Source organism: Salarias fasciatus, chromosome 1 (assembly GCF_902148845.1).
Source record: "Salarias fasciatus chromosome 1, fSalaFa1.1, whole genome shotgun sequence".
NCBI classification, from domain to species: Eukaryota; Metazoa; Chordata; class Actinopteri; order Blenniiformes; family Blenniidae; genus Salarias; species Salarias fasciatus.
Genome location: NC_043745.1, coordinates 27,442,730 through 27,586,908, shown reverse-complemented (window position 1 = coordinate 27,586,908; position 144,179 = coordinate 27,442,730). Strand labels below are relative to the sequence as shown.

General features: G+C 40.8%; 1 protein-coding gene and 1 long non-coding RNA gene across 5 annotated transcripts; one reads left to right on the top strand and one right to left on the bottom strand.

Moving 5' to 3' along the window:
- Positions 1-33,837: 33,837 nt before the first annotated feature.
- pcdh17 (protocadherin 17) lies at positions 33,838-92,083 on the bottom strand. Of its 4 annotated transcripts, none has more exons than XM_030096638.1 (5): positions 91,341-92,083; positions 87,809-90,604; positions 68,973-69,031; positions 68,258-68,430; positions 33,838-38,733 (listed from the first exon to the last, which is right to left on the bottom strand). In XM_030096638.1, exons 2-5 carry the CDS (start codon positions 90,302-90,304, stop codon positions 38,039-38,041), a joined length of 3,423 nt encoding a protein of 1,140 aa, XP_029952498.1. In that variant the 5' UTR covers positions 90,305-90,604; positions 91,341-92,083; the 3' UTR covers positions 33,838-38,038. The 4 variants fall into 4 exon arrangements, with proteins under 4 accessions (XP_029952498.1, XP_029952514.1, XP_029952522.1 ...); XM_030096654.1 differs by having other exon boundaries at positions 68,258-68,427; XM_030096662.1 differs by having other exon boundaries at positions 88,019-90,604.
- On the top strand, positions 80,115-91,547 carry LOC115392135 (uncharacterized). The gene is made up of 2 exons (XR_003931821.1): positions 80,115-80,152; positions 91,499-91,547. It is a non-coding gene; the product is annotated as an uncharacterized LOC115392135 (long non-coding RNA).
- Positions 92,084-144,179: the final 52,096 nt, after the last annotated feature.

The following is a 144,179-nucleotide window of genomic DNA, read 5'->3' as shown; positions in this document are numbered from 1 at the left end:
ATTACAGAAGTGTAGCAGACCGTAAGCGATACAGTCGGGACGTTCAGTATGTTTAAGTAAGTGCCAGTACCTAAATATTGTCTTTGGGTAAAGGTCAGCATATATTCAGTAACTGAACAGTGTCTCTCTTTTCCTCTTCTACACTTAATACCAAAGTGTGAGCATTATATCACTTTCCTCTTGGTCAATTCCAGGCATTGACGGGAGATCAATAAGACACGCTGTTCTCCTCTCGTGGTGTTTGGAGATCATGTCAGGGTGGAGTGATGAATGGCAGAAGAACAGGCTCCGCAGTGGAGAAAAATGAGCTGGACAGGGAACAGGAGGTCAACCAGGTTAATGATGTTGGCCGTGATTATTTGCAGGTGTGAATGATCTGAGATTAATCATTCAGGAACAAAGCTTGAATGGCAGGGCATGAGAAATGGCAGTGATCAAACTGGAAACGTTCATGAGCTCCACAAAACCTTTACTGAGGTGGAACAACACAATGATGCAAGGGCAAATAATGCACCTGCCCCCACTGCAGTCACTGGACTCCAGTGTGTTTCACATAACAAATGGCAAATTTTGGGACTCGTATTCCGGGCTGTCTGTCAGTCTCCTGACATTTGTCAGAAAAATGTCAAATATAAATGATTTGGATGGTAGAAGAGTGGCACTGAGACAGCACTGGGAGAGAAGAAAAAGTAATTAAAATGTCTGTCAGTGTGTGTTTTGTGAGTGAGTTACAAGTCACATTATTGTTTACTTAAGTTTAGGGCTGGGTACCGTTTAACGGTAGCATCTGCAGCGGCTGCGGCGCCCTTCTTCCTCTGTGGTGTCTGTGTAAAATAAGGTTGAACATGCAAACAGCACACCTAGTGGCGTGAAGTGCAAATGCAGTCATGGCGTCGTCGTGTGCTGTGAAGGCAGGTACCGAAAAAAGTACAGTTCAGGAACCGGTACCGTACGTGAGGTATCGAAAAAGTACTTGTACCCGAAAAAAATCTAAGAGTACCCAGCCCTACTTAAGTTCTACAACACATATTCAAATTTTATTGAACTATATTTTCAAAAGGGGTTACATCCTCTGGTCATGGGATCGTTGAAACAATGCCAGGACTTTCGTTGGCACCTGGGAGGTGGAGAAGCTCTCATTTCTGAGGAGAAACAATATGCCTGAAATTTATATAACTTGATGGATTGAAATGTTTTGAAGAGATCAGTGTAACACATTTAATGTCACTTGACACTTGTTTTTGAGTCTCTGGTGAGTCCTAATTGATATTCATCTAGTTGTGATATGCATGTATGTATGTATGTATGTAATATAATTTTGCTATAACTTTTAACTGCAGTCTGTCATGGAAGCTCCTTTATGATAAAAAAAAAATTCCATCATCATCATCATTATACACATCAGCCTTTACATTATGACCTCTGACCAGTGGAGTGAAGACTGCTCTGTATCAAGGTATCTGTTAACGTTGTCTTACTAGCAATGAAAGGTCAATGAAAGGATCAAGTGCATCCCCATATTTTGAGCTGTTGTGGGATGTTGCTGATCTGATTGCAGTGGCCAGTGTGAATCCAAAGTGGTCCAAGAAAGAAAGTTGGCGACAATAGTGATTTGAGGCTGTACAACTGGTGGGCACTTATGGTTGCAACCCTGATGCTTGCCTACAACCGAAATTGTTGCCAATGTGCTCCTGAGGATCAGAATGTAAGAAGGTCACATGATCTGACAAATTGCCATTACTTTTTGCATTACGAGGATTGCTGGTTGCATGTGCCTTGCTCACACCGGAAACACATTTCACCGAGCTGTGATCGGAAGAAGCAGTGTTTGAGGCTTTGAGCAATGTTCTGCTGGGAAGCCTTGGCTCCTGCAGTCCTTGAGGAAATTACCTCGACGCATTTCACCTATTACTCACTGCAGATAGTGTACTCAGTTTCACAGAAAAAGTGACCTCCTCAGCATGCTGCCATAAAGTAAATATTTATTAATAGTTTAAGAAATACAACATCAAGTTTGAGGCGTCGACTTGGCCTTCAAATTCCCCGGATTTCAATTCCATCTGGCATTTGTGTGACGTGTTGAACAAATACGTGAGATCCACGGAGGTCACTCCTGAGACTTCACAGATCTGCTGCTAAAATATTGGATCTGGGTAATCCAGCATTTCTCTGCAGTTTAAACAAGACCAAAGAATTCTTGAAGTGTGAGCTCTTTCGGCAGTAACACGGGAACCTATGCAATATTTATCATGCAGTCATAATGTCATGGTTGATCAGTCCATATATATATGCTTTGTTCTGTTATGGTAAAAATAGCAAGACCTCATTAGCTTAGCCTGTTGACACGCCACTGAAGCTTGTTCACTAGCAAATAAACAACAACAATCACTTTGTGTTGAGACTGTTAGTTGATAATACGAACCTCCAGAACACGTTTTCCATTTTGGCGTAAATGGATCATCACAAGGTCGGTTGTCACTTTTTTCTGCGGAGCATGTGGACACTTTGCCTGTTTGTTGTTGTCATGTGAATGCTTGGACTGTGAACTCTTCCAAATGGGACATCGCCCAGTTTCCAGCATATGTTTCTTCTACATCATTTCAGATCAGCAGATTAATATAAAAAAAACAAAAAACAAAAAAAAAAACAAAGACTATTTTGTATAATACCAAGTGACTTTCGTGGTTTGTCTAGAGAAGAAATAAATCAAATCCCATATATATTAATATATTTTACCTCAACCAGCAAGCACATGCCACACACACACACACACACACACAGTCACAAGTCAGATATGATATGCTGAGTTGACCAGTTGAAGCAAAGCAGATTACCCGAGCTTATGACAAGAAGCGATACATATATGTTTTTAAGACACACTTGAGAGCCCCAGAAAGCAGTTGATATAGATTTATTGGCTTTGCTTAAAATGCATCTGCACGTACATCTACAGCCGGCTGTCTGTGTGGTGAAATCAGCAGCACAGTTCTGGGAATCACGCTGCAGCAAGGAGAATGTGTGTGTACCGTTCCAGAAAGGATCACGATGATATTGCAATCAGTGTCAGAGCATGTGCAACATCAATTCCAAAAAGGTCAGGATGAATAAAAATGGGATGTGGTATTTCCCTATTGATAAATATGTTTTACTCAAACTCAAAATGAATGAATGTTTGTGATGGAATGTTTAAACAATTGAAGTTTACGCATCTGATGTATTGTTCATGTTTTTTTTTGGGGGGTGGTGAATAAAAAGAAATTGTTAAAGGTGCATTAAGGATTCTGCACGTTTTATGCGAAACAGTGCCCCCCTGCAGGCCTTGGGCGTAATGCCGCTTAGTGAAACACGTGCCTGTGGCTTGCGTGCATGGAAGAGGGGAACTCCTTCCTCCCTTTTTTAGTAGCGCCCAAGTAAGATTTAAGTTTCTTTTACCTGGTGGAGTCTGTGCTGGAGTTGTGGCAGTGCGAGAAGCCAGTCTTTTCTTACTTTCTGGAAGATCCTGCTCATTTGTTGTTCACTAAGGGCCAATCCCAATTCTACCCCTTACCCCTACCCCTTACCCCTACCCCTATGATATGCGCGTTCACGAGGCTTAAGGGCTATCCCAATTCTCCTTTTTGAATAGGGGTAGGGGTAAGGGGAAGGGCTATTTCACCCCTTTCAGCGAAGTCTGCATCGATGCTCCCTATTCTCTATAGGGGTAGGCGGAGTTTCACATTGGCCAGAAAAAAACAACATGGCGCCCACCACGGAGTCGCACAAATGTAAGATTGCTTTCTGTATACTATTTAAAAAGCTATAAAAAGTGTATTTGCTTCACTGAATTTATAGATAAACTAGCGTGACAGTGTCCCAGTCATGGATTAACGTTTTAGCGCTGCGCAGCACCGTTTCCAATCGTGAATTTGTAACTTCTTTAGAGCACTAATCACTGAATTAACGTCATCCTTTATCATGTTTTTAACGTAATATGTTAGATACAGGGACCCCCGATGAAACCCGACTGCTGATTCAGTTTAGAGCCGGGTTCCTCAATTAGCGGACCGCGGTCCACGACCGGACCGCGGCACACCTCGCTGCGGCCCCAGGGCAAATGTATGGGGGGAAAAAAAAAGAAAAAAAATCTTTCTTTAAACGCTCCATGTTCCGTGTGAGCACCATTCTGCACCGCGCCGCTCTGCGCGTGGTGTAATCCAGCACGCTCCGTCGCACCGCACTGCTCGGCAGTCCTCGGTATCGCTGCCCCCCCACCCCCTCCTCTCCCACAGGGCGCTGAAGTCCGGACCCATGCTTGTCTATAAAAAGCAAATGTGGACCTTCAAGATTTGTATTTGAGGACCCCGGGTTTAGAGGTTAAAAAGGAAGAAAAGTTTTTGAAATCAAAATACAGCGCCAAAACACATTAGGAGTAAATTATATTATTCGTCTAAGCTATAATATGTCAGTAATAAAACGTGTTTATATAAATATATCTGTATTACTTTAGGAAATTCATAAAAGAAAATGGCTTGGAAGGGGAAGTTACAGGCCAGCAAGCTTCAAAAAAGTGGGAGAACCTCAAAGAGAAATATAAGGTAAATAATAATACCATTATTAAAAAATAAAAGTAATTTCTAATGTAATTTCTATCATTTCTAATATCCATAATTTTTTGTTGTTATAGGAGTGCGGCGGGGCTTAAAGGGCCAAGGGGTATCCCAATTCATAGTGCTGCAAAGATAGCCCTAGCCCTCAGCCCTATTCTAAAAGGGGTAGGAGAGTGATAGGGGTAGGGCTAAGGGGTAGGGGTAAGGGGTAGAATTGGGATTGGCCCTAAGCATCTGGCGGAGTAATGGCGGACAAAACGAAACTTAACTAAATTAGGCCAACGGGAGCGTGCATTACCTCATTCCTTTCAAATTCTCCCCAAAAAAATTCTGGTGCAGGACCAGCACTGCAGCTTTCAAGTGACAATTTAGCACTGTTAGCGGTACTTGCAATGAATATGTCAGGGCACATTGTACACATCCTTAAAAATGTGTAACATATTTATGGTGGAAAATAAGTATTTTCAAAGTTGAAAAACTCCTTAATGCACCTTTAAGAGTAGGAGACAACAACAATGAGACCAAAGACAACTCTGTTATTGGTGATGCTGTCATGAAAGCTAGCCACTTTGCTGCTCTCAAACTAAGCTCAGAGACATGCCGTCAGGGTGAGTTTTTGACAGGATTTCTGGGACTGTTAATTGTATTTCTCACCAGAAGGTATTATTAAAGTTGTTTTTATGATGAGATTGTTGTAATTTCCAGTAGCAATTTGACATTCTCATGATGTATACCATAAAAGCTTATAATTAAAGGTTATTATGGTGCAATTTTACTTGTCCAGACCATTTGAAATGAGATTGAGCTGTATGTAAACCCCCAAACTGAAATATGTTTGACACCCCTGCTGTAGACTCAGATCAGGTGAGAATACATTCTTTTTCAAGTCAAAAATTCATCTTATTTTAAAGTTGAATGTCCTAAATACCATCCCAGAAATGTGTGTATCAAGAGCCTATTGAAGCCTTTAATCACAGTCTTTAACAAATATACTGGAGTAAAATGCACTTTGCTCCTTGCACTATAATAGAGGTTATCATTTAGCATCTCAGTGTAATGTATTGAGATTCTATGTATTAATTTCCTGAATATTTTATCTTCAACTGAGTTCAGGTATTTTGGGTTCATTGTCATGATAAGCTGCTTTATCTTCTCAGACTGGGTAGGATCTTAAATATGTCTTATTAGCAGCACTATTAGCAGGTTCTGTTGGATTTGATGCCCTTGTGCTCTTTATTGTATATAGATGTGCTTAATATAGTTCTGTAGAGTGTTTATATGCCATGTTTCTCCTGGCAGGACCTGCATGCCACTTTTGAACATTCAACAAGCTTGATGTGTTTATTTCAACTTAGTACATTTAGCATTCATGAATTCATGAAGGATTGCATGTTAATAGACAAGATGCAGTGTGATTTCAAACCTCTGCAAACATTAGTTCTTACTGCATTTGAAAGACCTGCAGATCAGATGCGGTCATTACCGTGGTAAGATACGTTTCCGTAGCTGGCTCACCATGGTTTTCATTTGCAAACTTCATTATGAGGTATTTTCTGTGATGTACTTCAAATGTTAGAGATAATCTCCAAGGTTATGTCATTTTCTATGTTTTGTTATATTTCTTTTTCCAAAATTCACATCTATTTACTGTAATGGTCTGACATTGGTGATAACCTCCTGCACAGACATGTTAAACTCTACATGTTCAAACAGGTTGTAATATAAAAACAAAGCCTTCATTTGAATATTCCTGATTGTGCTTGATGTCACTCATAGTGTAATTCTTCACTGATCACCTGACTGAAGCATTGAAATTTGAAAATGCAATCTCCTTGGAGTGTGTAATGCAATGTCTTTTATACAGGGTCTTTATAAACCAGACTCTAACTCGGGTGGCGTTCAACTGTTTAGCTGACGATAGTCACACACATTCAAGAGTTTGAAGAATTAAGGTGGGAGACTGTAAATGGAAGCGTTTAACATAAACACTCAGACACGCCAACAGGGGGGGGACAAACGGGTCTGTTGTCCGAGGCCCAGGGTTTGGGGGGGGGGGGGAACCGGGCCCTCATTAAATTGAGGAATTAAGCGGGGGGCCCATCCAGGTCCGGCTCTAGGCAGGGGGGGGGGGGGGGGGGGGGGGGGGGGCGGTAACCGGGCCCTCATTAAATTGAGGAATTAAGCAGGGGGCCCATCCAGGTCCGGCTCTAGGCATACGCGAGCGACTCGAGGTGTCCCTCCCCTCCGACGCACATAACAACCTTGGACTGGGCACATCGAACATCATCTTGTTCCGGGCCCAGGCAAAGCTGTCTGCTGGCCTGCAAACACTCATGCAGAAACATGCAGCAAGCTGCCAGAATTAAGTGATGCTCCTGTTTGCACTGTCCTGGATGTTTTTTGAGATTTGTACTGTGATATTTCTCAGCAAATATTTATTGCAATGCAGATATTATTCATGACTTCTGGATTGATTTTCTATCAGTGTAGCATGCAGATTGTCTCAGCAGTATATGAATCAGGTTAAACTTATGAGAATATAACATGATTTGTCACAAGTGTCGCAGAAGCTATTTCACTCTGCAGCATTCTAATTCTTGTAATTTAATGATTATGGCAAGGTCCATTTTCATAAAGTGCACAGTTGATCACCAATAGAAAAGCATTTTTCTGCCATTGGCCTGCAACTGAGGTAAAAGCACGCACAGCACGAGTCTTAAGCTAATCAATGAAGTGGCCTCCCACAGAGCTGTTTATGTCTTAAGCCCCTGACACATAATCAATTGATAAAAGTGGAATTATGAAGTTGAACCAATCAGGTGTTGTACTCAGAGTCCCGAGCTATTCATACATGATTTGCATGAGTGAGCAGCAAACTGATGGACAGGAAACGGATTGAGGGAATAACACGAAGGCAACATGAAGTGCATGGCTGTGCAGACAAACAGCAGCACTCAGCGTCCATGAGAAATGTATGAAACATGATATCACAAAGAGATTAGACCTAATGTTTTATTCTCCAACACAATGCTGAGTTTATTGACAGGTTATTCATATTTTTGACTATTCTAACTCAGATGTATACAACTATATTTTAATTGCATGTTTCCCGGTACATTTAAGACAAGTTTCATGAACCTGAACACAACTGGTGATCCGAAATCATTGATTAAAAAGGTTTAAGCTATTGTAATTATACCTGAATATGATCCTATAGTGGTGCAGAAGGACAGTAATCTGTTTCTGCACCGTGTTAGACGAATCACGTCTCGTTGTATCCTGAATGATAGACCATTGGTTACTTTTCTGCTTGGTTCTTTTTGTGTAGTTGACCTTTATAAGGGGTGATGCTATGAAATTGACCAGCACAATTCTTTTTTGAAATCACAGCAAAGTATGCTCACACTAGCCATTTTGTTGCAGTAACACACTGCTCGTGTTTCGGATTACTTTATTTTTTAACCGAAAAATACCTCATCCCAAGGTCACATGATCGATGACTAAAGCTGCATGGGTGAGGTTTTTTTTTTATCCTGATTTTCCTCTTCAGTTTGAGTCATCAAACAGTAATAACAACAATAAATTATGGCATTAAAAACATTACGTTTATATTTTTGAACATTGCATGTCTGTGTTCTGCATTTGTGCAGTGTGTCACTTGTGTGCACAATTTAACACAAATATCACACACTCATAAGTATTTTTTTATCTGAATCATTAGGGTGAAAACGAGTATCTGTATTTTTGAATCACTTTCATTGAATGTTCAGAAAGGTTAAAGCTGATATTTGAGACAACATAGTTACAATCGTTATCATGCAAAGCAAATCTCCACATCACAAGTATATTAAAGTGCCATCATCCTGTTCAGATATTCTGTAAACAGCACCATGTTCAGATAATGATTGACACTGCTCATGATTATAATTGGCCTAAATTCTGAAGGATGATTGGACTGATTTGTGGCAAAATACACACTCCACACACATTACTTCAAAATCTCAAGAGCTGCTGTCGATTAGCGGTGTTTGTTTAATCTCTTTATTCACATAACAACAAAGTCCTTGATGCAAAACAAGCCAAATGATTTCTGAGTTAACTTCTGGGACTTTAGTTGCACTAAAACTGAAATAGAATAAACACTAAAGAGCACAAACTGAAGGCAGGTGCCAAATCAAAACATGCTTATGCTGCTGTGTCAGTAAAAATGGTACACTAGTGTATTTTTGTCACAAATCAAGGGAAAATTAAAGAAACCCAGAAAACAAGAATTCCTTTTCCAGACACCTTTTTGGCTGTGGTTTGCAATCACAGAGCTGTCCCCTTACCTTGATGTCACTTGGGAAAATTACATAGGCGTGCACATTTTAGATCAGACTGTGAGTTAGAAATTGGATGGTTTCATAAGAAACGTAAAAAAACGCCAAAGCTGGGTTGAACCAGTCATGAAAGTTTGAATGGCTTTTAATTTGAAGTTAACTTGTTGCACTGACAAAACCATACAACCTCTTGTACAGTGGCGGCGCCAGGCTGTTATTTTGTTTGCAGGTGCTATGAGGCGCTAACCCAACCGCTGATGGTGCTTTTAAATTCGTGATGAAATGCCATTAAATGCCATATCAACAACCATGACGCACAAAAATGACGCACAACAACCATGACGCACAAAAATGACGCACAACAACCATGACGCACAAAAATGACGCACAACAACCATGACGCACAAAAAAAGTAGCGTTTGCACACGTTTGTATTTAACACCCATTCAGCACGATTTAAAGGTTGTAAATTAAAATGCTAAGTTCATCACAACACTGAAGGAATATGCAACAGCATGCAGCAACGCCACCAAAGCCCTGCATTTTTACGCATGCACACTCCAGCTTTGGTTACAAAATCCACCAAATTCTAAACAACATGCAGCTTAGAAAACAACAGGCCTTCTTATATCACGTCCAGAAAATATAGCCCATATATAAACAAGAACTCAAAATAAATGCAACATTCTCATAATACATTTAATTAACACTGCCACCACAAAAACGCATTCTTACCTGTTGATGTCTTCATAACAAAACAATCCTCCTGTTGTGCTGGTTTAGGTCAAAAGCATCTATAATCTTTTCATGGTCCAAGGCTCGGGTTCTGTCTGAGTTTATTGCCAGCAGTGCCAGGTTGCTGGTTCCAGAAGCTCCGCTGGTGATTCTCAAATACTTCTTTAAACGACGCAGACATGAGAAACTGCAAGGGTTGTCAGCGGAAAGAGCGGGCAGCTGCCCTTCCTCATCTCTTTGGTCCTGTTCTGGTCCTGGCATCTCTAGATTTTCATCAACAGAGCAAGCCTGACTTGTTTCCCGACCGTCAGAAGTGTTTTTGTCCATCCGTGGACGTTTTTGAAAAACAAAGCGATCCATCTCCGCACCGTTCACCTCGCAAGCTACCAAGCTAGCAAAACATGCCTCACTAGCCGAAAACGGAGGAGTTGGGTCAAAGGTTATGTTCTCTCGTGAGTATTTCGGCTTTTTTTTTTTAATGATAGTTTTTATATGTTCTTATTTAAAATTACTTTGAATGTGTATTGCACAGCTGCAAAAAAAATTACAAAAAAAAATTTAAATTATTGAAATTTTTTGGGGGGTGCTTTGAAAATCCCAGAGGTAGCTGCAGCACCCCCCAAGCCCCTCCCTGGCGCACCCATGAGCTTGTAGGGTGCCACTGCAACTCAGGCACGATGAGTTTAAAAACGTGACAGGAAAACGTGTTGAATAACTATGCTCAACATTTATCTTCTATGCCGTTTAATCCCGTGCAGGGATGCAGGGTGCTGAAGTCAATCCCAGCTAACAGGCCTTCAGTCCATCACAGGGCAAACAGAGAGACAGACACCCACACACACTCACAGTGACCCCATTGGGGCAAATTAGGGGAACCAGTTAATCTCACACATATATTTAAAAGAAGAAGAAAGTCTTTCTTGTTCAAGCACCACTTCATTTCCACCTCCATGTCCCTGGTATGCGTACTGTGACAAAATCAGGGTAACAGCAAAGATGTCATCTTTTCCCCCAGAGCTGTCATACCGTCAATCTTTATTTACAGTCTATGGTTCTTCTGTATAATTAAATGTAAAACGGATGGTTGCAAAATCCAATAGCTTGCAAATTTTATTAGGCTTACCAGCCATACATCTCTTTGACAACGAGCTTTTGAGAAAGAGTTTGTAAATCGGAAGCATAACACCATAAAAATGTGTTGCAGCCCAAGTATATTTTAGACTCCTCTTCCACTGAATGGTTATAAATGTTTAAAATCCCAGACTAATGTTTTATTTTTAGCAAAGATCTTTAACAAATCATGACAGACAATATTTGCGATGAGAAATCGCCCTTAAAATGGTGAGTGCTAGATGCTAAAATAGAGATAAACAATTTTCTAAAGTGTTCTTTTAAAGGCCATTAAATGGGGAACAAAAATGGGGAGCAGCAGAGTGGAAGTTCCCCCTGCCCGCAGGCTTTAAAGATGCCGCTTTCAGAAGGGACGAGTCACAAGGACATTTTTCCAAAGGACAAACAATTGAATGTTTCTCAATAATGTTCACCATGAATAACAATGAAGTTGATTGATGGACATTTAAGAAGTCAGTCTGGAAACCTCTCCTTCTGTCCAAGAAATTCTAGAGGTCAAGGAAGCTCTGCAATAAAATATTACCTTAAAACACAACACAATATAAAGCATACTAATTCATTTCAGTGGGAGTGCCGGGGTTACGGGCAGAATCACACTCCTTCCCCTCCTCCTCCCCACTCTAACTAATGAGAAGCTGTAAATGAGGAGGTTTGGATACTGTTTATCTATGTGGCTGCGAGGGGGCCAAGGTGCCCTCATACACAGCAGTGTGGAGAGAGGGCGACTGCTGGGCATAATACTTCACACATCAGCTGCCTCTCACATATGGCTGTCCTCGGCTGGCCCTGGCTCCTGCCCCATCTGCCTTCCTACCTCTGTCCCCAAAGTTTGTTTTTTCCAACCAGCGATTGGCTGCCCGTGAGTCTTTATTGTGTTGCCACACTGCACCCCGAGCCAGACGCACAGTTTCTTTCTAGGCCCTCTTCTTGACTGTCATGTACACAGAACTAATCTGCCCTTCTCCACTCGACACAAACCCGCTTCCCTTCCCCCGCTCCCCCCACGAATCCCTACCCTCATCCTGCCAGGCTCGGTGTAGGGTCACATCTGGAATGGAGAATTATTGCTGCCCCATCCCAGCCCTCCCCTCTATGCATTCACAGATGGCCTGTTGGTTTTAACCTCTCTACTGTACAGTGAATACTGCCTGTTGGCAAAAGCGAGAACAGCTACAGGAGAACGCCTGTTGAGGACTGCTGTGAGTAAATTGTTTCATGAATCTGACTAAACAATTCATGCTTTGAAGGTCCACACCCTTTTCTTGCAAAAAAAAAAAAAAAAAGTTAAACAATCTGCCGTGGCATGGATATCACTGGAGCTATAAAGGCGAGCTCGAATATAAAGAATCAAATGATGGCAAAATATATAAGTTCAAGACGGAGCATCCATGAGATCAAAGGTATCCATGAACATTGATACCTTAAGTCGCTTCTTAATACAAGTCAAGCACAACAATTAGAAATGCTTCGTGCATCACAATATGTACCACTGAGTGCATCTGAGACCACAGGATTTTCTGTGAATGACAGCAATGAAAGGCTTCTGTTACCACTGGGTTTGACTAGTGGAGCAAACAAAATGTTGCCCAAAAGGCCAAAAAAAAAAAGAATTTTAAACTGAAAATTGTAAAATATAAAGCAAGAGACCTATCAGCAAGAGAGTCCACAGTATCTGAGAAACCTGTGTTGGAATGGATAAGCAGCAGATGTCTACTTTTGATATTGCACAGCAGCTTTCATTTATTCCAGCGTTTGCTATGCAATTATACTTGACAACGAAGTGGCACCTACAGAGAAGATGTGAGGAAAAAGAACAAAAAGACATGGTTTTTAGAATTTGCTACTTTAAATTGAATGAAGTGGTAAAGAAGATGGATTTGTTTATTTTTAAATATATGCGTTGTTTAACTATCATATTTCATTCATTAATGTTTAAACAGCTTGATCATTTCCCAGCTCTTTGTATGTAGAGGAATGGTCTCAGGTGAAAGAAGTTTTTTGTTTTCACTAGTGCAGCAACGGTCATATCAACACTGTGGAATGATTCTTTACAGCGCAACTCAAGTCTTTACCTTTAATAGAAATAAGAACGTGGTTGTATTAAATGGTGCTATAGTTTTTTTCAACATTTGTTAAATATTTATAGTAGTTTGTCATTATGTAAAATTCTATGAAGCACATGAAGTCATTTGTCTTTGGGTTATTTTAACTAGTATTTCTCTTTGAATTTTCTGTATGGCAGTATGCCAGGAGAGATGTCAGGCCTGGGAATTCAATATTTTGTATTTGCAATTAATAAAAAACAAAAGGTGGAGGGGAATCCAGCTTGTGTGTGCTGTTACAAGCAACATTGTAATCAATTAATGTTCACAATTATCACAACGGATGGTAATAAACAACAACAGCAGATATAAAAGTGGCAGATTAAGGAGACTGAAGGTAACTGATCAAACTCGCATCAAAGGATGTCTGTATGCTGTGCTGTTGCACCATCAGCACAGGACTGGGGGAAACCAAGGGGAACCCCACAACACACTCACTTTGATAAGTCTGTTTGGAAAAAAACACACACACAAACACACACACACACACACGCACACGCACACACCCTTTTTTAAAGAAATGCAGCCAAAAGACATTCCTCCGAGCACAAGTGACAAGGAGCAGAAAAAAAAGGTAAAAAGTGGTTTGGACTGAAGTTAAAATTTCACATGTTCGGTTTGAAAAAAGGAAAAAAAAAAGGCTGTTTTCACATCAAAGGGCTGGAGAGCAGAAGTACTAGTTTCTGCAGGCAACAGTGAAGCATGGCGGAGGTTCATGGCAGGTTTGGGGTTGAAGTACACACAGATTCCTCACCATCTGGCAATACCATCAGGGAGGAAACTGATTGGTCCCAATTTCATTCTGAAGCTTGACAGTGACCCAAAACGTACAGCCAGAATCATAAAGAACCATCTTCAATAATAAGAAGAACAAGGAGTCCCACAGCAGATGGTAAGGCCTCCACAGAGAACTCAACTCAACATCACTGAGTCAGTCTGGGATTACACGAGGAGTCATGAGCAACTGAGAACATGCTAATTCACACCAAAAACTGTGGCAACTTTTCAAAGTTGCTTTGAAAACTACTCTTAAAACTGGGCCATTTAAAAAGCAGAGGGTCTTCACTGAGATCAACAATGATTTGATTCAGCTTCGACTGATCTTTGCATGTTGGTAATTGATCAATAAAAGCTGCGATGTCTGCTTTTAATGAAATGTACTCAAGAGGCTTAAAGCGGGAAACAAACCCAGTATTACATTTCTTGGTAAGCATGGGTTGGTCGATAACATCAAATCCCAGTATGAAAGGCAGTGAAATTTGCAGTTCCCCGTCTTATTAACCACATTTAATATGACATTCAGAATAAGCCTTTGCATATTTCCATTTGTAAAGGTGGGAGACATTGAATCAGGTCAAACGGACTTGGCTTAAGCCAGCCTCGTCAAGGGAACAGTGTGAATGGATGAAGCAACTTTGACAAGAGACTAAACAACTTCCAAGACAAATGACCAAGTCCAGTTTAACCTGATCCAATTTAAGTTGAGATATTTGACTCCTGTCATTAAGCAGAGTTCACCCAGAAATATGAGAGGAATTTATCTGGCCTCACATATGAGTTTTCTCACATCAATAGTCAAAAACCTATTACTCTGGAAGTGTCACGACTCGGTGGCAAACCCAAAAGTAGACTCATTCAAATGGTCAGAGAGTTCATTGAAAGTTCAGACCAGACGAAGGTATCCTGTGTAGGGTAAGTCCAGAAACTTAAAACACGAGATGTCCACCAACACGAGTGAACACAAGGAACACAAGGGAAGATGTGGGATGAGTTGATGAGACGGTACAATGACGATAGGGCCAAGCACATATGAGGGATAACGGTTTGTATACACTGGGGAAGGGGAAGACGCAGGTGAAACATCATCAGAATCAGACACGCAGGAGGACAGACAGGAAGGACAAGTGTGCCTCGGCGGAGATGAGACAGACAAGTTTAAAAAAACACAACGGAAAAAAAAAAACCTGGGGGGGGGGGCAAACAGGTAAGACACGCAGACTTTACAGAGACACAGAAGGAAACCTGACAGAAATTGCTTATAGCTGTTCTTGCTCAGAAGTTTGGCACACACACACATACACACTGTCAACATCAACATGCCGTCAGATGCCAGAGGGGTGATAGTGAAGCCAGAGAAAGACTTCCCACATTGAGCCAGTCTTTCTATCTGCAGCTTATCTGCTTGGCAAACAGAGCAGGGGAAGAAATTTTTGATCTGAAGCAACTCCAACTTTCACAAGGTGATGGGATATTAGTATGTAAACAACTACCGAGCCCAAATTAGAGCAATTCCGTGATGAAATTAGATCAGCAGTGGTGTATACTGGGTAAATCTTATTTCCTAATATTCAAAAGAAGCTGTCAATCTTAACATTTGACTCATCCAGCTAAGATCCACAGGTTCACACTGATAAAGAATGTTATGACTAAAACCACCCCAGACCTTGAACGCGTGTTTTAAAGCTCACATATTGTCATGTGCAGATTTTATGTGTTTACAGTGTTCCATAACATAATTTTTTGGCAGGTGAAACCTCTTTTTATGCTTCAGCAGCTTGGTCTTACTAACAGAGCTATATCAGTGGCTGTGTTTTCCCACAGAGATGAGAAATGTCCCCTCGCTACTTAAAAAACACACTTTTAGTGCTGTATTGTACTATGACTTTGTGCATTCACACTTAAAATAGACCATGGAAATGCTGGGAATCAGCCTCAAAATGCATTTACCGAGCCGAAAACACATTTATGTCACTATAATAGAGAAAGAAACCATGTTTAATCTGGTTTCTTTATAAATCTGGATTTCTCACCATAATGTAGTCCGTCTAAACTTTTTAAATATATTCTGTGTTCTGTGTTTTCTTCTAACCTCAGATAATTGCAATGTTGTCACATCTAGAATATGCATCCTCCTCAATAATTTCTCTATACAGCTGTACATGGCGAAATGGTGGGTTTGTTTTGCTGTATGCATTTCATGCATGGGGAAGGAGAGACAATCTAATTACTCTGTTCGTTCCCATTCAAACAGAGGCAATGTGGCACACAGGAGATACAGTACATTAATAATGGATTTAAAAACACAAGACGTCAAATGAAGGGAAACATTGCAAAATGGAGAGCCGCTCAGTGCTTCCATTAAGCTGTTGCAACTTGATTCATCCTCTGCAGCCTTTTGTGCACTTTAAATCCAAACAGTTGGCCTGGTGTATTTCCGTCTGAAATCACATTTGGCAAGCTTCCCTTAAACACCTCTTAACCCCCCCCCCCCCCCCACGCCCAGAACCCTGTTGGTAGACACAGACAGCAAATGTCTATATTTAGCATCACTTATTATCTCAGTATTACTGGCAGATGTTGCATGATGCAACATGTGTAATATATTCAAAAGGTGTAAAAATAGAAGGTTATCTTTTAATCTTTTAACACCAACTTGCACCTTCTTTTGAACTTAAAATGCGCTTTGTTAACCGCTGTACAGGATGTAAAAGATGATGCAAATCTTTAACACAGAGGTTGATGAAAAATAACCTCTTACACCAGATATAATGATGAGTAAATATGAAATCAAGGACAACTACGGAGTTTTTCTTTTTTCTTTTTTTTTTTGAGGACACAGGCTAATTAGTCATCTGTCCATCAAGTAACGTACCCCAACATTCCCTGCACGCATGCAAAAACTGTTGCTGTGCTAAAACAATAAAAATGTTACACTGAACACAAGGCAAGATTATAAGGTTCTCGTCTCTGCTTACGTTCAAGTAATTTTGGGCAATTATCCCACAGGCTGGGCTTTCGCGCAAAACCTTGCAACAGATTCAGCCTTGTACACTTTTCAGCTCCAGATGGTGACAAGACAAACCCAGTCGCTTCCCAACATTAAAAATAATGACTCCAATTCTACACCCATCTGACTGTATTTTAATAAATGTCACATTAATGAAATGGAAGACCAGAGATTTATTTTGAGGGCTAAAACACCCAGTGAAGTACTAGATAAATAGAAAAGGGACTTCTGTGTGAGACAGGATGCATGTTCAGAAAGGAACAGCATGAATTTGTTGAATGTTGAGAAGTTCAGAATAATTTCAAAATGGGACAAAAATAATGATCAAGTTAAAACAAATCAGAAAAACAATATCGATGACAGAACTTCAAAATCTCAAAAATCCCCTCTAATGGGGCTCTAAGACGAATGTACTCTGATCTTGGGGACCTGTACTCTGAACATGGGGACACTAACAGTATCGAATAGATCGATAGAAGTGTGACTACTTTGAGGCACTAACAGAGCTTTACGCTATTAGCTATGACCAGTTCACAAAAGAGACAATTTTAATCCTTATCAGAGGACTATTTAATGATAGTTTCTGCCACCCACAGTCACACTTTGCACAGCTGTAGCATCACAACTTAAACTCTTCACAGTGGACCGTGCAGCACCTCATTAACACTCATGAATACAGCAAACCGGAGCACAACGAATAGCAGTTGTTTTTGCTTTGTTCACCCATTTTCTTGCAAGGTTGACAAAACCGTGAGAATTCAACATCTCTGAAGAAAAGTAAATAACAGATAATGTTTATAGCAACAAATACGCACACAGTGCTTGAACCAGGGATCTGTGATTAAAAAAATAAAGTCATGATTTGTTTTAAATCTGAATTTAGTGTTTTATGTATTTTCCTTATAGCTTTTTTCAATGAAAAAAATAAAAATTTCAATTATTATTTATGTCCTTACATTGACATATGTTTAGAGGGAGGTTGTCCAGAGCAGTTATCACAGTTTAAGAATCCATGAATAAACCATTATGGTCAACAGACATAATGGGCACATAAAAGACAAGAGTGCACTGGAAAAAAAAAGACAAGAGTGCACTGGAAAAAAAAAAAAGCACTCAATGCAAATACAAAATGCAAAAAAATAAGAAAACATGAGGAAACATGAGGAAAAAAAAATACATTTGATGCAAATAGTCTCAAGGCATGCAAGTAAGAAACATGGATGAAGATAAACTTTCTGATAGAAAGTTTATATATTGAGACACACAAATGGTGATTCATAGCGTTTTATCTCCTCCTGTTTGATAGTAAAAAAAAATTGAGCTCAGCAGCATACAGGCAACAATACCAGCATATATGTGAAAATACTGCCTATTATCCTTAACCAGAGAAGAACATCTCACATTCATTCATAAAGACATTTGATTTGCTGACTTCAGTGTTGATACGCTGAATTATATAGTTCACTTTGGGTGGGTTTTTTGACACTGGTACCATGTTATGTACATTTTAGAGAGATTTACAAACTCTGAACCAACATTTTGGTTGTTCTTAAAGAGAGAGTATCACTAGAAATACACCTATGGCTTATACAATTTCTATGTATCAAATGAAAACTGAGCAATTGAAAACCTACACTATGTAAATATGGATCACATTCTATATTAATAAAGAGAATGCTCATCCATTTGCCATCAGAGCTCTTTTAAAGCAAGATAATTGAACCCATGGTTGAACATGAGGCCATCATGTACTTTGTCACTGTCCAGAGCTTCTGTTCTTCCCGTTTTTTGCTCTAACAACGCCGGCTTGTAGCTCTCCACAAAGCATGATCCAACCTCTCTGAACTGATTCCCAAAGGGCCATGTGGGAGGAAAATCTGCCAGGCTTTGGATCCGTCAGGGGATCGACTACAACATTTTCCAACACCTTCAGCATCGCTTACAGTCAGGTTGGCATTTTTCACCTTTTCCTTGGTCCTCATGTTTGACTGCTGGTATTACCAAGATACTCCAGTTGGGTTGGTCTCAGCTTCTGGACTTGACTGATGGGTATCAGCTGGTGTACCTGGTGCATGGTTTTGTATAGTTTATGCATTGCTACAGTGCAATAGTGCACTCAGTGTCTTAGAAAATCACCATCACTGCACTGTGACAATCCAATGTTCAGAATGATCAAATAACAGAGCAGAAAAAGAGGAACCGTGAATGTGCAGGTTTGACAATACTAATTAAATAGAGTGTAATTTACATACTTATTGACTGTAGAAAAATATTTTTTTCTTTTTAGACCAAGCTGATTCACATTTTCATCTGTGATGGACTCAAAGGTTGTACTCATATTTTTTTTTGGGAAGAATTTAGTGGTTGAGTTCACGCTAGAATATTATTCACACATTGCTTATTATGTGAGGTACTGCATTTTCAATGTTACTGCAATGGTTGGGATTCAACAAATGTATATTAAAGTTGACAGTTATAGAGTACAGAGGTAAAAAAAATAATGTTGTGCATGCTCTCCATGAATTTTGCTAATTTTTTCTCCAGTTGTCAAGAAGTGGGAGGAATGCCAAAATTTTAGTTTGTCTTCGTGTCAGTATTGTCTAGTATACCAGCAGGGTAAAAATCACTGACACTTAGGCGTACTGGCCTCCCTCGCTGACATTCCCTGCAGTCAAAAGTGTAACTATATTTTCCACAATTTAAAAATTTCAGAGTGAAGTTTTTTTTTTTTTTTTCCTTCAGTTTTTCTATTCCAGTGGTGTCAGCAGAGTCTTGCTGCAGAGCGTCTCTCTTGGAGCTGGCGTGCTCTTTGAGCTTGACACTGTACCAACAAAGACATAACAAGTTGAATTTCTTCGTCTCGTCGTCACAGGGTCCTAAAACTGGGTCCTCCAGTTGAAGGGTGGTGTCCGGGCTAACGCCAGCTTCCTCCCTACATTAATGTGATCTACTGACAGCGATGGCAGCGGCACTCCGAGTTTGTCATGTTTGTGGGCCCATTCCCGACCAGCCGTGGCTTTGTGGTATGTGACATTATCATGCCATAAAAATGAAAGATGGATTCATTATTGCAGTTAAGGAATGCACCAGCATGGCAGTGATTGCCGGAGACCCTGCATACCCGTGCGGTCGCCTTCGTGAGTCGTGTCCATCGTTAGTTGGGAGACAATAGGCTATTTTTAGTAAGCGCCACTCTGCTCCTCCTCTAATGAACAAATGCGCTGATGGAATCTGGATAAAATTACACTCAACCATTTCAAGGTGTTTTCAGGATAAATTAGTGATGGAAAAAAAAAATTGGAACATATTTAGATCAACGACTGTCATCACCTTCTATATTTATTCCAAGGTATACATTCATTGTCTATTACAGGAAGAATGTTCTGAGCCATTTCCCGTGGAGTTTAGGCTGTGGCTATTGTTTTCTTGAAACAGGAAAGACATTCCTTCTATTAATGGAAACATGAAAACAGGTTGAAAAGACAGACCCATAAAGAAAAGGACACGGTTTGCTTTCCCTTTACATTTCAGTATCTAATGGTTGGATTTATTTATGGAATATATTGCTTTTTATATCATTGTGTTCCCGTTAAAAACAACATTGTCTCTTAAGTATGACGACGTTGCAGTAAAGACCAGTATTGCTGAAACATTTGAAACCCCAGCTAGCTTCTTGTGGCATTACTGATAAAATAATCCAATGACAGCCTCTGGGCAGAAGCTGTCTTGCATCCGCTCACAGACTGTTTGTAGAAGATGTTGCTGTGGGGGGGAAAATCAGAAAGGAAAAAAAAAACAAACAAACAAAAGAAAGCCAGAGAGAGAGAAATGTAATTAGATCAAACAAAAATGCGGTGCCAGAAAACTGATATGTATTACAGAGGTACTCTACTCCAGCAGTGGGTGACCTAATCTGGCATTTCTCAGCATCCTGCCTCTGAACAAAGTGAAACATTTTCAAACAGGCTTTGTTGGTTTTCTAGGAGTGTACACACTTGACTCCAGTAGTACCCTGGAGGTTGGAGAAAAACAGCATTCCGACTGAAAGTATGCCAGATCTGGACCGACTACAAAAAGCTTAGTGAATACCACTCTTAGCCCCAACATGTACTATCAAAGTGCAGTTGAGCAAGGCAGTGAACCACCAGTGCTTCCAGAGGTGCTGCAGCACTGCCAACAGGAAAAAAAAAAAAAAAAAAAAAATCATTGTAATGGGCAAGAGTGGGAGGAAAAACCCTGAGTGGGTATCTCAAGCTTTCAGTCGCTGCATCGGCTCGTCTTCTTAAGTCAACATAAGAAAATCAGATGAAAACAGCCAACAGTGAGCTCCCCTTGGATAATATACAGTAATACTGTAACTGCGAAAGGATTTTATTATTCATTACACCACCTCTCTGAATTTTCTCATAGCATTGTGAGACTGGAAAGGGATGTGAACAGAATGCTGATTTGCTGCCATTCTGCATTTGAAAGTCACAGCGATTTGTGTTATTACTGCTCTGTCAAGTTGATGGAGGTGGGATTGATGGGGCCGCTGAGCTGCTGCCGAATGCTCGCATGAGAATAGAGGTTACAGTCTTTTTCTCATCAACGCCCATGACACCGTGATGAGTGGAGGCTCGCGGTTTTTGACTGACAGGGACATGTGTAGGCCCGCCGCGTGCTTAAGAGGCAACATGTGACTGGACATTTCAGGAAAACACACAAACTCATGAGGCGCGAGACCCGAGAGCGGAGATGAAGAGAAGGGGCATAAAGAAAGAGGTGAGTCAACAAGAAGAGTGAAAGATGTAATGAAAAAGGGGTTAGTCCAGGAAGAGGAGAGAGAAAAAAATAAACAGAAAAATAAAATAGGGAGGAGAGGAGCTACAGGACAAGTTCAGAGCAAACAGCACTGTGGTGCATGGCTAGTGAGTGACAGTATTATGCATAAAATCAGGTGGAAAGTGAGACAATGGCTCTCAAAAATGTAAAGGAAAACTGAGCTATACGGTCAAATGAGTCACAACTAAAACCATCAGAACACAATTTGCTCACAAAGCTGGAAGTTTAAAAAAATGTCTTAGTACTCAATATTTGTCTTGAGGAAATATTAAGTTGACTGAATCATTTATTTTCCAGAGATAGCTAATCTTATAACTTAAACAGAAAACAGCATTTTTTTAAAAAAAGCAAAAGCAACATAAGGCAATGAAAGTCACGTTATATTCTTTTCAAAATGATAAAATGGGGTGTGAAATAATAATAGCTCAGTTCACTTGAAATGTTAGAATATGCCATATTCTATAAACTCAGACAGCCCTAACAAGAAAACAAATAGGATGCATTTTTTAATGGTGAAATCTGGGACTAACAATGAGCAGCAGGTTAATATTTCTATATCTTGCACAATTAGAAGGAGCTGCAGAACCGGGTGGTGCTTAGCAATCTCTGTGTCATGGATCAGTGGAAGGAGAACTCAGTTCACCAGACACCGCCACTGATGTGGTTAATCAAACCACAAAACCTCAAAAAGTTCAGAAATATTAACAAAAAAATAATAATCTCAGCAAAACTAAATGCTGAGACAGAGAAAACCCACCAACAGAGTGAACAAACAATCAGAGCAGACCGAAGACGGCCTTTATGTACCACAGCCAGCAGGTGAAGACACTCACACACTCAGGCACAGGTGAAACACATCAAGGCAGGAGCAGCGATCAGATACGAGAAGGGGAGACAAGGAGCCTGGAACAAGAAACGGCGTCCGAATTTCAAGCTCACACACAAGATAAAATGTGCTCCGTGACACTCGCCTCGCAGTGAGAACTGGTCAGTTTCAACCATCTCTGTGTAGAGTTTGCATGTTCTCCCCATATGATGGTGGGTTTCCTCTGTGTACTGTTTGACATACATCCGTGGGTAATTGGCATCTTGACATTGATCGCATACATGCATTCCAGGGAGACAGGGAGAGAAACAGATACGGGTGATTTGTAGTTGTATTCATAAAAAATCAAATTTTAAAGAAAATAATTAGATTATGATGAAATAGCATCATGAGCCTTCAATTTAAAAGGATGAGGGAAATTGAAACCATCTGGCAATATTTTTAGAGCAAGTCAACAAATCCAGATTCAGTCTGATTTCAGTTGTGTCCTAACTTATTGACGCATAAGTTTCCCCACCGATTTACTTGCAATATTTAAAGCTGACTGACCTGCGTTGGATTTTTTTTAAACCCAGATTTACTGTTGAAAAAGAGATTTTGATATTACAGACTTCACATACAGCATTGTAGCTATGGAGTAAACATTCATTCATTGGAGTAAAATCATCAAAAGTCAAAGCTCCAGCTCGCGATACCTCGCATTTCCAACACTGAAAGCTGGACAACGGAACGCTGAAGAAACTCTGGCGCTCTCCCAGCGGAGCTCGGCCATTCAATTGACCCTCATGAAAAGAAGTCGAGAACAAAACCAGGTGGGGGAAATGTTTTTATTAATAAAAACCAAGAAGTGATGACTGGCACAGCGGTGAGAACCACGTTCGGAAAATTGCACTTCGATAGCACAAAGGGGAACCCGATGTGGTCCAGGTACAAATCCAAAGATCCTTTTTTTTCATGTTTTCCCTCTTTCAGGAGCTTAGAAAACAAGTATTAAGGCTACAAATTAGCAAAACTGCTCTACCTTACAATAACAGCATTGGTATTTAGTCATGTAGGTCAGGAGTCATGACCTTTTTTAAGGAGCACACAAAGGTTGATGTTTTCAGTGTCTCCTCGTTCATCTGCTCCAGCATCTGTTCAAGTACAAAAAAGCAAAAGAGGAAAACAAGAACTGGGACTTGTGAGGAAAACATGTTGACTCTCTGCCATCGCTGTCTGTCCGCCTCTATTTTGTTTACATGGTGGGTTTTCTGATGACCTCTATGATTTAGTGCGAGTGAGCCAGTAAGCCAGTTAATCAAACGGAGAGAGGCAAAGGTCACACCGAAAGCCAAGAGAACATGTGGCCAACATCATCCTGCCAACCATCTCTCCCCTTTAATCTTCGTGCCGATCTCTGCCGAGTTCAGTCTTTTTGCATGAGTGGCCGTATCACGGTTCCCAGTACCTTCTAAAGCAGACAGCAGTGGGTAGTTTATCTAACTCCACAGACCTCTTTCATCGCATCAGACTTCCAGCTGTCATTGTAGACATCCTTCCAGCCGCCACACTGAGGGGAGAAGAGGTTCAGTCCAACAGAGCTGCTCAGGTTCCTCTCCAGCATATCAAGCCCTCCTAGGAAGCAGGAAGCTGAAGCAAAGGGAGATTTTCCTCTTTCCTGTGGTTCACAGTGTGCAAAGACGGTTATTATCAGGAGGGGGGGTGGGGGGTGAGGGCGCATCTTATGAGGCGATAAGGTGCCGAGTGAATGGATGTCTTTCTTTTTCGTCTTTCTTTCTTCTTTTTTTCTTTGTACCTGCTCTGTAGTGTGTTTCTCTTTCACCTCTCCTCTCCCCATGCCTCCAATGCCTCTCCGATTCCACACAGCAGCTGACACCAACACAGGTAATTCTGACTAATGTGACAAATAAACTCTTCTAATCTCAACAAAGCGGCTGCCGCTTTCTCCTGTGCATTCATCTGTGTTAAATCAAAGGTTTTATGGAAAAAAAAAAAAAGAGAGAAGTTTTTATGGGGTACTTTTCATCCAAATAAGCAGCTATATCAGGTTGTAAGCTGGACGGCTTTGAATTTACTACGTAAACAAGTGTCAGGCTTCATGCTGAAACGCAAACCTCTCCAACATTCGCCTGTCAAAAGCAGACTTTTCCCAAATCACAGCCTTTCCCATGAGAAACATCTCTCACAGCGAGGTTTAATTTTTTTTAATCAGGTGTGTCTGGTGTGTGATTCACCTTCTATGCTATTTCAAACTGCTGTGACCTTAAAGAGCTTAGCGCAACGTCAACGCTTCCACCACAGAGCCTCACTGCATACGCAAAGCTTTATGCTGTCAGCTGTGCAAACTAGATAAATAATGTCGGTAAATGCTGCTATTCCACAAGTAAAGATGTCAGATTTGTGCAGCCTGATCAGTCATATTCCAAGTTATATCTCCACATGCTGCATGCATCCTGTTTTTTTTTTTTTTGTTTTTTTTCCATTTCTATCTCTCTGGCTAGTGGGAAAGTACATTACTGCTTGTGTGTGTTTGTGTGTGTGTGTGTGTTTCATTGGCATGGCAGTAAAAGCATTTAAACATTAACAACAATACATCAGAATATATGGGAGCTGTCAGGCTGTATGCTGTGAGTATCTGGGAAGCACATTGCCAGAGCACAGCTGTCTTGTAAGCGAGGGTAGGCTCAGTGCAGCAGAAAGACAAAGCGTCACCCTGCAGTATTTATGAAGAGTTTTTAGGGGGAGGTGCTGAGTGCTCTCCTTTGTACTCGCCAGTCTACATATCCTGGCCTACATAACCTACGTGTGACAACAAGCAGCCGTCTGTTGAGTGCCGTCCTCTCTCCGAGGGGAAAGTCTTGTGTTCCTCACACACTGGCAGCATCTTGTCCTCTGTTTAATGTGCCAAACAACGGATTCATTGGAATACAGGTGCACGGCGAAAGCCTCAAGTAATGTCAGTTGGTCCACATCACAAATAAGCAAAATTCCCCCACCTTTTCCAAGTCACATTGAGTGAAGCACATATTTTGGGTTTTGGCTGCCAAACGGTCTCTGCCAGTGCGAATTATGCTGCAAACACAAAACAATGGAGGTCAGTAGAATTCCATTGTGCGATAAACATTAACTATTTACATTTTAAAAATTAAACAACGACAAGCTTTCCAGAGTAGTTTATTCAGGATAGTTTTTTTTTTTTGGCTAAGTAGCAGGGCGCATCTGACTCAGATATTTATGTCGGGGTTTTAGGTTTTACACTTGAAACACACGCACACACACACACACACACACAAACACACACGCTTAATCCCCCTTATCCCCAACTGAACCGTAACACCTCAGAGACAAATCGTAACTAATACATATATATATGTATTAGTTACATATAGTTACTTATATATATATATATATATATATATATATATATATATATATATATATATATATATAAAGTTAAACTTTACACACAGAACATAATGTAGTTAGAACAGCATTTGAGCGTAGTGGTCCTCAAAAGTACAGCAGGCTTTGGTCTGTACAACAGCAGGAAAATAGCAGCCGAGACACATGCAGCTTTATCTTTCTGTGACCTTATTAGTGACAGATTGAACTGCTTATCCAAACGTGTTTCAACTGATGAAGTAACTTTTACCTCAGCTTGAACTCAGGGGTCCTCGGAGTGTCGGGCAGCTCTCATCTGGGAACAGTTTCAGGTGGGGTGGAGGCGTGGTTCAACATAAGGTGCGATCGCAGGGTCAGGAGGGTGTCTTTCCCAGTAGGATTTTTTGTCTTGTCATTGACGAAGGATAAAATAAGCTATTGTGCAGAGCCATGGTGTTTAACAATAGTTGCATACTATATAGAAACCTACTGGATTTTAAATAGAAAACCACTAACTAGCATGATTTATGTTATGCTTTTGTCTGTGGATCCCAACATCGATATATCATAGGTGCTACAATGTAGTTTCTCTTTACTCTTTCTTTTTTAACATCAGTTTGTGAAAACATGAAGATTCATGAGGAGTCACATCCATACATGCACACAAACACACAATTTATGAAAAGTAGTGATATACATTGAAGAAATAATGCTAATTACTGTCTTTATCAGTTCCAAGTTACCCCCTCCCTCATCAGTGGGCCTCAGTCTGTCCCCCTGTGGTTCTACATGATGCCATCAGGAATGGTTGTGGTCTAGATACCACACAGGCCTCTCAGAACCATGCCAGCTGCAGCTTTGCCACCCGTAGCACCCTCCCAACCTTTCGGAATTTAACGGTTCATGTATGTCCGGGCTGAACCATCTGGCTCTCTAAAGAGTTTTTGCACGTCAAAATGACTTTGGAGGTGATGGATGGACAGCCTGATCAGTGAAACCGTCAGTTTGTTTTGTGCGTGCTTGTATTCACAACACTTTTTCTTTTCATTGATAGTGCCTTTTGCTTCCGCCATAAAATGTTTCTTCATGACTAGCTAGTCACATCATTCACTTCAGGATAGTTTTATCACCAATTTCATCATGATAATACATATATCTATATTTCTACATCTTGAAAAAATGGAAGACAATATTTATTTTGACATTCTCATTGCACATTCATCGCTCTAAGTTTATTTTCAATAATTGATTTGATTGTTTAAAAAAAAGATAATTAATCGTTTGATTTGCCAACTCTGTTGTAAACACAAACCACCTGACATATTTAACCTTGCCACAGCTGCTGCAGTCCTCGTTCATCCTTGAAATTAAACAAGAATCTATATACTCCAGGAATATGTGCAAATATTGATATAAAATATTGATTGTTGACTAATATATTTTAGCCGCCATGTTGGCATTAGAAGGTTAAGGTGAACCAACCGTTTCACCAATAACATTCTATTTTGCATCAAGTGAAATGGTACCCCAGTCAACGAGTTAGAAGCCTCCTGCAAAAGACATTCAGGATTAAAATGAAAGAACTTGGCCTGATTAATTTGGCGAGGATCCTCTGATGTGCGATGAGAGCCTTTATTGTAAATTGATGGCAGGCGCATTGTGTCACGCAGCGGATCTGAGCCAGCAATGTCACTGTCCTTCTGTCACTCACCTGACACTTGAAAACAGGCTGTTCAGAGGTGCAGCGGGCTGTGATCTGAGCCGTAACACTATCTCCAATCCACAACACACGCACAGCTACACACTCGCTGTGATAGCCTGGGTGGTCTTGAGGAGGAGGGACACAAAGAGAGGAAGAAAAAGAGCAGTATATCTGAAGGGTGAAACATTAGAAGGGCATCTCTAATGTTTTCCATTAAGGTAACAGAGATGTGATGGCAGGGATATTTGACCAGATAAGGACAGGAGCGGACATGAATGGAAAGGGATCACAGGTTTATTTTCCTGTGTAACCCCTGCTTAGCATGATGAAAACGTAACTCCGAGTCTTGGAGCGGTGTTTGCTTTCAGCATAAAGTTGCATTACTTCCCCCGCTACACTCGCAAAATTTGTGTCGTGCATGATGCATTTTGTTCCACATTATTTAATTTAGCACACGCCGTATGGGTTTGTGCAGTGGCACCCCAAATGGAGGAAGGCAGATGGGAGCGCTTACCAGAGTTGAGCCAAATTGAGAATCTTTAAAGACAATTTCCCTGCAGTTGGTTAAGTAAATGTCAGATAGCATTCAAACAAATCAAACACCCAAACCAGGGAGTCTCTGTGCTATGTGGCACACATCTCTTGGGAGCGTCTGTTATTTACACCCTCTCATCCTGTCTAGGTTGGTGCTGTGTGGATGCATCACATTCTCACTTTGTTGTAGATCAGCTTTAGACTACTTTAACTGTCAGCCGCAGCCCTTTAAATCCCTCAAGGCCCATTCTATTTGCACTAGCCATTAGCCGAGGAAAAGGCCTCTGTCTGTCGCCCCGCTTATTTAGAAAACTCTTTGTTTGTTTTTCCCTTGCTGATTTGTATTTGATGGTTTGGTGTCTTACCCCTCATTGATGCGGACTGCACTTTCATTTTTTTTTTTTTTTTTTTGCTCGTGTTTCCGTCTATAAGTTTCAGAGAATAGATGGGGGTGGGGGTGGGAGTTCAAAGCTCTAAAGGATGGCCTAATCATATGCAGGCACGCTGTCAGAGACTTTAATCGCCTTTGTCAGCCATGTCTCTGAGTTCAGAGAGGGGCCGGCATCCCTCTATGATACCCACTGCTCTGTTCATACTGGAGACACATAAACTTTGAAAACAAAAGAAGTAAGGCAGAGGCACAGGGCTTTGATCCCACTAAAATTTGCCAGTTGCCATTGTAGTACATGCTATACCACAATGAAGCCAGTGCTTTGACCAAAGCAAAGCTTTTGAAAAGGTGCCAGCAGACAAATGTCTCACAGATTTTCACTCGTCAATTGACTCTCTAGGCCCTCAAAGTGAAGGATGAGCATTCATCGTGCAAGTGGTCTCGCACTGAGCTGTCCTGACTTCACTGTTGTCTCAGATTTACACTGGAACAACATCACTGTTGATTTTTTTTAGTGTTTCCCTGTAGATTGCACATGCAAAATCCTTTTTTACATATATAATTATATCCTTTCACAAGTGGAAGTATAATGTTGATAAGAAAATCAAAAGATTTCTGCTGTTGCGATGTGTTTTCCCTCTTCCACAGCAGACGCAAAGTGCTTGAGGATCACAGCGTTGATGAGAAACACCAAACACTAAAAACTCCTGCAATGAATCACATAATTGCTCGGAAATGTCATTTATGTTCGTACTTTAACAAAGAGAGCCAATACGGCAGATAAAGAGCAAAAGCCATTAAGGTAAATTTAATTATCTGCCCCGCTAATTTATTTTCCTATCATGAAATTCGTCATGCAGCAAAAAGTAACTGGCGGTAGTGTGGGTGTACATGTCGTTATATGTGTGTTTGTAATGACTCAAACTCAGTGATAAATTGCACCTTTTTGGATTATTGGGCTGAGTTGACCTCAGATCAAACTGTAACTCAAACCTTTTTAACTCCACCGGTGGACTTATAATTGTCTTGTAAGAATGACACTTCCGTAGGCCGCGGTTTTAAAAGACAAGTTTAAATATAGGCTCAGGATATATCCCAAAGAACATTGTCAAAATGACATTGTGGTAAAGCTCAGTTAATGAAGGCATGGCTAATTGATATTAGAGCAGAGAATCAATGGTGCAGCACTGCCAAAGGAGAGCGGCTTTGGTAGTAAGAACTTTGTCCCCAAGGTCATATTCTGTTACTGTAATATTGACCTTCCCTCTCCCTCCTGACATTCTGTCCAAATCACATCCTGTTGTTATCGTCCAGCCATTTAGGGATCGGTCTTCCCGTTCATCCAATACATCCTCTCTGTAATGGGCTCTGCAGCAACCCAATAATTTGCAAATTGATTAAACAAAAAAAAAAATTTAAACCCTAAGAGTTGCAGCAAATCATGAGTTCTAAGCAACACTCAGACCCTCAGACCATCGCACTCGACAATGAACCTGCCAATACCTGTCTAAACGTAAGAAAAGCCGCAACCAATAACGACTTATCCTTGATCAAGAAAACACAATGGCGAGAAACTCAGACACCCATCTGAAATTTCAATTGAAACACTAAAAAAAAAGAAAAAGAAAAACAAAAAAAACTTACCAATAATAGGAAACAAAATAGGTGAAAAGAATTGCTTTAAAAGTCCAGGTGGCATTTAGTGAAAGGTCCTCTTAGCACTCGAGTGTCTTACACACCAGACATTGGATATTTATGAATTGATTCAGCAGTGTCAGTCAGTCCTGCACTTTGCCAGGGGCGCTAATCCATGTGATGGAATTCATATGTCTACTTCATATTAAGTTTCCCGTGTTGCTTATTGACCTTTTCATCTAGCATTTTCCCTCACTGATGTGAGCTAGCCCCTTCACAGAGGCTGTCGAGAGCCATTATTTTGCTGCTTTCAATTCTGCTCCGGGTAAGAAACACTCGAACACTTACCACAGTGGGAAGGAGGGCTTGACTGTGAAAGAGAACCGGCAATCTGAGGTGCCTGCTGCAGTCACAAGTTTTCTCCAACACCGCAATGTAATAAACATGTGTTAATTGCGGTTTTTGTGGTTTCACTTTGTGTTCCTGCTTGAGCTATTTTTATATACAATAAATTAAAAAGGGAGGACAGACTGTTACTTTCTTAAAGGCTGGATCTTCTCAGACAAAGTGAACCAGGAATAAAATCATCATCTTCAAAGGAAATTTGACCAGATAGAAGAGAATATTTGATAGATGCAAATACACAATATTGAGTAAAATTTGCCTGAAAGTATTTCACCACCAGAACTTCTTTTTCATCATATAACACACTACAGAAGTAGGATTTAATAATGTGTTTACAATACACAAACATTATTCAATTAATCCGGGTTAAAGGGCAAACCGCTGCCTGACAAGGAAGCAATTAATTAGAGTCTGAATGTCCGTTAACAGAGAAACACAAAAACAAAATGCCCATTACGGTGCTGTCACCTTATAAACCTTCACAGCTTTTGCGTTTAGATATAATATTTTGACCCACTGGTGCTTAAAAACTGTAACTCGGAGAGATTGCAGAGTGGAGTTCAAGTCCCATACAACTTAACAGCATCGGCATGTAGATATTTAGAACTAAATGCCACCATGAATGTTGATGTGGATAATGAGCATTAATAGTTTCAGTGTCGCTACGATTTCGTAAATGTATCCAGTTTTGTTTGTGTTTCATAAACACTTGTTTGGACAATAATGCTGATTCACAACAACAATTGAAGGTCAAAGAAAAAGTCTATTATGACTCCACAATATGACATGAAGGTCGACGCAAGGCGCATTTACACCTGTGGGCAGCTTAATGCGTGGAAAAAAAAACCCACACACAGAGGGCGAACATACAAACTGCTCACAAAAACGCTCGAAAGCAGCCTCAACCTGGCGGCATTTTAGATGTGAGGTGAGAGCGCCAACCACTTCACCACCACATGTCTCTTTTATATTACTAATTTCATTCAAGTTCGTACACGTGCGACCACCTCGAGCGCCTCGGTGCAGTTCGCAGACGTGGTCGGGAGAGCCATTTGTTTGCATAAGAAGATCTCGCTGTGGACACGGGGTTGTGTTGTGACATGTACATTAATATCGCTAAAGTCTTTTTACAAGAACCTTTACACTTACACGTGCACACACACACACACACACACACACACACACACACACACACACACACACACACACACACACACACACACGCAAGCATGCATGCACGTGCGCCCACTTTTATGTCACGGTCATTAGATAATGCACATATTTCAATTCCCCTGAACACTGCCACAAATGAAAGAAGCACCCTTGTCCTTTTAACAATAGAATATGATGAATACCTTCTCTTTTTCATGTTGAAAAGATCTTCTCTCCATTTGCCCTTTTAGCCAGCTCAATACAGAACAGCACTTGATTAAATCCCATCAGCATATTTATTTGGATCAAGGACCTTGATTAAAATGCAAAAAGTGTGATTCTCCAATCTTGTGTTAGTCTTAAAGCCTGAACTTAATTTGCACGGAACTAAATAACTTAATGAGTAGCACAAACATTTTGTTGTTCATTCATCAAAACTGAAAGTAAATGTTATTCTTTATCATGAATTAATGTAAAACACAATCCAGTTTAGGATGTTATTCCTGTAATTATTTAATCTGTTGATGTTGTATTTATTGTGACTGATTCTTGCTGTGAAATGTTCTGTAGAAACTTGACTTCTTCATAGATTCAGGTTGTGGTTTGGTTCAGGAATGTAATTATTCTCTGGCCGCTGCTTCTCCATTAATATTTCAATATTTATTTTTCTGTTTTTGCACATTCAACAACAAGCTGTGTGATCTTCAAAGCACTAACAAATCGTGATCGAAGGTGAGTCGGAAGAAGCTTTTTGTACCACATGTACTTCTGCGAAGATAATTGCTTGAAGGTATGATGCAGATTTAAAGAAAAGTCCCAGCACTCGGCTGAATGAGATAGCCTCAGATGTAAGCCACCGCAGTCCTCGAAATGGTGTTTTTAAGTAACTGTGCCTCGTATGTCTTTTTAATTAATATCTGCCTCGAGGCAACTAGTTAGATGCAAACAGGAAAAAAGCCATGGCGCATACCAATGGTCCATAAATTCAGTACGGGGGTAAAACATTCTCTCTGTGGTCAAAATGAGAAGAAATTTGATCGAGTCCCCTTGAAATAATAAATAGTTCCCTGAATAATGTATTCTGAAGTTGAGAAGAATGACTTCTTTTGGCATTCACTTTTTTGCGCACATCAAACATTAGCAGTACTGTCAAAGTTGTTTTAGTGTATTGAGAGGGTTTTTGGGACAACTGCACTCGTTGCCAAGTTGAAGTTGCACAAACATGAGACACCCATCAAAAAGTCAACATCAACACAAGTTGCTCAGCATTCGTTTAACGTCTCCGTCGCACTGCGGGAACATGTACTCGCAGGTTGGTGCTGGAGGTCTTTGTGCTGGCTCAGTCTCAGTGTTTTGAGGGACTGCAGTCTGGAAAATTACCGACGTTAATCCTGAGACAGCAGGATGCGGATTGATGCATGGAGTCGCAAAAGGAAACAGCAATATGTACTTCGGCAATTAAACAGCGATGATGGAATAGTTTCCTTAGATAAATGTAATGGTGTATCATTAGCTTCGATGGTCTGTCATTTTGTATTGGGAAACACTAAGAAACAGACATTAAAAACCCATTCCAAAGCACTAATACTTAAAGGCCCATTCATCGCTACAAAGTTTGTCTGCTATCCTTCTTGACAAACCAAACACATCAAGGAAGGCTGCACCTGCATGCGTTATCCACTCGGAGCGTCTGCCATGTAATTGCCATAAATTGAGGATTAAGCAAACCAGATTTAAAAGCATATAGTATATCTCTGTAAGCACAGGGTAGCGTCGTGGAGACTTTAAATTGTCCTCTGACAGCAAATCTGGCTCAAGGATAGAACGCAAAATCTGAGGAGCATTAGTACTCATAATTTCAAGCAGCAATTTATTCGCTTCTGTGCAATTAAGGGGGGGGAAAAAAAAATAACAGTGTGAGGAGTCTCTTTTGTGTGGCAAAACTGTGAGCTAATGTGATGAATGGAGAATTGCTTGCCTGAAGCCAGAGAGAGTGTGTGTTGTACGTATGCCTTGATGGGAGGCGCTTGCATGTGTGCCCACTGCAAGAGAGCATTTCAAAATATTCTCAACTTCTCCGTTTTGAATGTAGGCTGGGCCTCGGAAAGTAAACAATGCGGTCCTGTTTGACGAGAGAAAATTGGCCGCGTCGATGCTCCAGAGAACAAAACTATCGGGTGCGTGAGGTTATCTCTCGGGAGCGGAGAAATTAAATCAAAGCCATGCCTAACCATTCCTCAACCAACTCATACAAGAAGAAGAGCAAACATTATTAGTAATTGCTTTTTTATTTGATCTTTTCATCTTTTTTTTTTCTTTTTTTTTTTTTTCCAGATAGATCACAATGAACACAGCCTTTAGACAATAGCAGTTGAAATAATCCATACAAATGAATGTCTCTGGTGTTTTTTTTCACCAGCTGCCCGTTGGAGCGTGGAGCCCTATGCTATCAGTGTGGGCCTGGGGGGTGAGGGGACAACACTGACAAACATCGGGTGCTTGCTTTAACTAACCAAAGAGGCATGTTGTCTCTATGCGTGTGTGTGTGTGTGTGTGTGAAGCAGTGGCTGTCTCAGTCTTGTGTGCACCTGCGTCAGTGTGAGTGAGAGACCAGAGGCAGCGAGCCACGTTCAGCAAGGCTCTGTCCTAATCACTTGGTAAAAACCAACAGTCTCGGGCGGGCAGAAATAGCCCACTCGCATGTTTGAGGAATGCACTTCCGACAGTGTATGATGCCAACAGTGACAATGAGAAGCCCCACATTATGCTCCAGTCCAACTAAGCGCTAACCTCAGCAGCAGCAGAGCCTCTGCTCTATAATACAGCAAAAAGCCTGAGAGAGGGGCAATGGCTTTAAAGATACGCTCCGTCCACTAGACCCAGCTCGATTCCTTATGCTCAATATGTGACTGTAGAGAGAGTGGCCAGGTCCAGGGGACACCATTTGAGGGGACAGCACTTTAAACATGCCTCGGCATGGACTACTCACAGCAGCAAGGCAAGTTAGAAAGAAGAAGAAGAAGAAGGAAGAAAAAAAAAAACAAGAAATCCTGGGATAACCTCTGCCCACTGTTTTAATAAATGTCATAATGAAAGAAGTGATCACACACCCGCCGAAGAAGCTCAGTGTAGGTTGGAATTAAATCTGAGGGACGGAGGTACCATAAATTAAAGAGGAAGTTGGAAAAAGGAGTTGTTTCGTCAAACAATGAGAGCATGAAAGTGAGTCAGGCACGTGCGTGCAGATATGCACACGTGCACACAGTGTAGAGAATGCTCATTCCAGCATGAAGTCTGAGCACAAAGAGATAAAAAGAAAATAAACCATGAAGACAAGTGTGGAAGTGTCACAATTGTCTGGACAGTGTTTTGCCTACTCTTTCCGCCTTCACCGTAACTTTAAGGGACTTTGCATTCAAATGAAAGGCAGTGTGTTGCTGAAGTGCCTGGTGTGTGTTTGTGTGTGTGTGTGTGTTTGTAGCGATTTTCTCTGCATCACAGTTCCCGTGCGTACTTGAACAACCCATTTTAACTGTTTGCACTGTTTGTGTAATGTGAATGTTAAGTTTGTCTGATTTATCCAGATACTTGATCGATAAAAAGGGCTCTCATTTTAAAAAACAATAAATATTATTTTGCTCTTCTGCCAAATCTTTCAAGCCCTCTCTATAAACAGCCGCAGCCATCTCCCAGGAAAAGAACAAGGGTAAGCTGAAACCAAATACCAAACAGAGGAGAGAGAGAAAGAGAGACAGAGAGGAGAAAAGGCAACAGTTTGCTCCTCAGAGGAGAAAAGTAAGCAATAGATATATTAGAATTAAAAAATAAAAAATGGGCAAAAAATCCAGAATGTCTGGGTAATGTCCAAATGGAGAAGAATTAAGAATAAAAATAAAAAAAAAAAAAAAGAGGATCAAAAACACTCAAACACATGTGAAATGTGCACAAGACAGGATGTGTTTTATCTGCTGTTGAGAGTCCACTTCAGCTCAGATCGAGCTCCGGAGTCGTCACGCCAGGGGCCGAGCTGGATGCAAGTCACTGTTCCCTCCCATGGCTGCATCATACATACATTTGGTGATTGTGGTCACATTTTCTAAAACACTTCTAGTCTAGTAGCCTACTGCTCTGCGTATTTTACTGTCAGAGGATATTAGAAAAAGCACCTCCCACTAATATTCCAGAGTGGCCGAAATGTGCCAAAATTTTCAAAAATAAATGTCTGTATTCTTTTTATTTTTTTTTCTTTAAGAAAGCCTGAATGTGAAGAAACCTGGTTGTATAAACCACGTACCTAAACAGCTAAAGACATCAAATTCAAAGCAACTTCAGATAGATTTTCAGATGTCAAGTTTCTCTGCAAAGGATGAGAAGTCTAACATGTATTGAAGAAGGAGTACATACATAAAGGACAAAGACTGCTGAAAAAAGAACCTTTCTCGGCCCTTTATAGAAAATGCACATTCTGGTGGACCAGGGCTTTTATAAGCAGTCACAAGCTCCACAGATACAACAAGCTCTCTGCAGAGACAGTAAGGCAGTTTTATGATCACCAAGGAAACCACTCCACTTTCCCATATGGCAGGTCTCTCTTATTATTTTTTTTTTTTTTGGAAAGAAACTTAAAAACATAATGAAGACAAAATACGCATACTAGTTATTGTTAAAGAAAATAGCTGCCCTGTAAAAAACTGCTCAGTAAAAATATCCAAACTGTATTCTGGTTGTTGCTTTTTGTTGTTGGTTTACTTTTGTATTCTCGATCAGCTGGCTCATTAAGCTTTCGACAGTTATTGTATGTGATCCAGCTGGATCTCAGGGTAAAAAGAGGCGACATCTCAAAAGCACTGAAGCCAGCCTGCAAAGATGCAGAATAGAGATGAAAAAAAAGAAGCACCAACAAAAAAACCCAAACTAAAGCAAACTCACAGAGTTCGACAGCTACTAAGGCAACTTTTGCCAAATACAATATAAGCCCATGTATATTGCAACACAACTATATATTAATTTAATAAAATACACAATATAGCTTTTGTACACATAACAATTTGGCTCAAATGCACAGAAATTGCAGTAAAATCAATAAAAAATATGTCAATTTTTTGATGTAAACACATCTAAATTGGATACATTTACACATATAATGATATTATGTATAGTGATAATGTGAAGGGACATTTTCTTGTTTATTCATATTTTTTGGAATTCATATTTGTTGTCTTCCAAACAGTGGCAGTGTCCTTTTGCAGTTCGTCGAGTAAATACCCCGTTCTTGGCCGTAACTCCAGGACACTTTTTGAAGAGATTCCTCATTTCTTTTCTTTTCTTTCTTTTTTTTTTCTTATAAAATGTATAAATATTTTGTTAATATTTGGACACTATACATGGATTCATACATACAGTCATCTATATATTCATATAGATATCTTTTCACAGTTGAGGAAAAAATGTCCCTTTTTATACAACTTGTGATTGCCTTAAGGCAGAGTCACACACATGATAATTCACTGTACACAAGGGACTGAAAGCTGATGATGTAAATGAATAAGACAATTCCACAGATGGAGTTGTGTTTAAGCATTCTTGTTTATATGTGTGTTTATGTGTGTGTCTATGTGTGTGTGTGTGTGTGTGTGTGTGTGTGCGTGTGTGCAATCAGTGCGTGTGAAAGTGTGTCAGCATCATTTGTGGTTACACGTGTGTAAATTTTGGTGCGTGCAACTGCACCGGTCAGCAACATGGACATTTAAATAGAGGTGTGAGACAGACACAGCTTACACATGTAGCTACAAATGACAGGTGAAACATGGTTACACTGTTAATAATTCTCCTTCAGCAGAGCGTTCGGCCCGCTCTCGACCCAAGTCCGTAACACACCTCCGCGAACACGCCCCCTGATTACACAATCTCTTCATTTTCATGTACAGGATCCATCACACGTTGAACACCTATATTAAATTCAAAAAAAGATAAGGTTCTTTTGTGTATTTCGGCCTTTCATTGTCCCGAAAAGAAGTTTCCGCATCGATTGTCATGTCTGACCGTTAATAGTCCTTTTCATTCAGCGTTGATGTCCATCACATGTAACAGAACCACCTACACACACTTAGATATGTAGGATTTCACAAGAGACCATGAACGACACACTTATGAGCTGGTGGGCACTTAGATAATAGCTTGCGAGAAGCCAGAGGCATAAACCTCTGCAATTTGCTTAAGAATCCAAAACAAAACAAAACAAAAAAAAGTTTATAAATTCAGCAGAATTCAGACTTTGAAATCGAGTTCTCTTTTTTTCTTGGTCGGCATCTTGGCACCAAAACTGGTGCCGAAAGACTCACATAGTAAATGTCTGTCTGCCCAGTGTTGATACATTTCTACAACAAATACAGTGAAAAGAGCTCCTATCATAAGAGCCATTTAACCCTTTTCATTGTGTTTTGGTGACTGTTTTGGCATGAGAGTCTGTGGAATAGCATCCTACTCCTCTCTCTTTCTCCATTCCTCTTTTTGTTGCAGTACTTTGTGTCACTTCCTGAGTGTGCCGGTGGCCTCACTTCCTCTGCAGTCCTGCAATAGTTTGTCGATGTCTCTCACCACCTGGTCAGCGTCCATTCCGTCACGGCTTGCGTCTTGCTCCACCTGCTCCAGGACACACTCCATTTCACCCGCCGCCTCCTGGCTGATCCTGGAGCGAGCCTCCGCCAGCACCTTGGCCACTGGATCTGAGGGGGGCAGGGATGGGTAGACGCCCTCTCTGCTTTGTTTGGTTGGTGACAGGTACTGACCGTCGGGCGGCCCGTAGTGGCCGGAGCACGTGGCGGGCGGGGGTTTACCTTCGGCCCCGTCGGCGGGGCTTTTGACGGAGGAGCAGGGGGACATGGTGGAGCAGCCCTTGGTGGGACTGTTAGAGGCTGAAGGTACTTCTTGGAGCAGCGGACTGAGGGCGCGTTTTGCCTTCAAATAGGGTTTAACGTTGGCGACCAGGATGGTGTGATCACGCCTCTCTTTCCCGAAAGTACAGAACGTTTTCTTGCCATTAGGGTTGACAGTCTCATAGGTTTCTGTCTCAGGCACAGCCTCCATCCCCGCCGGCACGAACATATTGTTGCGGTAGTCGACGCCCTCTGCCTGGTTTCCTCCTGCAGGGAACTGGGGCATCCAGCAGCGGTCAGAATGACCCAGTACTCTGCATTCCTCCGTACAATTCACACAGTCCTCATCTGCAGACGGAAAGAGAAAAGAAGAAGATATCTCTGTCAGTAAGTGCGCGTGGAATAGAGGAAAGCCACACGGAGAGAGGATAATACAATCATTGCGCTTTTGTGAAACTGAACCGAACTGCTAGAGGAGCCGGAGCCGTAAGTTTGATGAAGAAGAGTTAATCCATAATGAAATGCTATAAAAAAACAAGATCCTGTAAAGAATGTCACATATACACACATAGACGGAGAAGAAGAAGTAGAAGAAGAAGAAAAAAAAAAACGTACATTGTGCACACATACACATATACATGAGGCTTTCCAAGGGGACTGGGGGACACCTGCTAGCATTTTCCAAAGCTCTGATCAAGGGGATGGCAGAGCATACAGAAAGGATGGGGAGCCAGTGAGAGGAAAAACAACAACAGTTGAGGTTTGGCAAAGGCATACTGCCGTTATCATAAATTCATGTCAGTGGGCTTTGAAGCCCTCCCTAGACAGAGAGGCTCTGCCAAATGGCTTGTGCTTCTTCCCTGTGTGTTTGTGCCTGTTTATTTGTGTGTTCCTTGTTGCTGCCGTGTGTGTTCGCATGTGTGTGTAAGAGCGAGTGTGTGTTCCCTTCTTTCATCTCTATTCAGAAGGATGCACACTCTGGCTGATTATGGGAGTGTTCATGCCTGTGTCAAATGGATCCAAAACTTGGTTAAAAAAAAAATGAATAAAATATTGAAATGATAAAAAAAAAAAAAAAAGTGAAGCATTATTTTGTCTCCTCCTGGGCATGAAGTGAAAAGTTGGAAAATATCTGAGCATCTGTTGTTCCACAAATGGAATTTTTCCATTGGCTGGGTTTGATTAAATCGGGGGAAGACACAGAGAAAGGCTTGGTCCAAACAGTTGTTGGGAAATTAATGCAATTATCACAGCCATTTTTGATTCATATTCACACATGAGATAATAAAAAAGACTGTAAATGGTCAATTGTAACAAACCGACTGAAAATAAATTGTGCTTGTTGTGTTTGCTGTCGCTGCTACCATAGTCACTCATTTAGTTAAAGAAGTGGAAGCTTGATTTCGAACGATTTGGGCAAGAATCACAACTACAGTGTAGAGTAAAAGGCCACTTAGCAATGCCCTACAGTGAAATTCAAAAGTTTCATGCACCCGCCCCTGAATTGTGGCTTGGGCTCATTTGCATGCTGGTTTGAGATATGTGATGCATCTCTGTGTGTTTGTGGAACCAAAATGCTGCAAACACAGTGTTTGTAATTCCATACAACACTATAAACCCTGGCAGCTCGTTTTGTTGAAAGAGATAAGTCAGTTCTACTCAGAGAGTTTCGTTTCCATTTGTGTTGTGTGGTAGAAGTGACAGGCAGTGACATTTGGCTCTAAAACACGGTTGTTTTCATACTTTTTTTTTTTCTCGTTACAGCTTGTTGTCACCTCTGTCACCCCTCCCGCTGAATGTTAATGGTTTAAACTTTAATTACTTGCGATGCATCTTCATGCTTGTATGCTGAGTGTGGGACCAAAGCACACTTTAAATCTGTGTAATTTATCTTCCTGTAACAAGCCGCGTGGTTTGAACTCTGAATCCAATATCTGTAGGTGGAATTTAAAGAAATATGGAAAAACAGATTTGAAAGTATTTTAAAGGTGGGATTTAAAGTGGTGAGAAGCAACTCGGAGACACCTAACTTTTCCACTATTATTCTCAAGTACATGTGAGAAGACATCAGCTATACTGTCCGGAACTGTAAAGCTAATCCATCAGCGTCATTATGCAACGCATGAAGCTATTCAGCCTGGCGAGAGTGCTGCTTTAAAGACCACAAACTTGGGACTAATACAATCTTTGGATGATGCGAACGAGCGGGCAGAGTGGATGTGCTTGAGTGCACTTGGCTAGGTTGTCTTTGCCGTGTTGCGGGTCAGCAGCCCAGATTCCTGAGAGACTGCCCTCCTAAGCTGTAGAGATGAGCTTAACACTTCACAAATGTTTGAAGAAGCCAAACAGTGCTGGCGAAGGCAGCCTGACATTTCCCATGTCGAGGCAGCCATCTGAAGAGGAAATAGGGTGAGGTGGAGAGAAAAAGGCGAGACCACCAGTATAAAGTGGACTACATTTAAATGGTGCAGGCATGAATGAATGCATCTGCTCGTGGTGAGAAGCTCGCGTGTGCGTTTGTGCAAAAAGTGATCTGAGATTTGAATAAGAAAAGAAAAATAAAAGCGTGTCAATGCAAAAAGATCGATGAATTTGTCAAAAGCTTGTGCATACACAACGCAAACTTGAATGCACAACGCGACCAGAGCATACCGTTACTGCAATCCATCACAGAGCGGCAAAATACAGATCGCACATGTAATCATGCTTACCACTTGACAACCACTCCTTTTGACACACCCACCTTGCGTGAATTCCAGACACAAACAATTAACTTGGCTCCTACAATGTCTTCATGCTCTCGCAGAGGTGATTGTCCATTCACCGTGCGCATATCACAGCATAAATAATCCATGCAGACATATTTCCCTCTATTTAGTTGGAGGAAACCTCTGATAGATTATTCATGTCTCAGCTGCACGTTCAACCTTGAGGCGTTCCCCTCATATCTATGGCTAACAATATGACATATGAGAGCAGGGGTGACATTCATCTCTCTCTCTCTCTCTCTCTCTCTCTCTCCCTCTCACAGCTCTCTGGGACGGAGTATTAAATGCCCCCACCAAGGACACATTTGCCTGAGATGATTTGGCAACCGGTGGCATGCTCAGTCCCTCCCTCCACCATTGCTCTCTCAGCCCCGTGTACGGTCCGAGATAAATTACTCTGATAGGTACAGTGCAACATGCAATCATGTGTCACGCTTTGATTTAGATCTTTGCCAATGATCTGATGTCGCACAATGATCAGACAAACTAATGACACACATAAATTACTTTAAAAAGAAGCTTTTTTTTTTTTTATTCATAATCATTGTCATCACTGTTTGACTGTCTAATATTGGTGCAAAAGTAGACGTTTGCAAGCTCCCTCATTCATTTCCGCTCGGACCTACAGCAGATATTTGTTGTAAGCTCAAAACCTCAAGATGGCCTGGATACGAAGATAGAAATCTGTGTTTCCACCACAAACAGAGAGGTTTTATCTTTCAGTGTTCATCCATTTATCAAGTGTGAAATACTTGCCACTGATATTCTGTGGCTCAAACTTTACCTCACACTGAAGCCTTGAAAAGGACACTGGATTTTTAAAGCACAGTGACTGGGAACCAAATGGAAAACAAATAAAAATGACAGGACACACTGCGAGCAGGCGGAAGATATACATAAATATGTATATGCATCAGTATGCAGCATATGAAAAGTTGAATATTACACAGGTGAGGAAAGTTCAAGAAAATTTCAAAGAGAAGTCTGAGTGAATTATCCAATCAGGAGTGAGTCACAATTGATGTTTGTATCTTTGCAGTCCAATTGCAGACACTTGACCTGAATCACTGATTGAAATCAAATATTTATTACAACTCTATTGCCAACAAAAAGGTTTAATTAACTCCACAAAATCCTTTGTACTTGTGGATGATTTCTTACCAGTGATCAGAGTTATCTCCCTACCTCTGGCAGGGTTAATTACCTTGCTTCAGGGCAGAATTTCAAGACGGGGTAACAATGACTTCGATAGCACAGTTCTGTAGTTGCCAGTTATCTTTAGTGCTGAAAGCAAATGAAACAGATATAAAAGTAGCAGGGCTGCTCGAAGAAACCTTTGAGCAAAAAGTAAAAGGACACAGAGTGTCAAAGAAACCTTTGCCAATTGAACCCAAAGACCCTTAATCCTCCAACATTGCGACGAGAAGGAAAGTAAGCCAGTGATCCTCGCTCGCCTTGCTATTTGTAAACATTTGCGATACCGCTATGCCTTCAAACATGCAGCGCCTAGGCCTGCGCGAGTGAAAAGATAAATTAATGAAGGCTTTGTTAATTACTTTCTGCACCAATGAAGTGCAAATGCAAAAATGTAAATGTTGGTCCCTGCATGTATCGCTCCAAACTGACTTTATAGAGGCAGATCGTGCAGAATAAATTACAAATAATTTGAATAATATCAACCACGCATTTCAATTAAAAACAGAGTAGGGTATCTCCATGAGGACCGCTCAGTGTGCAAACAATAGGCGAAAGAGAATTAGTCAAGAATGACATCGACTGTGCAATTAAACTGCACACATACGTTCATAAACACGTGTGCCTTGTCTACTCACCTATCATTAAGGGATTGATATTAGCTTCGAAAAATGACTTCAACTTGGAAATTTGTCATTTTTTATGTGACCACAATCCACGACTGGGGTCTTTATAGCAGCACATATTTCTATCTGAAACATTTCATTTACAATGTTGTTCTCTGCTTTCAGTCAGCTGGATGACTTAAGCTCAAGGATCTGGAGCACTCAGCCTTTGTTATGCAGTTATGGCAGATTTATAAGAAGAAGAAAATACTATTGCTGTTGCTGTTTTTTTTAAACACCGTGTTTTCTGATGCCTGAGGTCAGGGTCAGGGTTAAGGTGTCAAGAGGCATACGAGTGCAGATACAGCAGAAAATGCACAAAGGATTGGGGGTGGAGGTGCTGATGCACACGCCCACACACACTAAATGTACCATCACAACTCTACTTGATGTGTTTCACAATAGGCACTCGATGTAAAATGTCAATACTGAAAATAAAAACCCCTAATGACCTAACTAGGTAATATATAAATGCTGAAGGGACAATAGTCTGAAAAGTTGGAGTGGACGACAAAATCGTGGATCAATTTATGATTAATTCAGAAAGTTATCTAAGGCAACAGCCACACGTTATCACCATCCCACATATTTTTGTTATCAGTGTCACAAAAAACTTAGAGCAGCTTTCTCAGCATAACAGTGACTGTGAAGGTGCTGCTTCTAGTGAGCCGTAAAATCCTCTCAAGTCTGTCCAATGATATAAAAACCCCTTTTTTTTCATCTTGAAAGCGTCTTTGACTAAACTAACAGTTCATTAGCGAGAGCCGGGCCATATGACGACGCGCATTTGTGAACAAGTAGGTGCAAAAACTGACGAACAAAAAAAAAAAAAAATACAACCGGCCACATTTTCTCAAAGCATTTCTGTTACTCGTCCTTCTCTCCCTGTTAGGATTCCTCCAACTTTTCAAGTGAAGGGCTACGGGAGGGTGGGTGAAGAATGTGCACCTGAGCCTGTACGTGTAAAAGTGTGCTTGTATATCAGCATGTGTCATAAAGCATGGCGTGATTTCCCTAAACAGTCTTTTCTCCCTGCAGACGCCTGCCCCCATGGCCCAACATGCCCATCCCTCCTCGCTTTATTACCCAGGCCTGTGATTAATGTCCCTCTGTCACACACTCCGGTTCCCAGAGAGGGACGGATGGACCCAGGGAGGGCTGTACTCACAGGCTGTGGCTCAGCGACAGACAAACTTAGACTGTCATGTTCTCAAAGTTAAAAAAAAAGAAAGAAAAGAAAGTGAAACGCTACAAACAAGCAACAGCAGTTATGAATCATGCACACCTGGATTGTCAGTGGAAAGCTCCATGAACCAGCGATGTGACTTCTGAGACTGGGGAATGATGTGAGATAATGCATGTCTGTGCATTTGTGTGTTGAGGTCGTTCTGCGGCGAATATACCCCCAACCTACCCAAGGTGGACAGGAGGAATGGCAGCTGACGAATTGCACAGAGCATCTGTGACAGACCATGACTGCACCTGTTCACCTGAGGGAGCTCACAGTGTGGGTTTATGCGTGCATGTGTGTGCCATTATGTTTTTAATCTCTTCGCCTACTGCTATCTGGCCCAGCTGATCCATGCACCCCCTACACACACACACACACACACACAAACACACACATACACGCATACACACCCAACCCCACCCTCTCTCTTTCCTGCCCCTGCATTCTCAGCCAATCAGGGTAACTAAATATTTGAACAGCATAGATGAGAGAGTCTCCACTGTGACTGAGCTTAATGTTTGGTAAATACCTCAGGATTTCTCAGGTCTGCCAAACTACATAAGATAAATACTGAATTTCGAACTTGAAACTCACAAGGAGAATTACAGTGAGTTGCAATTCCAACAACTAAAATCAAAATAGAAAGCAAGAGTAAATATTATTGAAACAGCTCAGCTGTGATGGACTGGCGACATGTCCAGGGTTTACCTGTCTCTCGCCTGGATCCAGGGCCCTGCTACCCTGAACAGGGCTGGATGGACAGCCCAACAACTTGCTTGAGTTATATCAAGGTATAGGAAACGGTGTTATGATGCTCCCGTGCTTCATTTCTCGATTTGTTTTTGCCGTGACAGACTCAAAGAAATCGCATCAGTACAGATAAAAAGAGTTGTGCATACTTCTCAGCGCTCGTGCATCAAATGTTGTGGTGAAAATAAGGACGTTACTCAAGTGAATTACTGCGTCTGACACTGTTATGATTCTGAAGCACTTCTCTGCAGTTAGTCAGTCTGTTTTGCCAACATTAGAGGTTGCAGTACAATGGTATTTCTATAAACCTGCTGTTGTGGTATATTCATCACAGTTTGCTGCGGGACTTGCATTTGATGGTGTTTACTGCCCTGCTTGAGGCCTGTAAACAACAATAAATTGTGTTAGTGGCGCAATTTAAATTGATAATTGTTGAGTTGAATAAAATCTTTGACTTTGTTGTTCTGCTGCTTTTATTTATGTTCCTGCATTTTACATATAAAAAAAGCAGACAGTCAATACGATACAATCTACAGTTGATAAATTGCTGGTAATTAACATTAGTAATTCAATTCTCCACTGCGGCGTTCAGCTGTGTGTTGATGGAGAAAGTCCAGGCTGTTTTGAGCAGTGGGTGGCTTAGCACAATGAGAAGGATACTTCTATCCAGTGTAATAGATTTTATCTCGGTGGGAGGCAAGAGAATACCGATGCATAGCAGGAAACGTTGGGCAGAAACGGTGGGGAGTACCAGTGGCTGGCAACGCACGAACTAAAACAAGGACACATATCTTAGGATCAAACACGTCCTCTCTTCAGGCGTTCCCTCATGAACTGTAGACCCCTCCATCAGCTAATGCCTGGCTAAGTTCAAAGAACACGCTGAGGAGAGAGTATTTATGCATGAGAGAGAGAGAGAGAGAGAGAGAGAGAGAGAGAGAGAGAGAGAGAGAGAGAGAGAGGGAGGGAGAGCTACAAATCCATGAGGGGGAGGAAGAGGAGCATAAGCTCATATTCACACTAAAACAAACACACAAAGCCTAATCAATGATGAACAAGCAGAGCTGTGTGCAGTGGGTGGCTGGAAGGAGCCGTGGGTTGTAAAGTTGCGGCACATCTGGAACGCCAGGTTGATGGTCTCAAACACCACTTTCAAGTCGACACAAAGCAGCAGGCAAAAGCTCTAAAATGCAGGACTCGGTCTTCATATACACAGTTTTGTTCGCCAGTGACCTGATATCTCACAACAGATGTCACATTGAGCGCACATCTGGGAGTGTGTGTGACGTGTGTGTTTATGTGAAGGCTTGAACTATTCTAGTGTGTAGCAACTGAAGGCATATTGATTGTTTTTTTTGTTTTTTTAATGAACACTGTTTAAATATGAATAGCGTTTCCTCACTTTCCAAGAGATTCCGCTACATGCTTCAGGCTTGTCTTCCACAAATGACCTGTGACAAACTGCCACAGTCTTTACTCGCTGAAAATAATTGACCATTAAGCCAACTGTGTGAAAAGTGAAGAAAAAAAGTTCTCAAGATTTCTCTACTATCTTTTGACAATCAGACCCCAGACAAGGAAAAAAGAAAAAAACAAAACCTGCATGAACAACCACAATGAACAGGTTCAACAGAAAAGAACGGCCATGGGAATCCATCCGAGGCCAGAAAGTGCTGAGAACAGGAAAACCGATGTTTATCTGCAACCGCATCTGTGACGTGTGACAGCATTTTACTGAGAGTTCCCACTGCTGTGTTTGAGCAACCTATTCAGCCAAGCTTTGAGTGTTCTTCATTGAGGCGTTTTCATTTCTAACGACAGGAGAACAAACGGCGGGGGGACTAACCACAGAGTAAACAAAGACAAAAATAATGTTGTGCATACAGGAGCACTGAATTTTCACTGCTCACAACAGTCAGAAGTACTCAATAAATATTGCAAGGTCAGTCAGCGAAGCGCCTGGCGCCAGCTAATCAAAAAGCGTGAGTCTCTCTTTCAACCTGTGACTGAAGTCCTTGTATAATTCACATTTCCTCTGGCTATACGTTGTCCTTCTTTCTTTCACCCTTTAAGTGTTTTAATGGTGGAGCAATTTCAGGAAGGCAGCTACAGGCAAGCTATTAGACTGAGATGTCTTGGAGGAACAAACCTCATATCACCTTTGTTATTATATATACCTGGCCAAAAAAAAAAAGGAAGTAGTACATTGTACAAAAATAAACATTCAATTTGTGCTCGGGTGAGTTACACACACTATCATTTCCAAATTAGTTGTTGTACTTGTTTCCATTGCTGTGTTTGCCAGAATTCAAAATAATAAAAAACAACTTTCCAGGCTTTGATGAAAAAATCCTATTTTTGAAGAAATGTCCTGGAATATTCTCACTGAGCTATTTCTGGTTAGGAAAGATACTTACATCCAGAAAAAAAAAATCCAATAGTGTAATCCATTTACGGAGTCAAGTGATTTCATGACAGACTGTTTTTTGTGTCTTCGCACAATAAAACACGTGTTTCTGTGATTTAAAACTGTGACGATGTGTCTGACAACACATTCGCACACATTTCTCTTTTAGCAAGCATCCTGTAAAAAGTTGTCATAGTTGTGTAGATTTAGTCTGAATTGCTTCTGTCTTTTTAATCCCAGACTGACGTAATAACGTTGAGATCAAGGCTCTGTGGGGACCGTACCATCTGTTGCGGGACTGTTTCTTCTCGAATTGCTGTGGACAGAACTTTCTGACTCTCACTGAATGTATGGGCTCAGAAATATTTAATCTGGAAATAATCAGATGTCCCTCTGATGGAATCTCACAGTGGAGGAGAATTTAAATATCGCCTATGCACAGCATCTCAAAATTGTGAAACAAACTGATGAGGGGGAAAAAAAAAAGAAGCAATACTTAATTCTGCTCATAGCACGCAAACTGGGACAGTCCTTCCTGCTTTTGATGGAAACGCCATCTTATGTCCAAACGGTGGGCATTAAATGATTAGAAAGCCAAGAAAACAAGTCTGTTGCGCAGCCTACTTTTAAAATTGGATTAGGTGTTGTTGTCTGAGGCAGACATGTCAGCAACAAGGAACAAAGGCCGACAAAAAGTCACAGGTCAATAGTATCTTTCTACCTTTACCTGGTGAGAGACGTGGGGGGGCGGCACAAAGGGTGGCAGGGAGACAAGAAGGGGACTTATTAGAAGATGAGGCGAGAAGCGTGGCGAATCAGTGGCTAATCCTCCGTTTCCTCTAAGCCTGTGTAATTAGGACATGGGGGATTGCACCGTGACAGGGGATGCTTCTGGACCGCCTTGCTTTTTTTCCCCTAGTCTCTTTTGTTTATTTCTCTCCCCTTTAGCCCGGGTTCACGGCAGTTTGTCATCTAAATATAGTGTGCCTGTGTATTCCTCGCCTTTACTGTGTGCACATCGCAGCATGTTCACTCATAAGCAACACAAATAGACACAGCATGCCTGCACCGTGTTTTATTCCTATTCACTACTGCTTACCGTTTGCTATGCGAAGGAAAGTGAACTCGTTTTGTTTGCTGTTTCGGTCGCTGCGTGACTCTCTTAGATTGCATTTGGGCATATTTGTGGGAATCAAATGGGCTTTATGAATCAAACAGCACTTCCTCTACCTCACACGGAACCCAAAAAACACACACCATGTGAGACACCTCAAGCTGAAGAGCCCGAGGAAGAGGAGCTCACAGTATGGACCAGACATTAGAGCAGAGACCAGAAGGGCTGATCAGCATCCTTCTGCCTGTTAATAGCCTTAATCTACTTCTTTCCCTCAGTAGACGGCGAAGAAAGTTGCCTTGGCCCATTTAGAGACACAGTAGAACAAGAAATCAAGTGAGAAAGGGATGGAGAGGAAAATTAACAAAAAAAAAAAAAAAAAAAAAAAGGGGGGGGGGGGGGGGGGTGGGAATTAAAAAAAATTAAGCCAAGAGAATCTATGAGTCACCAGCTCATTACAGAAATCCTGTTTCTATCCAAGGAGAAAACAGGTTTAAAACACCCTATTAAAGAAAGAATGAAGGGGAACCTTTTGTTGCTAATTCACAGAGGGTCGTCTTTTGAAGTGCTCCACTCCACTAAATTTTCACATTGTCGCCCATGCTACATTGATGATGCAGCCCACAATTGAGGCATCTTAAACTGAGTGGATTTACAGCCTGCAAATAAGGCACTCTGGTCCTGTCCTGATAAGTGGCCTAAAACAACAAGGGTAGTGCAATGCAAAACACTGAGAACTGTGGAGGCTGCGCTCAGACAATCCATACAATAACAAGATCCACCAGACACACAATACTGTCACATTTGCTGAATTAAATCACTCTCTTTTATTGTCTCCCTCTCTCTGTCTGCCTCTCTGTTTGTCGCTCTCTTTTGAACAAAGGGATTTGAACAACTCAGGGTGTCATGGCTTTGTGCAAGTAATCATTCCCATGTGTGCTGCTTTAGCAGGATTAGGGAAAGTGCCTCTGATTCTCTGTCTCAACAGAAATGTCACTGTAATAGAGAAGCTCATACACTATACAGTACCCGATCAGTCACTAATGCATAAGGACGCTGTGGTCATTTGACAAAGTTATATACTGTAAGTATATCTGACAACTCGCTCCTTCATCTTTGAGGATGGATCAGGATAATCTCAACAAAGAACAAAGAGTTCGTTAGAGATTCATGAGTAAAGATTGACAACCCTAATATGAATTTAAAAAAAGGCTAAAGAACCAAGAAGAACAAATTGGCACTTCTGTTTGAGCTGATTCAAGATTATGATATGTGCATTTTTTTTTTTTTTATTTAACAGAAAAAAACTCTATAGATGATTAAATCATTTCTTGATTTTTTGCTGCTGTGAATAAAAATTTGAAATTTGGTTGAATCTCGCAGGGTGATAAGAAAGAAAAACTGCTTTATTATTCTTTTTACTTTTGATTTATTTCTCCAGAAAGTAAAAGCACAGCAAGAGCCACTGGCTTCCCAGTGACACGTCTGAACACATTGTGAACTTCTTTTACATAAATTTATCTGCACTAACAGCATCGGCGGGTGTAGAAACATTGCGAATTCAAACATTTCTTCTTGCAGACTACCGTAATCTTACAGAACAGGCCTGTGCATGACATTTAATGTTATTCCATGTGTATATTATCATAGGATTATTAGAGTCAAACTTAGTTATTCTGTAAAGTGTGCATTTGGTTTGTCAAATAAAACTGCATGTCAGCACTCTCAATATATTTTGTATTGCACACGTCAGACGTTACTTTTCTTTCGTGCCAGAAATGACAACGGCCCAGTTTCATGTGTCACTCGGTGGTGACGTCCTGAAACTTGGTGGGGTTTCCCTGAGCCTGAACGCCATGTCACCTCACTGCACACCAAAATCGTCTTTCCGGACATGTCTGTCCTCATGAGACTAATATGTGCGATAAGGAAACTGTACACTTTGGCATGTCGGCATTTGATCGATTGTGCCGATGAACAGCGGGGTAACTCCCCCAAGGATATTGGCGGGTGTCGGACAGAGGCTAAGTGGAAAGGTGGGGAGAGGTAGGTTGAGTCGATGGTGTTGGCTTTCTCAGCCCCGGGGCCTAACACATTTAGAGAGCTAACTGACACACTTTGGATGTATTAGCCACAGTGAGCTCTGCCAACCTCTTCTCTATTTCTGCTGCACCTCCTCCTCCTCCTCCTCCTCCTCCCATCGCCGTCTGTCTGTCACTACGATCTCCTCTCCGTGCAAGACTGGGGAACATGCCTTGTGTTTCAGCAACATTGCTTTAGCATTGATGTTTCTCGATGCCCAAGCCATTTGGGTGTTTGCCGTCTAGACACTGGTTGCTTATGTCTCTGTATGGATACGCACACGCCGACATTCTCTCTCATCTGTTTATAAGTGTGATTAGATTAAAAGAAACTGACGGAAATGCAATAACAGTCTATTAGTATACCCGTCAGGGGGGATAATCATTTCAAATAGAAATGTGTTTTCCATCTCACTATCTAATTTATACTTTCTTTGCCTCTCCATCTGTTTCACTCCTGAGACCGGTGGGTTATGAGTGCGAGTCTTTAAAAAAAAAAAAAAAAAAAGTCTGGGTTCAAGTCAGGGCCACTGCAATAAAACACAAATAAATAGAAATATATGGCAATAAATACCTTTTCAGACTGAGCTCATGAGGGAGAAAATCCAAAGGCTAGAGGACCCCCGCTCCCGCTGACAAATGCATGCATTGAATTTGAAGGTGAGAAAAACAACTCCCCTCAATCTGCACCGCCTCATTCTATGTGGCGGTTTAAGATTAGGGTCAAAGATTAGAAGGCTTACACAAGATAAGAATGGGATTAAAAGAGCTCAGAGATGTAAAATTACAGATCAGAGAACTGGTAAAAAAACACACCTGAATCGTAAATAAACTCATAACACAGCAGCCTCCTTTCCTGCTGGACAATACCGGCATCGTGGGTGGGAGGGAAAACAAAACAATGTATTCCTGACGAGAGGAAGGGAAGTGAATATTATGGAAGCAGCATCCAATATTCCAGAGAGGGATTCAGCACACATCAAAGGCTGCCTCTGCAGTAAGTCTGTTAGATTTGGGATTAATGGACTCCAGAGGGGCCTGGACACACGCACACGCACACACACACACACACACACACACACACACACACACACACACACACACACACACACACACACACAATCCACTACTACAACTCTGGCTGATAAGATTCACAGCCCAGGCTAGCGAAGCACTGCAGTGCAGAGTATCTCTCCCAGTAACTCTCCGTACTTCACTCTCTTCTGCAGCAGAATACAGCATTAAATGTTAGAAGTCAGTCCGAGCACTTAGCACAATTTCTTGACATTCTAGTAAATTTCAGACAGGAACTGTCTCGACGGACCAGGTGGTCCAAGTGCAAGATTTCCATGAATGCCGCGCAGGTTTTTTTTTTTTTTTTTCCCATCCGTGTTTATTAAAATGTTTGGACAGAGTCCTTATTTTGCTTGTCAAATTACAAAGCACATGCCCAGACACACATGCATGCCTTGCATGCGTGCACACACAACCGTAAGTTGCCTCCAAGCTCCGATGACTTCATGCAAATTAGCAAAATGCAAATACAGGTGGTAAGGCTCAGCTGTCCTCCGATTGCATTTTGAAGAAAACACAACAAAATGGGAGGAAATCCACGATGAATAATCTCAACAGACAGAAGGACAACCTAATCCCAACTCTGACTGTCTTTCCGGCCCACTGCTCAGCCTCTCCCCATCCCACCACCCCCCTCCTGCATCCCATGCCCCGAGGGCTAAAACCACAGGTGCAGGCAAATGCAAACCACTGGGTGGAAAATGCTCGTTGACAGCATTCTGGTGTGTTTGTGATTGGTCAGTGAACAATGAGGGAGTTTCCTGAACCACTTGTCGTGCTGATGGAACAGCTGGACACCAACACCAGACACGGATCAGGGTGGGAAGAGACCATGCGGAACAACGGGGAACTTAAGACTAAAATGAGATTCAGCAGAGCTTGAGCTCACTGTCATTTCACAAACTGCGAGTTGGGAAGAAAGGCAGGCGTCACACAAATAAATACAAAGGCAAAGTTGGCTGCGAGAAATTAGTGTTTTGATCACGCTTTGCACGGAAAATGTGTCGTAAGCAAAGTTAATAGAAGGCAGACAAAAAAAAAAAAAACGTGCTGAATTTTTTTTTTTACCTGTATATGTGTAAACACTTGATCCTGTTTGAAACAATGCTCTGATGTAATGGTTTCAAACAAATGACGGACAAAATTGACATTCTTTTAGCCTGATAAGAATAGGGGGAAGAAAAATCAATCACTTCATAAAGTGCAGCCTACCTTCAAATCTATATAATAAAATGAGATGTTCTAAATTAGGTTCCAATGATTAGAGTCTCCACAGGGAGTGAAAGGTGGAATCTGTCTCATTAAAGCTCTGACATCTTGGGCCTGCTTTTCATTTTACAGCTGAAGAGAGTGTCATCAGGAGGCCGTGATATAAAGAGCCTCTCTAAGGCCTTTTGAAAAAGATTGTAGATGACTGTGTGCAGGGATTTACCCAAATCTCCAGATAATTTGAAATAAATCATCCTACCACGAGAAAGATTTACAATTGATGCAGATTTCAAATCCCTGATGAATTCGCTCGGACTTGCCGCAGCAGCAATTTCAGCCAAAGATCAGAGCGTGTGACGCAACAGTTTACTGGAGTGATGAATGATTGAGTAACTGCAGGAATAACAGCTATGCCAATCATCAGTTGGACTTTTCAAGTGGCATTTAGAAAGATTTTTTTTTTTTTCATTTTTTTATTACATTTTTTAAAGGTCTGTCTCCACGACAACTAAAAATCTGTAAATAATTATCATGGAAAGAACAATCTGAAGCACGCATGAACAAACAGGAAGCCAGAAAGTCGGGACGTGCAGAGCTGTCAACAGCGTTTGAAAATCATTCCTGTATTCTGTAAAGGGGATTGTTTGTTAGCGAGTGAGCGTGCGGTCAGGTGGCCGCCTCAAGAAGTCACTATTGTAGGGTGAATGAAAGCCAGGTCATAAGCCAGGTTTTATCTCATATCTCCTTGTTCTTTTAGAAGCTGCTAGCAAAGACATTCCCCATGTGACACCGTCGGCCTCGTTTCAAATAATGCTCAAGAGCTCTTCAGCTTGTCTTCGCAGCTCAATGCCGAGCAGAGATCTCAAGGTCATCTATTTGCATAATCAGAGAAGAGCCGTGTCTGCAGCCTATAGACTGGGGTGCAACGGCATTTGGAGAATTCAACTGTTGGAATTTATCAGTAACCACTTGCAGATGGGCTGCAATGATCACTGAGGGAATGGTAATGTATTATCCATGGCCAGGAGTCAATAACCCTGATATTTTGTCTAAATCTGTTATCGACAGTCAACTATAATGGACAAGGATTGTAAACTTTTTGTTTGGCTACAGTAACTGGAAATCCCCATTGATTATCTATCTATGATTTATTTATTCTATATGGGAAAACCTTAAATGTGCTTAGAGTAATAATCAAGAAAATACTTATCAGCCAGCAGTGATTCATTCTGCAGTGAAATACACATAATAAATTGACCAAATGTCTGGTTCGTAGCACAAAAAGAACATACAAATGAAAACTTTCTGAAAACTATTAAAATGGTACTAAGTAGTGAGGAACAGTTATCCAAAATGCCAAAAAATCTTTTTTTTTCTGTTGCTACACAAGTCAATAAGAAAGCAAGGTTGTTCCTACTTAAGCTCTCCCAGTGACAATATTACATCTTATGATACTTTTGTTTAGTGACTGCTCTAAAAAGTGAAATTTCCATGAACTTTGTTGAATGAATTCATGTACACTGTGAGCTTGAGGATCAGAATGTACAAATAGAAATACCCTGTGTTTTTCGTCTATTCACACTGTATACGGACGAATTTCCTTTTTTTTTCTTTTTTCTTTTGGGGTTTAATTTTTTAATCAAATTAAACCTAGCAAAGGGACGTTGTGGCAAACACCCGTTATTCCTATGTCTTGATTTGTGAGGCAGTTGCTTAAATACAGCAAAAGGCAAAAGCGTGTATTCTTCCCCAGCCTATGTGTGGTAATTCGGTGGCTTACTCTGCTATTGTCTGCCTCCTCTCTTTTGAGCACCAACACACAGACACATAAGTACATGCAAGCCACACAAACCCAGAGCGGCGAGCGCGCCCAAACCCGCTCTCATCCACATGATCATCCCGAGCAGCATTATCACAATCTAGGGAACTAGATTATCCCTAGGCTCAAAACTTCATCCTCTTTGATCCCCACTTGGGAAGGGATGAGAGGCAGCGCAGGGGACCATTACCAAGATTTCCCACTTGTTAATCAAGGCAGATTTTGATCACCTTCAACAACAGATGGACTGCTGTTTTCGAAACACCACCACAGAATGGACATTGCTCTATCAAGGAAACTTCCTCCAACAACAACAACCTCATGACTCTTCCAAGATCCCATACTAATCTCGGGACTGCTTACTTTTGAAAAATAAATGAGATACAGTTTCAGACATGTTAAATGCTATGATGAATTGTGCGTGTTCAGAAAAATGCTGCTTTCTCCTTAAAATGCGATAACATTCAGGTCTATTGGCTGACTCCAGGATACACTGGCTGTTGTTTATTTAAATTTCTACAAAGAACTGGAATGACAAAAAGGTAAAAATAGAGAAAAATGTCCTGCAAACAAGTGACATTTATGGGTGGATCTAACGAAAGGCATTCTCTTTAAACACCCGTCACAGTCTGAGTTTTTATGAAGCGGGTATGTACACCATGAGGGAAGGTGCAAAGAGGAAGTTGTAGGAGGATCCATCACACTTAGTTGTTTACACTGCAAGCCTTCCAAATCTCCATAATAGATCTTTGTTGTGGTTTGAGGTGGGACGGTGAGGTCAGCTGTTAATTGGCTGCTGGTAATTACAGATGCATCTTAAGCTTGCTGACATTGTCCATGGGGCTTTGGAGACCCTCGCAACTAATGCAGCGCAGAGGCAACTGCAATGTACAGAAAATTACACCACTCTCATTCATGCATACTGAAGCAGCAATTAGAATTCCTCATGTTGAGTCTAATCTGCTGTTTACCCTGTCGTGATGCAACCCAGGGCATTTCACATGAGGTATATGACATATTTAATGGGCTAAATAATGTTTAGGTTAGACTTTTTTTTTAGGGCATTTAAGAGAGAATCACCCCATATTTCCCCCGTCCTTCATTTAAACGTTCACGTGCATCATTCTTCAACTCTGCCGGTAACCATAAGGGTGTTTTTTTTTCCCCCCTCAGTGGGGCTGCTTCATGAAGACGAAAGGCAATGTAGGGACAATAGCAACCACCCAATTAAAGCTGTGTTGGCCTCGCAATTCCTCAAGGTATTGCCATGTGACAGTTTAATTAACCAAGCCCCTTATCTTAATTTAGCAGGATCAAAAAGTAACAAACTGAGGTTATCGGAGAAAAACACTCCCAGTCGCCATCCTCACATACTCAAAGGCACACAAACGCATGGTCTCAATCTCTGTCAGTAAAGGAAGCTACGCTACAGATGTTTAAAAGAGAATTTTGGTGGAATTTCTCTCTCTCTCTCTCTCTCTCTCACTCACGCACACGCGCACACGAGATACAAGCACATGCTCATTACATCCGCAAGGGCTGGCCTGATGACAGCCTTTCATACCATGACAATACACACGAGTGTGTGTCACAGCACAGTTACATGTGACTGAGTTCAGTCGTGTCTTTGCGGGGGATGTTTACTTTGACAGGTTTTTTTTTTTTTTTCTTATGCATTTGGTGACTGTGGGGGGGGGGGGGGGGGGGGGGGGGCAGGCACCATGCTATTTAAGCCAATCTCCCATGGAGCCTGCCTGCTGTCACCACCCCCCCCTTCATCCGTCCGTCCATCCATTCATCCTTCCATCCATAAGCTCTCTTTTTGTCATCTGATCACTCACCCATCACATGATATCTCCACTGCCTTGCAGCCCTTTAATGTGGATTTTAAAATGGTAAATACAGCTTTGAGTTCACATGTTTCATAAATTCAAATGCGTCACAGTTTCTTCATCTACTCGTTCAGCGATCATTTTTCTCCCCTTCCTCTGACATGTCTGATCATCCCGGCCCACTGTCATCGCATAAACCACATCCCCTCTCTTTGTTTTAACGTTTCCTCTTCTTCAAATACTCCATTATCTATAGCACTGCAGGCAGTGGATGAAAGGACATTACTAGTTATGGTTGAAAAGAGAAGAAGTCCTGATGCCTTGGACAGGCTGGGCCCATTTATCTCTCTGGTTCTTGATGCAGTGTAACATGGAGAAACAATGCCCCAGGGAACCACAAATATTCATTCACATCAGCCCAGAAAACAGCCAAGACAGAGGGGTTCTCCACTTGTATCTTAGTGATTCAAAGAGAGGCTGTGCTGATTTCACTGTCTATAGACATTTTTACTTTTCAACATTTTATCATGACTAAGAAATGTTCATTTTCTCTATTACTAGCTGGTTAGGAGTACCTAATTGTGCCGCTTGTTTCCTAAGCAGTACGGGGTCAATCACTCCAGTTTGGCATCTCCAATAAGAGCATCTGTTTTGCTCTCAGCTGAAAGAGATTAGAATAATCCTGTATATAAAAGAAAAATAACAGGGATAAAGTAAAATCTATTAGACAGTATAATGTATATATACTATCAAGTTATATGCAAAAGACCCAGAATTATCCAACACTGAACATCATCCATGTTCTGAAATACTGCTGGTTTATTCAGAACCGCAAAGCCTCTACCTTAAATGAGACAAGAAATCATTAACGAGCGGTGGAAAGAAGCAGTCGAGAGTGAAATGCATATGGTGAGTTCAGCCACAAAGAACGGCGAAAAAAAAAAAAAACAGATCCCTGCAACCTCTCACTTCACCTCCTACGAAGTCGTTACCAGCTGATGAGAGAGTGAACTCCTTTACTTGTGTGAAGTGGCTATAGGTGCAAATATGATATGTGCTATAACACTGCTAAAAAGTAAAAGCCTCGTCTCTCCCACCAGCTTTGCTATAATGAAGTCAAATTTTGTAGATGCTTCAGTTTTTACCATATTTTTAGATATGGAGTCACACCGTAGTGCAGCATGAAAACTCTCAGCCCATTAAAACTACAAAATGTACCCAGCCCTGAAGAACTCCTGTTGTGGCAGTTTGTGAACAAAGTTCTCGTTTCAAGTTTCAGTATTTGAGTGCAAACCAGAACACATAATAACACGGTGTATAAGTCACAAACTCCTCATCTTGACTCCAACCCCACAACGCGATCATTTTTTTTTTCCCACCGTTCATTAGTGTTTGTAACATTCAAAATGCTAAACTAACAGCAGAATCTGTATTCCTAACATAGTGTTTGGTATGTGTTCATGTGTGTATGTCCCATCTTAAGTTGTCAGACAAGTGCTTTTATACATATCAAGTGAAATTCATTTGTAATGAGTGAAAGTTACATAAATGTCGGCTGTGTGGATTTTTTTTTATTTTTTTTTTTCAGTTAAACAAGAGCAACTAAAGGAGAGCGGGCAGCAAGTGGGTTTGTTTCACCACAGGATAAAGGTGGGTGGAAAAATGCAGAATGGCACTAAGTAGATTCTGAGGTGATGCTAAGTGATGGTAAGTAGTACATTTGGAAAGGCGCAGTCGCATCGTTGCACTCAGTTTGATCTGCGACAATTCTACATGATGTTGTTGTGTTTCTAAGAGCAGCAGCTCGGTGCTTTGCTCTGCTGACAATGCACAGCACATCTGATGTTAACGGACGGCCTGTCACGATAAGCGGAGAAGATTAAACTAGACAGAAAGTGTCCACACAAAAAGTCCGGTAATTTTCGACCCCAAAAAAATACATGTAATGTCAACGGATCATATCTGACTTCACTGCACACAATGGCACATCTGCTCACAAATCTCCAGTCAAAGTCATACAAGCACAAAAGCATGATTTAAATGTGCAGTTATGGAAATCTGTTCCTGATTGATTGTTTCAGGAATTTTGTTTCATGCTAACTATAGATAACTGTCACACCTAATTCACTCACACCCTATAAAGAGCATCAGTAAATGTTCGCCACTGCCCTGAGTTCACCATCAACTCCTGCAAAGCAGGGATGGAAGCAAACTGCCTGCATGTAGGAAGTGCGACCAGTCAAACGAACTGGATGGTTCAGAGAATGCGCTGCAACACTCGTCCTCAGCAGAGACAGAGAACCTGTCATTCAAAGCATATTTTGTATAACAAGCAAGTGAGGTGTCATTACATTTTTCTTAAAAATGTGGAACCACATCAAATTTGAGTCAATGCTAATTACCATGCTCAAAGAGTTGGTCTTTATAAGACGGATGTCTGCAGAGACAAAGGAGACTATCATAAAAATAAAAGGATGAACAAAAGAGTTGACACAGGCTGCAGATGCAGAGCTCTGAGTGTGTGTGTGTGTGTGTGTTTGTGTGTGTGTACTCCAACTACATAGAACACATCCAAAATGGACTAACTTATCAAAACCCACTCATGCACTGAAAGTACAAAAAAGTACAGATGGCACCACTAACGCGAGGGCACAGAACAACACACGGAACTACAAGGACGCGAAGGCTGCAACTGCTATTTTTTTTTCCTTCCACTAATCAACTAATCTTTTACCTCTAAAACACTGCAAACAGTAAATACTAACAAGCCGCTTCATTTCCTTTCAGTTGAAACAGCTGTATGCAGACGTGAAGGGGCGCAGAAGGAGCAGCGCTTTGCTCACAAGCTGCTTTTTCAGGTAGTTTTGGGCTTAAACATGTAACAAATATGAAACCCGGCATGAAAATGAGAGGCGAATGCGATGAGGGCAATCATGTATCCGACTGAAAAATAATCGGGAGGAAGTAAAGGAGGCTATCAAAGCATATGTAAAAGAGCTCGGTTAATGTCTAGAATTACAGCCGACGCGCGCACACACATATACAAATGCACAAATGCCCAGCTGTCCGTGGACAGAGGACAGATGGCCGCGGCGTGGCTCTGGTCCAGGGAGTGACGATGTTCTGTATCATTATAATCTGCTCCGTAGTATCCTCCCCTACTGCTGTGCCGGACAACATGTTTCACCCACTGAGAGCAGATACTGGAACAATTTTTGCTGCTGCTCTGCAACACGCAGTCTGAAAGAGGTGCGGCAGCAACAATGTAACAGTTATTGTGGCTGCTTCTTCGGTTAACTCCTGAAAACTTTGGGGGGAAAGCAGTCAATTCCCAGCCTACAAGTCAAAATCTCACAACAATCGATGGTTTTCTTATTGAAGCACCGCAGAAGGACAATCCAATGTCTGTTTTAAAGCCCGGCCATTCAGCCTTTTACAAATGAGTCCTGTTCACTGGAGCTATCATTGTCCAAGTTTGTTTATCTAACAGGCTCACAGACACAGGCACACGGCTGCACAGCACTTTTTCTGATTGACTGCTCAGTTTTAAGAAAAAGCTCACTCGGCGTCAGCCACGAGTTGAACGCTGCAGCAACACCTCCGCTCCCTGAATCCACCGGCGGAGCTTCTATCGCCATACATCCCCACATCAAAAGTTGCGATAAGATCCTAATTGTGTGTACTATAATCACAATTTTTTTACTGAGCTTTGCAGAGCTTTGCAGTGAGAGGTTAATGCCGGTGAAAAAAATGTAGGCTGCACCGCCACGGGGCTCAGACGCACTATGTTAATTAATTTCATTTATAGCACAGACGCCACATCTACAAGGTTGTTGCTCGCGTGATAACAAAGCCAACAACTGGGAGCAGATAGCTGGGTGTCGCTCCTGCTTCTGCTTTGAAGGAATATATCTTTAATGCGTGGGGTAGAAACTAGTTTGACAAGGTTTTTTTTTTTTTTTTTTTTTTTAGTTGCTCAGCAGAAAGAAAGCAGTCTGGCAGGTAATGTAGGTTACTAGTGTGTTTACAGCAAGCAAGCCAGTGTGTATGTGTGTGTGTGTGTGTGTGCCTGTGTGTATAAACTGTAAACGTGAAACATGCAAACTAATCAAACCACCTTGGCTCATGTTCTGAGTTGTATTAGACACAGTTGAAAAGTCGAAACATTAAAACAAACACACATTCGAACCGTTCCACCAGGTGAACGCAATGTAAAAGCCTTCGCGGCTCACAGTCTCTGCACACAAAAGTGTGTTTAGTACTGCTCTGGCAAAATCCACTTACTGAAAAGCAGAGGACAATAAATAAATAAATAATATCGTTTAGGTCTTACCAGGCCTCACAGTAGATGAAGCTTTAACAATATGGCTGTAGAGTGATTACCTTTAAATCTCCATGACTCTGGACTAATCCTCAGACTCAGTGCACCTACATTTTATAATGGGCTTTGAATAATATTTCCACAGAGTTTAATGGCTTTGTGTGTGTTTTTTTTTTCAATTGTAATGTGATTGAGCACACTCCTGGATTAATATACCGTCGTGTTCTCATCAAGAGCGGTGCTAGGAGAGAGAGAACTGGGCATCAGGAAGTATCTAGGGTCAGCAGCCCTAACTGGAGGTCAGGGAAAAAATAACAACAAAAAAAAACCTTCTCAAAGGGCTCTTATAGCGACTTAAACCGATGAGAAGTCTGATCACGATATGCCGAGACACTGTATTAGTGCTCAGAGTGAAATAAGACATATTTTCAGTCGTGGCTTCCATAAACACGCTATAATTATTCACTGCGGTTACCAGGGTGAAGGGATAATGTCAACGATTTACAGCCCAAGTGGTAAGAGTCGAAGATATTCATCAATCCTCTCCAACACCGTGGTGCCACAGTGCTTGAGATGGCTTGACTAGCTGAATGAGGATCAGGGGTGATCCGCCATGCAGGCGGGCCGAGGTTTAGAGGTGGAAATCACTCCCCACAGCCTGTGCAGTGAAAACTCACACACTTCAAGCACAAAGGGAGAGGACACAAGAATAGATATAACACTTTGTGACCCACAATAATAATGTTGGAATTTATTATAACTTTGAGCATTAAAGAAAAATAGACTAATCCTTTTAAATCTTCTATAATGAGAGAGAAGAAATCCTAAGACTGTGATATTCCCCCTCCCTTCACCCCACAAGATTTTAGGCTTTTCCACAGGATTCCAGTAGCTTAGCTGCAAATCGCCTCACTGCTGTGCAATACAGCCACATCCCCTAAAAACGGGGCGACCGCACGATCTGGCACATGTGTACGGGCGCACAAACGCCCACAAATCTTATTTGACTTTGAGTAATGCATCCTGGAGAAGTCCAGATTGCTGATGGTTCTCATTTTCCCCACCAGGAAAGTAGCCGGCGATGTTTGCCATGAATCAGCCTATCACCCCGACCAGGGACACACCACGGAAAGCCGAAGAGATGAGGGGCGGGAGAAGATGACACCCTCAGAAACAAATCCTTTCTGCCCAGTGGCTCACGCTCTCAAACGGTGGGAAGAATTGTGAGCATCTGGCCGCCGCTTTCAGATGCTGCCTGTTTTTCTAATCTACTCCCCAAGGCCGTGCTGCACACTTTGCGATAGATTCCTCAGTAATCTAATACTAAAACAAGACAGTTAAGTTCTTAAGCAGAGGCCAGAGTTGTTTCTTGGTTTCCTTTTGATGACGGCACACGAAGAGATCTGACAGGAGAAGTGAAACACAAAGCCGAGTTCATGCCGCCATGAGAGAGTCGACTGAAATGACGAACGTACGTGTCTCCATTGGAACAACGGGTGTAAACACGTTCTGATAGCCTCAATTAATCATGTTTAAACAGACAGATGTGATAGCATCACATGAAACCATGACTCCTCCATATGCTACCTGTTTAGAGCGATGTTTGTGAACGGACTAATTAGAATGCTCTCAGATGAAGCTTCCCTCCCAGCAGATGTTTGTCCATTAACCTGCACAACAATTACTTTGCCATCATGTGAACAATCGCACATAAACAGCGATGGCGAGGGTGCACCCCGACGGATGCTAGGAGCATCTTCATTATTCCAACTCACTTTCAAACAAACATGTTTTCGGCATTAAGCTTTGAAAAAGCAGCAGTTGACTGAAGAAGTTGGCTAAAAACGTTGTTTTGTATTTCTCACAGTGTAAATATTCAGGACATTACTGCAACAATCGCATAGATCGATTCTAGTCCAACTATCTTTGACAGCTGTATATGCATATCACAGCTATGGAGCATCTAATGACAAGAGGAAGGAGGAAACTCACTTTCTCTGTTGCTTTTGAGGCTTTCCATATGATAAATAAACATCGCAACTCTGCGGCTTTGTCCCCATAATTTGATTGAGCCGCATTCTGGCTGTACGGTGGCTCCTTCACAACTCCACTTTGGATTCAATGCCCACTGGAAAAGTTTCAGAAGAAGTGCGTCTTCAAGCAGCCTGTCTTTCAGCAGACAGATTTTGTGTTGCTTTGTTTTATTTCTTCCTTTTTTTTTTTTTTTTGTTGTTTCTTTTTTCTTGTGGAAGAGTGTGATTCACTTCTGTTGTGTTTGGTCTCTCTATCTCTCTCGCTCTTTCTCTCTGTCTGGCTGTCTTCCTTTCTATATTTCTATAGCTTGAAAACATTCATTATGAACAGCAGTTCACCTCTTAAAAGGGAACGGCTGACAATATTTACTTCAAAGATAAAAGGCATATATTCTTTCATCAGACTGTGAAAACAACTATTGCGCAGGTTTGCTGATGGTGGAACAATTGGTTTGCAAAAGTAAGAACACAATATAATTCTTGCAAAGAACTTTAATGGGAGTTTTTGAATATCCACAAAAAAAAAAAAAAAAAAAAAAAAAAAAAAAAAAAAACACCACAAATATGACCACTGTGGCAACAAATATAGAATAATATGAACAAAGGGTAGCATCCCCATCTAAATGTAAACTTCAGTAATAAACATGCAACACGCTAACCGCCGTGCATCTTGAATACAGTTCTAAAGGATTCAAATTACAGATATGCTATGCATCTACCCACCCTGTGAGAATCGTGTCTGCCTTTATGTGTCCATGAAATATGAATGATGGTGAATGGAATGCCCTTTTCCAAGAGTCAGATAAAGGTTTATTGAAGGCCAGAGTGAACAGGATGGAGGTTGCTATGGCTACAAGTGTGAAAAGGGCATCTGATCTGACTTCTGACCAGTCAATTAATCTTGGAATTGCATTTTTTTTTTTTTTGTATATCAAAGGTTCACTCATGATTCAAATTAATTGCTCTAAATAAAAAGAAAACGGGGAACGACTGAGATTGGGGGGACTAAAGACTCTTTGGAAAAGTACGGTTGTGCTACAGTCTTAAGATTAAGACCACCACAAGGGAAGACGAGTGAATATTTAAGATGGATTAAAGTCTGAATATTAAGTTTGTTTGGTCTCAGTGTGGACTGGAAGAGAAAAACGTATTATTCATCAAAATAACTTGTAAGGACCTAATTTTCACATGATTTCGCTCATAAACAAATGTAAAAGCATGTCCTACTTTTGCTTGGAAGTGTCACAGTGCATAATGAGGACTTTTTACATCATGCATTGTTTGAGCGCTTGGTAATTCCAGCTATTGTTTTTAATTGAAAATGCTAATGACAGAAATACTAACAGTGCTGTGTGAAGGGATAAATAGGATTTTCAGGCGCTTGTTATTCACAGAGGCATACTCATTTGAAATACTGATTTATTCTGTGATATTTTCGACAACTTCGCCTGCTTCACTTGATATAGCATGTTCTCTCGGCTTAAGCTGAACAAACCAGCGTACACTTCCTATGAGATCCGCATAGGTCAAACTAAAAGATCCATACAGAAGCAGACGCTACAGATATTATTTGTTGTTTGCTAAGCTGCAGAGATTACATGTAAAGAAGTGAGGAGGGATTTAAGTTCTGTAATTTACACACGAAGAGTCGAAATGTAGCAAAAATGAATCAGTGTTCATGAAACGTTTTAATCAAGCTGAGCAGAGGAGTAAACAATAAACAGCATCTTTAAGATGTGTCTCAATCTTGAAGTCTATAAATTACAAAACGCCTAAAAAAATATATATCTACAATCAGCATGGAAACAGGTTTTTGTGAGTGGGAACTGAATATGAATGCTGACAGGATTTATTTGTGTGCTCTATAATGCCACTGGGTGCACGGGGTGTTTCTGCAAAGAGCTTGCTACATGTGAAAGCAACTGACAAAGTGTGACATCTCCCTCATTTAAGATATTCACCAAAAACTGAGGGACGATGGGAGATTTTTATCTCACTGCCACAAATAACAGGAAAAAAGTCAATTTCGTCGCCTTCTACGACGCTATCACAGGAACACATTTCATGCTGCTTTTCCTCCCCGTAGCCACACTGTCCTTGCAGTGTCTCATCCTCCTCCCAACCTTCCCCTCCCTCCCTCTTGTGTCCCACTCATGCCATCCTTTTTAAAAAGAAAGGCTGAAGGAGCGTTGATTATCATAATCCAGTCGCGGCTAATTAGGATAGGTCAGCTGGTACAGTCAAACAGTATCCGTCCCGCTCCGTGCGCTCCCTCCCCTTCTTCCATCATCTCTCTCTCCCCCCATTTGCTCGGACAGCCCTATCAGTGGGTAACATCTCGCTACACCACTGCCGCCTGTCTGTTCGTGATAGCGACTATAGCAGTCATCTCCACAGAGGCGAGCGATGTGCTGCCAGCCACTCCGCCAGAGCCAGACAAGCCTGTATTAATGTCTGCTGCAGGCGCGTTGGAGCATCAATTAATCGCTGTTTAAAACCGGCAAAAAAAAAATGCATTTGATATACTTAAGCTTAATTAATACATTACTATCCATTTTGCAAGGCTAATTAATCAATTTGAGACTGATCTTTGGAGCGAAGATGTCCAGATTATGTTGTCTGTAAGGAAACCATACTGTACATCCGGGAGATAAATTACAATCAGGCTATAAGAAAGTTATATGGTTTTGCTGATAATGTATTTCATCAGGGGAGAGCACAAACGGAAAAACCGAGGATAGATAAGTATGTAAAATCAAGCAGAAAGATACGTAAAGTTAGACACAACCAAAAAAAGAAACAGTGGTGTCTACACCATAAGCTTCCATCCTCACCATGATAAAGAATAAGTACTGAAACAGACCTGAGGATTGATTGGGACTTGAACTACATGCTTTGTGCACTTGTAGTTCTGTTTATACTGAGCCAGTGAACGAGGCTGCAGTGTTCTCGCTAGGAAAGCAGAGAGAGCTACAGAGAGTAATTGGGAGAGCTATGCTTAGATGGGAAACAGAGGACTTAAGACCGGATGACGGAGGAATGGTGGTGGTGGGGGGGGGGGGGGGGGAATACCGAGAAACCTATGAAGTAGACACTTAGTGCTGAGATGTGTAGAAAACAAGCCTGCAGGAAAACTACCAAAGGGACAGTGGACAATGACCAGCTTCCTTTCCTGTTTTTTTTTTTTTTTTTTTTTTTTTCCATCTGATAACAGACATGTCGGTATCCTTCCACACATGTAGTACATACAGTACATGCCCTCACAGGAAGCCTTCACTAAAACCACAGAAAGCAGCAGCCCGGGTCCGCTGCAGTAAACCATACAGTATCGTCTTCGATAGCTCACATTTCAATTTCCTCTGTTTGCTTTCTTCGTTTCACTGAGCCTCATTAATTACCCATGAAAAGTACTGCGTTATCTGGACATGAGTGGGTCAGCTTCAGATGAAACAGTAGATGGGAAAATTGTTGTGTCTATAAAAGAAGGTGCCCGGTTTACAATTCATTTTATACTACAAGTTGACATAAAACACAAAAGCAAATCTCTACAGATGACACTGTAGTTTGAGTGACAAACGACACAAACAGGTTGTTTCAAAGTAAAATCTCAGAGTGGGAGGCCATCCAGCATTCAACTGGTATCTGTGGAAGTTAATAAAGATGCATTGGAATCCAGCCAGAGAGATATTCACCGGCCCTCACCCCTCATCGCTGCTCCTGCGCCGTCACGCCTTGGCCTCCCGCCCCCGCCCTCCCCCACAGCTTAGCTGGGCCCGCATGTTATTGGCTAAACACAGGCAGCTGCAACCGGTTAACTGTCTAATCTCACATCAATCGATTTCCCCAAACAAGGAGAGGTAGGGAGGTGGAACGGAAAGTTGTGGAGTGGGGGAGAAAGCATCGCGGAGCATGACAATAGATGGGAGCGCGGCGGTGAGAATGGAACAGGTAAAACCAGGTTACAGGGAGTGTCCAGCACGAACATGTGTGTGTGTGGGTGTGTGTACGTGTGTGTGTGTGTGTGTGTGTGTGTGTGTGTGTGTGTGTGTGTGTGTGTGTGTGTGTGTGTGTGTGTGTAGTGTGTGTGAAGACACCCCTGTTGAAGATCAAAACAACACTGTTCAAAAAGAACACAGAAAGGTTGACAGACCGGTGTAGGGAGGCAGAATCCACACGTACACACCAACAACACATAGACACTGATGCTTCACTGACTGCTGCCCAACACACACACTCTCAGCCCCTCTTTATCATATATCTTCTGAGTAATGTGATCCTTTCAGTCCCGCATGGACAATTAGATGACAACATTTTGAAAATGAGAAACATATGGGGGTTTTTAATTGGCCAATTTCTCTTTTCAATGTGTGTCTTTTTTTTTTTTTTCATTCTAAAAAACCAATGAAAAGAAAAAAAACAAACTGCAATCTCGTCAGACATGCATATTGCAGCACATAGTGTTGCACAAATTGTCATTGTCCTTTCGCAAAGAGTAAAACGGGCCTTCTGGTCCCTGGATTAATAGCACCATTACAGAGAATCCATGTTCAGGATACAGAACTGTACTTCTGGATCCAGTCAAGTGAGATACATAGTTCTTAGCATGGAGACTTGACTGAGTTTCTGCTGCTGTGGGAATAGCGGTTTTAGCAAGCGCGTAACGGTGCACATCACTGTACATGACTAGTTGACACTGCTGTGAAAAACTTCACCTCACACCTCCTATCCTGTTGCTGCCTTCTATATCCACAGTATGTATAATCTTGACTTTGTTGCCTTCCGTGACCCAGCACTAATCACGAGAGGTGGCAGCGGCGAGAGGGACCGAAACAACCCATATCTGGGACGCTATTGTTCTACACATGTCATGTGTAATCTGCCCGACCCACAGTGCTTAGAATAATTATTCATATTTAATCACCAACACAACGAAGCTACATCGCCTGCCGCTCACTAAGTCATTTTCCATGTTCCATTATCAAAGTTTCAGAGACGGCTGCTCGGGGAAGGGGGACTAAATGGAGAGGCTGAAGTAGTTGGGCTTATAAAAACATAATGGGCTTGTCTGCTTTGATAAACTGAGGACGTGTATAGAATGCACACTTGCTCACACCCTCCAATACACACACATACACACATACACACACATACATAAGGCATTTAATGAGAAAAGTGTGGCTAACAAAGTAGCGAAGAACCAAGTAGCCACATCTAAGTTCAGACTGTGAACGCTCAGGTGAGTCAAAAGAACAATTGTTGCACGAATACCTGCAGAGCAAAAAAAAACAAACAAAAAAAACAAAAAAAAAGGAAGCCTTTGCATTCATGGTATCTCTGATCTCTCATGCAGTCAAATGTGCCAGGAAACTCTCACCTTGTTCCAACGGCGGCGGTTTGACGCCTGCTGCCTTCAACTTGAGGGCTTCTTTTGCGGACATGTCACAGCAGGAGCCTTTGTTGGTGTCCTGGTCGCTGTCAGCCTGGTCGCTGTCGCCATGACCGCTGTCTCTGAGGCTCGCTCGCTCCGGGTCTTTGAACGTCGAACTACTAGACACGCGAAAAAAATAAAAACACAAGGTGTAACAGTGTTAGTGTTTGCTTGTTTGCTGATATTTCCCAAAGGCCTTATCACAGTTCAAACACAGAGACAGGAAAATCGCGCAGTTTCACGGCCGCATATACAGGCAATTTAGAGTCATCAGGTAATCTCAAACACAGGTTTGTTTTTTTTCTATTTTATGAGCATACATCATAAGATGACAGAAGTTAAACAAAACTGTTAATGTATTAACTAACAGAGTTTCAGTATTACTAAGGTTGTAGCTGTTACAAATATTTCTGTAGTGGTGGAAATACAGAGGATGGTATATGCTTCCCACCTTCCTGAGAAAAATCACACGGTGGTTATAGAGAATACAGTTAGTGACCGTTTTAAACCCAATTAAAAGAACATGCTTCTTACTCTGCCTTTTACTCAATACAATGAATTGTCAATAAAGGTACTGTTGTGATAGGACCGAGTAGGGACTATTGGCAAAATGAAAACAAAGATCTGGGATCCAGTGACGCTTATAGATTTCAACTCTTACCTTTGAACAAACTGTTGTCTGCTACCCATATAATTAGGCTCAGTGGGGAAATTGTCCGTCTGTAGAGAAGAGAGAGAAAAGAAAGTATGTAGTACACTATTCTGGAGTGAGTCCTGCTGTGAAACAAGACTTCCTAGCGACATACGATTAATTATGCAGGAAAAAAGGAGGCAGAGGACAGAGAAGGGGCGAAAAAAAGAGAAAAAAAACTGGAAATGTGAGCTCTATATCCCCGTCGTTTGAGCATCTCATTAACCACATAAAACAGGCTAATTAGCCATCCAAGTATAAGTCACATGATCCCAGCATGAAGTCTGGCGGACATCATACAATCAATAACTGCAAGGACGAGGATGTTGATGAAAACAGAAAACTTTGTAGTTGCAGTTTCGTAGTGTTGTTGTGTTGCATCAAGTAACCAAATCCCATCAGAATTTGTAGAAATATTAAAATGCATTTTGCTCACTGTGCCTTCGCCAACTATTCTGCTAGAAACTGCTGAATCCCTGAAACAACACTTTTTTTATTCTCCTCCTAGTTTCACGCATGGAGATAAATTGTTTGTGAGAAAATGGGGCTTGTATGTGTTGAACCATGTGGTGTTTTATTCGATATGGGCAACCTGATCATACACCGGGGGCTTGAAGCTCTGTGGATCGATAGAAGAAAGAACACTACATGCGCACACAAAATTGCACAAACAAGGTAAAGTCTTACGTATACACACACACACACACACGCACACACACGAGAACAAATATGACACGTTTGACAAAATACAGTGGCATAATGGAATATTAGAACAAGCCCGATTACATAAACTGCAGACACACACTCACACAAACACACAAACGGTATGTGGTGCATGTGTGTTGCCGTTCTTTACAGACTACATCAATCTAACTGGTACTAGACACTTGCCATCCTCCACTCTAAGTAATTATATTAATGTTCAGTATATGAGAGCTTTTATTCATGTCGAAGGACATAAAAGGTCACAAGGATTCTATTGTGAAGTCTGGCATTTAGAGAGAAAAACCTATCAACTTTGCACTAAATGAAAACAACTATTGCAATCGAATGCACAGAGCTCCTATAAGCCAGAAAGAATACAAGGAGCACATATTGAGTTTTTTGATTATTATGAATTCTTCCAGGGGATGGAAAAAAAAGTGTCCATCATTCCTGTGCATAGAGGCATAGCCATGAAGGGAACAAATGTCTTCATAGAGTTGCATTGGCATTCATCACAGCAACACAAATAATTACGCTGTGTTGTGCACAACTCTGTCTTGAATTCATAGCAGTAAAATGTCATGTTTAGTGAGTAATGTCTCCTTGTGCCGGGGTTTTTCACATGCACAGCTTGACTCGCAGTCAATACAGTATTTCAATGTCATCCGTGCTCTGCGGTGGCTCGGTCTGAAAGAGGGTGTGTGAAGGTCAGACAGGCCACCTCAGTACTCTGACCTTCCATGCTTTTGCCAACACCTTTATCTCTACCTAAACACTTTATTCCAGCTCAGCCTTCACCAATATTAAACAAAAACACCCACAAAAATGGATCAAAGGCTGGATTCTGACCACAAAGTAAAAGAAGAATGAATGTTTGAAAATCGCATGGCATTGAAATGATAAAAGCCTGACTCTTTTTTCTTTCTCTTTTTTTTTTTTTTTTCAAAAAAGAGAGATGGAAGTCTTTATATTGATGTGCCCCTTCTGTACTTTTATAGCCAAGAATCAACCTTGGACATATTTTTCAATCAACTTTGCAGTGTTCGCACTGAATCTGATCAGGAGGAAAGGACATTAACAAAAATGGTTTTCCTGATTATTGCAGGGTTTAATTTACTTTCCACACCTGTGTGTACCGCCCTCCACCTCGGCTGTCACCTCGGGCTGTATCTCTCTGTTTTTCCTTCCTCCCCTCCCTCACACAGTTTCATTTATTTGGCTACAAAAGTCAGATCTTATTCAGCAAGCCTCTGCTACACAAGGTTATATAAGTGAAGAATAATTCATGGATTTGTTCTCTGCATTATTTCCATTCCATAATGTATTATTTTTGACAAATGCCAGGATTTAATGGCAGTCAGGTTGGTAGTTACGCTGCATTTTTCCGGATGAATAGACAAACGTCCTTCGTGGAGGTAAAAACGCCTATCACACTTAAAGTAGCTGGTGCTCCACCCCTCCACATGCCAATAAAAAGCACATTACGCCACTTCATAGAAATCTCTTTCCTGCCAATTAGGCTGCAGCCTGATCTTAAGCGTCCATCTCTTCCTGTCTGTCTGTACTGCCCGGCCCTTTCACTACAATGAGCCTCTTTCCAATTAAAGGGTCGATAACGGCCAGTGTGGGCTTCTTTGTAGCGAACAATTCAGAGCCTTCAGTGAGTGACAGTATAATTTGAGGAGCAGTGATAAATAGCAGATATATGCCCAGTGATCACATTATTATTATTATTATTATTATTATTATTATTATTATTATTATTATTATTATTGACTGTGTTAGTTGTAGCTTTTGCCAGAACCATTAAATATTTATTGCCACGTGTTTTGCCAGTTGGAACTTCTTGAAATGACCTGAAATGAACTGAACTAAAGTGAACTATAAGTTTAGCTTCTGGAGTTTAAAAAAATGTAGCTTAGTTTTTAATCTAATCCGTGAGTTTTAGATGGCGAAGGTTCAAAGAAGCGCTGTGCCGCTCTTTAATACAAAAGCGTTGTTGCAGTTTTCCATATGAAGCTCGGATTTTGGGGGGTCATTAGTGGAGTTTATGTAGGCGAAGATGAGAATTACAAAAGCATGTTGCTGTACTTCAGTCTATGATGTCTTGTATATCGTCCATGTAGCAAGGCCAGAAAGGTCAGAGAGACACTGAGTAGAGTGAGGCTGAGTAAGTGTAAAAAGCTGCACTCTATTCTGTATTCCCATTGAGGCCCTAAGACTGACCGCTCCGACAGCCGGCCGATTGAGACAAATGGGACGAGCATATTGGAGTGCTATTCTTCTCTCAGGCCATGTTGGTGCATTTTAGGGCACTGCTCAGTTCTGTGGGTGTTTGTTTGCGTGTATCCACTGCCGTGCGTTCCCGTATATGTGTATTTGATGTCTTGCATAGGGGCGGTGAACAAGGACAAATTGCCGCTTCTCTTTCACACATCATTGGACAGCTCTCTTTTATTCACAGGAACAAGAGCACGCCCCTCCCGCTTCTTCTCCTTCGAGGTATGATACATGCATTTGTCCTTTACTGTCTACCTGGAAACACACATAATTCTCATTCAGCGAGTGCATGCATGTGAGAACACGCGTCTCTGCAGGTCAGATGGTGTGAGGGGTTCCTAATCAACCCTTGTCACGAAGCCATAAACATCGACGCGGAAGGTTTTAATCTGATAGACTGTGACTTTGTGGTGTTTTTGCCTGTGAGTGACATTGCCACCAAGTAAGTTTAGGTTTATTCCACTTGGAAGACTCTCAAAGTGGATCAGCAACAGCCAAATGGGAATAAAGGATGACGAGCCAGAGAAATCTGGAGTTTAGAGAAAAAGAAGTGCGCTGGTGAGGGGAAGGACATGAAACAAAAGCACATAATAAAAAGAAAAGGGTTCGCGTTGCTGGGGGCAAGGCAGTAAAGAGAAGGGATGATGGAAGCAACCAAAAAGGAAAAAAAAAAAGGGGTGGAGTAACAAGACAATAATTACACTGCATTGACTAGTTAGCGGCTGAGGAGCAGTTGCAAGTGATCAGATCTAATTACCATTGAAACATCTTTCTGGAGATAACAGAACGATCAATTCATGGGCTTAAGTGAACTTCTAGCCATCAGTCTACTTCCTGCCTGGTAACCATCTCCCACAGATAACTGAGTAGACATCTACTACATATAAACTTCAGAGTAGCTGAAGCCGATACTGATGTTGATAAATATAGAATTATCACTTTTGCTTTTTTCAGACACCGATTTAGCTAATACTCGTATATAATTATAGGTTTTGGAGGCATTTCTATTTGGGAGCAACTGCTGTACGACAGGTCAACGCTGCATCCTGTGTATTAAACCCTGAGAGAAATTATCCTTAAGTATGTCTTCTCGAGAATAACACAAAAGAAAAATGAACCCTGCAAAGTAGTTTTCTGTTTGCAATTACACTACATGTCAACAACACTCAAACGTAACCTCCATCATAATTCCAAGATGCCTGAGTGAGCTGTCTTGTTGACAGTGGTTCAAAAAAAAAAAGTAGTTAAACTGGCATCTCTCAAGTGTGCACAAATGCAACTGTATAAATGACAGCAGGCAAAGCTCAAATCAAGCATGCATACTCAGCAAACCTCTGGGTGCAGAAGGAAAAAAAATTACACAAGAGAAATGTGTCTTCTTGCAGTGCAGGAATTTTTAGTGAGGAGCCTTCAAACCTAGTCTGTTGGGTTATTCATCTAAACTGCACTGCTCCAATTGTAATTCTTTAGTTGTACTAGTTTTAACTGGAAGTCTGACAGTTAAGATCTTTCCAACATGAAGGCAAGATTTAAGGACCAAATCTCATTTGTGTGTGTGTGTGTGTGTTGTGTGACAGTCCTACATTTTCAAATACATTGAGGGACTGCCTGCATCATCATCATCATCATCATCTGCAGTATTCTGCTTATATCCAGTATATATTAAGCAAAGCCCTTGCAGCAAGATTTAGTTCTAAATGATTTTCCACAGCGAGTCAGCCACATAACTGTCCTTACACTTGTGTTCATTTCACAATCCCAGCTTTCCACAGCAGTCATACAAACAGCTGTCCTGATATCCACACAACTTGCATTTAAACAGACTTGATACACAAAAAAGCATCCTTTCACACGTTAAATACAAGTCAGTTTTGCAACAGACAATGGACCCTGAGTATTACGTTCCAAGAAATATTTAAAAATGCCTTCACTGAAGGAGGATAAACCTCTGTAAAGTGAGATAACATGCTGGGAAGTCACTGCCACTGTAATAATAGCTTATCACCGGCGACAGTATCAGAATATATTGATTATTTTTGTCATCCCTTGTGATTAGTCATTTAAAGTATATCTCTTACTGACAGTCTCTGTTCTACTCCACATACAGTAATTGTAGTGAGCTCAGCCTTGGTCCTACAAATCTACAAAACAGCTTAACATTAACAGAGTCGCCCACATCTGCACATGTGAGAGTGGCTGCTTTCTTGAAATATTACAGCTGTGTTTTTTATAGAATTACTATAGTGTATTTTTGTGAAACCGGTGGTTTATTATGAAGCTGGTGACTCAGGCAGCTCTAATCCAACTCAATAGTCTCATCTTGTTAATCATGGTTTGCCATAATTCATAATTCATGGAAGAACTGCCTTCCATTTTATTTATTTATTTATTTTTTTGCATTCGTATTCATTTGGTGGGGAATGAGGCTTTTTCCCTTCATTAAATTGGGCTAAGTAGCATTTTGGAGGCTTTTACACTTGCATAAACAGCATGACCTCTCCCCTGCCTGTTCATTTCTAAACAGCAAAGACACAATATCCATAATTAATATGCAACCACTCTCATTGATTGTCTATTATTTTGGTTGACCGTACAGTGCCATTAGAGATGCCTATTAGGAACCCTGGGGAAAGCATCAAGTCGTCTTAGTGCCACGACATTTTTCATTTTCAGTCTCAGAGAGGAAAAACACTTCACACGGATAAGAAGAAAAAAAAAAAAAAAGAATTACAGAAGAACGCAAATTCAGTGGAAAGAGTTGACTTGCTATTCAAAGCACACACTGACTTGAGGGCTAAAATCAAACATAGGTGAAAAGCAAGAAGAAAAGACGACCTGTGCAGTTACTGACAATTTATTATTCCTTATGAAGAAGAACAAGCAGGGATGTAATTTTCTCTTCTGTCTACAAATGACTGCTTTGGCCTCATTTCTAAGGTAGTTTTTCTATGTATAATAACGGACAGCTGCATTTGCCTTAAACTGTGCAGCAATAAAAGAGTCTATCAGTTCCAAGGGCCGTTTCTGTGAACACATTCATCCATTTGTAATAACATTTGTCATTTAATCTTGGAGCCTATATGCCTGTAAAACGTATTTAAAATAAAGAAAAGAACACACAGAGGGATATACAAAGTACTGAATCTAAGAGACAGTCAACAAAGCATTGTTAAATGCACTCTCAAGTCTGTAATCATCAACTTCAGAATCAACTCACGTAGAATAGAATAAATGCAAACTTCTGAGTAGAGTGCAAATCCTTGAACTTACTCTCTGTCTAGCTTTCTCTCTCTCACACACACACACATATGGACAGCAGTAGCTACTGGGGATCTTATCGGTTTGCCTATTTTATAATGCATGAAAAGTACTAAAAAAAATTCCTGCATCAACATAACAGTTGTCTAAATAAGGATGCAGCAAAACAGAATAATCTGTTTACAAAAAAATGATTAAAAAAAATAAAATAATCTGTTTTGAACTTCTTTGTGTGTAATTGATTTATTAGTGGCCCAATTAAGCTGTTATTGAGAGAATCTTCCTTATCTGGCTAAAATGAACAACACCACTTATAAACTATCACAATGTTGACCAACATCCCCTCGGGTGAAGATTACGATAAACTGCCACATTGGAAACACAAAACTGAGGCTCCAAAATGCTTCATCTTAGTTTCTTTCCATTTTAATGTGGCCTATTTTACGGCGCACCTGTAGTACAAAACAAACGGAACAGAAATCAGGAGTGCTTCACTCAAAAATCCAGTCTTTTGTCATCAAATTAACAACTTAACTAACAACTGAATTCTTGTGATACAGATTGAAAGGAAGAAAAAAAAATCACTTCTGTGGTGTTTTAGAATACTGCCGTGTATATAATTCTACATTTTAATCATAAAAATGTAACAATTCTGTTTGCAGAAAACAGTAGAGATGCTGTGCTTGAGTCATGGTGGGACTCGCTGTGCCAGTTTTTCTCCACTAATCCTAATTACAGTGGTTAGTGTGCACTTGAGGGGTGGCAATGTTTAAGGCAGTTCTTTAAAAGGATCTATTTCTGTATTTTACGTGTTCAAGCAAAGACATACAGCAAATGTAATCACCAGATGTTTTCGGATGAAAAAAAAAAAAAAAAAACAGGCCCTGAGAATACAATATTGTAAGTTTATATTACTTGCTCACCAGCTGCTGTACATTTGTCTTTAGGCAAAATGAACGTGGGATAGGCTGAAATGCCATGCGAGTGGGATATTTCAGGCTGCAAAATTAATTCCAGTTTCATAAGGGTGGCATTGGCACAATTCATATCCTAACAAGCTGCAAACGAAATTCAAATTGAGGGAATTCATACGACTGACCCTGGGGTTTTTGGAACTGAGTGAGAAGTCTGCCATAATCCTCTTCTACCAGACCAGGGAATTGGTGTCTACATGTGTGAGGGTGTGTGTGTGTGTGTCTCTGTGAGTGTGTGTGTGTCTGTGTGTGTATTATTCATGTAGTGGGGACACAAATCTGTTTACATAGTCACTCGGTGGGAAACCACTACTCTTTTGGGGGGGGGGGGGGGGGGGGGGGGGGGGGATAAGCATCAATTGCTGATTTTTTTTACTGCAAAATATTGAGGATGGATAGCTTGAGGTCAAAACGAGGTATTAGACATGATAAATCCTGCAGTGGTCAGGGCCAACGGGAGATAAATGCAATTCAATGTAATGTCCTTTGAAGGGATGAAAACACTGCCTGTGTGGGTGGTCAGAGTGAAGGGATACACTTATTAACTGAAAAGTGAGTCACTTAAATAAAAAAAAAAAAAGAAAAAAATATGTGAAAAAATATGTCTGATTTGATGGCTTTCCAAAAAAAGTCATATTACTGCCAGGCATAGCTTACTTTAACTGGCAAAGCATATTGAAATACAGCATATATGTATAATTGATGGTGTAGACAGATAAATATGCAGGTGACTGAGAGTGTGCGTCTGTTTCTGTGTGTGTTTTTTTTCTTTTCCTGAGCCAGTATTGTGAGGAGCTGTCACACCTGTGCGATGAAATCAGGCAGTCTGTTCTTGCGCTGGCAGTCAAAACAGCACGGAACCCAAAAATAATTAAATAGGAGCTGGACATGAAATGAAATTGCCCTAAATCACAGTCTCCTAGACAAAAGAGTCTGACTGGAACAAGCCGTGACCCCATCTCTGTTTACCAAACAGCAAAAAAAAAAAAAAAAGAAAAAAAAAAAGAAAAAAAAAAGCAATGTTTCTCCATTTTTCTGTCTCTCATATTTTTTTTTTTTTTTTTTTTTTGGTCAGGGGTGTCTCCAGCAAACGAGGGCAGAAAAAAAAACACACACGTGATTTTAGACACATTCGAAAATTACACCACTTCTGATATTTTCCATTTATCTTCTATTATTTGGAGAATTCTTATGAGGATTATCCTAAAAAAAAACAAACAAAAAAAAAAAACAATTGAGGAGCTAACTGAATTGTGGCTGCCACCTCTGAAGCCAGCTCCGAGGAAACTTCTCTGCTCTGAAGAGGAAGCGCCCCACAATGCACCATGTTTGCACTGCTATCAACACAATCCACATCTGTGGCAGTCTAGCCCCGCGAGTAAATGATAAACGTTGCTTTTGGCATTGACGTCTATTCAGACACACTAAAAACCTTCACATAAACAGTTTGCCGACACTAAAAAAAAAAAAAAAAGCAGCAATGTTTTCTTTCACTATTTGAGACATATTCTGTGTTTTCTTTTGTGGGAATCTCACAGCTGGAACCAGTGTTGCCATTATTGATATGGGCAGTTGTGTAAACTTTGAAGGTAGCGTAGATGAGGAATGGTAGATAGCGTACTTAACTTGAGTGAAACCACTGTCCTGCTTTCCAAACCGTGAATAAACACAACCAATGGTTGAAGTAGGTGATCTTTGTACACTCAACATGACTCATCAATGCTTTCAGCAGGTTTGGGTTTATCGTCACCTCGTTTCACTTTCATTTATCCAAAGTTACCTGAGTCCAAATGCAGCAAAGATTAGACGTTTATCGATTAACAAAAACAACCAGCTGTACTGTACGTCCATTTCTCTACTAAAAGAAAAAACGAATCAGTGTTTGATCTGAAGAGTCCAGTCAAACTGCTTTCTTTTTTTATTTATTTTGTGGATTAAGTAGGTTGTTCTCTGAGCACTATCAAAATCTGACATCCCTTCATAATTCTTGTCAGTTTTATTAAATAGCGCAGTTATTATGTAAAGCACATATAAAAACTAAAACTCCACTTCTAAACGGACAGTTGTATTCTTCGTGCGTCTAAAGTGGGTGGATCGGCGTTTTCTCTAATCAAATGGTGGAAACTTGTAGAAATCTTCGTATAAATGGAACATTTCTGAAAAAACCTTGAAGTGTCACGACAGTTGCTATAATGGCAGACATTACAAATATATCTTTAGGACTGGCAATGTGACCAGATAAGAGCCAGACATCTTCATAAGGATCTATAGGAAGATGCCAAATACATATAGGGAATATTAATGCTCTCAACTGCTTTGCATTGACGTACTATGAGAGAAAAACATAGTTCTTAAAATTCAATAAATTAAAAGGATTCATACAACAGTCCCACTGAAAGTGCTCATACATGGACTACAGACAGACGTCAGCTAAAGCACACCTCGCTGCTCAGACAGTCTCACTGTGTTTTTATGGTTTGGCCAAAGGGTTAAAGAGAAAAGCTTGTGACCAGAAATTTGCTGGTTTGATTGCCACTGCCTTTGTTACCACTGTATGCCCCTGAGCAAGGCCTTAAGATCCACAACAGCTCCCATGTCGAGATTAACTCTGATTACGATGAGTTAAATACAAAGAAGTAATTTCTCCTAGGGATCAATAAGCTGAAGTCATTCTAAATCTTAAAATCTCTCACACTGGTAGTTGCACTGATCTGATAACATAAATACACAAAAATGTCATAAGTGCCATTATGGTTATTTAGTTACTCAGAACACTTTTACTAATGGAATTCTAAAGTCTTTGGGAACTGAACCACCAACCTCGGAAATGAAAGATGACCCAGTCCACCAAGCGAGCCACAGCTGTCTGTTACAGCCTTAAGTATGTTATTAGGGTGTCTAATCTTAAATCAGTTTCCATGAAAAGACAACTTCTTTTGAATGTATCAGTGAATGAAATCATAAAATAATTGTCGGGAGGTTGACAAGACGGAAGCGGAGACCTGGTAAACAATCACATAAAAGAGAAAATTATTCCGTTTGAATTGCTGAAGGAAGGCCCATCCTGCAGATGAAAGGATTTTTAGAAATTTCCCCAAAGGCTTAAAGCCAAGGCCGGGCGCCGATCTATAAAGACACACAAATAAGAGACACAGAATGACCACATATGTGTAATATCAATACATGCACAAGTGCACACATACACACACACACCTGGGTTCTCCTCTTTTTTTTTTTTGCCACACATAGCCACACTCACATCCACATCCACACACACGCCTACACAGCAGATGGACTATGTTTCACTTCAAGGTCACCTATCTACTGTATATGTATCAGATCAGAGGGGCTGGGGTATATTAGCAAAGGATGAGCCAGATGAGGAGGGAGAGGAAGACAGGAAGGATACTGTCCATACACCTAGCTAAAAGCTGACAGGAGGCTTAGGATAATGCTCTGTTGTCAAAGTGTTGGACGCCGGTTCCTCTCCATCTCTTTTAAGTGTGTCTATCGTGCATTAAGGATCTGTCAGACCAGCTTTAGCATTAATCAGCGAGCCCACTGAAGAAACAATCACATAATCTCAGGCGGTAAACCCTGCTGACCTTCTCTTCAAATGCATATATATGTACTCCCCTTCAAACCTCAGTCATTTAAAGGCACACGCGGGCCCCTGCTTCTGCGCTGGTAATTTGTTTCCTCCCCGTTCGCCCTCCCCTGCAGTACATCGGATTGGTTCCTCCCTCAGCAGCACCCAACCCATGTCTCTCCACCTGGGAGTACATCGACTCAGCATGTCGACGTGACCTCAAAGAGGACGCATTTCAGACAGTGTGTGTGGAGAGAGGGGTTGTTTTATTCCATCAATCTGGAGAGAAGGGGAGGAGGAGAGGGGTGGAGGAAATGAGAGAGGGGAGAGGAAAGAAAAAAAAGGTGAGAGGGAAAGAAAGGAGAGACAATCAAAAAAGGAGGGAGAAAAAAAGGGGGGGTGAAGAGAAAAACTTCTATTCATCATCTCTGCAGCGTTGAGTGTATAAATAGCAAAGATCTGTTCAGAGTTATCACTGAGCCAATGCTTCCATCGCGGTACTTCATTTATTAAGACTGCGCAGAGATCAATACAGCAGACATATACACCCTGTACTGTTGACAAGATAATCTCATCATTATGAATTTGGCTTGGGTCGTCAGTAACATGAGCAATTGCAACGCTTATCTGAGATGACAAGAGCGGGGAGAAAAAGAGGGAATCCAAAAAGGAGAGTCAGAGCATGAAGAGGGGGAAGCCAGGAAGAGCGAGCAAGCACTCGCTTTTTTTTCTTCTTCTTCTTTTCACTAAGCAATGCTCGGAGCAATAGATAATGAAAAACAGTATTTCAGTACCAAACAGAGCAAAAATCAATAAGAAACGAAGCAAACCAGCAATTGATCTGAATGCTAAAGGCCCCAAAAAGATTTCTCTCCAAGACATAAACCCAGTGAGGGGCCAATTGAGTACATCTGTGTGGTACAATAGAAAAAGATGTGACCGGCCAAATATACCATTTTCAAAACACCATTAGCGCTCGCCATTGCCACAGCGACCCCGTAGAGCAAACACAGTCAACATTTGACGACAAATCTTGTGTGCTCACCACTTAGTGGGCCTTTTGTTTAGGCAATAACATCTCAGAGTGCCGACTCATTCGCCTCTGTTGCCACAAACACATAACAGCCACTGCAAAACACAGTGGCTGTCAATTCCCTTCAGACACACACAGGGCTTTAGACATGGGAGTCAGATTTCAAACTGTGCTACAGATATAAGCAGGAACAGAGGAGTCAGTGGGATCTCTCCTATTAGAGTGTCAGAGTTTCTCGAGATGCACTCCTACCATGCACACAAAAACATACACCGGCAGGATTACAGTTTCAAAAAAAAAAAAAAAACACACCACACACACGGCTCAAATTGCAGCAAAAATTGCAATCTCCTGTATGGGGCAAGTGTAATGTGCTCCAGTGATTGTATAGGTGAGAAGAAGCTGTTTTATATCAGTTTGTTTTGACAAGTAGTTAGACGAAATTAGAGCAAATGAGATGGTATTCATGGTATATCCCTCCAATCAATTAATCACATTACTGATGTAGCTGAAGAAGTGCTGATCTGTAAAAGGCAAGGACAAGAAGAGAGAGAGATTCAGGCAGAGAGGGATAAATCATTTCTCTTATACTAATGAGATAGAAGGTGAGAACAGATTCACATAACTCATTCTTTGAGCTGCGTGTTGTTTCTGCAGCACATGCCTAGGGGGCACAGCGAGGGAAGATGTGGCAGAAAGAAAGGCTTTCTCACGTTGGACTGGTGCCAAGACACAGCGGAGCGAGCTCTACTTTGTTTGACTTTGAAAGTGTTTGGTTTACAGCAAGGAGACCCAGCTGCTGGCAGTTCAAAGAATACATCACAATGTCGTGTATATACCTACGAAGCCTTCAATGAGCTGTGCATCTGATTGCACAATGCAGTGTGGTCACTCTCATCTGCAGCCATCTACTGCTGCAGGTACAGCACCCCACTGCTTAAAATGCTACGTCTGAAGACCCCAGGTGGGATCTAAGAGCCTTGAGGGGGCAGCCGGCCCCGACAGGGAAGCCCATTTCAATCTGAGGGAACCAGCAAGACCGGTGCTTCAGAGCGCAGCTGGTGGTCTCAGAGCAGTGTGTGTATGTGTGAGCGCACATACATACACACACACAGAGCTGCAGACACATGGCAACTGAATCTCAGATTCCTCCACTGTGAAGGTTATGTTTTGTTCTCTTGTTTCAGCGACCTCTGTTAATGCTCTGTTGGCTCCTGCTACTCCAATTCTTCCAGCACAACACAAGCAGCGTCAAAGTTAGTTGAAGAATGCACATGCGTGTTTGTTTGTTTGTTTTTTTTTTTTGGTCGCAATCTTCTTTTCTGTAAAATATATCATGTATTGAAGGGGATGAGATTAAAAAGGAAAAAAAAAATGCACTACAGTAGTCAAATCATTGATGAAAAATGCACAAATCCATCTGGTCTATCAGTACAACCGCAGTGCAACAGAAACATGGGACCTTGTTGAAATATATCAGCAGAGTAAGAAAAATACAAGACTCTCAGACAAGGAGCAGCAACAAAACTGACAGTCAACAAAAGCAGCAGCAGCCATGGCCTCCGTAGTCTTTTAATGTCAGAGCAGGAAATTAATTAATAAGTCGCACGGTCTGAATGTCTTCTTATGGAAAGTAAATCAATCAGAGAATCAGACTTGGCTGCTCCACAGGCTGGCTTGATATTCTGAAGCTGTGTTGTTGGTGAACTATTTCTCGTCATACATGCTTCCTTTGTAACTCACAACACACACACACACAGGCACGCACACAGACAGACAAATATGAGGGACATACACAAACACACAATAACTGGAAAGTGGATGTCCACTGACAAGCGGCAGTCTTATTATCATGCCCATGTCATCTCCAATTGGCTGCTTCCTACTGAACCAAGCAAATTGGTTTAATGTGTCCGGCCAATCTGGCTATCACAGAGGTCAACTTGTGTTCTCATATCCTGTCTCTTTCTCTCCACAAGCAATAAATAAAATTCCTTTGTTGCCCTGCATTGCCAGGTCGGGGGGGTCTGTTAAAATAATTGAATTACGCTGCGCAGCTAAGTGCTGTGTCCATATGAATGCACGGCAGCTGGCTGGGCTGGTGACTGACTGAGACTTGGATACTGTCATACATTTTTGCCCACTTTAAGTTATAAAAGGTTGAAGTTATAAAAGAAGTTCAGTTAATTACTCATAAAATTTTAAATATGACTATTCTTATTTGTGGACACATGAATTAAAATAAGGCCTTTTTGTGTGCGGCCTGATTCTCTTCTTGAGTAGATTAACTCGTTGCTTAAGTTTCTTGAAAACTTGAAAAATGACATTGAGACAGATGAGAGCTGAAAACAACAGAGTATAGAAGAGGTTACTACAGCTTTCACTACTCTCTCTGATGCTGTCTCACATTACACACAGACTCAGAAAAAAAGTGAGTACATGCCTCAAATTCTGCTTACATCTGATACTAAGTATCTTCTGTTTCCCACTTATCCACTGTTTCACCCTCCTCTTTGGCCCATGTGCACAAATATGTGGTGAGAGACCGCCGATGTTTATCGTGACATCTTCCGCTTTCCTCCGATTTGTTAAATGTTATGATTTATTAATGAGGGCCGATGCAAATATAGCTCCTTGTTTTGTGCTGCGCTTTACTGAGCTGCTCCAGCTTCAAGTCACACCGATGCTGTATTCAAACAAACACTTCTGAAGCATCGAAGATATAAAACCAGTGATGGTATCTAATAAACAAAACGTGCAGTAAAAATGTTTTTTTTTGTAACGTTTTAGTTAAATAGATGTAATGTAATTTGCAGTTGTTCCCTAGAGCAACACTCTGTGGTCTGACTTCACTTCCTCTCAGTTGTCTCTCTCATATGAGCTTTGGGGGAGATGAAGAAAAATAAAACCTCCCATTAATAATTCAGAATTTCAGCGTGTAGTGTTATGTACAGTAGCAGCAGGTTTATTTGAGGAAATGTGAAGATACACCCTAAGGCAAGCAGATTTTTATTTTTTTTTTTTTAAATATACTGGCAAGTTCAAATAAAACAAATCTAGCCTCGTGACACCGAAGCTCAAGTGGTCGACAAAGGCACACAAATTACGATCAGTTTTCTTGAACCGCCGCTCACGCCTGTAAATGACTGTTTGGAAGTGCACGGTGTGAGCGTCGCTTTGGTCGCCGTGGAAATTGTTTCATAACATACAGGTATACTGAACTTGTTCCATGAAAAGCTTCAGAGAAAAGAAGTTATCTAAAGATGAAGGGAGGCGGGGTGAAATAAAGAGTGCTTTTCTATTCATTGCCTCTGTGGCCACTGAAGTGTGGGAGCAATTTCAATACAATATATAGTGGAGGCTTTGATAAGACTTTTCGGTGGGATCCTTAAAAAAAAAAAATAAATAAAAGCCCGAGCCTGGTTACATGTGCATCACTGTGTTTGTGTGCACAAGTGTGTGCATTTCTTGGAGGAAGGGTGTTTCAAGGTTCGGACAAATGCAAGATTGTCACGCTCATAAAAGAGAGGGGCTCTGTCACGGAGCCTGCCAGCTAAAGGCTTAAATCACATGCCTGGAATGCACAATGATGTTACACCCCCACACAAAACACAACACACACACACACACATACACACACACGCCCATATACACACAAAAATCTGCCTAAATTATGCAGAGTAAGGCCATTCCTCGAAGCATCCATTTCCAACATCTGCCCCAGCTACATTGTTGGCATGCATATGCTCAACCTAAACAGAGCAAAGGAGAGAAAATTCTATCTCCTGTATAGTCTATTCTTAAATGATCACAGTCTCACCTAAAAGTGTTTTTTTTCTGAAATCTTTTACTTCACTGAATAGATTAATGACTACCAATCATCTCCTGAACCCATTTCAAAGCCTTGGGGTATTGAGAATACTTCCAATGTTGTTTTTATTGATGATACTTTAAATACAATGAATTCACTGTTCTGACAGATTTGAAGATTATTATTTGGCTATCGGGGTATAATAACGTGAGAGAGAAAAGAATTACAATATTTAAGACACACACGCCGGGTATTTTTTATTAAAGCAGCAGGAGACTTCCTATCAAGTGACAACTCTCAGGCAGCAAAGAGAGGACCCCTTTTCTCATCGCCCTCATCTCAGTGCAACGCCACAAAAGGCAGAATACCGCCACCTAAAGGCAGCTTTCAGAGCCACTCACACACCCATTTTGCCCTTGCACCACTTGCACCTTATTAACTTGGACGGTTTCCCACAGTGACAAGATTTTGGTTAATTAGAGTTTTATGGTGAATCAAATTACACCACTCCAAACTCATCAAAACAAATCAATATGATAAAATATGGACATTTTGAAAGTAATGAGACAAGAACATCTGAATGTTTGGTTGCAATGAGTTCAGCCTCTCCAAAGGGTAAAAAGAAAGTAGCAGACACCTACGAGCCAGCCATTTGAGTCTACAGCTTGGCACAGCTGCTGAGGCGAACAATAATGTGCCACAAAACCCTAAAATGTATTGAAGACCGAGCGGGCACAGGCCAGCGCTGCTGAGCGTTTTTACTGCAATCCCCTCTTCCAGAGCACTCAGGAATTCTCGCTGCAGATTGGTTTAAACCTTGATTCCACACTAAGTAATTCCCCTCAACGCCTTAAGCGGAATTAGGCATCATTACGTATCATCCATCTCCTTATCCCAGGAATTCTCTTCACAAATGAAATGAAGCTATCCACTTGGCCGGGCGCTGGCACGGTGGTGACAATGATAAGGACAGTAGAGCTTGGCTGACGTGTTCATATTATTTCTCTCTCCCAGCTAGAGACCGAGGCCAGCCTGTGTGCCAGTGCCCCACTATAAAACATCATTAGAGACCAGCGGCAGTGTGGAGAAAGACTGGGATTCGCAGACAACTACAGCGGCTCTACTAGTTGCAGATGAAGACAGTGGCACTAAGGTGCAACTCAGTGAGCGGGGGATGTGCTCTTTCACTCTGTCCGTCTCTTTATTTATTTTTCCTATTTAAGCCTATCCCCTGTTGCTACTGTAGTGACATATGGGCTGAGAGGCCTTGGGATCGATGGAAGGGGAATTCTGTCTTTGTTTCCTGACATTTTTCCCATAGCCACTCTCCTGACTCAGGTTACTTACTGTCCACGCGAACGGAGAGAAGAGGCTGAAGTAGAGAGGAGGGAGGAAAGTGATACGCTTCTGTACAGCTTCTGAAGAAACTTAATGCCTCAGGCTATCTCCTTCTACACAGGTTTCTGTTGAATAATACAATAGAGCACCCTGCACGCCCGATGCGTCGAGGGGACCCTCTGTAAACAAGACACTAAGGAAGGTGTTGTCCCTACTCCTGCTCATTTTCCCTTTGAAAGTCTGAATAAAAAGAGAAAAGGAAATGCACAAAATGGCTGTGCGGCGGTCTCACACAGACCAATTTATCATCTCTACATTACTAAAAGCTGACCGCAGAATGAACCAGCAATTACTTTGTCCTTCTGATTAGGGAGCCTTAACGGTCTTCGTCTTGACCCTTGGCCTTTGCAGCTGGTTCACAATAAAAGCAGAGCAGAGAGTACGAGTGAGAACAACACAGAGTGGTCATCCTCCCTGGTGGGAACACGTCGCTTCTGATCACAATCATCGTAATATGGAGCGCGCAGAAGCAAACAGGGACCTTAATGTTGGTACTTTAAAGTATGAGTACGTCACTGGAAAGAATGTCGCGTTAGAAGGCTGTTAAGTTTAGAGTAAAAAATATAATCTTACCAGACTCATCATCAATTCTAGAACTGATAGTAATCATAATATAATTTATGCGCATTGATCTAATTATAATTTATTTATACAAGCATGAAGCTACAACATACATAATCCCAGGGCACCTTCGAAAGGAAGGTTGCAATTTTTCAGAAATAATTCACCAGACTTAACCAAAGGGAGAACACACACACACACACACACACACACACACACACACACACACACAAGCACATACGTGTGTACAGGAAAAATATCCAACAGAACCAGACTGATGGTGGGTGGCCAGCTGCCATGACCAGAGCAATGAGGTGAACATCAGAATAAGGGTTAACTTTGCTCCGACTGCCCATTATACCCATTGTTACATACCACTGTCTTAAGCAGGCTTTAATCCTCGTCTGACACGACAGACTTTTAATGGGCTTAAGGCCAAAGACACAGGGAAGTTATCACGTTAGAGGCTTATACACCCTAGTACGCCACACAAAGTCCTATAAAGTAGCCGGGAAAATAAGTACAATCACTTAATCTCCAGGAATTAAAATCACTACAATAAGCCAAAAATAAATAAATAAAATAAAATAAAATAAATAAAACTCAGAATTGTATACTAGGCTGAACAAGCGTCAGTCACGTACTAGAGTGAACAAATTTTTCTTTTGATAAAGTGTTTGGATATATATTAAAATCGTACACAGGTAAATGTGATTAAATATAACTAAAGTTTTAATTATTGGATTAAGTCCAGTAAATGTCTGGGGATTTAAAATAGTTTTGGCCCTGAAATGAACATGTACCTGCGTATAACTCAGCCACAGGCTAAAGGCTTTACTCCAGAGGAATAAAATGACAGTGATTGAGTGATTAATGAAAAATTTCAACAGGAAATCTGATTTCAAAAGCCTGCCGTGACATATTTCAGGCACAAATGATTTGTGTTGATGTCACTGGCTCTGTTGTATGAGAGCACCAGAATGACTGTTTAATCCTTCTAATGCTCACCCCTCCCTTTCTTCTCATTCTCTCAGTGCTCCTGGGCCTCGCTGCCTCTGTCTGTCCTTGTCGTCTTTTTTTCTTTCATTTCACAAAACAGGGGGGCAAACGTTCATACTGGAAAATGGGAGCATTATGAGGGTTGTGACGTGAAAACGGTGGCATAATAGTGAAGGACGAGAGTGCAATTTCTCTTACCTGTATGATGGACATGCGGTTAGTAGGTGTGTCTGTAGTGCTGGTGACTGGGCCTGTGAAGCTGGTGTGGCATCCCACGTGGCCTTGGGGCACGCTGAGGTTATTGGCAGTGGGCTTGAGGTACATGACCTCTGATCTTGGTGAGCTGAGTGGCAGGCGTGTCTGGTAGTCAAAGTACATGGGAGAGGTGGCCAAGGAAGGGCTGCTTACCACATTCATCACATTCATGGCATCCCGCTCCTCCACCTCGCTCTGCACCAGCATGATGTCGTTCTTGTTAATCTTCTTCTTCTTGCCTTTCCCCAGCTGAGGGTGCGAGTACTCTGCTATTCGACAATTATAAGTACGAATCTCCTTGTTTTCCCGCTTGCACTTTATGGCTATGGTCACCATGGCAGCCAGAAGCATGATGGATATGATGCTTAGAGTTACAATAAGTGGCAGAGACATGTCCCAGTTTTGATTGTCCTTCATGTGCGGCAGTCCATCAGGAGGGCGTCCGTTGGATGCCTTGATGATGAGTCGGGCAGCAGCAGTGAGAGTTGGTTTGCCATGGTCCGACACTCGAATTATGAGCTCCACGATGGGGTTCACATCGTCCCAGAATGGGTGGGCTGTTCGCACCTCTCCCGTCACTGGATCAATCTCAAAGAGGTGCTCCTCATTGCCGTCCGATATTTCATATGTGAGCCTTCCACTCTCACCGTAGTCATTATCCACTGCTCTCACTGTGGTAACAATATAACCGACGCCAACGTTTCGTGGAACGTGAATCTCGGCCGTGTCGTTTTGGAGAAGCGGCAAAACAATGACAGGGATGTTGTCATTGACATCCAAAACACTGATGCGCACAGTGGAATTGCTCTCTAAGTGTGGTGATCCTGCATCTTTAGCAAGAACTTTAAAGTCAAAGTACTTGATTTGCTCATAGTTAAAAGATCTTACAGCATAAATAGCTCCGTTGGCAGCATTTACGTTCACGTATGTGTTGACATCGCCACCGCTCACATTAGAGTTGATTATGCTGTAGTACACTGTGCCATTCTGACCAAGGTCTGGGTCATGTGCCAGAACTGAACCCAGGTACTCTCCAGGGATGTTGTTCTCAGCAATCTGAAGAAGGTAGACTGATTTTGTGAAGCGGGGAATATTGTCATTCTCATCCAAAATCTTTACAGTGAAGGATTTCGTGGAATTTAGAGGAGGAATGCCGTTGTCTTTGGCCACAATGGTGACATTGTACTCATCCTGCACCTCCCTGTCCAAAGGTCTGTCTGTCACCACGGTGTAGAAGTTATCATAGTTCTCCTCAAGTTTAAAAGGGACATTACCGAGCACTCTGCACTGAAGCTGCCCATTTCTGCCTGAGTCCTTGTCTGTGACACGGACCAGAGCAATGACAGTGCCTGGAGGTGCTGCCTCACTGATGGCGCCCTGTCTCACAGACACAAAGCCTATAGATGGCCAGTTATCATTCCTGTCAAGCACTTTCACTGTGACTTTACAATGGCCTGGGATTGGATTGGGACCTAGATCTTTTGCCTGGACGTCAATCTCAATAACTGGACTCTCTTCATAGTCAATTTCACCCTGAATCTTTATGACCCCTGTTCTGGAATCTATGGAGAAGAGCTCGCGGATTCTCTCTGGGGCATACCCACTGAAAGAATAGACTACCTGTCCGTTGTTGCCCTCATCGGGATCTGTGGCGTTTAAATCGATCAGCACTTTACCAGGAGGTGAGTTTTCAGGAATTTCCACCACATAAGAGGGCTGATCAAACACAGGGCTGTTATCATTGGAATCAATAACTTTTACATTAATCTGCATGGTACCTGACCGAGGATATTCACCCCCATCAGTGGCTGACAAAATAAGAGTGTGACGGCTTCGCTCCTCTCGGTCCAGTGGACGTTCAATAACTAATTCTGGGAATTTAGTCCCGTCACCGCGGGATTTCACCTCCAAGGAAAAGAGATTGTAGTCATCGCGTGTTATTTGATAGGTCTTCAAGCCGTTGTCTCCTGCATCTGCATCATGAGCACTGGTCAGGGGAAAACGTGTTCCTGGCACTGCATTTTCTGAAATGTCAATATCAATCTGGTCTGAGGGAAAAGTAGGTGAGTTGTCGTTAATGTCCTGAATATCTATTTTGACCATACAGATTTCTTTGTCATTGGCAAACACCTCCATGGAGAGCTGGCACTTGGGGTTTCGCTTACACAAGGTTTCCCTGTCGATGCGCTGCTTTGTGTACAGCAGTCCACTTTGGGGGTCCACGTCGATCAGATGCGGGGCTGAGTTCTCCAGTACTCTGAAGTTGGCTTTCTTACCCTGTCCTCCCTGCCCACTCTGTTCGAGTCCAAGTCTGGCATCTTTGGCAATGTTCCCAATCACTGTCCCTGGTCCCTGTTCCTCCGGGACAGAGTAATTCAAGTTTTTCAATGTCAGGGCTTGAGCCCACAAAAGGAGAAAAAAGAAAATAGAAAGATACATCTCCACTCAGTAAAAGCTGCTGCAGTGTGTGTCGTGCTTACGCCTCCTTCGACCTGTTGATATTTTGTCCAAATTTGGTATTTCTGTTATTCGGGATCAAATGAAGAGTTCTGTTCATCGTGTGAGGCCTTGACATTTGTCTTTATAGATTGTCTTTGCTCTGTCGCTCTCCTCCTCTGCGAGCAATCTGTGGTGCTGAATACCTAATTTATATTCAGCTGAGCACCCAGACTCATCTGAGCAATAATCGCAATCCAGTCTCCAAACAGAATAGTCATTGTGAGTGTTCGCTCTTACCACCTAAGAAGAAAAAAAACAGAAGAATATTTTCATTATGACATGTACTGTATATCTATGTGTCAATTTGTCATTAAAATGAAACACAGTGAGCTACAGGAGCCATTTATCCAGAAAGAAATCAGATCCGCTGCCAAGACAAAAATGAAACAGGGCTCATGTGTAATTCATCTCCACAATTATGGGGGAAGCTTGTCAATTAGTTAACCTTGGGAAGACACTCTGCGCAGCCCAGATGCACAGGCGAATAACGATTCCCCTTGAAGCTTATTTACAACATCTATTACTGTGAAAAAAACAACATCCAGAAAACGGTCTCTAATCTATCTCTGATGTTCGGTGTACTATCTGACCCCAGCACGATAATGGCACTTCCTCACATTAAGAGGACGCTGACTGAAACTGTAATAGGGCAACTTTAATAATGTGTTAACACTGCAGGCATACAACTGGAAATGGCCTATTGTGGCGGCTGTTTGAATAAGTGTGTATAAAATGAGCCTCTTACACGCATTAACAAATCCGCATAATCCGGATATTTAAAATGAGCCTTATAAAAATTCAGAAACGAGCTGCCAACATCTCAGCACAGCCGTGTAATTCTCTCTGTCTCTTTTCTCTCTCTCTCTTTCTCTCAGACTCCTCGGTCCCTGGAAGAAGAAGCTGTTGCATCCGCACGCATAAAGAAAAGGTTGAGAAATGACAACAGGCGGGGAGGAGAATGAGATTGCAAACTTACCAAAAAGAATTTGCGCTAATACTCCAAAAAAACCAGAAGGACGGAATGAAAAGAGTCAGCTCCAGTCGGGCTCAGGTAGAGTTTCATCCCCTAACATTTTCGGTGGGTTGCCTCCGCATCCCTCCTTTCCCCTCTCTGAGCTGGAGGGGGAGAAGAAGCCTCCGATGCACAAGCAGGCTACAGTGCAGCGCAGTGGAAATAAAAAAAAAAAAAGAGAAAAAGAAAAAAGAAAAAAAGTGCTCCAGAAAAGTATGACTGTAATGTCAATGAGCTGAAGTCCTCTCCGCTGTCTGATTAGGATGCAGCGGCTCGCCTTCAGCCCGCAGTGAGTCACGGTGATCTTCAGCAGGGAAACTGTTCACAGCGGAGGGAAAAGAAAAGATCCAGGTGTGTCGAGAAGGTACATCCAAAGTGAGTGATTTCAAATTGAAAAGAAAAAAAAGGGAGAGGGAGAGAGAGAGAGAGAAAAAAATGTTGATCTGCGGGTTGTTTCCCCGGTCCGCTGCGGCGCAGAGTTACTGCTTCCCGGAGTGGCGGTTTGTCCTTGCACGTCGTCCCCGTCAAAGTCCACGAGACAAGCTGCTGAGGAGGTGGTCAGCAACAAAACCGCGATCTGACACAAGTCTCCACGTAGCCGCCACGGGGGGAAATGTGATTTCTTTTTTGTTTGTTCAATACACACGCACGGTCGTTATTTACTATTTTGCGCACGTAACAGAGCCTTAAGCACAGAGAGCGCTTCCTCTCACTGACTGAACTCCGGACACCGCATGGTGCATTAAACATTGTCGCTTCTCCTCCGGCAGCCAATGAATTTGAAGAGGTGGGAAGAGAAGGAGGGATTCAAAAGCCGCTCTGGGTACAGACTACAAATGATTGGTGGCTCGTAGTTCACCACCGGTGGCGGATCGTTTTTTTTTTCTTTTTTTTTTTTTTTTTTCTTTTTTCAAATATCACACTTCATTGTTGTTTACAATAAAGGAAACGGTGAGTTGAACACGCCTGCCAACAGACGCATGGGAGGCAGGAGGCTGGACTGCGCTGAGATTTCATCTCACTCACAAGTAACGGACCAGAATATGCTGATGTTTAACGGAAATCAGGAGAATGTCCATCTTTTCACCCTTGGATTTACAACTGAACCCCACTCACTAAATTGACTCGTCAAACAGGGAGAAAGCCCCACATAATTCACGTTGTCTCTTTTTGAAAAGGGTTTTGACTCAGTTTGAAAATAACAAAAGAAACATCCGTATTCACACATTGTTCATTATCATGCAGGGAGTTTTGCCACCCAAGGAGGAGCTCTGATCTGTTAAACATTTTTTTCTCCATGTACGTAATTAACAGGTTAAAGAGCCTATCAGGTACATGTGAGTGATACTGTTGATTGCTCAATGTGAAGTAATCATGATCTCAGCACGTCGTCTTCAGTTTAATGTGAGTTATACTGTGTAAATTCAGTTTCAAAAACTCAATTTGTCTTTTTTTTTCTTCTAGTAGTTCTACTTCAAAGATAAGAACCATCAGGCATTTCTGGCCAGCAGTAACAACCCCGAGATTAATGTTTAGTCTGTTAACAATTTTCCATCATTGTGGTAATTTTGGATAAAAGATTTCCAGATATTGAATTTGTGGTTTTCTTTTTGGTTTTTATCTGTTCTCGTTTTGTTTTGTTTTGTTTTGTTTTTTTATTTTGAGTTCCCAAAAGTGGCACACATTTTTAGTCAAGCCAAAATTTGACATTTCACAATTTAGGTTGGTTACTGATGAAAAGTGTTGTTGCTAATGTGCCAGAGATTATTTAGTAGCAAATTTGAAGACATTTACATTGGTGGTCCCAGTGACACTCAGCAGGGGTTACAGTGCTGAAATGCAAGGCGCTCGACCTCCATCCGGTAAACTTGGATTCAGCGTCTTGTCCAAGGACACTTCAGGACATCTCTTTGTCGATCTCGGGATCAAACCACTAACCCTGGGGATTGTAATAAAACTTGCTCAACCACCTGAGCCACAGCTGCCCTCAATTACAGGGGTATTAACTAGGAGTGCTGAACAACTGATTAGAAAGATTAACAGTGCATCAGGGTCAACTTGCAAATAAAGAAAACACACAAGAAATGCGAAAACTTCCAAACATCCCGGTAAATAGCAAACTATTTGACTGCTAAAAAAATTCAGTATTATTTGTTTCATAGCTTCAGAAATAGGTTAATTGGCATTTTAGATGTCTATTTTCACGACTGCTTTCTTGTAATTGTGCTGCAGTTTTGTCAGAGATGAACAAAACCTTTCATTTAGCGTTGCTATTTTGACTTGTCAGCATTGTCCAGTATAATCTTGTATAAACACGGGTCTCAACCTCTTCGACTTTCACGCTGACCTTTCTCTCTGACAGGAGGGAATGACAAGAGTGTCAGATTCGTTTAGTCAGATGGCGACCAAAGCTCATTATTAAACAGCAGGTTTGATGTACTAATGTCAAGATGCTGATAACTGATGAAGGTAAATGTCACATCACTGTCTCCATCGGTGCTCTGCGTGTGTGTGTGTGTGTGTGTGTGTGTGTGTGTGTGTGTGTGTGTGTGTGTGTGTGTGTGTGTGTGTGTGTGTGGATGCAGTGCACACTTGGTGTGAATTTACTTAAACTCCTGGACATGAGAGTTTTCCCAGAATTATTGAGCTGCTGACAAGTAACAATTTATTTTTTTAAGTTGATTTTCTACATCTAAATGCCAGTGTGTGTTTGTGTCAAATAATTTGGTGCACGCTTGAATAAACTTCAATCACCAATTTTTCCCCCTAAAGATTGCAGATTCCATTGCTGTTTTATATGTATATATAATTTTCCCAAATAATATGTTTGCTTATTTTTTTTCTGTTCAGCTATGAAAAGCAACACGCTGAGATTAAACAATGCCAGGAAAATCACCTGCCTTGATGAAATGTCACCAGTGCTGCCAGAGATAAACCCGGCCATTAGCAGCTTTCTTCATTAGCCCAATTAAATGGCCCTCAGGAAATGCACTGACAGAAAGCGTATTTGGAATGGGCTGCTGGTGAACAGCTGCATTAAAACCCTATTTCGTAAATTAAATTTCAATCTAATGGCAATGGCCTTTCTTCAGGTGGTAATAAGAGAGAGGGGGTCTCTTCCTGCCTCCACTATTTAACCCATTTCTAAATTTCTCTTCGCCTTCCTTTCATGCACTCTGCGATTCCTCTTCTTCTTCCCGCAAGCAATAAACAGTGCAACGTTCTTCCAACAGAAAGAAATTCAAGCCATGAAGATGGAATATGTGGAGCCCCAGTGTTCTCTCTCTCTCAATCTCTCTCTCTCTCTCTCTCTCTCCCTCTCTCTCTCTCTCTCTCTCTCTCCTTCATCTGTTAAAAAACAAATCAGAGCTAACTTTTACATGGGGAGAGTTTTGTCTGTCACCTCTTTCACCACTACTTTCTATTTGCTTGTTGTTTGTCTCCCACATTTGTCCACGTTTCCATCCCAGTATGTGCCTCTCCTCGCTTTACTCTGCTCAGCGAGTTTGCAATGTTTAAGAGAGAGAGAGAGTGTTGAACCTCTTGTTTATTTTGGTCTGCTGTGGGCCCTCAGTGGAGAGAAGAGCTGCTTTTCAATGCAGTCCCTGCTTTGAATGTTATCAGCCAGTTAAATGGAAACATAGCCAGTAATTTTTTTATCCTTGTGTATGATAGTATGAAAACAAAGACCTTCACATTGATGATATTTTAGGGGAATGTGGGTCTCTTTCAGTTTCCAAAGACGTAAGCCCTTCACAATCTACATTAGTTACAGCAGCCGTATATAATGCCGTCTGACTGCTCGAAGCCATTAATATTAATCTCTTTGCCACAGGTTAGCTGCATATCATTCGTTTTGCTGAAAGTTAGTTCAGCCTGCGTTTGACCCCATATGCTGTATATTTTACAGGTTAATCCCCGGGTGTCTAAGAGACTGCTGAAGCCAAGGTTTCTGACAGCATAATAGGAGGTTATAGAATCAAACTGAATCTAGAAAAAAAAAAAAAGGATTATAATAAGTGGGACTGAAAGAAAGATAGCTTCCTGTTGTATTTTGAATATAATTTGCACAAACGTTCTTGTTGTCGGTGCCTTTTGGAGTTTTTCCTCTTGATGCGTCTGTCCTGTTACCCCCTTTTTACCTTCACTTTCAGATTTGAATACACTCTAAATGGCAGCAGACAAACTATGCTTAAAGGCAGAGTTAAACTCTCAATAAAAGAAAAAAAAGGCTTCATGAATCTTGAGATCTATTGGTAATGGATAGAGCTTGTAAAATGGATTGTAAACAATACTAAATGAAAAGATAATTTCAGACATCATTTCTGTATTCTATTTATCAAACAGACGAGAAAAAACAAGTGGATAATATCAATTCATTGATTTTTTTTCTGAGTTGAAGCAACTTGTCGACTTGTCATTGAATGTCAAAATTTAGTGAAAAAGGACTAAATACTTTAAATGTTTAAGAGTTGATGAGCTTGTCTGCCACATTGAAAATAAGAATAGTTTGTCCCGCAGTTTTCTAGTTCCACAGGAAAACATCAGGCCAGTCCTCACATCTAGAAGCGGCGCATTAAGCCGAGTTGGATGTGAGAATTAACGCTCTCAGGCTTGTTCTTTGAAGAATAACAGTCTACTCCTCTGACATGAGGGAGATTAATTGTAATTATCTCCTAAAGCTTCTTAGCATCACCTATTGCTCTCAAAGAACCAAATCACATTCAGCCAGCTGAGGGTGGACACAGATTATTGGCAACACATCCTCGTACTAAAGCGACACAGAAGAGTGAGTCTGAATCAGCAGAAGAATTTCTACACGGTCCAAAGAAAACATTTGTTTAAGTATTTTAAGTGTCTTCTTTCTATAAGAGTGATCCCTAACCCTCTTTTCCTGGAGAATAGAGGCTGTGGATTGCTTTCTGATAGCTGATTTAGTGCAAATAAAGTTGACAGACACTCTTTTCATGAACATATCGGTGCTTGAGCCGTTCAGAGAATACCAATCGACATTTCTCCAGGTCTGTTCGACATTATAACAGTTTTGATAGCCCCTCTGTTATCCTGAGGATACCCTGAAGATTGATTTATGTTCTCTACAGGATAGAGACATGAACAGAGAGGTCTTACTGTTGAAAATCCTCACGCCAGAAATCCCCATGTCATCTTCACAGCAGCCACTAGAGGCTTCAATGCAAACAAATCCAGGTTGATGTTCACACTTCTTCACAATCAGTCAGTGGCGTTTCTCATCGGTGTATGAAGAGGGGCTCAATATTGGTGCAGCGATGAGAGGCATGTCTATGGTTATACCTACAGCATGACTCTTGTTCATCCTGACGTGCAGATAATTACCTTTCCACTCACCTGCAGCGCTGGGTGCCATGCTGAGACAAGGAGAAGATGCCAGCTTTGCCCTTTGGCATAGGCAGGTATTTGTTAGAAGAACATCAAATAACTCACCATGACACATAACCCCATTTATTATTATCATCCACTGCTTTAAATCGTCCACCAGCTCCGGCTTCTCTTCTGCCAGACACCGGTTTCCCATCATTATTTCACAGGTTTTAACATTATTTTGCATCAGATAATGCAGAAAGAACTGAACACTTCCTTTCAAACCTGGCGGAGGAAGAGAGAACAGGCAGTCATTGGTATTGACACAACCACTCACATTCCCCTACAAAGCTTTTGTTTTCCTTAATAATATTACGGAGATTAATTAAAACAACAAACAGGTGTTTATTAAGCAGAATAAAGGGCTTTCCAAAGTGACAGAGGAGCCCCCTGAGAAACAACAGACAATAGCTTTTCATCACCACTTATTAGCAGGATATTAAGCCCCTGTTTTTTTCTGTTGAACTGACAATGTAAAACTGCTGCCTCTGACAGAGGCTCATTTTCTAATGTTTATTCTGCAAATTGAAGGTATGCACACATTCACATGCCGTTCTGACAATGACAGAGATGCTGGTGGTGATAATAACTTGGATTTCCGGTAACTGAAGAAAAACATTTGGTAAATAGAATGTTTTCTGATATGAATAGGGTGACATTGCCTTTTATATTTTTTTCTATGTTGCATGTTTTCTTGAAGTTTTTTGATACTTCAAAGTGTTTCAGAAAGGACATACAGCATTTGTTTTTGTCTTTCTGTATGTTTTTTTTTTTTTTTCCACCGAAAAACTTTGAAATAGATTGAATTGGACAGCGTGTATTGCAATAATATATGCTGGCAGGTGTTTGTACAGCAACACAGAGTTTTATCACAGCTCTAAACCAAAGCAAAAGCTCCTAATGAAACCCGTGGCCTTGCAGACCTTGTCCTTCACCACAGACAAGTGACTGGCATTATATCTTCTCAATCTGAAACCTACCATCTGCTCTGCTCAGAACGTGGGTGAGCTAGAGAAGTGAGAGCATTCCAAGAATACCAAATAGTAAACACACACTCTCAATACAGTGAGGAGTTTTTTAGTCATTCAGTTATTTGTCGATTTTTATTTAGGACGTCATGATATACACAGCCCAGACAAACAAACTTTAATGTTAGAATATGATATGCAGAGAGGTTCTCACATTCCTTTGTTAAGGACAAGTACAAACACAAGTGTGAAAACAATGATGGATGAAGTTGATGATGATGATAAAAGGTTGAAATAAGTGTCATCACAATGTGAGAAAAATAAACACGTGCCAAAATGAACACAAATGAAATAGAAAAACCACTTTTTTTTTTTTTAATTTAAGTCATTTAGCTTGATCAGTTAATCGAAAACTTAGTCGGAAGAGTAATCGTAAGAAAATTAGTGGTTAGTTCCAGCACTCGGTGCCACGCTGTATCAAGCGTGCTGCTTTACATCGAAATGGGTCAAAGTGGTTTTCTGAAGAGGGGCGGGCATCATGTGGGTCACTGCATTATTTCTGGAGATTCTGAAAGAACGAGTGTTGCAGGATTGTTGAAAATTACCGACCAATTTTATATAGGTGACCTAGTAGAGGGTCTATATTTGTCTTACATTGAATTTACTGTATGTGAAGGGAGCAGATTTGTCTTATCCTCTATCGCACACATAATCTCACTTTATCAAGTCTTTATCATTCCTTTTATATTACATTGCTGGCAGTTTATGTATTTACTCAAGTCTTTCAAAGTAAATACGCCGCAATGTTTGTATTAAAAAGCTTTCATATGGCTCATATTTAGAAATAACATATCAAGGTTTTCCTTTTTTCTGGGATTTAAGTTCCTCAAGGTGCATTTCAATCATGGCTGATAGCAAACAAATGATCCCTTTATTGTTATTTTGTCTTTTTTTTCCCCACTCAACAGCACTTCTGAGCTGCTTTAATATCTCAATTTTGAGGTTTTGAAGGACTTAAAACAACATTTGAGACTTGGCTTTTGGCATTTGACTTGACTTGGACTCAACTAGGCCAGCTCAATTTGTCTTGTCTGGGACGATTTTGACTCCAGGGACGGTCGCAGTCTCACCCTCTGTGGCTGAGCGTGTCTGCCTCTTCTTCCTTATCTCTCTTTCTCGCGCTCCCCCCCTCACCACGCGCCATGCACCCCTTTCTCTCGGCGCAATACAGCAACCGGCTTCTCCTTCCCTCTTCGCGACCTCTGTCTCAGTCACCCTGTAGTGAACAGGTGTATCTGTCTCTGTCCTGATGAGTTTATTACTCTGAAGTGTCTCCATAGTCCCCGCGGACCCCCTGCCTCCTAATACGCTTAGCCCTCACAGCTTATGTCAGCCGGAGTGGGTGGTCTGATAACGCTCCACTTGATCAAGCCATTCGCATCAGGGTCCATCTGGCCGGCAGTCACTTCGGTCAGCGTGTATGTCAGGGAGGTGACACACAGACAGACAAACACTCGTACAGAGTAACCTTCCCCTCACCCATTAAAGGTGATGAGAGCGGCGCTGCTCTGTGGTATCACTGTGACCAGCTTTCCAGACCCAGGGAACATTTTGAGACATCTTTCTTTTTTTCTTTTTTTTGCCAGTGAAGTGGTATGAAGATTAATGCGGAGTGACTCAGCTTGGTTCCTTCAACACATCAAGCTGCTGCGCTCTCAAGGGGAATCAGAAATAAGTTCACAACATACGCAGCACCTAATGGAGTGATTTTTTTTATTTTTTTTTTTCCATTTCATTCTTATAAAGAAATCTGAAATCATGTCTCGGGTTTAGCCAGGTAAAACCACAGCGTTTTTCAGGCTGAACCAGCAAATTCTGTGTTTTTCCACTTTGTGTTGCCTTGGATGTGTTCTTGACTTTCTGCACTATGGGTGTAAACACTCCTCTGATGAGCTGTCTGTTTTTAAATTAAAAAACACGCGCGGGTTGAGAAACTATGCATTTATTAGGACATCCAAAGATCCTCAGCACCATTATTATTCATTTGGAGTTCTTTCTCTGGCCACCTGATGAATGCCAGTCCAATAGTCACTCTCTTTTTAATTACTTGTCTGGACAGTCCCAGCTCTTGGGAGAGAAATATGAGGCTCACCTGCGAGGAGTTCCTTTATGTTTACAAGCCGGTCTGCCATTTGGTGCAGGAGGAATAGTGTGCAGTGGGTTTATCTGAGCTGTTTCCGTTAAAACAGCCACCTGCTAGCAGCATCTGAAAGCAAAGCTAATGAATGGAATGGCAGTGAAGCTAAACAGTAATGCTGCTGGCCTAGAACTAAAACAACATAAAGAGTTTGAACGTAGTAAACTGCCTCAGTGACTTTGAGGAGACTGCATCAAGGTTTAACTACAAGAAGTAACTCTCTTCCATGCAGACGCAGTTTGCTCTGATAATACATTAGCTGTAACATTTCACCGTAACCAGGCCAAAAAAAAAAAAAAAAAAAAAAAAAAAGACAGAAACAACACATGATCAAACGTTACGGCACGTCTCCAAGTGTTCTCCATTTACAGCAAAAGCGAGGACCCAGGCTGTATATTCATTTCATTTGTAGCGTCACACTTGACTGTTACCTGTCAACTCACAGCATAAAAATAACAACAAGCTCACGCACCTACTGAGCCATTCATCGTGCAGGTGTGACGAGCTCGCTTTAGTCCAGAGGACACACACACACACACACACACACACACACACACACACACACACACACACACACACAGTGCCATCTTATCTCAAATGAGTCAGATCAGTGAAAATGATTGCATGAAAAACTATAGATAACGAATCAATTTTCTCTCTTTTTGCAGTGCAAAGACGTTCTAATGAAATGGTCATATTCACTCTACCTTTTTTTTTAAAGCATAACTTATGGTAAATGGCCAAAATGTTAATTAAAATGAGAACTCTCAACTCCTATCTACCATATCTCGAAAGATTCATGTTGCCTGAAGCCTGTTGATTTTCAGGAGGCACAGTGTCTGCAGGCGTCGCCACTCATGTCTTCATGTCACCCTCACGTGAAGGATTCAACAGAATTTAGCTTGAATCAGCTGTATTGTGTTGCTTCTGCTAACACTGTGAGAGCAACAGTGGATAAATATAGAGTAGCTGTTACTTTTATTAAAAAATAAATAAATAAAAACTGATGTTTTTTTTTTTTTTTTTTCTCTAAATTTTGCACTCTGCAGAGTCATGCTGCAGCCCCAATGGGACCCTCTGGTGGGGGCATTTCTGGCCCTTGGGCTGCATGTTTGGCACCTCTGCTGTAACGGCGTCATGCTAAGATCCTGGATGTGAGAGGAAGAACAAGAGGTGACTTTTTTCTTTGGCTGTGAATAACTAGGAAATTACACCAGCTCCTTCTCTCTCTCTCTCTCTCTCTCTTGCAAATGCCTGCTCCGCTACCTTCGAACCAGCCGATATCAAAGGGGTTGAAAGCAAAACAAAGACCGTCCCCTCCCTATAGAGCAGCACGGAGCCTGTGCTTAGATGTGGATAACACTGAAGTGAAAGTGCAGCACCTGATTCACTCGGAACTGTTGTGAGTCTTTGTAGAATCCCAGCGACTTGAAGTATGCATATGGGTTGTGTTCCTCATCAGAGGATGTACACAACAGCCAGGAACGACCTTTTGACTCTGCAAAAAAAAAAATCTGCCGGTGTTTCTCACATTTGATGTTTACCCATGCTAAAAATGGTAGGGCTGAAAATCAGGAGCATTCCAACAAGTACTGATGCTCTGCTTGTTTGCATTTCTATGTGGTATTGTGTTTATTAGTGTCCCATATGCTTATTCCCTGCATCAGTTCTAAAATAAACATATAGATGAACAGAAGATAAGTCACCACACTTTGCACCTCTCCCCTTTCAGCCATTCTCTCACTGGAGAGGGTACACGCATAAACATAAAATCCTCCAAGTCAGTGAAATATTTCCCCCTGTTCTATTAAGACTATGTTTGATGTAAGTGCTTACCCTAAATGTTTTATATAAGAGCCATCTGCTAAGTGAAATTAAGAGGGAAACATTACCACCATCTAGTGGTAACTTTACAAGAGCTTTTTTTTTTTCAGTCCCAGTGGAAAATCTCATATACATGTTGGTGTATGTAATGCATATCATAGCTTCAATTGTTATTGTAATGTCTTGGGAACATAAAATATCTATCTATCTATCTATCTATCTATCTATCTATCTACATTTGTATTTGTTTACTCCCACTAAATGATTTTAATTGTATATTCTGCTTCACTGTCGTCTTGCCATGCAGATCAAGTGCTCTGATTAAGGGAAACCTCAAACTAGAGCTAATTAGCCCGATAATAAAGAATTCTGAATGTCATGTAAATTATGAATTCACTTCTAGCGTGTCTGAGCAATTATCTTCAAATGTGTCCTTTTTAAAATCCCCTTTTACCTGTTTCAAAGTGCCAGTGCTCCATGTTTATATAATAGACCGGCCCATTCGACAGAGCATTTAGAGACTGCTAATAAGCCTCGATCGTGAAAGTCATGAACTCGTCCTCGAGCCATCACTGACATCCATGCGCACAACCTGCCTTTCTGTGCACGTGACTGATGGACAGTCTGCATTTAAACTGAGAATCTAAATCTATTTTAAAGATGCAAAATGTATTTTATTTTCAGATTTATATATATTTTATTTATATATTATTCACACAGTTGTGGGTTTTGTACTGTTGCCTCGCAGCCAGAAGACTCATGCCGGGTCGGTCAGGCTCCTTCTGTGTGTAGTTTTCATGTTCTCCCTGTGCTACGTGCAAGTAGCTGCAGTCATTCATGAGATACGGTTGTCTGGTTGACTTGGTGGCGCTGAATCGGCAGTCAGTATGAGTGTGAGTGGTTGATGGTCTGTCAGTCTGTGTTTGCCCTGTGATGGACTCGGGACTTGCCTTCGGTCATAGTCAGCTGGGAGCCTCGACTGTGATGAAGTGGTTGTTGTGTGCCCCCCTCAAAATTCTATCTTCACTAACTGGCGGCCAAACTGTGACTGAACACTTGAGGATCAGGTTTTTAGAAACTAAAATTTTCATCTTTTATTTCCTATATTCAATGCTGCAATTGCATTGAATTTACAGCACAAAGTGAGATCCAAACCTGGTGAAACTGCTTATCCTCTTCTGATAACCTGTGGAACCAATACAGAATCAATTTTTGGAAATTGCCTGAAAACAAAAAACAGTGGAAACTGAAGTCAGTTGTTCCCCATATCCGATATGGACAGCAGATGGATAGATCTGTTCCTTGAACACCACTGCTATTGAAGTACAATTATGAAGGCAAAACATAAATCCGCCTTGTGGAAATGTAGAGCAACACTCTCACAGCCCATGTTTTTACTTTCTGCCACTGAGTTTAACTATCATTCACTATTTGTTGTGTAGTATACAGATGACTTAAAGGGGCTGTATCATGCAAAATTCATTTTTTGTATGTTTTAACCTAGTTATATAGTTATGTACTCACGAAAAACACCCCCAAAGCATTTTTTTTCCATCGTGCCTGCAAGTATGAGCTTTCCTCGTGTTTGTACTGCTCAGAGAGGCAGCCCCTCCCGCACCCGTGAAAACGCTCTGTTTCCCACATTGACGTCACACGTAGAGGATGGCTCCCGTGAGCCCCCCTCCCGCAGGCCCTCGGCAATCAGCGTTGCTGCTTTTTGTATGTCCGATTACGGAGATAAACTTTAACCATCGTCTGAAAGCAACAATCAAGTAAGAGCAAGAGTCTGAAGGGTCTGCGCTTGGTGAGTTTCTAACAGGAAAAGACGTTTTCGCGTGTCGTTGCGTGTAGAGAAGGTAGAGCTAAAGAGCTAAAGCTAGCCAGCTATTTGTTTTGAAGCGTTGATTAGTTGAAGTACGCTGTCAGTCAAAGTCCACAGGGGGAGAGGCGGGATTTCAGTGAAACAGAGCGTTTTCTCTTCCAGGTTTCAGAATTAGCCCCAGAAAATCTTTTATTTCACACAAAATGACTTTTCCTTAGCGCCAAAAATAAACTATTACCATGTTAGAGCCATTTCTAGGGTTTGGACGAGCTAAAAAAGCATGATACAGCCCCTTTAAAGACAACAATCTAAGTCCGTAATGTAAAACAGAATGTCTTTTGTCATTTTTTTTTCTTGTTTTTGTTGTCAAGGTATTGATATAATTCTGAACATTTTGGTAGAGATTCTTGTTCAATAAGCAACTTTCAATACTAGTAGAACACTGGTAAAAACTTTTAATTTATTTGTTATTTTATTTATTTATATTGATAATGATTAAGACTTGTTATAAAAATATGATGCACAGTCTGCCATATGGTAACTCGACCTCAGTTAACTCAGATTTCTTGGGCAGCGTCTGACCCTCGATGCATCCTCTCCGCTGCTTTGGGCTTCCTTAGAGAGGCTCAGCGGTCTGGAGCTGGTCTGTCCTGAAGGCAGGACACTCTCCACACAGGTGTTCAGGTGAATACAGGGACAGATTATCACACCCACTCACACTGGAGCACAGACACATTTTAAGTTTAGTTTTGATTTTTTTGATTTTTTCGAACAAAATTTATTGGTCTTTCTCTCCACAAAAGAAAAACATAGTTTTTTAAATGATCATTTTACCACCAGTGTGGTTTCACAGAAGAGGAGTTGTTATTGTTCCTGACTATGTGAGAGAATGTCCAGGTCTTTTTGTGGTGAGTTTGTATATTCTCCCTGTGTGCAATGTTTTTCTGTGGGTCGTCTGATTCACTGTCACGGTCTAAAAACATACATTTGATGCCAATTGATAGCAGTAAATGGCCTTTTAACGTAGGCCTGGGCGATATACCGAAAATTTATCGTTACCGAAGTTTACCACGATAACCGACGTCATTTTGCCCATGTCGGTAAATTCGATATTTAAAAAAAAGTCCGCTTTGGCTGTGTAGGTGGGCTGTGTTCATGTCCTTTTAAGACGCTGCACTACGTGACTCCACCAACTCCTGTTTAAAATCCCAGCAACCAGCAGAAGAAGCTGTCGGCAGAGCAGACAGACGCCGCTCGACCCTCTGAACATCCCAACCAGCAGACGTGATCTCTGGACACAGCATGGAGACATGCTGGTTTAGCCGCTACCGGCTACAGGCTAACAGCCTACAGGGCTGCAGATTACTGCTGGTCTACCGTCCTGGACAGTGAAACTCCTCATCAGCTGATTGGCTGATTTTTCCTGCAGAAGCTCCTCATGCTGTTTTATTGGTCAGGCCATATGTTCTGGTGGTGTGTTTGTTGTCTTCTTCTCCATTTTGGAGCTTCTGTGTCAGAGTGATAGCGCCATCTGAAGGCCTGGCAGGTGAACTACAACGTTTTGTGTCCTTGTTAAGCTGCGTGGATGTAGATATTTCCTGAAGCGATGCTGTGTGGACAGGAAACTGAGAAGGAGATTGCAAACAAACAAGTTGGGCTCATCTGTAGCTCAGGGACAGGTAGACATCCAGTTGTGTTCCATTCTCAGCTGCTCATAACACCACATCACACTGGAAACATCTGGAACCACGTAATATTAATAATTTCCCATGGTCTTCCAGTCATCAGATTTTCCCTAAAGCCCACAGAGAAGACATTTACATTACCAGCAGAGTTCTGTCGGATTTGGACGTCTATTGCTGTGAAAGTTAGGATACATAGATATGTTTTGTACCCTAATCTTGATAAATCTAATAGAATTTCAAGAAAATTGACCCCATATAATGAGAAATAAAATAATAGTGTTTGCACCACCTGAGCCCACAGTAAACTGTCAGAAGTTTAATCCAGTACAATATAAAGCTGTGATTAAATGCCCCCCAGTAGTTATCGTCCATTTATCATTATCGAGGTGAACTGCTCAATATTATCGTGATATTGATTTGAGGCCATATCGCCCAGCTCTATTTTAACGTGAATGAATTGTGATGTGGCTAACGTCCAGTGTTGATGAATGTTGAATCAATGTATTCCTTACCTCGATTCCTCTGAGAAGTCATGGTTGAGACTGTTTTATGTTTGTCACGTTTTTGAGCATTGCATTGATGAACCTGCTAACTTATGGAGTATATTAATTTCAACACTGATAAATGGTATTTATACTGTAATAGAAATATCTGGCATTTAGCAAAGGAAGACACTAAACATAGTGAAATTCTAACCTAATATTGGGAATAGTCACCTAATAATGGGAAAAATACAGAATACTGTCACAACGATCCAAGCTGGCCTTGGTTTTAATGTGTTCCATATGAGTTAAATCAACATGGTAATTGTGGATTGTTTCCTACCTCCTGTTGAGTCACAGTAGCTGGCTTCACACAATCCAAATGTGGAGTGGGCGGGGCTGGTTTAGAAGGCTAGTGTCACAGCAGTGTGCTAAGTATATATTTTCTTCTTGTTTCACTTTGATTCATTGTGTCATCTCGGCTTGGCCTGTCAACAGACTCATTAGAGGAGCAGGTACACCGGCTTCCTGGCTCTTAAAGAGGTGTTAGTCTGTTTATTTTTTCAAACAATTGAGGAGTAAAGCACATAAGGAGAACAGTGCGCTTTTAGATTCTAACTGATTGAAAGTGTGAGAAGCTTCATTATGAGGAAAACAATGTGATCATAGCTGGAGTGTGGAACTGGTTAACTGGTAAGAAAAGAAGTGTGAACTAATTCCACGGGCATAATGCGGCTCTGAGGACAATAATTCAAGTTACACGAACAAAACAAAGGCAATGATGCAAAGAATGTTCACACTCAGCACAGAAGGTCTTAACACACAGGTCTTAACACAGACATATCTGGAAACGGTGGGAGGGCAGGAAGGACCAACATGCAGATCTTGAGATGGGCTTAAGAGAATTTTACTCTGAACTGTAGAGAGTTACTTACTGTATGTTATACAATGGAACAACAGGAGTCTGTAGAGTGTATGGGGAATTTCGACAGAGATACATGAAGGACTGAAAGGCAAATGTATTGAAATGCACGCATCATTAACAAATTAATCTCATAAAACAACAAATATATTTTGTATGTCAATATTAACTGGTGCAGTTGGTGTTTTCACTGAGTGGAGAATATGTGTATTTTGTTTGATTTATTGTGTTTGGATAAAATCAGGGTGGGAAGTGTCAGGGGAGATTAAGGGAATACCCCCCCCCCCCCCCCCCCCCCCCCCCCCCCACACACACACACACACACACACACACACACACACACACACACACACACACACACCCCAATCCCACCCCCTGATCCCTGCATCCCCTTTGGATGAATTATTTTTATTGCTGGAGGAACAAAATTTATCACCTCCTCCAACAACAAACCAGACAAAACTCATCAAATAAATGTGATTTGATGTACGCAATGTGAGGATCGTTTTACTTCCCTTAGATTTCAAGAGTGAACCTCATGCATTGAACTCTAAGCTCGTACTCAGGTTACACATTCTCTCTCACCACATTTATATCATGTTCCTGTTTAATGCCAGACTCCTTGTATCCAGACAGTTCTATATATTTCTGACCTGGGAGCAGTAACCGGCCCGTTGAAAGCAAAAGCTGAAGTAGGTTTCTGTATATTGTCTGCAACTGGCACCCTGACCCTACAGCATTGTGCCATTTCTGCTATAGTACAAATTACACATTGCGTAGACTAGAAGATGTCACACGGTTACCCTGTTAGCTCGATGTATGCATACATGCATTGAAACACGAGCAAATGCATTTACAATGGAAGGACGATTTACCTGGGAGAGGGGAGGGGGTGGGGTGGGGGGAGGGGCTTATTTTGCTGCACAATGTGAAATTGTTAAATTGATTTTACTTATATAGCAATTTTCCACTGGTTTAGCAGTCCCCAAAGCATTTTACATTGTTAATCACACACACACACACACACACACACACACACACACACACACACACACACACACACACACACACACCAGTGAAGGTGGCTGCCATGTATATCTCACAGTGACATCTACATTTCAAATACCAGGCTGTATGATTCACGCTGATTACGTCTTCATCAGTTTGTGAAATTAAATTTATATAATGCCCTCATTTCCATCAGCTTTGCAGCCTAATAGCAGGTTTACAAGTGATGTTATGTCAGGGCTGTAGCGCTCTCCATGGTGCTGATCTCGCAGATGGGACTTGCTGGAGTGCAATGCTGGCTGCTCTCTCACCCCTACCCACACCGGCGGGAAGGCAGCCGGCAGTTAGAAGTTCCAGCCAACAACTTATCATATTTAATCACTGACTTCACCTGTTGCCTAACTGTTAGTGCGTTCTGTCTGCGGAGTCTTGAGTACACCCCTCGTGCTCGCCTCTGCCAGGGAATTTTAGCTCAGCTGCTGTCAGCACAGCCTTGTAACTTGTGAGTGTGTGATTTTTTTTTTTTTTTTTTTTTTAGTGTGCCAGGTTGTCGCCGGTTTCCTGTTTTTATCTGCACTTGAGTCCCTTTTGCATGTGTGCATGTGAAATACGACTGTTTGCTTTCGGAGCTTTGCAGACATTACAACTTGTCTGGCAGTCCTGATGATTTCTTCAAAGATTTAAGACAACCAGCCACCACCTCAAACACACCGACATGCTGTTTCTGCCACTAGTTAACATTCGTACTTTAATATTATTACAACAAAGGACTTTGACCTCGAATGCTTATTGTATCAGAAAATGTACAAGTTACTGGAAGTCAGTACTTTGTAACACTGACTAATTGAGAAGCTTCTTTAGGATGTGGTGTGATGTTTGAGTGCATTTAAGTCCAGCGGCTTCAAGGCACTACAACAAATGCTATTATGAGCGGTTGTGGAATTTTTGTCTGTCATGCAGAACATTGTGTTATAAGTTTGATTTAAGAAGCAACGGCAAAGAGAATGCAAAACAACGGCAGCACCCAGCTTAAAGGAAGGTGAGTTCACATTTATTGATCCTGAAAATACATCATAGCTCATATGAACACGGACTACAGTTGCATATCTTTGAAGTTGCTGTCAAGAGGAATGAGTTTGATCAAGACTAATGAGGCACTCATAATCTAGTGAACAGGAACTTCAGAAAAGTAACAATGGCTGTAAAAGCTTTGTCTAAAGTTGAGGCTAACAGCTGAGACAGGAAGCAGGAAAGAGCAAATGGACAAAGGTTTAAAGCTCATTTGCTCTGATTTATCATTACTGTTTGAGCAAGTACAGTGTGGGAATGTAATGACAGGTGACAAAATGAAATGCCCCTTGATTGAAATTCTTTAGGTTTGAACATCTGGTACAAAACTTATTAAGAATATAACACAGGTTATTGAAGCACATTGAAGCACATGAAGTAAGTATACATTATACCATCCATAAGGTCTGGCTTGTAAGTCACAGCAATTAAAATCTATTATCCTACAATATCACTTGATTACCTGACACTGATAAATGTTAATTATAAATGTAAGAAATGTAAGGCATTTGTACCATAGAGCATCACTCTTACTGTTCCTCTGACAGGTGCGAAAATAGCAATATTCCCGATACAGCTAAAGTCATAATTTCTGATTACGCCGTGTGAATTACAGTCACTGAAAATGGAACATTGAAGAAAATCTCCATTCTCCCAAATCAGAAACAGAAATGTGTCCCTGTCTGCGTTCAGGCAGAGTTTTTTAAAATGTTGACGACAATTAGGGGACATGAAGAGTAATTTATTGGACAATGCGATCATCATTTCCTTCTTTTGTGCGGCCTGGCTGAAAACACAGCACAGCAATTACAATAAAACAAATCATATTTGCAAGTCTCTTACTTTCCCCGTCTTTCTATCTCTTATTTAAAAAAAAAAAAATACAGGCACACAGAGATTTATGAAATATCTAGAGTCCAATACAATATTAATTAAAAATATGTGGAAAAAATTGACCAAAAAAAAAAAAAAAATCATTAGAGACTAAATTAATGAGACTGCATCTGAAAAAGACAGAATTGCTAATTAATGTATAATTCTCTTGTTGTATTCAGACAGCATATAATAGCATCGTCTTCTAAAAAGATGGGTATAAGTATATGAGTATAAAAACAACAAAAAATTATATATATATATATATATATATATATATATATATATATATATATATATATATATATATATATATATATATATATATATATAATTTTTCAAGGTAATATGTCCTCACTTTCTCCTTTTATGTTCAACTAGATTCTTTTGTTTTGGGATCCTTTCCAACTTCAAAAAAAATCCTAAAAAGAGTTTTTCTTTTTTTCTGTGTTGATCTTTCTTTCTGCTTCTGTTTATTCTGACAATCAGCCAGACTGTTCCTTAGCAACCAAAAACACGCATTATCCCTCAGCAGCATCATCCCTTCACACTCCTACAAATAACTTGCACATGCACCTCTCCAGCATCTGTCTCCCCTGGACTGCTGCTAAAGATGCAGAACAGAAGTCTCCTCTTTGATGTTGGAGCATAATGCAAACAGCGGCGTGAACACTGTATACCGCAGCCGTAATGGAGAACAAAAGCCCAAAGAGGTGAGCAGGTCTGACCCTTGACTCTTCAGTCCTCCTTTGCCTTTCTTAATACTACCACCTACAATCACTGTGCTTCTCATTAAAGGGCACTTCCCATTAGAGTGAGTCAGTCCGCCTGAGTCTGCAGCTACAAAGCCTTGGGTTTTTCAGTCCTACGCTGTATTCATTAAATCTTTTCTTCTCTTTCTCTCTCCCTTTATTCACATTAATATTTCTGACTGGGAAGCCTCAACACAACAGAACAGAAAACGTGATTTCATTATTTTAAAAGAAATGGAAAAAAAAAAATAGCACACCTTCACAGAGAGGAAGAGTTCGAAAGAGTTTTCCATTAAATACAATTTTGGCATTGTTTATTCTACTGGGATATATTAAAAAAAAAAAAAAAAAAAAGCAAGCCTCGAAAAGGGATGTTTTTGAGAAATGTTATTCCTGCTGGTTCAGTCAATGATAATGATGCTTTTGAGCTCAAATTCAGCACAGATGGTATCAAAAGTAATGACAAGAAACCTTCAGGTATCTGAAAAAAGCATTGCTATCATAGTAGTGCAAGTTACATGCACAAAAGTTTAAGCACTTTCTCAGTCAAATAGCAAAAAAGAAAAAGAAAAAAATGGAATTGAGGAAAATGACTTTGTTTTTTGACTGTAAAATCTAAACTAGCAGGAGATAACGTTACCTTTGGAGCTTGCACTTCAGCTACCTCTCTTCCTGTTTATGTTTCTGCTCCACCACACAAGATTTTTTTTTTTTCCTTGTGTGAAAATCCTCCGTAAAATCTCTGGCTTTCAACTCCAGCAGTTATATGCAGGAAAGTACAGCATTTAAGTCTTAGCCAAAGACTACAACCTGCAGTTGTCAATCTTTGGTCTTTTCTTTTCTTCTTGTGGTTTTAGCCGCACTCCATTCAGCTGCCGCTCTGGTTGTTTTATATTTATAGTGTGTAAATCTTTATCGCCCCGCCACAATTTCTGAGCATGCAGCGGGACGCGCAACTGAAGAAAATGAAACAGGCATGCACACGCTCATCACGTCTGCTCCATACTTAGCAGGTTTGATACAAGAGCAAACTCAATACACCAATCTGAGCTGAATGGGTGTATATGACAAGGATGGGAACAGGAGAGCGGGGTAGACGGGGACCTCAGCTGATTTATAGCTTCTTTTTGCACAATGAGAGGCCAGGTGTTTGGATTGCAGTAATCCCTGTCTCGCTGTCAAAAGCAGAGGTGCTCCGCTGCAAAGGCGGCCTCTTAGCCCACCTAGGCCCTTATTGGATTACCTTTGCTTTTCACAAGAATTACTGGTGTTATCAGACTCTGTGTCCATGTTGTTTGGTGATTCATGTTCTTGTACTTGTGACAACTTTATTTTTATCCGTTGTCTTACCAAGAACTCTGAGCCAAAATTGGCCTTTTTCATGAAGTCTTGTGCTCTCAAAGCGGCATTTGACACATGAAATACTCCCCTGGGATCTTCAAAGAACAGAATAAAATCGATAGAAAGACTATTTGAGAATTTCAGTATATGATATCCATCACAGTGACAATATTGCCACTGCTTCTGTTGGTCAAGCCTGTGTGGACATTGTTAAAGGAAAACTTCAGACAGAACTTTTAGTTATTAATCATTAAGTATGAGTCTCACTGATTCCCATTATAATGTTTGAAGGGTGACAGTTTGCAGTAAACACAATCTTCTTGTAATCAGGAACAAACCACATTTTATGTTGTCACTCAATATCTGGCCATTTCTAATGCGTAAAGTAGATCAAAAGACAGTAATCATCTGTCTGGGTGTTTATTTTATCAAGCGTGACAACAGTCCTGATTGCAGTGAAACACACTGGATCACTGCCATAGATGATAAAAGAACATTTGGACTGTTTCAGATATTTTTATTAATATTGTGAAAAGTAAACACTTGTGCAATAATGGTGTGAAAAAAAAAGTTTAAAAGATGTAACTATTAAATAATGAGGTGCAGAAGACGAGTGATTTTGTTCCCACCAGAAAGTGCTTGTTTGTGGTATACGGCTGTTTTTAGTATTTCTAAATACTAACACCGATATGTAGAAAACAGGAGTGGTTTTCTCTATTAAACAACTGGTAAATGTTATCCATTTGATGAGCTGATTCATTTCTTGTCAGTGCAGAAAATTCATGCCAATAATAGTAATTCCCCCGAGTGTAAGTGCACCTGATTTCTAAATACACCAGCAGATAGGCCAATCCTTAGTCCGTCCCACGTTAATACATCTGTGATGACGATACTGAGGATCTCTTCTCTGAAGCCTGCCTTGTGGCTCGAGATCTGATTTTCAGCTAAAATAATAAAAGAGAAGGCTCTTAAATGTAACGGCGCTGCAGGGTTCAGACCAGCTTGTTAAAACAGACCTCACTGATGGTTCCTTCCTCAGATGGTCCAGGCTCATGGTTTAAACTTCACTTCATGTTTATAGGCCCAGGGAATCTCTGTAACTCATCGCCAGTGAGGCGTTCAATCACCGGGCTTCACTACCTTACACCTACAGAGGCAGACAGCCTGCTTATAGTTGAATATAAAACGTATGAAAGCACCGAAACTCTTCAATATCACAGACACGTGCGAATCTTGCTTTCACATCATCTTTTCTTTCATTAAGGTGCTGACTTTGTGGCTGTCAGGACAGGCGATAATAACCGTTTGTAAAGCCTGCCGGAGCTTTTGTGAGTCATTCACTCATAATAACATGTTTCTCCTTAAAGTTTTTTGGAATATCATCAGCATTGATTTACACCAGCTGCACTCAGTGGCAGAAAACTTAATTCTCGAGTGTTATAATTATCTTTAATCACCAATAAACAAAATCAGAAATCATTTTAGTTGGTCTCAGTCCAGCAGCCATCCGAAGCTGGAGAAACAGAGGGAATACTGTAAAGTCAGGCGTTCAGCTCGCAGAAACACGCAGTCCGTGTAATGTGACTCCCCGTGGGTGGAGCAGCGTTTCTGAACGCCATCACTTCTGCATTTACCGAGCGTTTATTAGAAAGAAAAGATGCTGGAAATTGTGACAAAAATCCTGGGAGGAGAAAAGCGTTTTGTCACAGCACCCGGGCTGAATTAACAATGGCTTCAGAAATGCCGGTCGCATAGTGACACGGGCAGGGAACATTTTAGGAATCTGAAAACCTCACGTCCGTCTAGAATATGAATCATGTGCCACTTATTCTTTACTATTATCAGTCAGCAGCCATGATTACTGCCAAATGGGACAGTAATGAGACAGACTGTGCAATGCATGAAATCAATTACATGTTTTATATGTTTTTGTTTGGACTTTGAGAGATTTCACTCTCTAAATTGTGTTTGATGTTATTAAACTCGTTGCTGCGGCGCCGCCATAGTAAAAAGGTTATAAAATAAATAATGGCTGTTAGAGAAAATTAGTTTTGCAGTAACATGCAATAGATGCATGGGAGCTGTCTTTCTGGTGACAAATGAGTAGATTGAGAGGTTTTTTTTTTTTTTTTTTTTTTTTTTGCCGGGGCTGCTGGAGGCACTGGGGGCTTGACTCGGCAAGGGCAAAGTTAGAAATCCTGTCACATGCTGATTGGTTTGCACTCATTTGAATGACAAGGCTCACCTCATCAGGTAGGAGTTCATGTTTGGGTGCACTCCGCGCACGTCTCGGTTGCATTCTAAAGAAAGCTTGATGCTTGCATTAGCATCCCCCGTGGAGCCCGGTCACAGGCGTCCCGCTCATTTGCATGCAGCGCTCACACTCTCCTTCCCCGTGCTGCGACTGACTGACAAATACAGTCAGTATTTGTCAGGAAGTGAATTTCCAGTGGCACAGCACTGTACACAGATTTACTCCCATCGCTTTGGAGACCATCTGTATATAGTCCAGGGCACTGAGTGCCATTAGCTGGGGCTGTTTGATAAATTATTTTTTTTGTAGCACAGAGCATGTCTCACTCATGGAACTATGCGGCAGCTAAAAACAAACAAAACCTGAAATAATTCACTGGTTCGGATAATTCTGTGGCACAAATGTATAAAATTAACAGCTAATGCTTACATGGAGAGTTTTGCTTCTTTGATTGTGCACATAAAAAATGAACGAAACGCACATTTTTTTTTACACACTTTCCCCCAAAATAAATTTGTGTGTGTATTACAGCTTTATTAATATTATCAAGACTTCATCAAGGCTTTTCTTTCGCTCATATAATGCCCGTACGATAGAAACTGTTGATTCGGGATTTCATCGAGTTGCATTAGACACCTTGGAGCCCGTCGTTGCTCTGAACTGCAATCGGCTGTTTGATGGTTGTGTTTTACCGAAGTCAATGTTGCTTCTCAAGATGAAATTACTCTGTTATTTGCCTTTCGGGCTAGTTTCTATATTTATTTGATGATTCTGTTTTCACACCACACAAGTGTTACACAGACAATTTTAATTTGGTAATAAAGAGAATCCTTTTAATCCAGTGACTGGAATCACATTTAAACCTCCTTGCCTTACTTTTTGTTTCTCATTTGACAAAAATGAGCAGCATGCATTACGATGCTGAAGTTTGAAAGGCTGAGGCAGGTGTGAAGAAGTGATTAGATTTCATATGTTTTTAATCACCATGAAGGTTTGTATTGGTGCTTCATTTGATGAAAAGCATACTTTAAAACCTTTTCTTTTTTTTTTTGCATGCTCCAAACTAATGAGCATTAAGGTACAGAGAGACAGTATATTGTCATCAGCTACTAGAGATTGGATACTTAAAATACAATTATTCCAAATATATAATATTTTAAATGTCAATTTGTTGCTTGTGAGAATTGTGAAAATTAATTTTGTCTTATCATGAAAATACAGCCACATATCACATTCTAATTCATTTGCAGGTAAGTTAAAGTAAATGCCGTTGCATTCCTGCAGAAAAGTCTGGTTTCAATTATAAACTGCAGGAGTAAAGGAGTAAAGGAGAAGTACATTATGTGTATCATTAGCAAGAGAATGATATAAAAAGTAATATGCAGAAAGCGGAAACTGTGAACAAATGCCAAAGTTTAATAGAACAGAAGCACTTTTAATGAACTGGCATTTCGGGTGGCACTAACTTGGAGAGTAGAGAGCAGAGTCACCTGAGTCAGTCTGCTTGTCCTGGACTTTAGCTCTGCTTTCAACACAACTGAACTGCAGACGTCAGTCAACAAGCTGCTGCTGCTGCTTGGATTAACACCTCCCCTCTGCAGCCGGGTACTGGATTCCTGAACAAACCGGCCACAGACAGTGAGGATCCACAGCATCTCTTCTTCCACCGGTATCCTCAACACTGGCTTCCCCCAAGGGCGGGGTTCTCAGCCCCCTGCTCTGCAGACGACACGGCGGGGGGCGGATATCTCACGGCGGCGGGGCAGCATATAGGCAGGAGGTGGAGGTCTTGGTGGACTGGTGTGGGGAACACAACCTCTGCATTAATGTGGGGGAAACAAAAGAGACGGTGGTGGACTTCAGGAAGGGTGATCACATTCTCTCTCTCCTCTACGTCAAAGCTGTAGAGGTGGGCCAGAGCGCCCTGGGGGCAACACCTCCAGGAACAACATGCCTAATGCTTCCCCACACCATCATATATGCGCTATTCATTTATAGCACTGCAAGAAGTATATTTAGAGTTGAATCATTTTTTATAAAATGTTTGAGGAATTTGTCCATAAATCCTGTAGAAATTACATTTTTAAGTGTTATGTTTCTCCTAGATACATGTTTTACTTTAAATGCAGGCAGATTCAAGTGATGTTGCAGCCCTCAGAGAGATTTAACACCTTTTTTAACTTATTGCTTTTGTGTATCATATACTGGCAAGTTTACTTGCGTGACACAAGCTGTCATTAGCCTGGGAATCGCACTATAAATGACCTTGGGATGAATTGAAAGGGTTGTTTTAGTCACATTGCAGATTGAAAACTGAAACGACATTTTGCTTCTCATTTTTCTCACACTTTGAAGTACAGTGACAAACCTACAGGATTATTCACGGTGTTCTCACATTTATACCATCAAAATTAGCTTTGAAATTAAAAACGAAGGGTTTAAGTTCCACTTTAGCGTGTTGGTGACTTTACTGACTGAGTCATCTGATACAACATAAGTTTTGACTTTCAGTTTTGATAGTCTGTGATACTTATCCAACGCAGTGCAAGATGTGAATGAAAGTTTTAATAAAGTCTATGATAGAAGGTTCTTAGTAGTTTGAAGGAGAAGTCTAAAGAGTAATGAAAGCAGTAATATTGTATGGTTTAGCCAGTGTTGAGCAAAAACTTAAGAGGCTGAACTGGTGTTGTTGATGTTCTGACTCCCAGCATCTCAAATGTCTTTTTCTCGGCCTCTCAAGATGTCCAAGCTGATGTTCACTTTAGATAAACTGCTTTTTGTAGTTTGCACATAGACAGCATTTATGGAATACGTGTCACTGTGAAAATCAACGAGCATTCCTACAACTTTATCTAGTGCGAAAAAACAGAATTAATTTTGTGATTTTCACATTTTTGTTTGTACGTCTGAGCAGCCACAACTGTATCAATAATTTGTATGACTTGAGTTGGTCTAAACTGAACTTCTCAAAAGAAACAGACGATGAGCCGAGACGATGTGACAAATAAGTAATAAACAACAGGTTAATGAAAAAACGAGAAGTGTCACAAACTTAGGCATAATTTTATATTGCAACACATTCGAGATTTGCTACGTTTTTTTTAATATATCTCCTTTTTTTTCTGTCTAGACAGTAATACGAGAGAGAATTGTTCCATTCTTGAAACGTTCACATTTGTGAACTGTGGTGGTGTTTTATTAGAAAGAGCAGATATTGAGCAGTCAATATCACCCCAGTGGAAAATGGGTTTAGGTGGAAAATGCTACAAAAAAGGGAACGGCACCGAGCCATACAATGTTATTGAAGCTTAACACATAATTTTTGCTTTTGGCACAGTGCCATTGTCAGCTTACAACAAGTGACAAGCTCCTGTAACTTTTACACAGACACCTCAAATCAACACCTCGTGTGTATGAAACTCAGGGTGAGACAGAATTCGTGTTTGAAAGCCAAAATCCAAAAATAAGCAATGTGTTTCCTTTATTCTAAGGAGATGGAGATTTCATAGGATTGGTAAACTGCTGAGTGTGGAGAAATTACACAATCTAAGAAAATCAGCCACTTGATTATCACAAGCACCACCGCAACGTGGGGACTCCAGTGTCAAGGCGGAGACAGGCAGAGAGCATGCGTGCATGATGTGTGTACACATGCGCGCGTGTTGAGCTTGAGATGACCAACATAACAGATGTACCTATGTACGTGAAACTGTTTTGACTTGGAACAACACGCAGACACCGGCACAACCTTGTAGCCGCCTTCTTCCGATTAATCCACTGAGCTTGTGCCTGACTTGAATCATAACATTGTACAAGGTGCCTTTATTAAACAGCTTGTTACTCAGTCAAAACAATTAAGACTGTGCATTGCCGAAGCGGTATCCTGGCAACTGGGTATGGCAAAGCAGAAATAGAAAGAGACGAGGAGAGAGGAGCTCATACATCCTGTCATGACCGATTTGTTAATTGTGACGTCACGGCCGTTCATGCACTTTGTTTTATTTTCCATCGCTATGGTCTGCAGTGAGGGCAGCGATGGGCCACACTTGTATTTAGCCTGTTTGTCCAAGTTTCAAGCAGAGTCACAACTGTGAGTCCAACCCACAGGCTCTTGATAGAGCCAAGCAGCGCTGCGGGGACTTGCTACAGAAGATAATTTTGACAGTGGCTCGAGGGCTTTTCACTACTGTTATTTAGTATTCCCACCACATACACACACAAGCTCATGTGCATGTGCAGTCCCTGTTTTTTTTTTTTTTTTTCCTGTGTGTCCCACACACGCACACACACACACACACACACACACACACACAAAAACAAATACACAAACTCGTGGGCTCCTGCTTCTCATAAACAAATGGGCTCACACCAACATGCCAAGTATCATCTCGCTGTGCTTTCCAGCAGAGGAGATCCTTTTTCCTTTTTGATGTGGAGTGTGCCCCTGACAATGAAGTGCAATTATGGCGCTCCACACATGCCTCACAATACAATTTGCATATTGCTGTTCAGCTCCTAGTTCGAAAAAACACACATGCTTTCTGACTGCAAAGATATAAGTGATCATTTGGTAGCCAAACAACAGAATAAGAGCAGCTACACCCTTCATCCTCACTTCTCACTTCATTTCGCAAATGAGGTTTTCATGAATCACTGTCAAGTAACACGCAGAACACAATACCTTGAGGCTGGGACCGCCACTTGCTCAGCATGAACATGTACTCCAGGAAGATAAGTGAAAAATAAATAGCATACACATAAAGTGTAGGAAGCCATGTATGCTAAACAACATTATTTGGTCATTATTTAGATCACTCTTGCGCTTTGACCTTTACCAAAGGGTTAAAATAGATTAAATGTATATTAGGTGGTTAATGGACAATGTTTTTATTGTCAAACTAAATGAAAGCACATTAAAAAATGTCACCCGCAGATGTAATGACACACCAGCAACATGTGCAGACACACATGCGTGCATAACCTCACACTCATACCGGTTTCAGATCACACGTCGTTAGCCACAGCAGGTTTTAAAGTAGCGGTTTAGGACAACTTGTCACTCACTCTACTGCCTCCACCCTGCTGCACTCAAGGCCGCCAGTCCAGTAACGGCAAGAGCAACGGCGGCCGGCTCGCCATGCTAACAGCTAAGCAGAACATAAGGTGACATTGACACAGTCAGTGCACCAGCTCGCGTTCTGCCCATGACGTCAGTGTCCTTCAAGGGAAAGAGAGAGAGAGAGAGAGAGGGAGAGGGAGCACAGGATGTGGGCTAGCTGAATCACATGATCAGCCATCCCTATATCTATTTGTCAGAGCCCGGGCTTCAACATGCCTACCTGTACACTGAGAAGTGGAGTGGAAGCATGATGCATTGCATTGCCCGCCTCAAGTACCTTCCAGGGAGAGACGGAGTGATAGACATGACAGAAGGGAAGAGAAATAAAGAGACATAGAGGGCTGTTGTAGGGTGGTGGCACCCCGAGTGGAGTTGTGCGCCTTTTGGCCATCAGTCATGATCCACCCGCAAAGCATGCAGAGATGAGGCTAAACACCATTTAAAGGACATGGTTACAAATGGACGACCATGAATCCATAGTCTCCAGGGAGGGGGAGGGAAAAACAAAAAGGCCAGAATAATAAATAGAAAACCATGAAAGGAGAAGAAAAGGACAAAAAATGAGCAATTGTGACAAAAAGGTTGGTAAAGATTGGCTATCCAGAGTGGAGTGCAGCAAAGAGAGTGTCAGATCAATGATGGTGTCCAGAGAGAGGTTAATAGGAAGCACTCACAAGGACAAGAGAAAGGTAAATGATGAGCCAGTCCGCTGAATGTGTGATCTGTTGTTGCAACTCTTGCATTGTGTCCCACCTTCAGTGGACCATTTACGCTGCTGAATGAATAAAACAACGTGACCTTTGACCATCTATGTATCAAACAGAAATTACTGAATAAATATTATACATATTTAAAGGAAAAAAATAATTGTGAACTTTTCCATGAATACTTTGATCCATAAGACTCTTTTCTGCCTGCATCTGTGAAAATAATAAGCGTAAGCAATTATTTTTAAAGTGCTCCCGTTTGAAACCTTGCTTCTCTTTTGTATTTGAATTGTTTTCCCCTCTGTGGTCATTTCTTACCTGTACCGGTTTGAGTCAAACGCAATGTCAAATATAATTGAGTTGGAAAGCAGTTTTCACGAGCGGTGTGCGATTGGGGGTGAAGGCTGAGCCGCTACCATGCCTGTCAATAAAACCGCATTAAAATGAACACATCATAATTACTGCCTCTATTATCCTTCAAGATCTAGGACAGAAGCGCCCGCTTGTAATTGGCTGACTAACTACCCCATATGTCCATAGCCAATAGAAATAATTGTCCTTGTGTGTAGCGCTGACATGTTAACAGAGTCATATCACAGTTTGTGACTAAAACAATCGCGTTCAAGGTGCTCTCAACCGACAGAATCCCAGACGATTATTGACTCTGCACACAAACAAATACTATTAACAACCCGCCTGAATGGTAGAAGCGACACAGCTATGATTATGGATTTATTTCAGACAAGAATGGTCCAACAATTAAAATAAAAACAGGCTATAAGGATTGGTTTTTTTTTTCTTCTAGTATGAGAAAAAAAAAAAGGAAAAGTGGGTTGGCACCTGTTATTTGCCTCGTGTATAAGAAGGTTTATCATTAGACTAACAACCCAGCAATCAGTAAACACTGACAGTTGTTTGTGCCGTGGAAAACAAATTATGCAGGATATGTATAAAGCTGGATTCTTTTGTACATCTGATAAACAAGGAAAAGTGGACTCGTTCAGATATGGCGTTGACTGCAATCTTCGCCACATCTATAAGCTGCTTCAGAGGATTTCATTTATTCACCATCTTAACTTTGCTCGTGGTTGTGGCTTAGTTTCAACACTCCTGTTGCCACACACAAAAAGGAAGAGATTAAGAGACTAATGCTTCAGAACAAAGTGAGGCTGTCGGTCTGTTGTGAGCTTTGACACTATGCCGTTATAAATCTGCAGAAATGAAGAGCTTACAGAGGTAAAGATGCAGTAATTCTCTCATCTCCTAAAGGATTTAACAGTCTTCATGATGAAGGGGAGAATGAATCTTTGATTAATAGTTTGGATAGGGCTATGCACAGATGTAGATAGCATCTTCTAATCTCCTCTTCTAATGTGTTACTCCCCCCATTTTGCTCCCTCCGTTTGTGTGTACTGAATAGCATGAAAAGGCAAGAGGGTTTTCACCGTGTTTGAAGATAGAGGCCAGCTGTGAAACAGGGATGATGTGCTGAATAAGTTACGTGCTAAGCTTAGACACTGAAGCTTGCTAAAAGGATGTAGTCCGGTCCCGGTTCTCCCCTCGCTTCCACAAAGATTAGATAAGAGGTTTTTTTTTTTTATACCGAGTGTTTTTCGCTTTCTTTGCTTTAAACAAAATCTTACTTAAAAGTTTTATCTCCAGACATTGACCTTTCAACCACAGATTCTTCTTGTTACATTTCTGTTATTCATCATCCCCTGTAGTGACCTCGGATATGTCTTCAGAGTGTGTTCAGACATTAATGTGCCATAAATGTGAAGTCTTTTCTGAATATTTCTACTGCTGATTGCAGCTTTGGATAATCTTTTTGATAAAATCCCCCCAAAAAAAAAAAAAAAAAAAAAAAGAAGCATAGTGACATTTTCTGAACATCATTTCCCCTGCAACCAGGCTTTTGAATACTTAGAAGTATTTGTGAGAATTTCTCATTGTGTCATTGTGTCACACTGGTGCGAGGAAAACGCAAGGTTTCGTTGTCTGGTTGAAACTTTAGCTTCCCTGGAAGCAGAACACATCCTGGTGCTGTTTTGATTATCGACTCAGATTTGTCTGATTAAACATTGTCTGAGGACTGGACAGGTGAAACTGACTCGTCAATAGTCACATTTGTCTGTCCCTTTATGAACTACTTCCACTTCCTTTGTAGTTTTAATGCCTAACTCTCTCTTCTCTCTCTGAACCTTGAGGCGCCGTGCAGCACATGCCTCATGTACTACAGGCATCGCAGTGTGTGCGCAGCCAGAAGCTATCCTTTATTCTTCTCTGGATAATGGTTAAACTAATTAGAATACATAAACTCCACGTCTAAAAATAAACATACACATTTTGCTTTACAAATGAATCATGAACACGGCTTTACGCGGTTTTCTTCTGAAGAAGGTCTTTTTCTCACAAAGGTGGAGGCTTTTGTAATTCAGTGTTCAGCATATGAATGAAATGCTTCCTGCATTCTGTGAACTGATTAGAATAGCTTAAAAAAAAAGAGACCCTGATGTGTGTTTATTTCTGTATCCGTGCGTACACAGTTTGTAGTTCACTAAATGGGTGGCCGTGTGATGGAGGCTCATCAACTGAGTGATAATCTAATTACTGCTCCAGACGAAGATGGATGGAGCAACGTAGCAAAACACACATCTTTGTGAGATTTAATTTGCCTTGTAAAAGCTACACAAATAATTTAGGGTCTTGCAAGAGATATGAATTTTGATGCATGCACATCAGTTATCGCTACTTGGGAGTGGGGTTTGGTTACATAACTCACGGCGTGCCAGGCTGTCGACAAACTGAGAGTCTGTTGAAACAAACTCAGAGGCAAATTGAGTGGCCTGACTGCAGGATGTGATTAACAGCAAAGGAGAGCAGCAGTTGGAGAGTTATTGATAAGTGGCGACAGATGTAATGTCTGCCAGTGATATGGACCACTCTGTTGACTCGACTTTTAGGGATCAGCCTCTTTCAATTTTTTGCATCCCTTTTTTAATTATTCAGTCTCTCCCCATTGAAAAAATACCGAGAATATTAAACAAAGATTTCATGCCGACTGAGGGATATGGAGGTGTCTGCATTGCCATGGACCGTGAGGGCATGCAAGCAAATCAATGCTGGTTTTGGAGATGCACCGCAATGTGACAGTTTTGCTCAAGAGAGACAGTATTTTTATAACATCTAACCCCCGTAAAAAGACGGCTGTGCACCTTCTCTCCCGCATAGAATCGGAATCTGTCAGTTGAACGCCTCAGCAGCATAATATATTGAGTTCCTTTTACTTTTTTTTTTTTTTGAATAAATTGTAACCTGGTGAGGTCATTTTAATCAATTCATGTAATTACAAATTACAAATCATTGTGAGCCAAGGGAGCTTTGTGACATGACTGCTCTAAAAGGCTTCCAAGCCAGTAGATCAGCTCTGCACCTCCCTTCTCATCTTGATGGAAAAGAAACACATAAATAGTTTTTAACTCAAGTCACCTTTAATTTTTTTTTCCTGAATAATTGAAATAGGCAGGACTGTAATGAAATATGATTTCAGTTGAACAATACCGAAGTCACAATTTTCCTGTCAAGGAACAGTGGAATGCTTTAAGACGCATTATTCTATATATCTTCGTACCTTACACTATTTCAACACTGATTTAAAAATATATTTTAAATGTTTGAGGTGCAATTGATACAGTAATGTGCAATAATCTACTGTGAGAGTGAAAAAATATCAAAGTAGAAATACTGGCAAATAATAAATACTAATTTTTAAATCTTAAGTCAAATATATGCAAATTAAATTAAGACTATTAAAGGTGCATTAAGGAGTTTTTCAACCTTAAAAATACTTATTTTCCACCATAAATATGTTACACATTTTTAATGATGTGTACAATGTGCCCTGACATATTCATTACAAGTACCGCTAACAGCGCTAAATTGTCACTTGAAAGTTGCAGTACCGGTCCGGCACCAGCATTTTTTTTTTGGGAGAATTTGAAAGGAATGACGTAATGCGCTCTCCGGCTGGTTAGGTTTCATTTTGTCCGCCATTACTCCGCCAGATGCTTAGTGAGCAACAACTGAGCAGAAGCTTCCAGAAAGTAAGAAAAAACTGGCTTCTAGCACTGCCACAGCTCCAGCACAGACCCCACCAGGTAAAAGAAACTTACATTTTACTCGAGAGCTACTAAACGAGCGAAGACGGAGTTCCCCTCTTCCGTGCACACAAGCCACAGGGACGAGTTTTTCACTAAGCTGCATTACGCCCAAGGCCTGCAGGGGGCGCTGTTTCGCATAAAACGTGCAAACTCCTTAAGGCACCTTTAAACAGAAAGTGTTGTTTCAAATATTGTAATACATTCTATTTTTAATCTATTGTTTTTTACAAATTCAAAGCATACCCACTGCACTGTTATTTCCATAGATTTATTCTACTTTGTGGCATGACCAGAAAAAAATGTAGCATTGTATACTTAATATCTGCAACATGGAGCATCTTTTACAGGTTAAACTCATGTTCATGTCTGAAGTTCTGCAGTGTCCCTCCTCACCACTACTGTGATTGTGAAATGTGGGGACATTCTTGTTAGTGTCGCAGCTCCTGCAAAAATGATGAGAATTTGATCTAGTCAGCGTGATTACCTTTGGAAAGGATTGTCGAGGCGTACACTTGTATCATGTTGTCTTTATTAACACTAACATAGTGCTGACGTTGGCTGGCTTTTAAATAGCTTGTAATATGATTTGAGCATACATTCTGTGTAGGACTGGCGATCCAAGCCGTGACAGAGATTTTCTTGTCGGAAAATGACTTAACTGGCATTATGCTTTGTGGCAAAGTCGTCATAATGGCGTGACCTAAAGGTTACTGAAGCAAATGTAAGGTTGCTGGTCCGATGATGTAGAGCTCAGTGGGGAAAGTGAAAGCCAGGGCTTGTTCTACATCTAAATTTCCATCACTCTATGCCCTTGAGCAAGGCCGCGAAACCCCCGAGTTACCCCTGACACAGCGTAATGGATATCCGCTGCTCCTCAAGAACTTATTTAACACAAAGGACAAATCACACTGCACCATTTTATGAAAGCAACTAATGAAACACACATTCTTTCTGTTTGTTACTTGGCAAGCATTATTAGGCAGCAAGTGAATATTTTCTAGAAATATCAAACACGGGCCAGAAAGTTTTAGCAAGTTTGACAAGGGTCAGTTTGTCCTAACAGGACGTATGGGTCAGAACATCTCCAGAACAACAGCACCGGTGAAGAGTTTCCAGTCTGCAAGACTCGGAAACTGTCAACAGGAAATGGAAATTGTTGAACCAGCAGGAGAGTCATGGGTAGTCAAGGCTCGCTGAGGAGGAACAAATTCTGAGACTGATGCAACAGACGAGCCGCTGCAGCCCAGTTTGCTGCAGAAGTTATCACTGGATGTGATAACAAAGGGTCAAATACACAGAGCATAGTGGTGTGTTGCACATGGAGAGCAAAAGGGTCCAACAAAATATTAATGTTTTTATTCAAAAATAGTCACCAGGATATAATCAATAATATTATATTTTCATATTGCTGGATCATCGTTATTACAGCAGAAGAATGGATACATCTTAAGAGTTATGTTTAAGAGCTTGAGAATTTTTAACTGAATACATTGCAAGCCACCAAGTAGTACTTAAATGATCTGGTGCACAGATCCATAACGCCGTACATGGCTGAGACAAGTACTCCTGTGCATTATTGATTTCTGTGATCATGGGTTTTCTTTGTGTGTTTGTTTGTTTCGTTTTGTTTTATCAGTCCAGTAATGCAGTGGATGCACTATTCTGCCTTTTTCTATGGAGAAATTGATTGAATTAATTGAAAGCATCACGGAGTGTTTTCAAAAATTAAAGATGCAACCTTACAATTAGCAGCTAGACCCTGGTATCACAGTAATAAAGAGAAATCTTGTTTAACACCAAAGGAGATACCAGATAATGACAAAACAGGGTCACATTTTACCACCAAAATCATGCAACAGCTTTTTAAATTCAGCAATCTATGTGAGGGTTGGAGCCCACCCTTGTACAAGTTTGCTATTTTTACTTAAAAACTGAATTTGCTCTCAACCCTGAGAAAGAACTGGGGATTTTCTCACCGTGAGACTGGAGTGTTTAACAGTACGCCACTGCTGGTTACATTACGCTGTAATTTGTTGATGATTGTGGGCAATGTGTTTGAATTATTGGCACAAAATTTGAAAACAATGTGTAAAAATCCAGGAAAAATCCAGCTTCTGTCCCATTTTATCCAATTTAGACTGTTGGAGCTACTCCCACCCGTTAATGGGTGAAAGCAGGAAACACTCCACAATGGTCGTCAGCGCATCACAGGCCAAACACACATGAAATAGTCACACACATTCACATTTATGGGCCTTTTTAGAGCCACCAATTAACCTTTATTGTTTTGGAGAAAGGAAGAAAACCAACATATGGAGAGAAAACATGCAAACTTCATCGACAGAGGCCCTCCAGCAGGAAGTCACAGCGGGGAGATTCTCTCTATGGGGGGAAAGTGTTGAAAATCTCAGCTTTTCTCTAGAAATGTTTTTACTTTCTGCTCTGTTGGAGAGCAACAATCTGTCCCCACAATAGAAAGGGCTCAAACTGGCACCACAAATATAAGATGTTCATGAAATGACAAGACATGCAGATGCCAGGTGAGCGTGGGATTGCCTGCAGAACTCAAAAGCCGACAGAAATTCATCTTCCATTACTGTTGCTCGCGCTCACTCTCAGTCTGCAATAGCAGCTGTTATTTCTCGTCCAACAGCTCTTGAAATTTTCTCCACTTTACACCTTAGTGTATTTCTCAGCCGTGCCGCTCCCTGCCTTTTTAATCCCTTCATTGGAATCAGCTGTATTTTCCAAGTGTGTTGTTGACAGGCTCACAGAATATGATCCTGCAGTGGAGACAACTGCTCATCTGTTGTCTTTTTCATATCCTCCGCTCATCTCCCTCTCTCCATTTCTGAACTGACAGAAGCCCATTTGAGATGGAGTGTCCTTTTGCGTCACGTACCTTTCTCATCAGTGAGAACGAGTTTTTCCCCCCCCTCTCTCTCTCCACATATCCTATGCGGCCCTCTCGCCCTCAGATTTATTGTCAGCGTGGAGGCTGAAGTTGACTGCTTCCTCTCTGATGTATTTTCATTGATACCCTGACACCCCAGAGTGTAGAGATGAGCCTTTACCATCAATAAACCACACTTTTGTTGGCTGTAGACATATAGGCAGATCAGTGAGCAAAGTGAGGCGTGTTGAGGATCGAGCGCGGAGGCAAAGTTAAGAGACATTATGATTTAAATGTGCAAACTGAGGGCGGTACATAAGTGATTTACACTGTGGCGTGAGTCGCTGAACTGTGTTTAGCCGAAATGATCTACTACACGTTTCTTTTAATATTTCACTAACTTTCTTGTAAATCTATTTTTGACAGCCTCCTGCAGAGTCGCCCTTCTCTCCTTTCACCTCCTCCGTTACTTTTGCACATTCCCCTTTTGATTCTCTTGCTGCAACACTTTACCCCATCTCTCATCATCCGCCACCTCTTTCTCCCATCTCCCTCCCTTCTGTTTGATGACTGTGTCCTTCACCTTGCCCTCATCAAGTGAGCAAATCAATAGGGGCTGAGTGAGGCCAAGCATCACTCTGTCAATGATTTCCCCCTCTCCTTTGGATTTGGTTGCATGAGCATGCAGACTTTTGCCCATTGATATACTTGTCTGTGAATTCATTCAGACTTAGACCCGCATTGCTTTTTTCCTTTTTGTTTGTTTGTTTGTTTATTCTTAGAGGCATTATGAGATTTGGAAATGCATACTCAAACACTGCTGTATTGTTTTAATGTTAAAGCCGTTACTGTTTTATCACATTTATTTATCTTGCCAATATTTACCTTCATCAATTAAATTCACCTGAAAGTGAGTAAATACATTTAGACGTGTACATATATATACAGTATATATAAAGAATAAGCTGCTAGATATAAAGCAAAACATTTCTGTTAAAAAAATAACTCTAGTGAAGATGACTGTGTCAGTAGGGGGTAGAGGCGGTTCTGGCTACAATTGCACCCTGGGTGAGAACCGTACAACCGTATTAATTATGAAATACAATCAATTTTGAAGCAGTATGTGTTGGCATCAGTCTGCCCCCCAACCCTCTCCCCCTCGTGCACCACCGCCCCCCCTGTGCCAACTTATGCAGTCGCTCGTTGACCCCGTCGTCCCCGGCCCCCCGCCTCTTCGGACAGCCCGAATGGACACACAAGCTGTATGGCGTGACGAATGAGGGCGCCCCAGCGCTCATGCCACTAACTTGACATGGAAATCGGTGCAAGTCTGGAAAACTGGCAAATTTTTTTTTTTTTCTTTCTCGTGCGCACGGTGCCAATGCACCCTCACATAGATTGCGCCCTGGGCGGTCGCCCACATTGCCCATAGCTAAAACCGGCCCTGGTAGGGAGGGAAGTGTTGTTTATGTTGCACTAAAATATGAGTAAAACTATATGCAGGACAGAATTATGCATAGAATATTGTTTCACAAAAAAATGTTGCTTCACTAAGTAAGTATTAATATTCTGTACCTCCATTTGTGAATATTCGGCGCCACCTCAGTTAAATACCAGAATATCTGGCACAGTTCATCACTTTATATGTCATTGTTTTCCATAGAGCTTAACTGTTTCTTTGTTTTAACAGTTTGTTTTTAGCTGAACTGAAGAAAAACAATCTGATATTTCCATCCCCAAAAGGTACTTCAAATACCATCTGGTGACTCACATGCATCAGGTCTCACTTAAAAGCTTGTTTCAGCAATTATGTTGTTTTTAAAGATTTGAAGTGTCTCTCTGAATGAAGATATTTAGAAACTGCCTCACCAAGTGACCTCAACATAGACATGAGATCACTTATACCTTTCCAGAATATGTAAATAACACGAGCGGACAGACTGGGATTAAAACCACTCCGGTGCTCCAGGGACGACCGTTCTGTAACGTCACGTTTTTCGGACTTGACGGAGCTTCAGATTCATCGCAGCTGGAAGAGTTGAGATTTGCATGGAGTGCCAGTTAACATACAGGCTCAGCCCACACGCTCCGGAGAAACCAGCGACCCTGACACCACGGATGAACATGAGTCTAACAATGCCACAGTAACCCTGACACCGAGGCTGGACTGTGAATATAACTCACTCGTGCTGATTATTTCCATCAGAGATGCCCTGTGACAGAGCGGGTCGAGAAACTCAGTCCACATGAGCACACTTGACCAGCTCAGTATTAATATGCCATCGGTACTAGATGCATATATATATATATATATATATATATATATATATATATATGTTTGACAATTCTTCAGCTAGTCATTTTTAGATTGTGGATCAAAAACAACCAATTCCCTGCTTTTTTGAGAAATGTGAAATAATCCTCGTCAGTTTGTGAGGTTGGCCCACTGCGGGGTTACTGTAACCTTCGTAGACTGGAAAGTATCACCAAACGGAGCATTCTGAGTTCAGCTACATTTTTCAGATTCACTCAGAACCTTATTGGATTTGTCTGTTTTCTTTATACATGGTTAGACTTGCCTAGTGTGTCTCAAATAGTGTGAACTGTCCTCACAAGGATGAAATATAGCATTAGACTTGATGTAGGGGCTTTTTGATTTGATCCTCAACCAAAAATCACAACATTCAGTTTATTTTTGGAGGCACTGAGACTTCGAGCAAAAGGAGGGAAAGGGACAGATAGTAAAAGGAAACAAAGTCAATATAGATAAGCAAAGCATATGTGGATGGTTAAGAGATTTTTACGCAGCTATTAATCTCCTATATGAAAACCAGAGTTTATTTCAACAGTTTCAATCTATCTCTAGATTCACTGCAACTTCAACCAGGTAGTTGTTAACCTCCCTGAGTGTAACAGTAATCAGTTCACCTGTTTATTACTACAACAATGTCAGGCCTCAGGGCCACGGGTGGACAAGGCTCATCTATGCATGTGATCCCATGTAGAAGGCAACTCACCGCCCGCGGCTTACCGGTCTTAAAGGATCTGCCGCTAATGTCTCGGTGCAAGATGTTATAACACATGCTCAGAGAGGGAGCGGAGTCCATGACAGGTCGCGGCTGTTTTCTAAAATCCTGCCCCTGCAACACATTAATCTCATCGATCCTCAAATGTAATGCATTACAAATTACTTGTGACTGAAAAAAATGAAAAGTGATGTGTTTTCCTCAGTCTCCTGAGGTAATTTTCTCCTCCATATTACATTTTATATTCGCCACTCTGCAAAGTCTCTTGAGAATATCAAATTACTATAAGTAGGAAAGTAGATATATTATTGAATTTATTTGAAATGAATTACAACATCGTATTTTCACATTACTTAACAGTCAAAGAAAAAAGGGAGAGGAAAAAAATATTAAAAAGCTGACAACGCACAGAAACTGTAAGCAAAAGGGCTTTGCTACCTGCACCGTTAACACTCACGTCTTCTCCCTCAGTAGGTTCAAAGTGAAGTCCTTATCTCAGCTTTCAGAATTATACAAAACATCAAAGAGAATCAAATTAAATAGCAATAATTAAGAGGTAAAAATATTAACAGATAATTTCTAATTCATTAACACACCCTCGCAACTTAGCTGAAGAGCGATTTGTTTGTTTCTGTGCACTTTGCTGACTCCTGTTTTCCATTAAAAAAAAAAAAAATCTGTTTACAGTGTTTTACAAAAAAATAGAGAAGCATATTTTGATAGGGATGGAAACCATTGTGTGTGTTTGAATTTGGGAGCGAGGCTGAGGAAGCGAGAGTTCCCACTGAAGACGAGCGTGAGCGCGAGCAGCAGGCCATGGCAGACTTTCAGAGAGGTGTTGTTCCACCCACACACCCTGCCAGAACATCCTTCATTTTCAGACCTAATTGAAAATAAACAGATCACATGGGACTGGAGTGTAAATCTGATGGACTCCGGAACTCCACCACCAGTGCTAATGTTTAATCTTATCATACTCTGGATCGGCTGCTGGATTTATTAACCCAATTAGCCTGGAGGAGAGAGCGTACAGAAGTGAGCCTGATCTTCATTTGAGCATATCAAAAAGGCAGCTTGCAGTACTTATTAGTCAGCAGAGTAACGTTAACTTTTTCTTTCTAGCTTTAAATTAAGATTATGCTGTATTCTTGCAACTGACAATGAGCTTTGTGCATAAATGGACATTGCATTCATGAATTCGATCTATTTACAGTTAATATTTTCTGAGTTATCGTTGCCTCCTGACGTAGTGGACAGCGAGGATGTCTTATTCAAATCACATGATACTGACTGACTCACAGAAACGGGGATTTTAAACTTTTCCTATAACTGAAACACTACTGAAGCGAGTGGTTTGAATTTCAAAAGTGTAATAAAGAGAAATAAATGTCGGCATGGTCAAAACAAGTTGTTTTCCTTTTTTTTCCTTTGTTGCAACCACAAATAACAGTCAGTGACCTACATACAGACAACAGGAGAGACACAGCAGGACCACATCACAATCAGCGCCGACACAGGCTACATCAATTATGTGAGCCCATAACTATCTCCAGATATATGTTGCTTCAAGTGCAACAGGCTTATCAGTCTTAAATCAGCCATAAGGATTTCCAGTCAAACTCTTCATAACTCCAACATGTGCATCCTGCCACAGCAATATCTCAGACCTAAAAATGATGGATCTGGGCTTTTTTTTTTTTTTTTTTTTTTTTTTTAAATACAAACAAGCCTGAAAATGATTGTGACTTTTACACAATGACACACGAGTGTTTTCCTTCCTTAGGGTTAATAGTTGCTTGTTGTTTAAAGCAATTACCTGTGCTGTTAGTTTTCTGAGAAGGCCACACTCATTACAGGCCCCTCACGCTCGTGTAGGTGAATAATTTAAAGCGCCCGCCCAATGTCTCCCGTCACGATTACATATAGTTTAAATGAGACACTAGCATTTTAGTCCCATTAATTATTTTACAATTGACACAGGGGGTTAGTCATCATATTTTTCTGATACCTATAAGGACCGAGAAGTGATTTCATATATATATATATATATATATATATATATATATATATATATATATATATATATATATATATATATATATATATATATATATACATATATATACATACATATATATATGTCATAAATATATCTAACTCCAAATCAATATCAGCATATGAACAGGTTCTGCTCTTTTAAAATGTTTAAATATCTCCTTCTGCTTTAGTCATTGTCACAAGTGAAATGTATGCCGATTCCTAAGCTATAGAATTTACAAGAGGATCTACTACATACGGTGCAAAAGATTTATTTTCATACAGTTGTTTCCTGTTATCTGTCTTCATGATACTAGAAAAAAGAATTATTCCACACAGCAACAGCCTGAAGGTATGTCTAGTTAATGTCAAAACGTATGAGTTTAATAACGGTGCAAATGTTTTCTTTTTCAGCTGCTCTTTTGTTTTCATTTCTGGAGAGAGAATGCATAAGTTATGCTTCGCATTTTGATGCAATAATCTACAGTATTTCTTTCTCTCTCTCTCTCTCTCTCTCTCTCTCTCTGTGGCATGAAACCAGTGTAAAACTTCTCATAAAACACTGTAAAAAGCTTTGTCAATAATAACATTATCAACAATGTTTTTTTCATGGTATCATGCATTAGCCAAACTGTGTGAAAAAAAAAAAACAACAACAACAACAATTTTGGAAGCATGCAGCCATCAGTGATGTAATTATGTCAAGCTGTTTTCTCTTAATTTGCTAATTGTAGCACTTTCAACTCCACTAATAATTAGGAACCATTTAAAAATGTACATGTTCAATGTAGTTTTTATTTTACATGCAGTAAAGTATAGCACAGTCATAACAAACTGCATTTGGGTTGATTGGTGACTTGACTGGCAGCCTGTTGAGGACGTTTGCTGTCCACAGTCATCTGGAATCATCTACTGTATATTTAATAAACTATAAAAGATTAATGGAAAGTATAGCACCCTTTCTTTAGCACCTGCTATACTTTCCACTTGAAGGGAAAAGAATACACAGTGATTTGTTTAGAATTGGGTGACTTATAGTTAAACCTTTATCACCGCAAATTGTCTTGGCCTCCTTCCAGTCATAAAGTTAGTGATTTGATTTTTGTATTTGTGTGTCAACGTGTAGTTCAGCATGAATGGTTGAATGTGTCTGATCAAGTCAAGTGCTGGAGATGGAAGGAAAACAAGGATAAAACGTGCATACAACCCCATTCCGACACAAGTCATTCACATTCCCACCAGAATTTATGACTGTAATCATCATGGGTGTTTTTTTTTTTTCGTTGCATTGTTGGTGATCATCGCCAGCCATCCCAGCGCAAATTCCAAACACCACCAAAACCCCACCCGACTGCTGCAATCCCAAGAACCCAGAGCGACACGGCAGGCAGACACGCACAATCCAGGATGATCGGCCCTCAAAACACAGCAGAACACACCTCATGAACACAATTAAATGAAGCATATAAACCCAGTTGGAATCATTAAAACAAGCTTTATTCAGAACAATAAATAAACTGCATTAAAAAGGAGAACATGAAGCAAAAGTAACAGCAAAAGGACTGAAAAACTGCTGTGTTTAAAGCCCTGCTTTAAATTACCTGACTGACTTCAGTTTCCGTTGAAGGCTTTACAACAAGTCTCAAGTGAAGAAACAAGCGCTTTCATACCTGATTAACCGTGTGGATTTTTAGGACTAAGTCAGGAATGGGAGGTAACAGGGAGTGGTGGTGTTAGAAGGGAAGAGGATGCGCTTCCAAGAGCTGCACACATTAGTAACGAACTGGTGGAAGCTACACGGTGTCTTCCTCCCCTATCGTCATGGAAACATGACCCTCTGCCAGTTGGTACAGCGTTTGCACCGGAGTGCGAAGTGTGAAAGCAGACCAATCTACGTTGGTATCAATTAACATTTTCCTCTGCTAAAACAGGCCAAAATGCTCCTCCTGGTCCGCACGGACGTGTGAAAGCAACATAAAGGTCGCTCTCCACTCGCTTAGAGGTGACCCTGAGGTGAAAAATGCAGCGGATGAGTGGAATCCACTTAGCTCGTACATCGTATTGAATCAACTCACTTATAATAGCTCTGAGATGCAAATGGATGCGCCAGAAATATGGGACATCTTTTGGGTTGGGAGGCCTTTCTGTTCAGAGTTTGCATGTTCTCTCTGTGTTTGCTCTATGATTAAGTGTAAATAACCTTAAGTCCAGATCCAGTTGGGCTCGACTCTGCCTCTCTTATGGCCCTGTCTGATGAAAGGCTGAATGAGATGGACTGACGGTTTGATGTCGTGTGAGCAGTATATGAGCACTGATGCCTTTAAGTAGGCCAACAAATCAAAAGCTCATTTTCCTCCCACGTCTCGGCGTACGCCGTATGTTAATGAGATGGATGAATTGTGGACAGGGTGACAGTGGTCTGCATGTCTGTCTGAAATCAGTTTTATCATACGCGATGGGAGGAATTTCATTATTAATTGTTTCTCATGGAGTTAATTAGGAGGCACAGCACGACGTCTATACTCATGAGGTTTTTTTTTTTTAATGAGTGACCGAGGAGTGTCCCATCTGATTTTTGTTTTATGTCAGAGGTTTATGAAATATGCAGACCAAATCTCAGGAAGCGATGAGGCCTCAGTCACTGTGAAGTATATCCAAACATAATATGTTGGTGCCCAACAATCAGTGGGGGACGCTTAGACATGCTGTTGGAAACAGGATTTACAAAGGTTATCGTGCACATGTTTCATGGAATTGAGGAGGAGCAGAACATCTGACGAGCAACAGCAAATCCATATATGTTACATCTTCCAAAATATTTGATTCACACTGTATTCACACAAGAAAGAAAATCTCCATATACAGTATGCAGAGTGTAGTGACAGAGAAGTTGTAAATAATGCATTTTCTTCCTTCTTTAGTAGGATGAAGGAGCATTTCAGCTTTTGAAGACTAACAATGCCGTACACATTTTTTTTGTAGGAATGTAAAACTTATGTATAAAGAAATACTGACGCAAGATGGATGATAATAAAATAAAGAAACTCCAAACATCAACTATCAAAGACCATGTCTATTTGGAATTGCTTCAGACAACTCTTTGGTTTCTTTTAAAAGTCGAGCCTCAGGCGTCTCCTTAACTCATCTGGGTAACCACTGATCCCATTCCAGTTATCTCATCTTTCACGATGCATGTTGGCTGAGATTCTCAGCAAGGGTGCTTTCCTCAACAGTGTTTTCCCAACTCTTCTTCCTGCATCATCATTATAACGGTAAATAATTCAACACCTCATTTCACGTAATGACCTTCCTGAACTATGTTTTTTTTTCTCCTCTATCTGCTCCAGCATAAAGGAATAACCTGTAAATGCACACCACACAAACAAGCTCTTTCTTGGTCATGGTTATTTAATATATTGTCTTTTTTTTTTTTTTTTTCCCCCCAATACTCACACACAGTCCCACTCACATTAATGCAACCCACATACTGTAGTGGACTGATACTCGCAGCAGTCGTGATAACAGTGATGAATGTGTTCATTCTCCTACATCTACTCTCGCTGAGCGGACTGATAATTGCTTGTTCCCGATACCGGTCTTTGAGAAATCTCCAAATGTTCAGATATATAATCTAAATGACAAAGAGCATTTGGTCTGCTAAAATGTGACAAATATTTTTAAATACATTGCCGATCTGAAGTGGAGGAGTGCTCTGAATTATCTCCCCTCTGTTCGGTGCTGTTATGAAGTGTTTTCATATCTACCCCCACTCATATCTTTAGTTTTTTTTTTTCATCCAACATATGAGACAGAAACATGACAAATACTTTGAAATAATCTTTGGGATTTTTCCTGAATGCTACGACGGTTCATTTTTTACATAGTTTGTCTAAAAAAAAAAAAAAGTGCAAAACTGAACTTTCATTGACTGAGCCGAGGACATGATTCTTCAAGGTTATGTTATGAATACGTGTTAAAATTTAATTTCCTTCTTTCAAAGAAAAAAGTTGCTTTTCATTTAAATTTTTTCAGATGCATAGCGTTAGCGTGCACATAAATTGCATCAGAAATGTCATACATTTAAACAGAAGCTTGAGTACAAAGAAATTATGTAGAACATCCTGCTTCAGTGTTTCTGCAATACCAAATTAGTTTTCCCATTAATTAATTCTAAAAAAAAAATCACATAAGTCTGAATATTTATATAAAAACAATTGGCAGAAATGTGAATAACATGAATTCAATCTTTCTTTTTGTTTGTTTAAAAAAAAAAAAAAGCTTTGTTTTTGTTTCTGGAAGTTTTAGCTGCCTGAAAAATTTCAAACGTTTCCAAGCATCTATTTTGTGCGCCGGGTTTTTGAAAAGCATCACGCATACCTCTGGATCAGAGTTATTCAACTGTATATGCATCATTTGTGTCTATCCATGCCATTCAGCACCCCTTCCATTAATCCCGAATTCCATGAATGAGAAAGAATTAGAATGACTTGATTGCAAAAACATCCTTTCGGCACTACCCCTGAATGTCTGCCTATTTACAGGCTGCCATTATGAGGTGGGGACTTTTTCTTGAGCAATTCTCTCAGATTCTTTTCTTTTCTCATCTTATGCTACTTTGTCTTCATCATCTTCTCCTGTATTTTCCATGTGATTAAGTCCCCAGTGGCCATGCACTTTGTAATGCCTTCTAATCATAAGCCCCATTGTGGAAAATTCATCTTGAACTGCCATCTTAATTCCTTTCTGTCCATTGACTTTCATATGACATTCATCCCTCCAGCCCTCCTCTGGCATCGCCATGGCGTGACTGTGCGGTGACAAACGGCGTGGCTGGGGTAAGAGGAGGTTAAATGACTTGCCTCCGAGACAAAGAGTTCATCATTGCATCTGCTCTATAATGAAGGTAAAGGATTGCTGGCCTCCTCACCTCTGGGGAAAGAAAATTAGCACCTTGCAAGCGTTGTGCCATTTCAGGGAGCACACCTCATACTGCAGTGTGATCCCTGGAGCCTTTTACATAATATCCTTGTGATCTTATGAGGGGGAATATTAGTGTTTGGTTGAGGTGTTCACACACACACACACGCTGATGCGGTATATTTCAGTGGATATCGATGAGAGCAAATAATTGGACAAAGCCTGATAAGCAGCATGGTAAAATCAGATCGATTGTAGAAGTTGCTTGGCGGTCCATGTTAAGACAAGGTGAATTTTAAGTAATTAGACCTGACCAAGAATGCAGAAATTGACCTTTTAAAGATTGTATTTAATCTTAACTATTTGGCCTCAAGTGTTCCAGAGATTTCTCATTAGGGCATAATGCAAATCATTTATATTGTACTGAGGAGGGATCATGTCCTTGCCTTGCTAATGCATGTATAAACAACCATTGTAGATGCTTCCTGAAGTTGAATTGCTCTTCACTGCATCATATTATTATCTATTTTTGTGCAGAATTTCGTTTAAATAAATTCATTCTCAATAATAAAATCTATTTTTACTATCTAAGCTGCATCAGGCCATTTATTCCATCCATAAACATGCACATTAACATTAATGCTGACAGCTTTAACGTAAGGCGCTCCCTCACCACGGGGACACATCAATACATGAACAGGTGGAGACGGGGGATCAGACTGCCAACCTTAGAACTGGAAGTCGACCCACTCCACCGCCTGCGCCACGAAATTCACGAAATTCCAGAACAACGCTGCCAGAGACTCCATTCTCGTGCAATTAACAGAGTCGAAACATTTAGTCCGCTGTTTGAAATGGGGATTTTACATCTCAAAGGGCCGTCTTTCCAATAGAATAAATTTAAGAGGTTCTTTGTAACTCACTAATCAGTAGCAACAAGGCAGAGTTCACAACTCTGTTATGAATCTAATATCACTTTGAAATTGCTTTCACCTTGTTTATTTTGTATTCTTGTGTCGTCGAAACGCATCAGGCGCCAAATTAATCTGTACGACACTGACAAAGTTACCTACAAATGCCTAGACTTCAATATTTATATTGGAAAAAAAAAGAATTTAGTTGTTTATTATGGGCACCGTATTAAATATCATCAATACCAGTTGCCAAATAAGTGTTCCTCTAATTCCCATTCAGTCAATAAATGAAGTGTAAGTGAACGGCTGTTACAGTCCATAGTTGTTCCATTTTTTTTCGCCTGAAATTACTTTTAAGGACTACAGATAAAATCAAGCAAGCTTTTAGTCAATGTCTACATTCATTGAGAATGTTTTTTTTTTTTTTTTTTTTTTTTTTGCACAGTCCATACTTCCTTTCTTACAGTGGGTTTTTTTTTCTTATTATACCTAAAAGAAACTTCTGGAAATAAAAAATGATGCTCCTATCGACATGGTTTTGTGACACTGTAAAACACTTTCATGTAAGCTGAAAATTCCATTCCAGACCTCTGTTATTGCTGCAATGTCAGAGCGTCTCCATTCAGCTAATCAGGATATAATTATTTCTATAATTTACCACTTTTGCAAGAAAGTAAGGGAACCATTAGATAAGATCTTTTTTTTTTCTTATAAGCGAATGGTGCAGTAAGTGCGGCTGTAAGTGTCACAAGGGCACTCAGAACAAGAGTGCAATGACTATTTCATGGGTCTCATTACAAGGCAACACAGTGTTTGACAATCTAATTCAATAATGCAGCGAGCATGCAAGTAAACGCAAAATGGATAAAATGTAAATCGAAAACTAAAAACAGGCCTGTCTCGTTTCCAAATGTGTTGGTTCGGGGTTTGTGGGAGATGGACGTCATCTGGCACCGGGGCACAAATGTTACTGATGACTGGAGAGGAAGACTTGAAAAAAAAAAATTACTCTCCAATTTTCTTTTCTTTAACGTTTAGCCAAAAGCTTTTTGTTCACTGTACTTTCATTTTCAGGAATAGACAGTTTCTTTCAGTGATACCGGTTGAGGAGTGGTCTGCCCTGAGCTAAATCACCTCACAGTCCTCTGCTGAGAAATCTGAACTTGTCTTTCTTTCTTTTTCCCAAGGCTCCGAAGCTACCAGTGGTCAAGACGTTCTATCATTTTGTGCCTACTCTTGCACCTGAGTGACTCTCCATTGTTTTCTTTCTAACTCTGTGATACAGAATGACCTGAAGACAATTTTCTCTTTGCTGTGATGGTTTGAAGGTACCGCACTAATGCTGCGCTGTAGATGTACTAATCAAGATAAGTGACAGGACTTGGTTTCATTTACAAGCAGATGGTTTTTCTAATCTCTTGCAATTTGTCACATTTTATCAGTGTGCTGTGTGACAAGGTATAGTTTCATTTGCACAACCCATTCTTAAACATAAAAGTGCAAATAAATGGTAAGCCGCTGCAACAAAGGCTCTGCATTGTGTGCTTTTACTATTATACTTGTCCTTAAGTGCAGCTGCAAAAATAAATAAATAAATGAAAAAGCAACAGGGCTGGCTGAAGTGGAACATAAATTGAAGGGTATGGTGATTAATAAATTTCCTCTTAGCCAACCGTACCACTGATCTCATCGCTTTGAAACAGCCATGGCAATCAGTGGAGCATGATGACAGTGCCTCAACAAATGCAACGAGAGCACTGTGAGAAATTTTGTCTGAATGGTGCAGAATGACCTGAACACTCAACGTCTGAAATCCACAGGCACTAACAGACGATGTATCTCCTCATGTTGATCAGACGAGTCATATGGCCACATCAATTCTGCCATTTCAATTGTAACTTCTTTGTAGTTCCTTTTATAAATGACCAAATCAGGCCACTGAATGTGACAAAACGGCTATGACACACGAGACTGAGGAGTCACTGTGATCCATCACTTACCACATAAGAGAATACTGACTCACAGCAAACCCATCTGGTACACATAACGTTGAATAGTGCTACTTTGTGACAGCCCAGTCCCATTTGCATGTGATTCACAAAAGAAGTAAATATGGTGGGAGCTCGTGCGTAATGGCTCTGCACTCTGTCTCAGCATGTAAATTACTGGCTACAATTTGATCAACATGTCCTGCGACCCAGAGTGGATTGCATCAAGTTAATAAACTGGGGAAGGAGCCTTCTACTCACAGTAGCTATTGTAGACTTAAGACATTGCAGAAATTACTTCTACTGATTTATATCTGATAAACTTGATGAAATGTATTCATTAGATATGAGCTTACTGGCTTACCTGCTTAAACAATCACTTTTACTTCCTTCAAGGGGGTTACTAGAAGATTTGTGTGGTGGTCTGAGTGTCAGGAAAGCTTCATTATAAAGTGATGGAGAATTCAGCATCCTTGAGTCAACATGGACGAGGTTCAACTTGTGTCAAAGATGCAAAATAGCAACAAGTTTAGTACTTTTGCCTTCACATGTTTCCAAAATTGTGCAAAATAATAGCTTAATATGTGCAATGTGATGCACTGTGTTGTTTATTATTGCATCTGTTTTTAATGTGTTTGAAAAGGTGACTCGAACTGGCTCAGCCTTAAGCAGAGATGCTGCTGTTATTTACTCAACTGGCTCCCCACGGCTTTTATGTGTACATTACATTTCAAGATATGCTGTTTATTTATACCTAAACTGTTGACTTTATGAAACTCGGATATATTTACAGTAATCCTCCAATATGTTTGACTTTCTTCACCAATATGTCAAACTTGACATTTTTGTTTTGGAGGGTGCTTATGCTCATCCTGTGACTTTTAGTTCCTTCAAAATGCACGCCAACTGAAAGCCCAGAGCCCAGTCTTTCACATGATCATGGAACTTAGCAGCGTTTATCACTGTCTAAGCAGGCCCAAAGAAAGCTGATTTGATCATGGCTTAAATGCAGAAAAGAGGAAAAGAAACGAAAAAAAAGGCAAAGGAAACCTTTGGGGTACACAGCTGAAAAGTTTTTAAAATAAAGAGAGCCAAAGTTTCTGCACATTTCAAAAGTAACTACCTTCTGAGCAAAGACTATGGCCTATAAATTCCGTATTACAATATTCGTATCCTCTGGTAGCAGTCACAACATTTAAAGTTCCTGTGATTTCTGTGGTTCCTCGTATTTGAGAAAAACTCCTGCGCTGGAAATACCCAAATGTTTTCCACCAAAAAACAACCAATAAAATTCTACCAACGACTCCCTCCGCTACTTTATTTTAAGGAAAATCCCATTGGTGCAACATACATTTGTCACAAAAATACCAGCAGAGGGATTTTTCAGGTCTGTCATTATCAAAAGATGTAGAGCTTTGCTTGTCATTGCACCACAGTGAAATAAGACCCGAGATGTTTAACTCAGAGTAGCCACATAAAGCATGCCTTTAATGGCATGCTTTATATAATGCTGACTCCACTATTACGAAGGCCTATGAACAAGCTCCGTCCGGACCGGGAGGACACCCCTGTCGGTCCTGCCCGTGGACTGGCTTCGGTTCTACTGCTGGGATCCGTGGTTCTTGTGCTGGACCGTCCAACGAACTGTCCTCAGCATTGTCCTAGGCTTTACTTCTTATTGTCTCATGCTAGCTGTTGCCAAAGCTGTCCGTCCCTGGGAGAGGGATCCCTCCATACTGTGGTTCTCCCCAAGATTTCTTCTTTTCCCACTGGGTTTTTGGAGTTTTTTCTTGCCGGATGTGAGGGTCGAAGGCGGTGGTTGCTTCGTTCTGTCTCGTTACTGTAAATATTGACATATTACCATTATGCTTATTCACTGTTTTTACTTTTACCGACAAATGTAACATCTTGAAGCCCTCTGAGGCAACTGTTGTTGTGATACTGGGCTATACAAAAATAAATTGATTGATTGATTGATTGATTGAATGGAGAAGAGCATTGTTGGAAGTGGACATGAAACCCTGCTGCGCCCGAGAGGCAGAATATAACTGAAAAAGGCTTGAGAGAAAGCTTGTTTTTAAGCATCTGGTCTCATAGCTCTGTGAACAAGGCTGATGGTATTACTGTGTTTGAGCACTTTCAGCCTGCAAATTAAGTGTATGAATTATTTAGCCTGCATACTAGCCTTAAGCGGTGAAATCAGTCACACAGAAGCTGATCACACACCTGAATAACCTTGATTTACTTAACTACCCTTAGCATATATGACATATAGAATCATACATGTAAAAAAAATGATTGTGTAACGTAGCATTAAAAAGGAATAACAACCATTTAATAGGATTTATTCGAATCAATGGTGTCTCCAGGGGAAACGCTATATCCCTTTTCAACCAGCCGGTGTAACTATAAGTGTTCCGGTTTAATTATTCGGAGAACAATTAGCTGGCAAGTCGATTTATGAAGATGGATGCTTCATTTGTTATTCTTTAGTATTCTTGAGATACTTTTTTCCCCCCAATTGTGCACAGAATCTTTTTCACTAGAGACTTTTTTTTTTTTTTAAGTATTGAAGGTGACTTCCAGAACTGATATGTGAATGGGATCTTTGGCGGTAATAAACTGCTGCAGAATGGTGCGTCCTTTCTCGTTTGAACCTGTGTCTTCTGAAGCTTTTGTTGGAGAACATCTAGGGAAAAGGAGAGAAAAGACATGTTGATTAGACTCAGAGAGTGAATGACATTGTTCGGCTAGCTCCTTGAGATAAGTCTGAAAATTAAATGACTTGGTACAAACCAGTAGAGCAGGTTCGTTAATCGTGTTGTTCCCAGTTATGAATGCTTATGGGTTGAGCTGGGATCTCTTAGAAAAAGCAAATCATGGAGATGATTTATAAGCACATCAGAACTCATTTATCAGAGTTTTGATAATATACATCTGCGGATTAATCATATATAAAACTCTTATATGTAAATGTTGTATTCATCAAGCTCTCTAAGGAAATTGGAAAGATTTGAGCGTCAACTGTTTGGTTGATGAATTGCCAGTCTGTACGAGCTCATGCTCAAAATTTACCAGTCCATTAACATACATCAGCGCCGGGGACGTTTACTTTAATGAAGCGGTTGATGTGTCTTGCATTCAGTGGTAACACTGTCAAGAAAACAGAGTAATCATCCAAAGATGAATTGCAAAGAGAATTTGCTAATAGGGTTCTCTTCACCAGGTTTCAATGTGGTTTGTGCTCAACTATTTGTTTGAATGAATGATCGTTTTTGAAGGAGGCTTAGTGCATCAGCTTTACTGAGGTATAATATTTCTTTTTGGTTCTCACATTCTTTCCATCCTCAGTCTTCCAAGTAGAAAGTAAGATGTACTATTTCAGGCATGTTTTGATACTTAAATTGTTCGGTTAATTTAGATTTCTTTTGGAGCTCTAACATTTGAAATGCATTTCTTCATTTCTTTCATTTCCATTAGAAGCAGGTTGATAGAACACAGGAAATGTATACCATACTTCAGTTTTCATAGTCATGAAGAGAATCAATAAGTTTCTCTGCTGACAGTTTACAGAACCAAGTATTTATAATGTGACACCAGTCTCACTATTGTGCCATGAGTAGCTACCTATCTATTTAACTGTTCCCTTGCGTGGGATCTTTGGGGGAAAGCCAAATCTTTGGAGATTCAAATTCAAGGTAAAACCCAAACAAAGTATGCCACCAGGTGGGAGAGTCGATGATTAGAACGTGCTTGAAAGAGAAACTGAAAAGCTTACTGAATTAGTCTGGCCTGCGCTTCAACATTAATTTAACCAGTTAATCTGATTCAGCGTTTCCTGGCTGATATTGGGTGATGGGAACACACAGAACTTTCAATTTCAGGTCTAACAGTTAGACAAGGTCAGGTCTGAAAGCACAAGAGAGCTCCTATTTGTTTTATTATTCATTTACTTATTTTGCGCATGTGAATCATAAATCATGAGCCTGTAAAAAGAAAAGTGAGAAAATAAAACAGAAGGAAAAAAAAGCATCCTTAAAGCCAAATAAATACATTAATACATTTTATAAAGTCTTATTTTATGTTTCCATATGATCAAAACTGAGTTGAAATTCAAAGTGATCAACTCCTATCTACTTTAGAATACTTTCTGATACTAACAAATATATAATCTTAGATATATAGATATATATATATATATATATATATATATATATTTATCTATATTTAACTATATTAAAATAATAATTCTATATTACAAGTCTTGAAAAATATCAATTTGTAGAGTTTATATATTTTTTTAATTTTTTTTTTAAATAATTAAACATAATATAACACAAAATTCTTACAGACCCTCATGATCTTGTGTTTTTTTTTTGTATGCTGCCTCATATTATGAGACTATATATTAGTTATAATAGCTGTATCTTCATTTGAAACTTCCCA

What these genes read in the sequence shown, in the direction of transcription:
- pcdh17 (XM_030096638.1), bottom strand. Translation starts at nt 90,304, where the DNA reads ATGTATCTTTCTATTTTCTTTTTTCTCCTTTTGTGGGCTCAAGCCCTG. An exon ending in ACCGCATGTCCATCATACAG is followed by an intron (nt 69,032 to 87,808) that starts GTAAGAGAAATT and finishes TCTTCTCTACAG; the next exon opens with ACGGACAATTTCCCCACTGA. An exon ending in AGACAACAGTTTGTTCAAAG is followed by an intron (nt 68,431 to 68,972) that starts GTAAGAGTTGAA and finishes TCGCGTGTCTAG; the next exon opens with TAGTTCGACGTTCAAAGACC.